Here is a 133,048-nt window from a genome sequence, read left to right as displayed (position 1 = left end):
TCTCAGTCCTTGTCAATATCCAGATGGGAAAACAAGCCAAAGCTTAAAAAGATTTTTGAAAATTAATCCCCAAAATAATGACAAGTACCAAGAGAGATCACTTTTCCTTGCTGCAGAAAGTCTCTCTTAGGGTACATAACTTAAAAATATATATAAATTGGGTGATTTAGAAATGGGGGTGGCTTGACCTAATGTCCCTTTAAGGCTACAGCAAGGCTTGGAAATGACGACATCCCAGCCTTGACGCAGCTCTTACCTAATCGCCATGAATGCTGTTTGTGATTCTTGGGCTGCAAGTCACCATTCCAGAGGGCAGATGGGATGATTCCGAGCGTTTTCTTTGAAAGTGAATTTGAATGTGAAATTTCACATTTGAGGTTTGAAGACCTCTTCAGTGAATATAACTTAGTTCTGGTCACTTGTTAATTTCAATTAGTAAATGTTTAGCATTTTTTAAGCAGTTCTTAGCATGTCAGCACTCCTTGCCTCAGTTCTCCATTCCAGCAAAATTCTCACTTTGCCTCAGTTCTCCATTCCAGCAGCAGACATTGTGGAAAATAAATAGCATTCTGGCAGCAAGGGGGTACCAGATAGACATCAGTAGTAGCATAGCTACCCAGTGTCATTGGGAGTTGGACAGCATACAAATTTGATAAATAAGAAAATAAATAGCTGGAGACCAGAAGGTAGTCAGGGAATGCTGAATTTTCACTTTCACATGAGGATCTAAGGCCAATTTATTGCACAGGCCACAATAATGCAAAGGAGAAGGAATTAAAATTCTTGTGGTTGTTTGAAATAAACACGCACATACATATCAGAATACACAAATGATCCTTGCTAATTTAGTTGTATTAAATATAACTCTGCACTCCTTGAACCTGACTGTTTCTAAAATTACTCTCTTTATTTTCCCATAGAGAGGCCCTGATGTTGAAATCTTGTATCCTTGGCTGAAAGGACTTGTCTGTTACAGTTGGAAGAGCTTAAATAAGTGGGACTGCATTGCACAATTATGTAATGATGCATACCAGAAGAAGAGAACCATTGGGGTTACAGCTAACATGCAGATTGTGGGAGTGGCAGTCCAAATGCCTGAACCGAATTATCTAGCCTGAATTTACTGTATACTGACTTGTTGCATTAAAACTTTATTGACACATTGAAGCCTCAGTTACAAACAGATCAATAATTACATTTGAGCAATATTTTTATTAGGGCCACAAACATGATTTAAAATAATTAGATTCTGAATTCTCAAAATGTATGAATACATTCATATTTCTCTAGATACTAAAATTCCATGAAAGTCCTTTTAAAATGATAACTTTATGCGAGTGTGAAAGTGTTTAAAAATAATTAACCTGTAATAATTAATTGTGATTAAATGCAATTGCTTGAAATTGTTGAATGGATGATCAAGCAGCATGTTTCTGAGCCCTTGGATAGGCATGCTACAATTAACAGGAGTCAGTGTAGGCCTGTCATCAGAGTGCTCATGAATAGTTCCACTTCTGATTGTAGGGAAGGATCAAGTTGAGTGCCACCGGGTTCTGTCTTGAGCCCTGTGCTCTTCAACCTTTTTATCAATGACTTGGATGATGGAGGCGAGGTGACAGTTAAAAAGTTTGTAGATGACACAAAACTGGGAGGGGTGGCTATTACTTTAGTTGAAAAAAGATTTTTAAAATGTAGATTAGGCTTGAGCAGTGGGCTGAAATGGACTAGAACTGGGAGAAATGTAAAGTTCTTCAGCTGGGTAGGAAAGCATAAAGCACAAATAAAGGATGGGAGAGACCTGGTTTGGCAGTAGTACATGTAAAAGGTTCTGTGTGTCCTTGTTGACCATAGGTTTAACATGAACCAGCAGTAAGATGCAGATGCTAAAAAGGCAAATGCTATCTTGGGGTGCATTAACAGGATGATAGCTACTCTGTCCTGGTCAGAACCCATTGGAGTACTGAGTCCAGCTCTGGGTAGCACAGTTCAGAAAGGACAGCGACTAATTGGAGCAAAGACATAAGAGGGTTATCAAGATGTGAATGGTCTGGTTTATATTTTACCAAAAGGACTGTAAGTGAATTATTTTTCCCATTTCAGTGAGGGAGGGAGAAAAGAACAAACTCCAATTCAAAACAATGATCCTAGTCAGGATTCAGAATACTAGCTGCATTTTTCTACTTTTGTGTCATGCGTTAAATTGCACAAATGATTCGTCTTATCATTACTAATCCTCAAAAATCAGTGAGGGAATATTGAAAAGATTAGTGCACAAGCTTTTAAAGCTCTTTGTAATATTTATGTAAGATTAATGTGTGTAACAATAATAATGTACACTCATGATATTACATTTTAGAAATATAGTAACTGAAACCAACAAAGAGGTCAGTTCTCAATCTGTTTTTATGCAAAAATACAGCACTATCGTTATATATTAGAGAAATCAATTAAGTCCATGGTGGAAGATGCCAGATGGTTTTTCTTAGTAAACTTATAATCCCTTTTAAAGAGTGTTGGCTTTTTTTCATTTCCCAAGAAGAAATTTTATACTGTCAACTGTCAGCATTTGTGATGTGGAGAAGGAAAAAGAATGGGGCTTTTTGGTAGAAACTTAGGAAACTATGAAAGAAAAGATGATCATACTGCTGACCTGTTAATATTTTGAAAGAAAAAAATTAAGATCTGTCAAAATTAAGATTAACAATTTGACAAAATTATCTGAGGTAGTGGTTGTATAACAAGAAATATTCATGGGGTTTGGTTAATTTTAAGGTATTGTAATGGTTGCCTATCCCAAACACTCAGACTCACAGGAGGTTACTTAAATGAAATCTGATTTATTAGGGAAATTATGACAGATACAGAGAAAGCTGAGAATGACTAAGAGCGCGCCAAATACAAACTAAAAACCCTCGGCTCCAAACGTAATCCCTCCCCCCTACCGGCCATAGCAACCACCCCCCTCCCAGGTTCTGGTAACCGTTTTCCACACATCCTGGGAAAGCAACCTTGAATACATGAGATAACCCAAACACATTCCAACCCAGCAGCCAACAGATAAGAACTCCCTGAAGAGGAATCTTCCTCCCTCCTGAGATCAAACACGTATCAGGCAAATGACATGCGAAACATTACGATGTACCAAGCACATTGAAACGGTGAACATGACATACTGCCCCCCCCCCCAAAATAGCTAAGGATCCAGTTTGGAGGGGTAAGCATTATGGAATCGATTAACAAGAACAGGGGAAGCCACATCGTGAGTGGCCACCCATTCCGGGTGGGGGAAATGTTTCCAGCAAACTAGGTACTGCAGCGTGTTGCGAAGCCGGCGAGAGTCAAGAATTTCTTTTACTTCAAAGTGTTGTTGCCCATCAATCATGATGGGAGGAGGCGGTGGAGGTTGATCATGCCAGCGGTCAGAGCGAGTAAGGGGTTTGAGCAAACTGCAATGAAAGACAGGGTGTAAGCGTTTCAAATTATGTGGCAAATCAAGTTTAAAAGTCACAGGGTTAATTTGTGCGACAATAGGAAATGGACCCACAAACTTAGGAGCTAATTTCTTCGAAGGTTGAGAGGACTTGATGAACTTGGTAGACAGATATACCATGTCACCCACTTGAAACGTAGGGTGAGGGGCACGCTTTTTATCAGCGTGCTGTTTGTAAGCAGACTGGGCGTCCGCTAGTGCCTGCTGGATGACCGGCCAAGAGTCCGCCAGCTGTGTTGCCCATTCGGACGGTGAGGCAGGTGGGATGGATGGCTGCGGCAAGTCAGGGATAGGGACAAAATCCCTGCCGTGTACGGTGCGAAAAGGGGTTTGACCGGTGCTTTGATGAACAGCGTTGTTGTAGGCAACCTCAGCAAAGGGAAGGAGGTCAACCCAGTCGTCTTGTTGATAATTCACGAAAGCACGCAAATATTGCTCCAGTGTTGAATTTAGCGCCTCTGTGGCCCCGTCAGTCTCAGGATGCCACGCCGTGGACAATGCCTGTTTAGTGCCCAAAAGTTTTAAAAATGCCTGCCAAAATTGAGAGGTGAATTGTGTGCCCCTGTCCGAAATCAAGCGGGAGGGACATCCGTGTAACCTGTACACGTGTACAAGGAATAGGCAGGCCAATTGTGCTGAAGGAATGGAGACACATGGGATAAAATGCGCTTGCTTGGAGAAATAGTCTTTTATGACCCAAATCACAGTTTTTCGTTGGCTAGGAGGCAACTCCACTATGAAATCCATGGAAACCTCCTCCCAGGGGCAAGCAGGACTGGCCACTGGTTGTAACAAACCTTGAGGCTTTCCCACCTTACGTTTAGACATAGCACACACAGAACAAGATGCCACATAATCCTTCACATCTTTGCGCAATGTGGGCCACCAAAACTGTCTGCGAACCAGGTGCAACATTTTCACAAAACCAAAATGCCCAGCAACCTTATCATCGTGCGAACGGAGTAAAACCTCCTTTTGCAAGCTGTCAGGGACATAGAGACGGTTGGATTTCCAAGCGAATCCCTGGTCAAAAGTAACATTGTCTCTATTGGCTAGCAACCAAGTGTCAGTTTTTTGCTCTTTTAGAAACTTTTGTTGCAATTGAGATGAAATGGACAAGGTGCCTTGCGGCGCAGAATCACTGCCGGCTGGCTGCTGCGCACGGGCTTGGCTGTGGGTCACAGCAGGCATTCCCAGTTGTGGCTGTGTCCACAGCGTGCTGACCACCTCTGGCACTGAGCTGGAGTCCTGGGGTTGCCGGGACAGCGCGTCTGCTAAAAAGTTCTTTTTCCCTGGGATAAACTTCAGTTTGAAGTTGAACCGGTTAAAGAACTGAGCCCAGCAAACTTGTTTAGGGCTCAGCTTGCAAGGGGTACTAAGGGCTTCCAAGTTCTTATGGTCAGTCCACACCTCAAATGGATGATTAGCCCCTTCCAGAAAGTGGCGCCAAGAGTCCAAAGCCGCTTTGACTGCAAAAGCCTCCTTTTCCCACACATGCCAACGTCTCTCTGTCTCAGAGAATTTACGGGACAGGTAGGCACATGGTTTTAAGCACCCCGCTCCATCGGCTTGCAACAACAGGGCTCCAATAGAATAATCAGAGGCATCCACCTGAACAACAAAAGGCTTGGAGGGGTCAGGATGTTGTAAAATAGGCTCTTGTGTAAAAGACTCCTTCAGCTTATCGAACGCTGCCTGACAAGCCGGAGTCCATCTAAGCAGCGCGCCTGGTTTTTTACCCAGCAGGTTTCTCCCACCCCCCTTGTCCGAAGCAAATCAGTCAGGGGTAAGGTTATTTCAGTGAACCCCTTTATGAACAACCTGTAGTAATTGCTGAACCCCAGGAAACTTTGAAGTTGCCTACGGGTGTGGGGTCTTTCCCATTCTAAGATGGCCTGGATTTTAGCAGGATCCATTTCTATGCCTTTATCTGAGATCCTGTACCCCAGATAATCAATTTGTGTTTGATGGAAGGCACATTTTGACAGTTTGGCATACAACTCAGCTTTCCTTAGTTTGCGAAGCACCTGCTTAACCAAGTGTACATGTTCTTCCAGAGTTTCAGTATAAATCAATACATCATCCAAGTAGACCAATACCCCTTTAAACAGATGTTCATGTAGTACTTCATTGATCAATTGCATAAACACCCCAGGAGCCCCAGCCAAACCAAAGGGTAAAACCTTATATTGAAAAGCTCCCAATGGGCAATTGAATGCCGTCTTCCATTCATCCCCCTCCCGGATCCTCACACGGTAATAGGCTTTCCTTAAATCGTTTTGAGAAGATTTTCCCCTTAGCCAGATGTGGTAACATATCTTTTATCAAAGGCAGGGGATATTTATTTGATATTGAGACTGCATTGAGCCCACGGAAATCGGTACAGAGTCTTAATGTCCCATCTTTCTTCGGGCGGAAGAGAACCGGTGCCCCCACTGGCGAGCTAGCTGGTTCAATGAACCCTCTTGCCAAGTTTTTGTCCACAAACTCCCGTAACAAAGTTAGTTCCTTCTGAGTCATTGAGTAAATCTTTGGCTTAGGCAATTGGGTGTTAGGCACCAGCTCAATGGCACAGTCAGTTTTCCGATGAGGGGGCAGTTGATCCGCTTCTTTCTCCCCAAACACATCAGCAAATGCCTGGTACTCCTCTGGTAGACCCTCAAGAGGAGGGGTTGGGTACTGCGGAGTCGCAGCTGCCACTACCCCTACCACCTCCTCTGGGGCTTCATTTCCCTCTGGTGCTTGATAAAATCCGTCTCTAACAGTTACAGTTCGATAGACCCAATTTATCTGAGGATTCTGCTGGACCAACCATGGTACACCCAAAACCACCAAAGGACCCCCCACCGGAGCCACTACAAATGACAACCCTTCCTGGTGGCTACCCATTTGCAAGGCTACCAAACCGGTGAAATGCGTGACCGGTTTGCCCCCGGCCATGGACCCGTCCAATTGGGTGAAAGCAATGGGTCGTTGCAATGGAAAGCTGGGTAACTCCAAGGCAGCTACCACGTTGGGATGCATTAAGCACTGTGAGCACCCAGAATCGATCATCGCCCACACTTCTATCGTCTTCGAATGGGATCCCAATTTTACTTTCACAGTGAGAATGCGATAGTTGCCACTCACCGACACAGGCTCGCACCCCTCTTCTACCACCTGCCCTGCGGCGCCCTTTAGAGCAGGTGGCTGGCGTTTCCCGCCGGCTGTAGCAATTCTGGTTCACCCTCGTCCCTGTAGAACGGCACGCTTTCCAGCTCGCTGTCGGCCACAGCTGCTTTCATTTTCCTCGGTAGAGAAGGGGACTTCGCAGTCGACTTCCCCTGCCGGTCCTCACCCTTCGCCCTCGGGCACGCCGCCGCGCGGTGCCCCTCCTTGCCGCAGCGCAGGCACTGCCCCTTCGCGTAACGGTGCTCCTTCTCCTCTTCCCAGGAACGTTGTCCGGATCTTCCAAAGGAGCCCGAAGGGCGGGTGGGCTTTCCATCTCGCCCCGACTTCGTTGCTCGTCTCTGCGCAAACACCTCATGGGCATGCTCAGCCTTTCCAGCGAGCTGGATCCACCCATACAAACTGTCAGGGTCATCTCGCCCCAGCGACCAGCACAGCACTTCGGTGTTTAAACCATCTTTGAACAGCTCTATGACAGTTGCCTGTGACCAATCTTCCACCTTCCCCGCTAGCGTTTTAAATTCCAGCGCGTAGTCAGCCACAGTTCTCGATCCCTGCTTGAGTTCTTTCAAGGCACGCTTCGCCCGCTCCTTCGCTAGTGGATCTTCGAAATGATGCTGTAGAGCCCAGAGGAATTCGTCGAATTTCTCCAGTTCAGGGGCTTCCGACTGGCACATCTGTACATACCAGTCCGCTGCCCTCCCCTTAAGCTTGGTGGCAATGGTGATGATTTTCGCTTTTTTCGATCGAAAAAGCAACCCCCACTCTTCCATGTACGCCTTGGCATTTGTCAGGAAGAACGAGAGTTTTGTCGGGTCTCCGTCGAACTTGACAGAGAAGTCCCTCAATCCTCCGCCCGACGGGCTGCGCCCCCCCCACTGGCGGTTCAGCTGCTCTGACAGCTCCCGCCCGCCTCCGCTCAGGGACGGGCGGCGATGCTAGTTCCACCCTGGGAGCCCGGTCCCCCTCTCTCGGGTGAGCTTCCCTTCTCCGTTCCGGGGACTGTGCCTGGGAGGAAGGGGTCGAATGCCGCTGGCTTGACCCCTCCCGCACCTCTTTCAGCGAACTCAGGTCCATGCTCATTTTCTGCAGAATGAGCTCCAGAGTGTCCATCTTCGACTCTAGCACCCGAATTCGGTCTGGAGTGGGGGAGTCCCCCCTCGGCGGCACCTGTACCACTGTTGGCGACAGTGGGTATCTCTGCCTCCAGGACGAGCCCCTCACCTCCGAGAAGTCCCCCCGACTGTCGTCCCAGGTGACCAGTTCGCCCGGGGTCGTGACCGTGGTCTCTGGCGCAGTCTTCATGCCCGTAGCTTCGCCTTCAGACCCCGAACTCGCCTCCTCCCGAATCGCTGAGAGTTCTCCCAGGGGGGCTCTGTCGGGGCGCATCATGGTAGAATCGGGCTCTCCCTCACTCGACCCCTCACTCTCGAGTAGCACATCTGGATCGGTCATCACCAGCACTCTCCCTCACAGGATCGGACGAACCTGTCTTTTCCTGGATAGGGGCCAGCGGGATTTGAAGTTTTGGATTCTCAGCTTTATGTAATGGTTGCCTATCCCAAACACTCAGACTCACAAGAGGTTACTTAAATGAAATCTGATTTATTAGGGAAATTATGACAGATACAGAGAAAGCTGAGAATGACTAAAAGCGTGCCAAATACAAACTAAAAACCCTTGGCTCCAAACGTAATCCCTCCCCCCTACCGGCCATAGCAACCACCCCCCTCCCAGGTTCTGGTAACCGTTTTCCACACATCCTGGGAAAGCAACCTTGAATACATGAGATAACCCAAACACATTCCAACCCAGCAGCCAACAGATAAGAACTCCCCGAAGAGGAATCTTCCTCCCTCCTGAGATCAAACACGTATCAGGCAAATGACATGTGAAACGTTACGATGTACCAAGCACACTGAAGCAGTGAACATGACAGGTATTTACTTTAAATTTTGGTTGAATTTCTAAGAAGATGCTATGGCCATAATTCTCAAAATGCAAGAATGACTTTTATAAGAAATGCACCAATTGGTGATTCCTTCCTGATTTCGTCCTGTTCACATGTATTTGTATGTGCTAAGTAGAAGTGAAGCTTTACATAGTTGGTGTGTCCTACTACTTATTTTAATTGATGCTTTGGATGCCATGGAAAAACAACCTTCGATTCTTTTATCCTTTTTCAATGCTTTATTATGAAGCCAAGTGATCCTTCCCGTTTATTTCCTGTCTGTTTCCAAACCTGGAATGAGAATTTGTACTTTCCATTTATTCTCTCAACAAGCTGTGAATTCAGACTAAGAGATGTTGACTGAGACGTCACCTGTTAAATTCTGAAAATGGATTTTTAAAACCCTAATTTAATGCAATAGTATCTTGTACCATTTTGACCCACTGCTAATATTGGGGCCCACTCAATTGTCTGGGTTCACGTGTTGTATGAGTTGTTCAACCATGTTTTATTGACTAAGTAGCAATTATGTCAAGTTGTACAACTTGCTAAGCTATGGTTAATAAGCTATAATGTCTGGATTTAGGTATATGCTAAGTCAAAATCAAGCAAACCTCCTGGCCTAGCATGATGTATGAACTTAGCCTCAAACTCATGTGTCTTTTAATGTCAGAATACATTTTAGACGTATTCATGTTGGATATTCCAACGTGAATAGTAAGGCTATACCAGCTTGAATAGTAAAGGCTTAGCAAGCTAGAAAAAAAAGGCTTAAGAGTAATTTTTAAATTTAGGAGGCTTATAGACATAACGTGTTGTGTGAATCTAGCATAAACCAAAAATGTGAACCCAGTCAGTGTATATTATGACTTAGCATTATGTATGAATGCAGCCACTTGTGATTTATTCCCCAAACAATGGGTTGGTGCAACACATGAGTCTAGTCAATGGGTGTCAGGGTCAGTCTCGCTTCGCAATAAGACACAGACTCACTTAATGGGTATTAAGGATTTCTGGTTTATTGGAATGATAGCTGACAGAACGAAAAACGGGAACGGGGTTGGTGGTGCGGAGGTGCCCCTTTTATACCCTCTTGTATTGCCCCGGGCTTCCCCACCCTGCATTGTCCCGATCCCTCTTGATGGGACCCTTGATGGCTGCCTGGGCGTTTTCCCGGTGTCTTCCTTTGTCTCCCAGCGTCGGTTGTGTCCTCCGGGGCACCAGGTGCGGCTTATCTCCGTTCCTCCGACGCCCTTCTTTTCAGCTGCCTATGGGTCCATGGGTGTGGGTGCTTTTGGGTGCTTGTGTTAATCCCTAGTTTGATTATCTCCTTCCTCTATTTCTTAATGATCATGATCTATGTTGTGAGGCTCTTTGTGCCTTGCAACGAGGTCATGACAATGGGGATAGGCACCCATTTCTATATTGGGAGGAAACAGTGCAGGATATTGTGTTAATTAGAAATTAAGGGAGAACCACATTGATGATCCAGCTGTATATAAAACAAGGCCAGTTAGCATAAAAAATGCACATGGATTAGAAGTATTTATTGCATTGAATCGTAATGCTCAGGTATAAAACACTATATAACAGGCCTGCATAGGAAAGGGCCACAATGATAAATTATTAATCCTTGCAGGCTGCAAAGGAATAACTGGCCTACCAATCAGTTGTTCTGGGGCTAGTGGAGTGGCAGCAGCACTGGAGATGGTAGCAAGAGCGAGACTTGGAAGCACTTGGTAGTCTTTCATGGTGGTGGTGAATTTATCAATCTTTTACAAATGCCAGTGGACCGTACAAAACTGCTTGGTGGGCTGCATGTGCCCCATATGTTGCACAGGCCTGTTATTGTATGTAATATAAGATATAAAGTACCATATAATACATCTTATATGAGACATAGAACACCATGTAAAAGTTCAGCTACTATTCCAGAAGAAAAATACACCCCAAGTTGTATAGTACAGTACAAGTATTTGGTAATCCATATTAGATGCTTCCACAAAACTTTCCAGGCAAACAATTCCAATCTTGTATCTTTGTATCAGTGACACTGCTAGCAATATATATTATGTTCCTATTATATACAGACTTTCTCCAGGATGATCTGCCCCCAGTATAGCCCTTCACATCTTCCAATGATGCACCCATTGCCACTGTAATTGAGTCCTTCCATCTTGCTGCCAGTTGTCCTCTTCTTCTCTTTGTCCACCTTTCCCAGCATCTCAAGAGAGCTAGGTCTTCCGATAATTGTCCAAAATATGATGATTTGAGCCTGATCATTTGTGCAGGGAGAACTCTGGATTGATTTGTTCTATGATCCATTTATTTATTTTCTTGGCTATCCATGGTATTCTCAAGAGTCTTCTCCAACACCAAATTTTAGAGGAGCCAATACTCTTTCTAGGGGGATGAGCAAAGATGGCAAGGAGTACACACATGTTGTTTTCGTTATATTTTTATCCCTTTTTAATGTATAACTCAAGGCAGCAAACATACCGAATCCCCCTGCCTATTTTCCTCACAACCCTGTGAGGGGGGTTGGGCTGAGACAGAGAGACTGGCCCAAGGTCACCCAGCCAGCTTTCATGTCTAAGGCGGGACTAGAACTCACCATCTCCTGGTTTCTAGGCCAGCACCTGAACCACTATACCAAGCTGGCTCTCCTCTTTGAAATGTTGCCTAAGTGCTCATATTTTTTTTTATTTTATCCTACTTTACCTTGCTTTTATTCTTTCATTTTATACTTCATTTTGACTAAAGGGGGTAGGACAGGCTGTGCAGTTTCATTTTTAATAGTGAATGCTTTTAAACATTTTGTGGAGCAATGGGGAAAAGAAAGAAGTGACATAGAATGAACCCAGGAGTAACCATCACTTCAAAGCCTCCAAAGCAACTGAAAATTGCCTGCTATTTAGGACCCAAGTATGACTTACCAGTAAGTAAATAATCTACTACTACTACTACTACTACTACTAATAATAATAATAGAAGAAGAAGAAACTTTACTTGCATGAAGTGACAAGATGTTTTGGACTGGGATTTGCAAACAGAGATTGAGCTCTGTTCTTAGATCTCAAAAGATCACCAAAATGCTTTTACAACACAGTCCTCTCCTGAGGCTGCTAGTGTCCCTCCAAGTAACTCTTGCTTTCCTTAGGGAGGGACAGGTCAAGAATCTCACAATGAGTGCCTCAGACTTTATAGCTATGCAATGTCTTTTAACAGTACAGATAGTAATCTCTATTTTTGACCACTTAACAACAATAAAAAGTAATGTGGATTCTTTAAAAAGTCTTTTGAGGCTTTTACCCAACAACAATTAGACCAACTATCTGCGCTTACGGCAGCGCAAACTAATGTTAAGAGAGAACAGCCTGCACTGAGCAGCAAGCGATATTTAAACACCAGCTCTAACACCAACGGAAGAGAGGACTCCCTATTACTGGGCGATGAAAAGAGGGAGAAAGGAATTAAGAACAATTGGATAATTCCAACAAACCAGGCCTTTGTACATATTTACTTTAACAGAGCTAATAAAGGTTGTTTTGTCTAATAAAGAACTCTTGTTTTGTCTTAAAGCCAGCTCCTCGGTTGTCAACTCCATCTGATAGACTTACAGGCAGCCGAATGGCTACCCAGTGAAAGAGGATGTAAAAGAGTTTTGCTGACATTCAAATGCCCTACAATCCCTGGCATGCTACTCAAAATGAAATCTTTTCTGGTTACATTTCAAATATTCCTATTACATGTGTTTCAGGATGATAAAATACACTCACTTTTACACTCCCCTACCAAGCCAAAGGTCTCTCTCTAGGCACTAGGAATAAGCTGCCCACTGTAAACAACCTTGAGAATTTAGCCTTGACAAAGAGCAACTCTGATAAACACCTAGAGACAATTAGTGACAGAAAGATTACAGATGAAGCCCTATAAATACTGCTGATTCATTCTTCTGGGACACTGCCAAATTGTGAGCCAGATAAAATGTTGAGAAAATTAAGGAAGTTACAGCAGATACTGTTAACATCTATAGCAGCAGAACCTCTGGCTCACTTAGTGGCAATATCTCCTAAAAAGGGTTGCAATAATAACAACCCACATACATCTCTGAGGCATTTTGACTTGAAGATTCTCAACAGAAAAGTAACCAGAAGGAAGATGGTGTCCAGCCCTAATAGATGAAGAGGAGTTGGATGGTGAAGTCCTTGGTCCTCTCTGAGCTTGGTTGTTTGCTTGCAGACGTTTCATTACCTGACTAGGTAACATCATCAGTGCTGGTGAGTGAGGGGTTTGCTCCCTATTTATATACAGCGGCTTGCCCTGCCCATGTTGATGGGGGTGTGGTTTTCTCCCTTGTAGTTCCTTGATTAGGGTATTGTTTTCTGCTTGTTTCTCTGGTGTTAATCCCTGCTTATCTGGGTGTTGGCTGCTGGAGAGGATGTGTTCTGGTCTTTTTGTTTCCTTCTTAGCTTTTTTATTGTCTCTTTTTGAATGGTGTGTAAATGTGGTTTATCTCTGTGTCTATTGATGGCTGATGTGTCTGAGTGCCAAGCTTCCAGGAATTCCTTAGCGTTTTTGGATTTGGCTTGGTCTAAGTTGCTCACAGATTCCCAGTTGAAATTGTGGTTGAGTCTGTCCCTGTGTTGTGAGATTAAGGAGTTTTCATCTTGTGTTCTGACTGCCAGTTGGTGTTCGTGGATGCGCTCTGCTAGTCTTCTGCCGGTCTGTCCTACATAGTGGCTGTTACAGTCCTTTCACTGTATGTTGTAAATAACTCCTGTTTTTTCTTCTTGGGCTGCTGGGTCTTTTGTTTTGCTGAAGATGTTTTGGAGGGCTTTAGTTGGTTTGTGTGCTATGGTGATGCCATGTGGTTGTAACAGTCTGGTGGTTGTTTCTGAGATGTTTCTGATGTATGGTAGTGTTACCCTTTTCATAGCTTGCGCTAGTTGTGCTGTGATAGGTTGAGTGGTGAGGCACTTTTTGATAAAGTTGCATGGGTATCCATTTTGGAAGATGTTGTAAAGACAGTCTGTTTCCTTTTTCTGGTGTTCTGGATTGCTGCAGTGCATTTGTGCTCATCTGAATAATGTTCTTGCACAGCTCTTGTGGGAGGTTGGGTTGTTACTTTGGTAATGGAGCCCTTGGTTAGTGTGGTTTTTTTTTTGACAGACTTGTGTTTCTAATTTGCTGTCATTTCCTCTGCTGATGAGGATATCCAGGAAAGGGAGTGTGTTCTCTTCTTCCCTTGTGAATTTTATTCCTTTAAAGATGTTGATTGTTTCATGTGTCTTCTCTAGTTGTTCAGCAATAACAGCAACATTCCTGAAGAATTCCATTCCATATTATCTTTATGGTCATTTAGTGACCAGAAGAGAAATGCTGCTGGTACACAGTTGTTAAACCTGGTATGCAAGTGTAACCTGCAAATTCTAGGGGGCAAGGACAAAAGCTATGTTTACCCTTTTACTTACCAGTGGGAGAAATCAAGTAATACTCTGGACTATATACGTATCCCAAACATAGTGTCCCTTTTCTCTTCTTTTCTTTTTTTAGGACGAGATGTTCTAGAATTCCAATTTTCATTAAGGAAATTCCACAGCTTGACATGGAAGCACATATAGTTGAAAAGGGAAACAAAAAGAGTGAAGCAAAACAAGTGCATTGAAGAGGACTCTAAAACTTTAAAAGTGTGTTTAGGCTTCTTTGACCTAATATTGTTCAGCTGCATTGGACTACAATTTACACACCTCCCAACCAGTACTGCTAATAGCCCTATTGGATGGAATTAGTCCACTGGGCAATGATTTTGGAACTGCAATTTAAACCCACCTGAAGAATCAGAGGTTAACCATTCCTGCCTCAAAATCGACTACAATATCTTTGGAAGATTACAACTCCTTTCTAATGGCTCTAATTATGCGTTTTAGTTCAGTCAAGTTTCACGCATAGCTTAGAGTCCAGAGCACTCTTATCTTGGAATATTGCCCATTAAACACAAAGTGGCATTTATTTCGAAGTGCATGCTGCACTGTTTCTAACATTTACGTTTACAAATGCTACTTTTGTTTTCAAGAAGCCAAAGCGACTTTGGAATTAAACCTATATTAAATAACGGAATGTAGTAATACGGAATCAGGCTAATTATTTTGCAAAACTTGACGCCACGGAGAGGGGACGGATGAGGTTCGCCCAAGTTTGCCCTGCTTCGCAGCAACGCCGCAGAGGCAGGCCGACAGGACCGAGACCTTCACCTCTTATAACCTCCGCGAACCCAATTGTAGTCTTCTATTGTCAATCAGACGCTGACAGAACAAACAAAATCCCTCCCCTCAAGCATTATCTCCAACGGCGCGTCACAATTCATCTCTTCATGAAGCGGCGGGACCCACCCCCTTTGAGAAAGGAAAAAAAAAAGGCGGACTCCCCTTGAGTTCCCGCCTCCCTAACGAATTTCTATTGGTGTCGTAACTGGTTGCGGTGTTGCTATTGGCTGTCTTAGTTGGCCACTCAAACAGCGGCTCTGCTGGGCGGGGCAGGCATCTGTCGTGCCCCGAGTCTCTCCGTCCATCAGCTTTTCTGTCTTCCTCACAGTTTTGTTGGCGCTCTAAAGCGAGTCGCGCTGAGATCGGCGACGCCAGGGGGAGAAGCAGCGGAGCTAAAGGGGCACCGGCTTGACCCAGAGTGAGCCAGGAGAGCCGGCGTGTGCTCCGAAGGAACTTTCTTTTCTGATATAAGGGTAAAAAGGAACATCTCTCTTTGTGTGTGTGGGTATGTGTGTGTTGGGATTTGGGATGGTTGGCCGGAACGGGCTCTTGAATAACGGCTCTGGCGGCGTGGAGAAGAGCGGGTTTTTTTTTTTCTCTTCACGAGGTCGCAGCTTTTAGCCCACCCCGGGAAATTGGCCCTTTTCGCCGCGGCCCCTTTCCTCCCTGCCTTTGTTTTTCCCTCCCCTGAGGAGAATCGGGAGGAGGCGAGGAGCCAAGAAGCAGCGTTCAGGGCGCGCCGGTTACTGCCCTCTGGTCCCGGCCTGGGGAGGCGACAGGTTATGCTGACAACGGAGGGTGGCGGGCGGGGTGGCCAAGCGGGTGGCTGGCATGGCTCGAGTCCCTCGTGCTGGAGTGGGACTCAGTTGGGGCGGGTGCAGGCGGCGGGGAAGGCGAAGAAAGGTTCTGGCGCGAGGCGCGACTGTCAGCTTGTCCTCGTCTGAAGGTCGGTTCAGGATACTTGAGCAATTAGAGCCTCCCGCTCAGGCCTCCGAATCTGAGACTGCCCCCATTCCGCTTGAATCGCTGGAGAGGGAGCTCCGAGGAAGTCAGTTGGGCCAAGTTCTGAGTCAGCGTGCGAGGGATCGGGCGGCGTAAGGTCAACGTGCGAGCCCAGCCTATACTCGGCATTGCCGCTGCTTTCTTTTATCTTTGCCCTAAGCGTTCCTCGCGGAGTTAGCCCAGTTGCAGCAAGAACCGAAAAAAATAGGAGATAGTCCTGTGACCCTTCATATGGAGCATTTTAAAACTTCCACCATAACTCAAACAACACCGTCCTTGCTAATTTTTAAGAGTGGGGATTGACAAAATGGTAAAAGGTCCATGAAATCAAACAGGACTTTCTATATTTCATATTTTTATGCTGGCTTAATGCCCACGCATTGTAGTTCATATGCAGGCACTTAACCCTAGTCACAGTTGTTATTTTAAACATTGCTATGTCCCACAAACAATTCAAGGGACCAATCCTGAATTTGCCTAATTTTTACATGGGACCTACATTGAACACCCAGAGAAATCACAGACTGCATGTGTGATCCATCAGCATGCAATGAGCTATCTCAAATGATTCGAAGATTTTTGTGCAGGTGGATTTGATATACCAAGTCTCATGAACACCTATTATTTTTGCATGGGATCCTTATAAAGTGATGAAATCACAGATCACATCACTATTGATGTGTTGCACTGCCACTTTCCAGACTAGTCAACCATTCTAGGATCATTCCCTGGAGGTCTCCCTTTCAGATATTAAGCAGGCCTGCATGACTCTACTTATCTCTAGAGCTCAGGGGAGGTCAAAGAGGTGCTGCCTTCTGCTCTGAGATAGAAACAGCCTACAGACTTTTAAACATCAAAAACACTCAGTGTAAATAGACTATGTTAGTTGGTTTTGGAGATGCAATTTTATGTTTAAGGTAAATTCCATCTTTTTAAAAATACAGTTAGTTTAAAAGACTAACAATTCTGTCATAGCTTCATGCAAGACCTAATGAATAAGAATAGGAACATTTCCAACAATCAGTGCACTGATAGATCCCAGTGGTACCACCGTAAGGTCATTGCATTGGAAGCAGCTAAAGGGAGAAGGAGAAGAGCAAACACAGCAGGGAGATGGCCTGGGGATCTGTGAATTATGTACCTATCTGTTGCAGTTGGCTTTAAGGTACTTCCTTGCTTGTCTGCTAGAGCTTTTTCCCTGTCCCCTTTTCCTATTGCTCTGATATTGATTCCGTTTGGAAATCTGAGGTTCTGAGGTTTGGGTACTCTTGATTTCTCATGGGGTTTAGAAGGGAGCCACATAAAACCAATATTAAATCATATATCACATCTGTTTGCACAGAATGAACTATCACAGTTGTGGTTCTGGCTTTTTTGATGCCATAAAATTTGCAGATCTGTGATTGTAATGAGTTATTGCTTGCAGACAGATATGTTCTGTGATTTAATGTTGGCTCCATGTGGAGTCTAAGTAAAGGTCATTTGGCTCCATGAGGCTCTGTAGATCCAAATTTTTGAGCAAGGCAGTGCCAAAAAATGGTCAAATCTATAATTGTGATGTCTCACTGAGTGCAGATAGGTGTGATCTGTAAAGTAAAAGTGATTTTATATGTATCCCATGTAAAAATTGTGTAGACCCATGTCTTAGATCCAGAATTTTATTCCATAATAATGCTGAGAATGGTCAGATCAGTGATGATGATCTGCAGAAATATGTGGTTGGTGAATTGTGTTGTCATGTGGTTCCTATGTAAAAGTTATATGAAATTAAGAACTGGCTTTTAGTTAGACCCTGGGAATGGTCTTGGTCAGAAGAAAAATAGTTGCAGTCCAGAGAATTATCAGAAGCATGCATGAATCTTAAGCTCAAGCTGATATTGTAGCAGATGCCTCTGTAGAATAGAATCTACTTCATAAAATGTATGAAGGATGAAGTAGACAAGCATAGGGATATAGAAGAAGAAAAAAATAAGGCTATCTAGTTGGTTTTATAATGTCCTGCCCATTATTGAATCAGCACAGCTCAGAACATGAAGGTGGATGAAGGTTTTGTCAAAGGTATCTTGGATTCCTGGAAAGAGATTTTTACGAACAAAGAAAATTAATTTTCTTCAAGGGCATCTGTGTTCACAAGTTAATTTGTATGCAACTAGATCTGCCAGAAGAAATAGGATTGGAAATGCCCACAAGGGATTTATCTTTCAGGTTCTTCATTATTAATAAAGTGGGTAATTGTAAATGTATGTTATGGAAATAGTTTCTGCGGTGATAATGCTAATATTCAGTTTCTGAAAGATACAATTACACAATCAATGTATCATTCTTGTCATTAATAATAAGCATTTTGGCATTGACTGTTCCTGCTGCCTTCACTTGCATAGCAGGGCAATTATAGGTTTGAACTTCTATTTTTCCATGGATCACTACCATGCATTTTAAAATCTAGATCAGGATTTTTAAAATCAAAAATTATTTAAGTTATCAAATGCCACTTAAAATTGCTTTTAAGTATTGCTTTTCTGTTTATGTACTTGTAATTTTATATGTGTAGTTATGTATTTGTAATTTTATATGTGTAGTGAAGGCTGTCATTTGAAATTTTCAGATTTGATAGGCTGGCTACATTAAAATCCACTCCTGTAGTTCTATTATTTAAAGATATTATTAAAGGAACTTACAATATGCTTAACATGTTTAGACGCATATTTTGAATTGCAGTCTTTAATCTGCTACAAGTTTTTTTCCCAAATCAAATGGTTCTAGATTAAAATTAATATGGATCAGATAGAACATCATATTTTATGACTCATTGAAAAACTGAATGACAAATAACATGGAGTTAGTTTAATGGCTGCTTATCTTGGCATCAGAGCATGTGTTCATTTGACCTGTATACATAAGGAAATAACATAATATAGAGTTTAGTCTAGTGGTTAAGGTGCTGGGCTAGAAACCAGGCGACTGTGAGTTCTAGTCCTGCCTTAGGCATGAAAGCTGGCTGGGTGATCTTGAGCCAGTCACTCTCTCTCAGCCCACCTCACCTGACAGGGGTGTTGTGGTGGGGAGGAAGGAGTATTAGGTATGTTCACTGCCTTGAGTTATTTATAAAAAATAATTAAGGTGGGATAAAAATTAAATAAATAAATGCATAATGCTGCTTCTCTGTCTAGTAATTGTGAGCCATGTAAAAGGAATCCAAGCCTTTCTGACAATATTTTTAAATCAGTGATTTTTTTTCTTTTGTTAGAAAATGAATTTATTATATTGAATTAATTGAAAACTGTACACCTAGTCCAGCTCATTTTTTGGAGACATCCCTACAAAAATTCCTGATATACAGTTTCTCCTCTGCTTCTTAAAAATGTTTGAAAATTGATCCAAAATTAGAAATTTGCTGATACAGGCAGTTGGAATTACAAAACATTGACCCAAGCAAGTGACTTTGATATTGGTTTATTTCTAGCCCAATTCCAAGTAATAAGCTTTATATAACAGAATTTAACTGTCTGAAGTACTGCTTTCTGTGATACATATTTTCCCTCTAGGCAGTGGAGAAATTGCACTTAATTACATTTATATACCAACTTCCTCCCCAAAGCTTCTGGTGAGGTACATATTCTCCATTTCTCATCCTCCCCCCCTTCCCAATCTGGTTACTGGTTAGTCCAAATGTATTCTTTGAACTTTGTGACTAAATTAGGATTTGAATGCTTTCCTTCTAAGGCTTAATCTGGTGCTTCAGTGGTTGAACTTCCATCATCATTCTGTTTTTTCTACACTAGTGTCAAAACTAGTCAATAATCTTTTGAGAATCCATGAGGTGGATCATATCAATCACCATAGGAAATGACTGTTTCCAAACTGACTTAATTGCAGTGTATAAATATGAAAATCATCTAATTTTTACGAGGTGGGGCACTAATATATTAATTGGCTAATTCTGTGATACCCTTTCACCTGCAGCCAGTATGCTAGATCTCATGCCAGCATAAAATTACCATCAGAAAATCCAAAGCACAGAAATAACTACAGGAACATGAGACAACCCAGCAACAGCTACAGATGTGCCCACAGCATTCTTAGAAAGCTTGCTGCCACCCACCAATCACATAACTGACCTATAGAGCATAACATGGGATAATAATACAAATCTCATGATACTACTACTCTAATCAGTCCATCCCCTTCCGATTTTCTATCAGCCTCAAGTTTAGGACATAGAATAATAGTTGAATTTTAGGAAGAACTTCCTAATGATAAGAGCAGTTTGACAATGTAGTAAAGTTCTGTTATGCTGCTTCATCATGGCAGGGCAGTGTTCTTGTGAGGGATAAGTGAAGAATGCCAGGAGTATATGCTGATAGTATAAACTCTCATCAGGGTTGCCCAAGGTGTGAAGGTTATCTCAGCTGTCCAGTTAAAGCAGGCAGGCGCCCATATCAGGCACCAACCCTTGGTTGTGTCATCACAGATTTTTACCTATTGTTTTCCAAAAAGTTTTTCAAACACTTCAGGAAATGATAGTATCTCCGTCATCTTTGTAGTGGGAAGTTGTGAAGGATTGTTGTTTTTGTCTGACTGGGACATCTATGATTGTGCACTACCAATGCACAGAGATAAGTGTTTGCCCCAGAAAAGCAATTGTTTTGATCATCCTTGCTGTGCAAATAGCATATAATTGCTGCCATTCCTTACTTTCCCTTCACAATAAGAATGGGGAGTGGGGAAGAAAACTTAGATTAGAATGAGCTTAGTTTTTCCAAGAGCATGCAGAGGGCACTTTTCTCAGAACTGATCAGTTTAGCAAACCATCTGATAATGTTAATCCCTGTCTGCTACTTTATTGGCTATGCTGGTCTCATTTGCCATGGCCAAACCATAAAGCATGACAAGGGACAACACTAGGGAGAAGAGGCTGGGAAATTCAGAAAATCAGACTTGTTTTTAGCATACAGCATTATCTAGAGGGGGTTATGAGTGTTTGGTGTTTCTGCAACTGTAGATTCAGGTCTGCAAAAACCTTGGCCAAGTGAGTTTTCTGTAACCATGTAGGAGTCATCGGGAGTGACTGATGACATCTGATGGCTCATCTGTAAATCCTTGTAACTATTTTCTTCTCTGAGATGGAGTAAATGACAGGCACTTTCTGGATTTAAAGGATTCTTTGCACTGGTTGGTGATGTCCAGAAGAAAATAAGGCAGCAAAATCAAAATAATCTATCTGACTTACAAAAGATAATACACACCACACCAAAAATCAGGACACCACCTTCATCAGTAAGGAAGAACAGTGGCAGGAGAGGTAGGGATCAGCAAAGAAGACTGCAGTTTTTCTGGTATATTGTTTTTTGTCATCTGGGAGACAGATGGATTGTATTTTAACTGAGCTATGGAGAAAGACCTTAAGAAATGTTTTAGAAATGAATACATGTTGACCATATCTATTAGAAAAGGCCAAACCAGTGTTTTTCTGCCCTGTAGATCTTGCTGTTTAAGCAAAGACCTATACTATAAAGCAGGCCAGCTACTACAGTATGTATTGTAACTGGTATGGGCTGTGACATAGAAACTTTTAAATGATGTACAGAGGGATAAATAATTTGCCTAAGCTTGTCTCTCCCCTTTCCTCTGTGCAACAAAATGCTTTTACTTAACATTCTTACAAGAATTTCTGAGATGATGTAGCAAGCAACAGTACATAGAAAACTAATACCTGTGGTCTTGGAAATGCATAGCTCAGGAGTGTCTACTTATTCTTATACTACCTTATACTAATAAGTTTAATTCAGTAGAGCATGATTCTGAGTAAATATATATGGGATTGCACTTCAGCAGTGTTTGGCCAAGCAGCTTTGTAGTACTTTTTGAAGCTAGTTTCAAACCATCTGACTTAACATTTTTGTCTATAAATGTGCTATACTTAGGCCATATTCATTATGGAATTTTACTGATTTATTGAAAATGTTTCTATATTGCCTATTACAGGTGTTCCTCGTTTAACGACCACTTGTTCATCGACTGTTCAAACTTACGATGGTGCTGAATGAGTGGTAGTTACAACTGGTTCTCATACTTATGGCTGTTGCAGCATGCCTACAGTAATGTGATCACAATTTGCGACCTTCCCTGCTGTCTTCCGACAAGCAAAGTCAATGGGGAAGCCCACAGGAAGTCACAAGTCACGTTCATGTGAGGTCCTTGCTTAATCACCCATGTAGTCCTCGCTTAATGACAGCCACTGGGACTGCTGGAACTGTTGTCGCTAAGTGGTGCAGTTGTGTGGGTTTTTTTACTTACAACTATGTCACTTAACGATTAAGTTTCTGGTCCCAATTAGCATCATTAAGTGAGGACTACCTGTATGCCACTCATCCTTCATTGGTATTCTAACCATTTTATGAGCTGTCATAGTCTATTAGGTATATCAAAATCTATAATAAATGTTACTTAAATAAATAAACAGGAGAATTATTAAATTAAATATCTGGCAAAACCAAGCTTGAGCATGAAAATATTGTTTCTAAATTGCATAAAGTGACAAGAAGATGACCACACCATTTTTTTTCTTCCTGAATCAGCTTTTTAAGAAACAATTTCATAAAAAAATCTTTTGTGTTCTTCTGAAATGTGTCAGAAATCAGAATTTGTGAGATGGGTTTATGAGCTTATGAAAGATTTGGCTTTCATTTATCTTGACTAGGTATAATTTTTTATGTACAATGCAGGTATAGTATAATATATAGTGTGTAGTAATGTCCACTGCTCTGAAATGTGAAATTCCATGGGATGGGACTAGAACAGATTTTCTGAATTAGTTGCATATTTGTCCATAATTAAAGAAATCTGGCTAAAACCATTATGTTGATATCATAGGGACATTGTGAAAGCATTATTGAGCTTTGTTTTTAGTTCTAGTTTGAGTAGTTTATAAAACAAGCTGTGTATGGTCCTGTTGATAACATATTTTTCTTGCCTTTTTGTCTTGATAGAGCAGCTTTTCTCAACTTTTTGACCCTGGAGGAACCCTTGAAATATTTTTCAGGCCTCAGGGAGCCCCTGCACATTCAAGCTCAAATATAGGCCAGAAGTTACAAAATTATTACATTTGTTTCATGTGTAGACCTGTATATATGCATTAACAGTGCTCTTAAACTAAAAATAAAATATGAAACTTACCTCTTCAATGTGAAGTTGCCCACATTTGAAATAATTTTTTAAATAAATCATGATCTTCCAGGGAACCCCTAGTGACCTCTCGAGGAACCAGGGTTCCACGGAACTCTGGTTGAGAAATCCTGTGATAGAGAGACATGCCCTGTAGCTTTCAGAAATACCTTGTGCTTTTATAACTTGAGCCTTTGCTTCAAGAAAGGGACACCAGCAAATACACAATAGCATTCCAAAGAGATATTCAGTAAGTTTAAATTGTTTCTGATTCCATCAAATAGTTACTTAACAGAAAAAAAGCATTCTAAAGACTATTAAATGTTCTTAAATGAGTCACTTGTTCTCTGTAGTTATAAATACACTGCAGAAAAAAAAGTCTTCGTTTCTGTACGGTCTTGACAGCTCAAGATAATGTTCCCTGGATTTGTGGAAATAATATGTTATCCTTTCTCATGATTAACTGGTGTTCTGTTGATAGAAATAGTGAAAAGAACCTACAAACTTGTTAAGCTCTAGACCCAGATCCATCAACATGTAGGCAGATGCATTTCAGTGTTGATAAAGCTTGTATCACCATTTACTAACTTATTAAAATTAATTTCTACACATTTCTGAAATCTGACCTTGCTGAAATCTCCCAAGATTTGGCAATTCTCATGACATTTTATGAGATTTTGATATTCTAGTGATATTTTGAAGTGGGTTCTATAATTTATTTTATGTCTGGACTATTGTGCAAGATCTCATATCTTCCCTTTAAAGTGTTCTTTGCAAACACGGATGAAAATGATTTCAGATTATATATGATGACACTGATTACTTCAGTATTTGCATATACAGACAAACTAGTATGTTTTGGTCAAAATACATCGGTTCTCACTGATCAAGAACTTGTACTTATATTTGAAGTTCTCTTCTCTCCCCTGCACTCCGAAAATAACTCTGTCAGTGGTATAGTTTATCTAACAGCAGACAATTGTGGAAAGATTTATTTTATGGATCTCTTATTCTTGATGTATACTACTTTCCTTATGCTGCCTCTCTTCTGAATATGAGTGGGCTTACTCTGCTATTGTCAAGTAATTTGTTCTTTCTTCCTCATATTTATCCAGTATAGTAGCACCTTTTCAGACTAACAAGTTTTATTAAAAGGCATAAGGCTTCATAAACTGTTGTGTATACCTTTTGAGTGAGGGGGTTGTTCCATTACCTCTTAAGGAGGCCTTGGTTTGCCTCCTCCTCAAGAAGCCATTGCTGGACCCCACCATTCTGGACAATTTTTGTCCAGTATCTCAGCTCCCTTTTTGGGGGAAGATGGTTGAGAAGGTGGTTATGCAACAGCTTCAGAGGACCTTGAATGAAGTGGATAATCTGGATCCTTTTCAGTCAGGATTCAAACCTGGGTAGGGGATGGAAACAGCATTAGTCACGCTTTTGGATGATCTCTGGCGTAGGTGGGATGCGGGTTGTGTATCCATCCTCACCTTTTGAAACCAGTGACCATGGTATCCTTCTGAATCACTCAGAAGGTTGGGGTTGGGTGGCACAGTGTTGTGGTGGTTTGTCTCCTTTCTTCAGGGCTGATTCCAGTCGGTGGTGATTGGGGAAGAGATCCCGCTCTCAGCCCCTACTGAATGGGGTGCTGCAGGGGTCGGTGCTCTTTCCAGTCATATTCAACATCTACATGAGGCTGCTGGGTGAGCTTATCCATCACCAATTATACATCTTTCCCCCTGGTGAATTAAGCGATACTGTGGATGTCTTATTCCAGTGCTTGGAGGCTGTAAGGGTCTGGTTGGGGAACAACAGACTTCAACTGAACCCTGGCAAGATTGAGTGGCTTTGGATTTTGGGGCCCACTGGTTCTAGGACTATACCATCTTTGGTGTTGGATGGGGGTTGCAGTGCCCCAAACAGACCCTGAGTGCAATCTGGGGTTCTCCTAGACTCACGACTTCTGCTCGAGGAGCAGGTGGCAGTCGTGGCTATGATGGGCTTTGCTCAACTTCGCATTGTGCGTCAGTTGTGCCTGTTCGTAGATTGAGGGACTCTACTTGCAGTCACTCATGCCCTAGTCACCTCCCAGTTGGACTACTGTAATGCAGTATATATAGGGCTGCCCTTGAGTATCTGGAAGCTTCAGCTGGTACAGAATGCAGCAGTGCAGATAATTATGTGTGTTTCTAGAAGAACACATGTTACACCTCTAATCCGTGAGCTACATTGGTTACCAGTCTGTTTCTGGGTCCAGTTCAAGGTGCTGTTTTTGACCTTTAAAGCCCTTCATGGCATAGGACTGGGTTATTTTAGGGACTGCCTGTCCCTGATTACATCTGCCTGTCCTACCAGATCTAGCAGAGAGGGCATGCTGCAGGTCCTGTCAGCTAGGGAGCTTCACTTAATGGGTCCTAGCCAAGGGCCTTTTCTGCTGTGGCCCCTGCTTTATGGAACATTCTTCCTGAAGTGAGGCTGGCCTCATCCCTTTTAACTTTCTGGAAGTCCTTCAAGACCTAATTGTGTCATCAGGCCTGGGGACCCCAGGGGACTGGTGGAATATTGAGATGGCTCCAGTGTAATTAAGACCTGTTCTTCGCCCAATATATATATTTTATTTTATTTAGTTTTGTGCCTTTTAATAATAATAGTATTTGTTGTATACAGTATATTGTTTTTAGTTTTGTTGTACACTGACCAGAGTCACTTGTCTGTGAGGTGGGTGGCCATATAAATATGCCAAAATAAATAAATATTAAAATTTCTTAGCCTGAAAAGAGGCTGACAGACTCCTCCAGATTTTTGGCTACCATAGAGCCAGCATTCCTCATATTATTTAATTTTATACTTTATCAAGTGTGGACAATATAATGCTATGTGCAGATGCACTTGATTGCAGCCTGTGATTAGTACAACATATTGACTTGTGCATAGAAAATAATAGGTAGAAGCATTGTTAGCAGAAGTTCATATTTTCCTTGTTTTTAGGTAATGGAAAACGTGTATTTGAAATCTGATTATATAGTGCACTGGTTTAAGATTTGGATTACTGTATTAATATGTTGTTAATAAAGTTCACATTTGTAATTACTAATTACATTAGTAATATTTTGGTATTATTATTTTGATATAAGGAGATATTTGTGAATGCATATTGTTACCTTTCTGTGCATCTAACCGTTAGGAGAAAATTGACTCAGACTGGAGATACACTGGTCATTAGTTAATCTAGGTATGCCCTACGTGGCTATATTGATACTGTAGCATCAAAGATAAGAAAGAAGTTGCATTCACAAACACACACACAGTATGGGAGCAGAATGAATACTTTTTTCGTAATGCTGTATATCTACAGTTCAGGGCCATTGGGCACAACCTTCAAATCTTGAATGTGGCCCTTAAAGTCCCTCTCATACTTGCTATTGAACTGAAGGGGAAAAATTATCAGTTAAGTTTTTGTTCTGGTTCTGCTTTCTTTTCTGCATCCATTCAGAGGGCAAGTGCAGTTCTCCATCCAAAAAAAAAAAAAAAAAAAGATTTCAGAGTCTTGCTGTAGTGGTCCCAGCTTTGTAGGAAAAAGGTATTGGAAAATTAACACTTATCTCTTGTGCCCCACAATTTAAGGCTGAAGATTAAGAACACATTGAAATATGTTGGATGCAGATACAGGGATCGTAGAAGAATGGTTATCAGAATTCAAGGTAATCCATAACTCTTGATTTACAAGAAAGTTTGAAACAAAGCTAGTGAATTATAAAATATTTATTATACTTATTTTTTCTTAGAGATTACAGTATAAAATTCTAGAATTAATACTATTCCAGCCTCCAAGAGCGATAGTGGAAGAGGGCCATTGCCCTCTTGCCAATGCTTGTAAGCTTTTTGAATCTACCAGTTTGTTCAATGTTTGATAAAAAGATATGCTTAATTCCACAGGGTTTGTTTTTTTTAATTACAAAGATGGTGTATATTAGATGATGTATTAAGCTGTATATCGTAAATGTTTTTTGCTAGACAGTGCCAGAAGCATCTATAGCAAGTTATGCTAAAAATTTGAAAGACAAGATTTCCCTGGTTTCATCTCTATATAAAGTTATTCAAGATCTACAAAGTGAGGTATGTGGATATTTATTTATTTATTATTGGAGTTGGGATGAACATTGGAATAAATTGTATAGTGACATGATAACAAGAAGTAAGAAATAAATAGAATGTAAAATTCTGTTTCCCTCTTCAAAATACTCTTTTTTTAGGTCCAGTGGATGTCTTTAACTTTTTGTAGATACTGTTCTATATAGCCACGAAGACTAGAAACTTAATTTCTAAACAGTGTGATTTCTTCTCAAGCTAACGTGAAACTGAATACAATTTTGCATGTGAGGACTTCCGGCGGGAACATGGCGGACTGAACAGCTGTGTCCGCGGGCTCCACGGGCAGAACTGACAACGGGGCAGGGTTTTTTGGGCTCAGGCCCTGGAGCGCTTTCACAGACAGAAAACGCTTGGAATCATCCCATTTGCCTTCCAGAATGGCGACTTGCAGCCAGAGGATGGCAAACAGCATTTGCGCTAATCTGGTAAGAGCCGCCAGGAGGCTGGGACATCACCATTTCCAAGCTGCTCTGTAGCCTTAAAAGGACACTAAGACCAGCCATCCCATTTCTAAATCACCCAATTTATTTCTTGTTAAGTTTATGTACCCTTAGAGAGGCTTTTTACAACGAGAAGCAAACTCTCTTGGTGCTTATCATTATTTTTGGGATTAATTTTTGAAGAAAATTCTTTTTAAGTTTTGGATTTTGCTTTCCATCCAAATATTAAGAAGGGTTGAGATCATGTAATTGCCTCCCTGTTATTTATTTATTTTTAATAAATTTGAAGACTTTACTATCCTCCTACACATTGAATCTGCTGTTCTGAACTTTTCACTTTCTGCTGCTACTTTCCCTGGAGAGCTGCCTTTTATCGCATTTTCACTTGTGTAAACATCTCTTCGGAAATTTTCCATTAATTCCTACTTTTGCTAGTTAAGTACCTAGGGGGCGCCATAATCTACATTGTGAGACATGGAGGATTTCAAGCAGACTTTCTTGGATTTCCGTTGTGAGCTTAACCAGATTCTTTTTGATTCCTGTCAAGTTACTATGCAAGATATTTGGGAGGTAGTTGAGAACATCAGTTCCAAAATGTGTCATCCGGCTGGGGATGTTGTGGACGAAATTGAAGAGCCTAACAATGATGGAAATGTTCCTACTAACAGTGAGATTGAGGCTTTTGCTAAAATGCTAGATGAAGACTGGGCAGTCGACTTGAAGAATTTAAAGGAACAGAATGAATTGCAAGCCATGAGTGGGACTGACTTTTTGATGGAATGTTATGGAAAAGAAGGGGTTGTTATCTATCAGAGGTTTTTTGCTGAGAAGTCAGAATTTTTAACGGGGGCAGTTGGGTTGTTTGATTTCTTTATGAAAAATGCTTTGTGTGTATTGTGGAGATATGTAAATGCTTTGATTTATTTTGAAGAGGGGTAAGGGTTTAAGAATAATTATTTGGATTGCTTTTAGGGCTTGTTTGACTTCACTTCTCTTTAATGATTTGGATTAAGTTTAATAAGATATAATAATAATTGCTTGGTTTTAGGTTTAAAATGATTATTATAATTGTTGTTATATTAACTATAATGGCAGACAATTTACATGCTTTTTAGTTTGATCTCTTTTTTAGCAGACAGAAAAATATAGAATAGTAGTAGGAAGGAAATAATTAAATAAATGTTATTTTAGTGGGGAATTGATTAGGAGGTTTGTATTTTTTTCTTTTAATATAAGGGGAAGGAGCAAATGTATTTGGTGATTTTTATAATGTGCTAATAGAATGATTTATAGAAATAATGTGATTTGGTTTAATCTAGAGTAAGGGATTGATTATGGAAAATTGTTGCATATTCTTGCTGTTAAAAGTCAGAAGTCCCCTCTTTATGTAATCTTTAAAAATTTATTCTCTTTTTGTGTTGTCACACTTTTTTAGTTTTTTTCTTTTTTGTAGTTTTTATCTTTGTTCTAAATCTAATAAAATTATTATAAAAAACAACTTTGCATGTGTACCTTTTTAAAAAAAGAAAATAAAATAGTCTTCAGGAAGGATGATACTTATTGTAATTTTAGGTAATGAAGATTCAGTTCTTTCTCTTGCTGTGATCCTAATGAAAGGCAAAAATTTAAAAAGGGATTTTTTTTTCCTCTCTTCTGTGCAAGGATTACCTTTGTTGAATAAGAAACAAATGAGGCTTACTAAATACTGGGAATTAATGTAACACTTCAAATGGAACCTCTTGAAGTAGTGAGAAAATTAATCTTACAATGAAATGTTAAACACTGCCAAATATTTAATGCTTGCTTTTATTTCAGCTGCTGGAACCAGTCTGTCACCAGCTGTTTGAATTTTATCGCAGTGGTGAGGAACTTCTGCTGCAGTTCACACTTCAGTTTCTTCCAGAATTGATATGGTGCTATCTTGCTGTTTCTGCTAGTAAAGATCTACAAAGCAGTGGTTGCATAGAAGCACTTCTACTAGGAGTTTACAATTTGGTTTGTATCTAAAGTTAAGCATTCATTCATTCATTCATTCAACAATTTATGTTACTCAATTCCAAAAAAGGCTCTAGGTGGCATTAAATTTCATTGTTTGACATCCTTAGATTCTTTTAACCTGTTGTGTCTATAGCAACTTTTTGTCATTCTGACATTGGTAGAAATGGCCATATTTTTGATGACAAATACTAAAAATCTGGAATATGAACATCCTGAATGGTGTTCTCTATTCTGTTAATTGGCTTTTCAATTTTGGTATAGTTGGATGAAGGAACTAGCTTAAAGTGGTTGGGTATAGAATATTTGATCATTCTTGGGGTTACATGGTTACCCATTAAGATCTTCTGAAAATGGTGGGATAATTCATTTATGGAGCTATGTTAAGAACATCCAGAGCCCAACTTAGTCCAGAGCCCATGAGAATGGTTGTATAAGAAAATGTGCTAGTCTTATTCTGGAATGAATGAGTCCGGAGATAGGCTTCTGCTGTTTGTTTGTTTGTGGACTTTCTTTCCCAGTCATCAATATTTCTATTGTGTGAAAAAAAGAGATCAGAGGAAAATTGGATGTTCATAGGCACACTGCTGTAGTGGGATGCATATACATATCTTCCTTGCTTGTTTTAGGAGTAGAGGAGGACTCCTAAGTGAATAGAATATGTCTTCTGCTTGAAAGTGAGAAACTGTGTATGAATGCAGATGGGTATATATAAATTGATTTCTAGTAATAGGTATGAATGAGGAAGAATGGATTCATACCATTAAGTCCTTTTCCCACATTTTCATTGGCTGTCGTCTGTGGTATAAGTTCAGTAGATTTCATTTTCAAAGTGGTAGGAGACACAGTCTCTTTGCTGGTAATTAATTTTATCTCTGTACTTTGTTGGCAAGTTCATGTTCATAAACAAAAAGTAATTATACTAATAACAATACTGTGTATGATAATGTGTATGATAATGGCCTGGATAATACCCATGAGAGCAGTGTTATATATTCAATTCCTTTCACCAGCAGTATTTGACTGTACCACTGCAGCTGGCATATATAAGGTTTAAATGTGTAAAATTTTGATTCTAGAAAAAAAAGGAAATTAAACTGGTATTTCTAAACTTTTAGTTGTACTTAGAACAGCATCGTTATCAACATAAAAGCTAACACTGTTGCTGGGGCATATGCTTTCTTGGGTCAGAGCTTATTTATCAAATGCATGAAGCTTATTTTATCAAATGCATGAAGGACAGGATCGTACCTGTGTGACCTCTCTTGCCTCATCGTACTCGATGCTCCCCGTGGTTTACGGAGGAGCTGAGGGTTTTGAGAGGACTAAGAGACATCTAGAGCACTGCTGGAGGAAGACAAAGACTGAATCCGACTGAACACTGGTTAGAGCCGCTATTAAAGCCTACCTGATGGCGATAAGAGTGGCGAAGCGTCAATACTTCTCCGCCCTTATTGCATCTGCAGAATGCCACCCAACGGCCCTGTTTAAAATTACTCAATCCCTTTTGGGAAAGGTGGGCACAATGACCTACCTACAGAGCCGTGCAGAGGAGTTTTCGGAGCATCTGCAAGACAAAATCACTCGGATCCACTCTACGTTAGACTCCAAGTGTGACACATGGTCTGTGGAGATACCAAGGGAGCATACTTAGCATGTTATCTGGGAACAGTTTGATCCGGTTGGACCCGAGGAAGTGGACAGGATCCTCAGGACAGTAAATGCCACCATTGTCATCTAGACCTGTGTCCCTCCTGGATGGTAAAGGCAGCTCGGGAGGTGACATGTGGTTGGGTCCAGGTGATGGTCAATACATCCTTGAGGGAGGGGGTGTTCCCAACTGCCTTTAAGGAGGCTTTGGTACATCCCCTCCTCAAGAAACCATCATTGGACCCTACTGTACTGGATAATTTTCATCCAGTCTCCCACCTCCCCTTTTTGGGGAAGGTGGTTGAGAAAGTGGTGGCATTACAGCTCCAGGGGGTTCTGGAGGAAATGGATTATCTAGACCCCTTTCAGTCAGGTTTCAGGCCCAGATATGGGATGGAAATGGCATTGGTTGCACTTATGGATGATCTTTGGTGGGACCGGGATAGGGGTAGTGCATCCATCCTCACTCTTGACCTCTCAGCGGCTTTTGATACCATCAACCATGGTATCCTTTTGGGTCGGCTCAGGGAGTTGGGGGTGGGCGGCGTGGTGCTGTGCTGGTTCACCTCCTTCCTCCAGGGCTGTTCCCAATCGGTGGTGATAGGGAGTGAGAGGTCCAACCCTCGACCCCTCCTTTGTGGGGTGCTGCAGGGTTTGGTTCTCTCTCCCCTATTTAACATCTACATGAAACCGCTGGGTGAGATCATCCGTCACCATGGGATGAGGTATCATCAGTATGCTGATGATACTCAACTGTATATCTCCATCCCGGGTGAAGTAAGTGATGCTGTGACCACCCTCTCTGAATGTCTGGAGGCTGTGGGGGTCTGGATGGGGAACAACAGGCTTTGGCTGAACCCTGGTAAGACGGAGTGGCTGTGGGTTAAGGGCTCTGCCGTATCCGGGATTTTGTCATCTTTGGTTCTGGATGGGGTTGCACTGCCCCAGACAGATCCAGTGCGTAACTTGGGGGTCCTCATGGACTCACGGCTCCTGGTTGAAGAGCAGGTGGCAGCCGTGGCCAGAAGGGCCTTTGCACAACTGCGTGTTGTGCACCAGTTACACCCTTTCCTGGATTGGGAGGCCCTTTGGACAGTCACTCATGCCCTTGTTATCTCCCATATAGACTATTGCAATGTGCTCTACATGGGGCTACCCTTGAAAAGTATCTGGAAGCTTCAGCTGGTCCAGAATGCGGCCGCGTGGGCTATTTTTGGTGCTCCTAGAAGGGCGCATATAACACCTTTGCTTCGTGAGCTGCACTGGATACCAGTTTGCTTCTGGGTCCAATTCAAGGTGTTGGTTATTGCCTTTAAAGCCCACATGGCATGGGACCTGGTTACCTGAGGGACTGTCTTTTCTCTATTTCATCAGCCCACCCCGCCCGGTCATGCAGAGAGGGCACGCTGCGGACCCCGTCTGTAAGAGAATTTCATCTGGCAGGGTCCAGGAGGCGGGCCTTCTCTGCAGTGGCGCCTGCCCTTTGGAACTTCTTGCCCCCGGAGGTGAGATGAGCCCCATCGCTCCTAGCCTTCCAGAGGGAATTGAAGACCTGGCTCTGACATCAGGCTTGGGGCAGGGAGGAGAATAATCATACTTGGGGTTGGCTAGTGCCTTGAAGTGCCCCTCCTACTCAAGAACTGAATGAGACCATAGCCATCAGGATTTTATTATACTTGTTAGTTTTTAAATTTGTTTTTAGTCTATATTTTATATTGGAATTTTATTGTATAGTTACTGTTTTATGCTTAAAACCACCCAGAGTCTCTCCATTCGGAGGAGATGGGCGGTGACAAGTTTGATAGATAGATAGATAGATAGATAGATAGATAGATAGATAGATAGATAGATAGATAAATAAAGTAAGTTATCTGTGTGGTATCATGATAGATAAGGTATCATGAAGGGAAAGATAAGATCTCAAAGTCTAGGTGGAGAACAATAAATATCAGTTCCTGGAGCAGTGAGTTTAATTAGTAAATGGTGAATAGGCCTAGCAAAATCAGTAATGCCACTAAAGAACCTAAATACCATTTTATTGGAATATACTAATAATTTAATGCATTTAATTACTCTTATAGATGTGTGAATGGTCTCTCCATTGACTCTTACAAACGATGTATATTGTTTTCAAGAGAGTTTTACAGTAATAATCCCTAATTTTAAGTGATATATTTTGTGGCATTATAGCAATTTTTATTTCATGAGTAAAGAAGTGAAAACATATACAAGCATACTTCGGTGATATTGCAGGTTTGGTTTCAGACCACTGCAATAAATATCACAATAAAGTCAGTCACATGAATTTTTTGGTTTCCCAGTGCATATAAAAGTTATCTTTACTCTATGCTGTAGTTTATTAAGTGTGCAATAGCATTATGCTAAAAAACAATGTACATGCCTTAATTAAAAAATACTTTATTGCTGAAAATGCTAATCTGTTGGGAAAATGGTGCCGATAGACTTGCTTGATGCAGGGTTGCCACAAACCTTCATTTTGTTAAAAAATGCAATACCTGCGATGCACAATAAAGCAAAACACATCTAGATGGTCTGTCTTGCAGCCATTCTCACCTTCAAATTATTTCACACAGGACTGTAATGATTTTTAATGAGTGCTTCCAAAGTAATAAAATACTATATGTGATTCAAAGAGTGCATTGTAGTTAAATGTCCTGGATGTAAAGAATTAAGAAATGCTTGGTTTTGTTACATCTACCCATACATAAACATTTCCATCTTTGCTTATAATAATAATTTTTATGTCATTATGACATGGGAGGCTTATATCCTGCTTTACCTTTGTTGATGTGCATTTTATACATTTTGAGAATATGAATAACTTGATTATTTTATTCATAGGAAATAGTTGATAAACAGGGGAACAGTAGGATCCTAAGCTTTACAATTCCATCTTTATCTAAACCTTCAGTATATCATGAAGTAAGTTTTAAAAAGTATTCTTGTTTGATATGATGTTTATAGCTTTGTTCTAGTCTCTCTTAAAAGAATATAGTCTGGCCTTTTGTCATCTAAATTAGTGGTGGGCATTCTTTGGGGCTGGGAAAAGGACCACAAAGTAAGTTGGGCCACATCCCATAAGTCAGTGGACCTTCTTCTAAAATGGGGGAGCTTACACTATAATTTCCATCTCTAATTGGGCAGGGGGACAGATTCTTTCTGGGGCTGAAGTTATACTTGGTTTTTGATATATTGGTGCTAAGCTTCAAAAGGTGAGCAGAACCAGGCCAAATATTAAATCTGATTAGTGTTCCAATACATTTAAACTTAAATTAAACCCAATAGGAGATACTAACTACTCATGTATTTATGAATTTTCTGTGACATTAAAAATGATGGTTCAGCAGCAACTTTTGGAGAGGAATTGTGTGGCTCTTTAATGCCACTTCATTGGGATCTGTCATAACATCTTCGTATGCCCTAAGACTGCTGAAATGGTAGATGGTAATTTACACTGTTTTTGTGATATTGATTCTTGTGTCCTTTAGAGCAAATGTCCTGCTTACCATACATCCATCAGTATTACATATACACTGTCATTAAAAATACATTGACAAGATACTAAGTATCTACCAAGATTTTAAATATCTGCATTCATATTACTCACCAGAAAGATATTTGCACCATATAGACAAACATACTCAATTAGGGAATGTTTTGTTAATATAGTTAAAAATGGAGGACAGATTTGAATAAAATATTCTTAGAGAACAACTTTTGAGGTATTTGAAAGCTCTTTGTTGTTGTATTAAGTTTTCATCAGTGGTATTTTCCATACTTCTAAATACGATCAGTTAAAATAAAGATATGCAATAGTTTTCTTGGAAGTTTGTAACTCTTGGGAAACATATGTAATAAACGCAGTAGGATCTACTGCCATAGATTTATTTGAAATTTCTCAACCAAAATGAATAATTAAATGGGTGTTATCCAAAATGCCTGCCAATTTAATTACAACGAAAGAAAAGTTTCACTTAATACAATTTCAGAGGGCTGTGTTATTTATCTGTGGAATATTTTTTATAAACCGTCCTTGATGATAAACTGCTTGCTTTTGATTTTTTTTTTTTTAAATCACTAATGCTTTCTTAAGTGATATATTGAAAAAAAAACTATTTCGTTTAGCCTTCCAGTATTGGTTCAATGGCTCTTACAGAGGGTGCTTTATCTCAACATGGCTTGTCCAGGGTTGTATATAGTGGACCTCATATGCAGAGAGAAATGTTGACAGCACAAAACAGGTAAAATTCACGATGTTGCTTTCAACTGTACAGATTAAAGAAGCAGTCTTTGCATATTTCCAAATTATATTTTTCTCATAACTTAATATTTCACAATTACAGTTTTTTTTAAAGCATGGGCTAGATATATGCATTGCTGATATGACCGATGACAAAATGTTTATGTTTGCATGCTTAACAGCACTTTTTTGAGTTAATCATAATCCTTTATTTGTTAACAGGTTTGAAGTACTGACATTCCTTTTGCTACGATACAATGCTGCCTTAAGCTATATGCCTGCAGTTTCTCTTCAGTCTTTATGTCAGATCTGTTCCAGGTAATTTTTTTCTGGATTGATAATAATAAATTAAAGCTACAAGCATATAAGAATACATTTCACTGAAAAACAAAAACATACATAGGAGAGAATATGAAAACAAAGGGGTAGTTTTGACATAACTCTAGCTTACCAAATCCCTGTTAAAAAGAACATGCTAGAATTCAAATCCATACAATATCCATATTGTGATTCAATTTCAGTTTACCTAACTTACAATAGAGTAGTTAGTTGTAAAAATACAATATTTTTACAATGTATTGATACATTGCTTTGTGAAAATGATTTACGGGTCCAGCAGTTGTGGTAATTTCTGTGACTCATTGGAAGAGATTTGCTTTGGCTCCAGTACTGCTCTTTTTGACAAGTGGAAGAGGACACTGAATTTTTATGTCTGTCTGTCTGTCTGTCTGTCTGTCTGTCTGTCTGTCTACCTACCTACCTACCTACCTACCTACCTACCATGTTGGTTTGGATCAAAAGTTCTGTATGCAGAAGGAGGAACTGATAAATGTGCCATGAACTTTTTTGCACAAGCCAGCTCATTGAATAGGAAAATACAACATAAAATGAGTAAATTCCACTGGACCATATAAAGATTATGCAAAATATTATATAAGAAATTACTTTTTATATATTTTGAAAGCTCATAGTTGTTAATTAAACTCGGCCCTGAAAGCAGAAAAGGATGTAATGCATTTACTCAGATTCCTAAGTGCATTAGTAATTTTGATTAATTTAACACAACAAAAATACAGTTGATTGTTTGGGTTCATAAATCAAATTTCCAGTGTCAATGTTTAGAAGATGCATTGTATATTATTTTTTTAGTAGTTCACATATAGGACCTCTGTACCAAGAACCTCCCTCTAAACAAAGGAGAAAAAAGCCATAGAGACTTTTTTATAACTGATCTCTCCATGTTTGAACAAATGAAAAGGGATTGGATAAATTCATAGAGAACAGGTTTATAGTGGTTAAGGCAATGGGCTGGAAACCAGGAGACTGAGATTTCTAGTCCCACCTTTTGCATGAAAGCTGGCTGGGTGACCTTGGGCCAATCACTCTCTCTCAGCCCAACTCACCTCACAGGGTTGTTGTTGTGGGGAAAATAGGTGGAGGAAGGAGCATTAGGTATGTTCACTGCCTTGAGTTATTTATAAAAATAAAAAGGCCCAATAGAAAATTTAAAAAAATAGAAAAATAAATATCTACAATTATCTATCTTGAACTCTCAATTTTACCTCCAGGTTTGGGGCAGCCTATGTCTAAATATTAGTTGCAAGAGAACAATAGCAGGCGAGGGGTATGTCTCCATCTACTACTTTTCAGCATCCTAGAAGCACAATGTAACAAACAGTATGCTGAATTAAGATGGGCTTTGTCTATTCCAGGAGGCTATTCTTAAATTCTTCAGATCATCCATAGTTCAGAGCATCTATAAAGTTAATTTATGGTGTTGTGTAAATTCACCCATTATGCCCTAGTGTTATATGATAACCAAACCATGGTTTTAAAAATCCTTGCTCACTGTTCTTTGTAAAGTCAGCTTTTGTCTTGCACCACTGGAGCCATCTGAATTCAGAAGCTGTTGGGATTCATGTCTGCTAACCCTTTTTACTTAGATGATTAATCAAGGTATTAAGGAGCCACATCTAAGCATCTGCCTCTAATTCTTGGAATAAGGTTCTCTTTCTTTGCAGTGGGGAGCTAATAATCAGAGGTCTCATATTTTCTACAGCCTTCCTGCATAGTCACTACGGAAGCCTCTTGAACAGACAGGAAACTTAAGAAGCATATAGCTTTTACCAGGAGCAGGAAGTGCACATTAATACAGTAAAGATATAAAGCTCTTTCTCCTTTAAGACTGCCCTAGTGAATCTCATGTGTCAAGCAGCCACAGACAACAAAATGATTATTCTCAGTATAAACTCTACCTTTCACTACATTGGTACATACAAGATTGGCTCTTCCTTATAGTTTATTTCCAATATTTTGTGTGAATTAAATCTAATCATAAGTTGACACTGGCAGCCAAAATAACTGTTGCCTCATTTGTTTTAAGATACCAGCATTTTGTAACCAGGAAGAATCCTTAGAGTACAGAATTTTGTATAGAGCTTGTAGTAAATATTGCATCTCTGAGGATTAACTCTTTCACACGCTACACATTCTACATATCAAAAGCAATGCAATCACAACGGCAGCCCAGGCCTCGGAGCCATGGGTGCGCTACACTAACAGTTTACAGTACTCTCTTGAAGTCCGTTCCTCTCCAGTCACTCCATTCTGTGGGGCAGGGGGAAGGGTCAGGCAAAGGAGAGAGGAGGAGATTTCAAGAGAATATTGTAAGCTGTATGTGTAGCATGCTAGCAGCTCCCAGCCCCAGGCTGCTGGCACAATCTCATTGCTTTCAATGTGTGGGAGAGCAAACAGCTTACTGTCTTGCAATCCCTTCCTCTCCAATCTCTCTGCTCTGCAAGGGGGGAAAAAGAAAAACCACAGGTCAGGCACAGGACAACGCATACTGATTGTAATGACAATCATGTGACTGAGGGACACTGTGAAGGTCGTAAATGGTCATAAATTGTCCATAAAGTTATTTTTTCAGCACCATCGTAACTGAAAGGTCGCTGGACAAGTGGTTGGTAAGCAAGGACTACCTACTGTGTCTGTGATAAGAAAATAGCTTACCTAATAGTTTGGAGCATCTTGGAGAAGGACTATGTGGTCATTAGGAGCTGATACCTACTTGATGGAACCTAATCTTTTGGAAATGTAGTATTGGGCAATCTACTTATATATTATATTATATTTATTATATTATATTATATTATATTATATTATATTATATTATATTATATTATATTATATTATAAATTTTATACTTTTATTTTAATTTTTTTATTTGGATATGCTACTATATGTGAAACATCTGACAACTTTGGAAGACTTTTTTCCCAACTGTTATGACAGTGATATAAAATATGTTTCTTGAACTGCATCACTGATATGTAAAAAATCTGTTATACTCCTACATAGTATGTGCACTTTGCTGACCCACCTATTTGGCCTACAAAAGAATTACTTGTTTCTTGATGGTTTGGGGGATAATTCTTTTTGACTTGGAAATCCATAATATTCTTAAGACTGTATATTGGACAGTATACTATAAACAATTTTAAAATAGCAATGCTAATTTTAATGTTTGTATTTGTTTTAGAATCTGTGTTTGTGGGTATCCTCGCCAGCAAGTAAGAAAATATAGAGGCATAAACAGCAGAATTCCAGTCTCTTCTGAATTCATGGTGCAAATGTTAACAGGGATTTATTATGCTTTGTAAGTTCAGTAAATGTATGTCTTGTATATACATGTAATAGTGCATTTTAGAGCAGGTAATATATAATACAAAACAATGCTCATTACATGATAGCAGAGGCAGGGTCCAGAAATCTCACAGTTGACATTGCAAAGGTAAGAATTTTTCAGCATTCTTGCTGTTGTTTTTATAAAATGTCCAAAGTGGCTTCCTGAGTGACAGTCAGCAGTTGATGTTAGCCCCACAAAATGAAGAAAAAATTATTTGTCCATCTTTTTATGTTAAGTAAAATCAAAATAGACATGAGGGGAAAAAGTGCAAAATCTACAGTAACCTTGATTAGGACCAATCAGATACTATAAAAAAAAGTTTCTTTAGAATTTGAAAGATTACCCTCCTCTCCTAAAAAAGCAGGAGATGAGAAAGATGCAGAAAAATGTAAAAACCAGACTGCTGGTTATAGTATGAGATTGACAGCTCAGGATGAGTCTAAAGATGCAGACTGCAGAATAAATGCATTAGTTGCTAATAGGTGAGAGAGGTTATATATCCAGTGATGTGCTGGAGTTGGTTTGTACCAGCTTATGAGACCCATTCTTTAAATTTTATGGAATTTTGTGTGCTGGTTGAGAGCAGAGCTTGAGCCATGCTACGTAGCACACTGATAGCTGTTTGGTGGCATGGAGTAGTGGTGGTAATGGAGCTGGCAGAGCCAGTTGTTAAACATTTACAAGCAAACCCTGTATATACCTGACAATGATGAAATATCATCTCCCCAAATTCTGAAAACACAATAATTTTGTTCTGAAATGAGTACAGGTAGTCCTTGCTTAACAACCATTTGTTCAGCGACTGTTTGAAGTTACAGTGGCACTGAAGAAATGGTACTTGCGCTTGGTCCCCAAAGTTAAAGATGTTGCAGCGCCCCACAGTCACATCATAAAAATTCAGGCGATTGGCAGCCAGCACACACTTACAGCCACAAGGGCGCTTCAGTTCTGCCCATCCGCCTTCCTCTCCCCCCTCTCTGCCCTTTTGGCAGCCCTGTACAGCGGCACTCCTCAGCAGCAGCGCTGGGGCTGAAATAGAGGCCTGGGGCCTTCAGCAATCTCAGTTGGCTGCCAGCACCCCTGGGCCTCTACTTCAGCCCCAGTGCACAGCACTGCCACTGAGGAGTGCCGCCTTAAGCCCTGCACTGTGACCAGCCACCCCAGCACAAAGCCCCAAACGCCCCCTGCTGCACTCACCTGATCTTCGCCATCTTCTGCTGCTGACAATGTGCCCCTGCCCTGTCCTTACACCAGGCCTTCTTCCAGAGGCCGTGCGTGCTGTTCTTCACATTGTGTGCCGTTCTCACGATGCTCCTCAGGAAGAAGGCCTGGCGCAGCTGGCAGCTGCCTCTCATAGAGCCAGGCAGGGCACACCTTGTCAGCAGCAGGGGGAAGATGGTGAAGCAGCTGGGCGCAGCATGGCCTGCAGAGCCCAGGGCAGCTGGGGCTTTGCACTGTAGTGCTTAGCTGGCTGGCCACGGCAAGGGGCTTGAGGTGGCATTCCATGGCTGCACCAGCGCTGGGGCTGAAGTAGAGGCCAGGGGATGGTGGTGGCTGACTGACTGCTGAAGGCCAAAAGGGCAGAGATGGTAGGGAGGTAAGTGGGAGGGAGTTAAAGAGGAGGCAGCAGTCCCTTACCTTACCAAGGCTCGGGGCTGGGAGGGACCAAGCTTGGAATGGCTTGGATTGAGGTGGGTCCTCACCTAACGACTGGTGGGATTTGGTTAATGCTGTTAACAGGGACTGCTGGGATTGCCGTCGCTAAGCAATGCAGTCACACGATGTCGCACTTTATGATCGCATCTCTTAGCAACAGAAATTTCAGTCCCAATTACCGTTGTAACTCGAGGACTACCTGTATCTAGATGAATACTGGATGGAAAGGAAAGCTTTAAAAATCAAATGACAGAAACATATCTGCTAAATATGCTAAATCTTGAATGTTTTAATGTAATCCTATGGAATTTCTTGATGTTGTTCCTAAATATTCAAATTTCTCTTATAGAATAGCATTCTGTTTGAAAATTATCTAGTCTAGTATTTTAATTAGCAATTTTAGAGAATTCTTCGTAGTTAAGATGTTACTATTTACCAGGAACTGTTAGGAAACCACATTGAGAAGGCAAATTTGCATTCTGATACCAAAACAGACATGACAAAAGCACTGTAACCAAGATACAGCATATGTGTGTGTCTTTTAAAATTAGCCGACCCTTATAACTGCTTTGAAGTAGTGTTGTAGAGGAGGATATTAATTTTTTCCCTATGCATAAATTTTATTAATGTAGTCCTACCACTAATGTTTCCATGGGGAAAATATCCATTGTTCTATATATTTCCCACAAGCTAATAACTTTTGGGAGGAGGTGATGGGCTTAGATTGGAGCAGTAGAGAAAGCATTAAAGCATGACTTTCCATACGTAACAAGCCATTTAATAGATTCAAAATAACAACTTGAAAATGTAGGAGATTTGAACTATATCTATACTTTATCTCATCTAATTTCATACTTGGTACTGACTAATCTTTCTGGAAAGGTGTTGAGACTTTGTTTGCAAAGTGGTTTGAAAGAGAGTAACTGCTATAAATCCATTCAGTGAGTTGAGTTCATGGCCACCTTGAAATCAAGACAGTACAGACCAGGAGTGGATGTCAAATGGATGGAACTCCATCATGCACATGGCAAGGCTAGGAATTTTCAGGCTTTCTTCTGGTTTGGTAGAGTTTGAGCATTTTCCTTTTTTCTCTTTTCCTTCTTTTCCTTTACTTAGGACATACACTACTGTTCTTTGCTGAAAATCTCAGGAAACATAGCCACTGAATTTCAGTAATGTGGTTAGACAGGCTCTTGGGCTATAAAAAATGGGTACAGGCAACAAATAATCCAGACGTGATGTCCTAACAGCCAGGAACCACGCTGAGACAAGGAACTGGTCTCTAATGTTTTATTGCTTGTACATAACAGGAATCCTAACAAACTGAAGAAGCGTGGGAAAAACCCAGACATATAAACCCCAAAGGTTAAGGCGGTCCCAATCTGTGTCTCTTTGAATGGCTGCCCAATTCCTCAGTGCTACGCATGCGCTTAGCAGTCTGGATGGGAGCCCCCTGCTCGCCATCCTTACTCATGACACGCGATCTGTTTATAATGTGCTACTTTTAAGTACTATGAAATAGCGTATCCTTGTTCTGACCCACTCATTTCTATTGAATTCATTGTGGGTGTGAATGTTACAAAGAAAGTTGTATAGAATCAATTGCCAATCTGATTGGAGGAAAAACATCTTTATCTTTCAAAACAATATAGGAGTTGCAATTTTATAATTCTTACCTAACATTACAGATGGGAACAAAATAAGATGACCCAGACTTGGTCAAATGGCTAGAAATAGAATATATTCATTCATTTTCTGTCCCGCCTTTATTGTTTTTATAAATAACTCAAGGTGGCAAACATACCTAATACTCCCTCCTCCTATTTTCTGCACAACAACCACCCTGTGAGGTGAGTTGCTCTGAGAGAGAGTGGCTGGCCCAGGGTCACCCAGCTGGCTTTCGTGCCTAAGGCGGGACTAGAACTCTTAGTCTCCTGGTTTCTAGCCCGTTGCCTTAACCACTAGACCAAACTGTCTCTTAATCATTGAAATCCAAATACTATTGATTTTTTTTCCTGAATGTATAATTTTTGTATTGGTAATATTATAAATCATTTACTAAACATCTACTCATCAATAATATGCATGGCTATGATAATGAAAGAATAATTACGCTATATTATAGCATGCAGTCAGTTTTCATTTTTTGGCTTAACATTCTAGTTATAATGGAGAATGGGATCTGGCTCGCAAAGCAATGGATGATGTTTTATACAGAGCACAATTGGAGTTATATCCAGAACCACTATTGGTAGGTGTTTTGTGTCAAATTCTTCTTTACAGTCAAGTTTTTTAAAATTTATTTTGATATTTTTTGTATCTTTAACTTATATAAAGTAATCAAAGTAGCTTATAACGAAAATAGTTAAAATGTTTAAAATAATTTAAAACAAAACATAGTCTCTGCAAATCATAGTCTCGTGGGCTCTGCGGCAGTTATAGCATTGCGGAGAAAGAAAAGCTAACGAAAACAGATTCTTGACAGGTTGAATTATTTTTGTAATAAATAAAGTATGTAGGTAGTGTAAAAATACAAGAACTAAACTGATATCCTGAGGCTGTGGAGTTTTGTAATAGACATTACTACCAGAGTATCTATGTCTTGTCTTGCATTATCACCACCAGAAACTCTGATGCCACCATGATGTGTAAAGGGCTTTCCCCAATGATTTCAGTGGATGGGCTCTTTGTGTAGGAGCTGCCAGTAACTTAGTAACCTTGATTCTGTGCTGTAGAGGGCCTTAAGGGAATACTCACCGTTTTAATGTGGGTCTTGAACTGACTGGAAGGTAACATTGAAAGAATGCAAGCTAATCACCCCAACATATTTTTGCTCTGTTAGTTCACTGAGTTTGTCCACCACCTATATGTTAAGGCAGCCAAAGAATTTTAAAATTTAAAATACGAATGCAGAAATTATAAAAGAATAAATAATACATAGTAATTTCAAGTTACTCCTGGTCTCTTTAGAATGATGGCCAAGGTTTTTAACTCTTTTATTCTCCCTCTTAAATGTAACTGGTCCACCAGCTGCTCCTGTTGCCTTTAGGAACCCTAGTGCAGTAGGGTAAAGCTGAATAAACATAGTTTTGGTAACAGCTGTTTGTTACATTCCAAATTGGGAACCTAATTTTTAGAGGGAATGTATTTCTGTCCCTAGGTAAGAGGTCTTATTGACCAACAACTATGTAGTGTTTTCTGGATTAAGATTCATTTGGTTAGTCTGCATCAATACTAATCTCTGATAACAGTTTAGAAGCCTGATTTAATGTAGGAATGAGAAACATGTGGTCCTTTGGGTACTGGGGAACTACAGGAACCCAATTATGGGCAGTAATGAGGGATCCTGGGAGGTGAAGTTCAATAGCATCTCCAGAGCTTAACATTCCTCATCCCTTCCTTGGTGCATGTCAGAAGAGTGTGCTTATACATATAACACATACATGAAACAACATATATGTCTTTAGCTGCCTTTGATACTTTTACTATAATTAATACATTGAACTTGGGGATATTAGTGTTGCACAGAAGAAAAAACCCTATTTCCTCTTTATTGTTTCATTCAGTATTATTAATATAATAACTGTAATACGTATGTGAATAATTGGCAAAATTGATTCCACTGCATTGAAAAGTGATTCTGGTTTAGATTGTTCTGCTGATAGGTTAAATAGTAAAACAAGTTTCTAAATGTCAGTGCATTGTTGGTAGGAATAGTTTTTCACATTATTTCCCCAAATATTACACAAACATTAATGAAATAAAAATCTGTTGTTTTCCAAAAAGTGGTAAACTCTTTCAGTGCTTGAAGGACATGGAGGAGGAAGGAAAGGCTATGCTATTCATAAACCTGCTTCTCGGATAACCAGCCATGTTCTAGTACAGAGAACATCCCCATAGGTCCTTTATAGTAGTAACAAACAACACAGTGAAACCTGCTGAGTATTTTCTGAAGACACACACCATGACTGCCCCCAGTCTTAGTTTCTGAGATGTAAAAGTTTGTCTCTGGAGCAGCTAAAGTGTGGGAAGATGCCAGGAAGTAACCATATTGTACCAGAGTTATTTAAGACAAATGTGAAGTGGTAGGTTCCAATTTTGGCTTCTCTCCTCATGGACATTAATAAGACAGCTGTGATACCCAGTGATTGGGGTTTGGGTATTATAATTCTTACTTTAAAAAAAGGTGCAAGAAATAAGCTTGACAATTACAGACCAATCAATTCGTTGAGTATTATCAGCAAACTCTGTGCCAGGCACTTGCGATGGAACTTTCAGATTGGATAGAAAATGAGTCAGTTTTAGGTGAAGAGCAAGTAGTGTTTAGGGCAGGACGTTCCCCAATAGATCACCAAGATTGTTCTAAAACCTAATCAACAAATACTCCTCGGTGTTGACATCCTTTCTTGTGATGCATTCATGGATTTTAGAAATACTATTGACTCTATCTCCAGAGACAAACTCCGGGACAAACACAGGTATGCTGACATTGATAAATGGCTTTTTCATTTATCAATACGTTCCACAATAGCACCTATGTGAGAGTTAGATGTAATTTGAATGTGGCAGACTGCAATACCTATCCAGAAAGTTGCAAGACAAGGTTGTGTTTTGTCATCCTTACTTTTCAGCCTCTGTATCAACACCTTAGCCAAAATTCTACAGATAGTGCAGCACTACCACCTAAAGTAGTTGATCTAAGCCTTTCAGTATTGTTGTATGCTACTGTAGTGTTGCTCTCAATAATGTTTTTGGCTTTAGGAAGGATTTGAGGGCATAAGCCCATCATTTTAATGGATAACATTTAGATATTATCAAAAGACTGCAATAATGTTATTTGTCAAAAAACTGAAGCTGCTGAAGTGGGTTATCAATGCTTCAGATAACATGGGAGTGGTATTCCATTCCTCAGGCAATATGAAATCAAAAATAGAGCATGTGACAAGGAGTGCAACAGCCATTCTGAATTTTTTCCATACTTGGGAGTGGGGGAATTTCAGCAGTCATTAGATTGTTCTAGGTAAAACAGGTTCTGTTCTGTATAGAACTGGGCCCTTACTGTAATTGCAGAGTGCTCAAATCTAGATTTCTCAGGGCAGTTTGGCAAGTTTGGTCTGCATCAAAAAAGGCTTCATGATTAGAGGCTTGGATGCTGAAGGTTGAAAGAGAAGCCTGGTTTACATTTACCAATTATTGGCCAAAAATAATTTTGTCTGGATTGGTCTGGTGCCGCACCTGTTCATCAATAATTTTCCAACCAAGAATTAAAGTTGCATTCTGTAGCCATTCCCTGAATTGCTTTTTTCCTTGGGCTATGAGCAAGCAGCAATATCTGTAAGGCAACAATGTAAGGATACTGATTTTAGCAAGATATTGCCTCCTTATGTGGCGGACTCAGGGACTGAGTCATTTGGGAAACCTGCTTCATATCTTCTGTTTGATATCATACAAAGGAGAGTATTTATGAAAGCACATTTTGATATGTTACAGTTCTACAGGGCAGATGTAGTCATATGTGTCTCTGTCCTTGTGGATCGTGAAAATGTTTTCCATGTACTTCTTTATTGCAATTTTTATAGAGATAGTTTAAGTACATTACTCCAATTCTATCAGTTCTATCAGGCCTGTGTTATTCTTTTATACTTTTATCATAAAAGTGGGGTGTTTTTTCATATATATTTTTTTTTTACCTTCGAGTCAGTTTTGAGTCTTGGCAATTACCTGGACAATTCCATGCAGTTTTCTTGGCAACATTTTCAGAAGCGGTTTGCCATTGCCTTCTTCTCAGGGCCGAGAGAAGGTAATTGGCCCAAAGTCACCTGGTGGGCATTGTTCCTAAGGCAGGACTAGATTCATGGTCTCCCAGTTTTTTTTTAATAAGAGTGTATTAAGGATTTTTTGTTTGCTTGTTAATAGTTAATATGATTGGCCTTTGGCTGTAATAATTGTCTGTCTGTGCTATTCATAGGAATTGTTCATTAGTCACCTCTTCGTAGATTTTGGGAGAATTTTCCATTAGTTGAAACAGTGATATCGACACTATAAGGAGAGAGAGATGTGGTCTTTACAGATTGTAACTTGAAGAGCTATATACTAGGGCTGTGCAGTGCTTTGGATTCAAAGGCAAAAGATGCTTCAGAGAGCAGTGGGCATGAACACAGCAGGTGTCTGCAACTTACACCAATTTTTTTTCCCCCATGGGATCATGTCCTAAGGAGTTGTAGACAGATGTTGTGTTCATACCATTGTTTTGCACAGTCCAAAGCACCTTTTTGCCTTCAAAATGGAGGCTTTGCATAGCCCTACTGCATATATCTGCAAAGTAGATTAATCAGAAGTCAGAAATATTTCATGCTACAGAGAACCAGCAATGTTTAGCAAGATCATTGAGAGCTAAGAGAAAGTCACATCAGTGGGAAACCAGCAGTCTGTTTCTATTAACTTGTTCATCAACTAACTGGCAGGAAAGTGCTTTTCTGGACTACATGCAGACCACACATTCCCATCCTGTAGTCCAAAGCACTGCTTTGCTATTCTTCCTAGTCTCAAAGATTTAAGTTACTGAAAGAATGATTACACAGAGGAAATAAATAGGGGAAAAAATTCTGTATACTGTTTAGTGGGTGGCTAAAAAAAAAAACCCAAGATGAGAAAACATGATTATTAATGGGCTTTGGCAATGGCTTTTAAGGCAAATGTTTTCTAATTGAAGTCTTTAATCATCTGAACTAAAGCCATAATTGTGAACAGATGGAAGTCAAATTGCTACCTCTCATGATTTTTGTCATATCTGACATAACGTTTTACATTGAATTCATGATGTATGGTAAATATTGTTTCAGTTTGAAATCTGATGTTAATGTAACAATCTCACCCACATTTTATTTAATTATTGTTATTTCCTTTAGGTAGCTAATGCAATAAAAGCTTCATTGCCTCAAGGTGCCGTGAAATCTAACAAAGAAGGTACAAAATGTATTCAGGTTGAAATTACTCCTACTGCATCTAGAATATCAAGAAATGCTGTGACCAGCATGTCTATTCGGGGCCATAGATGGAAAAGGCATGGTAAGAAGTTCAGTTTTGAAAATACTAGTTATAGCTGATTTCTAAAAGCTGATATTCCAAGAATTGTTACATATGGCATCTCTTACAATTAGTATAAGAAGGCAAGTTAACTTTTATGTTATTCTGTTTCTCTAATAAAAAGAGGTGTTACGACTTTTTCAGTTTTCATTAGCATAAGTAACCTTGCAGTGCTTATTTTTCAGTTTACTATACATTATTTGTTGTACATTAATGGATACACATTATATTAAAATCCTGGTTTAATATATTCACTGCAATTTTGAACCCTCAACATGTCATATCTAGAATTTGATCATAACTAAGTATTTTATTCAGGTTGAAACTCTGTATCATCTTCATAAGAAGTCAAATATTACATAGATTTCTAGAGAAAAGGGGTAACTTAAAATGCCTTGTTTATCTAAAATTCCAACATTCAAAGTTAAACATTGCTAATTTATAATAACAGTCCAGCACTGATTATCACAGCACTGATTAGTTTGGTTAAGAATATACTGCATACCATCATCACCCTCCCCTAGAGTGTAAAGCATCTTGCTTTCATTTCTTAATTAAACAACACAATTTTTTTTTCAATATTTTGATTGCTAAAATTGATCCTCAGTGTCCCCTCTTCTCTCATCGGATGATAAGACTTAGTCTAATCCTGCAGAAAATTATATCATAATTTCAAATTAAACCATCTTTTCAAAGTAACTGTTGATATGGTTGATTAATCATGTTATGCTCCTTAATCCAACATAAATATAAATTCCCTCAATTTTTTTTTAATCATAGCAGTGTTTAGAAGTGTGCTGCCATCAATGAAAATTTTACACTGATAGTTGCAGAGTGCTTTGGTTCTTAATGTACTAGGTCTTGCACATTATAGATATAGTAAACATAGATTTGTTTTCACTATGGAACTGCTAAGGTATTTCTATCTCTTGATATAAAGCTTAGCACTAGAGAATGGATTCATAGACCCAGTAATGATTTTGTAGCTTTGTAAGGTCAATACAGAGTAGTTAATAGCAGTAAATAACACTGTCCGTTGCAGTTAATTTGAGCACAAAGAAGATGCACTTTTCTAAATAAACTGCAGTAGAGTCCTTTCTTTTTCCTTTTCTTACACTTTTGATAAGTGATATGGCTAGTTGCTGTTTCTTTTTGCTACCTTGTTAGAGCTTATAATGGAAATACTGATTTGCTTAAATTCAGTAACTAACCTGTAGGATGACTATAGTTTTGTTTTTGTCTAGTTACTATAGGTTCCTTCATTTTATATAAGTGTAAATATATTGGTAGTCCAGAAAAGATAAATATTTTGCACTTTTCAGACACCACTTTTCAATGTTACCTTCCTGCAGGAGTCATGCTTGATGATACAGGTGATGAAGTTCACGAGGCAATGGTTAGGACAAGTGTTTGCTGCAGCAGATAACAATAAGGCAAGAGGCTTGATAGTATTAGTAAAGCAACTGACTGCAATAAAGATGAACAGTTACTTTGTTGAGAAGAAGGATAATTTGCAAGGTATGCAAGCGTTGCTGCAAATTCTTAAGTATCCAATGTAGGAAATTAATGTCATAATGTGACAAAATGAAGGGGAAATGTAGCACCATTTTGGCTCCTAGTGAGGAATTTGGGGGCTACTTTATAGAACAATTTCCTATCAAACTACTCTTTATTACAAATACATATAAGAGCTGCTACATACTTCCTAATCACTCCTGTTGGAAATGATCCTCTGTCTAACAAGTTATTATCTTAGGATCTGGACTGTTAGGAGAACAAGTCTAGAATTCTAGTTTAGCTAAACAAATATTGACTTGTGCACCAGCATACTTGTTTGATTGCTAAATGTCTAAATTTTGAAGACTATTAGTTCTCTGACATGTGAACCATGATGTGGAAGGAAATGAGGAAATGGGTTTTTTTTTTTTAAGTTTGGTTTTTAATTCAGAAGAAAACAGTATTTTGCTTCAAGATAAACTATAACCTAAAAGAGAAGTACCTTCACTGTTATATTTGTTTTCCACATTTACTACAATTAATGTGTTATTTATTAATTTGAAAATCCTCCTGATTTTTCAAGATTGCTATTTCAGTTTTTGAAGTTGATTAGAATGGAAATAGAAACCTGGCATTCTTCAGGTTCTTTGGACTACAGGTCCCCTAAGTCTTTGAAATTGGTTATGCTGAAATCTTAAACTTCTGGAGGTAGCAGGTTGATTACTTCTGGACTAAAAGGACCTGATCACTGCTACTGCTGCTTAATCTTGCTATGCAATTGGGAGATGGAATTATTCATTGAAATGTACCATAGAGATCCAGGCAAAATACCAAGAAGCATCTGTAAGAAAATCATGACCCTGTGGAGGAATTATGTTTTGAGAAAAGGATATAGTTTCCTGATGTTTTCAGAAACATGCTTTATACTCTTCCTTATTCAAAAGCACTGGTCTCAACTGATCATTCTTCAGTCAACTGGGTTCAGGTAGCTTCTGTTTCAGAATACGAAGGAATACTTGATAGAGTGTTTATTTTTCCTTCTGGAATATATGTTAGAATAATAGAGTTTTGTGAAAATCTCTAGGAGGTTTAATTTTTTGCATCTACAGTGGTTGAAAATTCACACTATAGTATAAGGTAAATGAATGTACATGTTGGTGAGGACAAAACTGAACAGAATCTTAGATTATCTAAAATTGATGCTTTGCCCTTAAGCTGTGGAACTGTGACACAAAGTACAGTTTTTAAGATGTGGAAATCAAAGGAACTGTATTTAGATTATAAAAGCATACACCCCTGAGAATTTCATGGTAAACAATAGTAACACTAATTGGATTCATTATTCACTATTTTAAAATGGTAGTTTAGTCCTTGTCAGTGTTAATGTTAAACCAAAGAAAATTTGGAATTTCTATCTTACTCATTAATTACAGCAGAACCATAAAATATATATTCTAAGAATACACACATACACACACACACACGCTATAGCATAGGGAGAAAAACAACTTAAATATAAATACCATCTGTAAGTTAAATGCTGTTAATTAAAAAATGTAGATAATATTTTCCTCCTGCCATTTTGGCATTCAAATGGTTACTTTTTTATTTCTATGTGCAACCTCAGCTATTTTGTAAACTGGTTTATGCATAATGCCTGGATTTGTACACATGCAGTGTGCAACCTCACCATTGTCTCAAGGCAGTTTCCACTTTGTCTGACATAGTTCAGTTGTAGAAGAAGAAAAGCATCTTTCTTAACGCTTCCCTTCCTATCCATTTCATAACATTCTACAGAAAAGGACATAACTGAGAAGTTGCAACAGAAAACCACAACCCCTTACAGGTAGACTTCTGTTCAGAGATAAACCAAGCTTCAATAGTGGTTAGAGATTTCAGGGAGGAGAGAGGGCTTCACAAGAAGGAGAAAGACACCTTGTTTCAGGAGGATGAGAAAGATGCTGTTTTTATTTTCTTCCCTAAAACATCAGGCATTTTGCAGTGTGGGTCATGTCCACCCTGATCCTAGTCCTGGATTAACCATTAAGCAAAATAAGCATGTACTTAGACACCAAGGGAAGGGGGCACCACAGAGGTTTGTCCTCTAGTTCTCATACTCTTGACTTTTTCATTGCCACACTTAACTTCAATTTTCAGCACTTGTTGAGTCTTAATGTCTTGTCAACTAAGCAATGGAGGGGTCAAGAGTTGGCCTTAATCAGTTGGCCTTAATCTGGCCCTGCCTGATCCTGTTTTGCTTCAATCTTTGGTTTTCTTCTCTTTTTTTCCAACCAATATTCTGAACATTTTGAATGTCATGGAAGTAATTGAGTTTTCATGTATCCATGTTTGGCCTATAAGATACAACAATGTTGGTGTGCTTCAGGTTCCATCTATTAAATAGTGCTGTCTTTTGGGACACAAGGTCCAGACAGCCACAACCTTGTTGCTTTTCAAAAAAAGCCTTGAAGACCTGGCTTTTTGCCCAGGCTTTGGGCTAGGATGGTATATGCCAGCTATATTTATATAAATAAATAATAGATAAATAAAGGGCAGACAAGCAGCCTGATTCCATGTGCTTTGGACTGCAACTCCTATTAAAAATAGCACCATCACTAATGTTGGTGGGGCATGGGAGTTCTAGTCGAAACCGTCTTAGAAACCTGGTGTAAAAAGTATGTTCAAAGCACTTCTTATTTTCCAGTGGGCCTATTCTCAGAATTGAAAGGCAATCAAGTAAACAAAAGGGGATGTTTATGGATGTATCTGTTGTTATTTAATCAATTAATTTCAGACTCTTAAAAATCTTCCTAAAAGATCTTTATCCTTTTTCTTTGAATTCTGTAACTAATATATTAAGTCATTATTTTTTCTATTTGATAGTCAGGGTGCAGAATTTGTAAAAATGCTTATGATGATTCAATACTTTCCACTTCCCTTTTCCTTTTCCTTTTCAAAGTGGTTTTGTCTGTTTATATACTGTAGTCTCTATGCATTTTTTTTTAATTTGGCAGAACATTCCATCTTTTAAGAAGGTTTATGTTCTTGCTACAACTTGCAGTTTGTTAGAGCTGCTTTGTTCCGAACTTTAGCCTAACTCACTGCTCCATTTATTTTTTAGCTGATTCAGCTAAATCATCCTATATACTCAGCTATCTTTTACACTCTTGGTTTGCTTTTACTCTTTTTTCCTCTCATCATGTCTTCTCTTGTACATAATGACTTAGAAATCAATAAATTAAAAGTAATTTTAAATGTTCATACATTTATTAGGGATGCATATTGGATTTTGCACCTTCATATAGAGAAACAAAACCCTTCAAAAGCAATCTGAATTGAGTTGGAAGCATTGTGATGCTTTGGGCTATGAAGCAATGTAGAAATACTGTTTGCAAAAAAAAAAAAAAAAGCAATAGCCGTCTGCCCGCTACTTTTAATTTTTGTTTCACATGAAGAGGAGAGGCGGGAAGGAAAGTGTGATAGAGATGTCTGTGTTATAAAGAAATTTTTTCAGTGGCTCCCCAGTCACACTAGATGTTCCAGTTTTGTATGCCACCCAGAGTCCATTGGAGTTGGGCAGCTATTAAATTCAAGTAAGTAAGATGATAGATAAATAGATAGTTAATAGATAGAGATAGATCGTTTGTTTGTTGCTGGTATGATCTTGAATCTCATTCTTTTTGTTGTCATCCATTTTGTCCTAAAACAAAATAAACTATAGGCTCCTTTCAAAATTTCTTTAAAAAAGAAAAAGAGGGCTATTCCCCAAAATGCTGTCACAGATAAAATGAGATAGATTTCATTCCCTCAGTAACGTCTGTGTGTATATTTTTCTGTGAAAAAGCTACAGCTATTTGCGGATTTTCCAGGGTAGTTAACTGAAAGCATGGAGATTTGATGAACTGGTCTATTTCCTAAATTTCCAGATCAGACTAAAGCCAAATATCATGGTCAGCGCCATCACTAATTCTGAATACTTCAGTTGCATTACATAAGTATACAACTCTGAAGTCATTGGAACTAGCCAAATGTGTGCTGAAAGTAGCAGCCATCAAGTGTTCCAGAATAAGTGATATGTGAGAAATAGATCATATGTGCAAAATGCACAATGCCTTCATGAATTAGGGCAATCATGATAAAGGTATCTTGCTATTTATATCAAAAGAAGCATTTTTTTTTCAATAGTATAATCTTCCTGTAAATCAAACTCAAGAACCTGGAGATCCATGACAGAAAGGACTGGTAATTTATGATATGTGTCTAAAAGTTCTATTATTTACAGTATTTTATGCATTTTCATTTATGCTTATTGTTTGCATTGGAAATTGTGCTATCATTAATGAAGCTACTGTGCAGGTTTTATAATAAAGGGCAAGATATGACCGTTAGGAATAACTTTCTAGAATTCATTGAACAAAAACCAAGTATTTTGGAAACTGTATTGATCTGAATTGTTTAATCTGCATTTTATTTGATAGTTATATTATTTCTGATTGTTCAATAGAAATAGGAAGCTAGAGGAGGTATGTGGTATAAAGTATGCAGCACTCACCCCTGGCCTGACCCTTAGTCTCAATGAAGACTTATTTGTTCTCTCTACTTCCCAGCATATATACAGACAGTCCACCAAGAGAGTCTGGGAAATGAGAAGATCAAGTGCATCTTCTCCTCTCTGTAGCTTGCTGCTACTGACAACAAGATAAATGATATGGACATTGGTCCCTGTGGGGAAGTACCACATTCTGTAGTAGAGCCTGGAGAGCAAGAAAGGGAACTTCATTGTCTGTTGGGGTTCAGAAAGATAGAAATCCTTGAACTTCCAGAAAATTATTTTTCTTTTTAAATTTTTAGAATTTGAATCTGCATATTCTAGAAAATTGTCCTATTTTTATAGTGTAAAAATAATTCAGAAGCAATGTTCAACATGACAAAATTATTGTTTTGATTCTGAGATGCCAGCGTATATTTAACCAAGTAAAATATTTCTTATACTGTTAGTGGATATATTTAAAAAGTAACTTTAAAGTAAATGTATTTATATGTTGAGCTACTTTAGTATGTAGCGGATACTTTTTTTTCAGTTGAGCTCAGCCCTGAAGAGTTTCATTTTCTATTTTATGGTGATAGAGTATTTATTTATTATTTACTGCAACCTATATGCCACTCCATTTTCAGAAAGACTGTACAGTATGGCTTCTAGTATCTCTATACTTCACATAATATAAGAATCTCCTTTTTACTAATAGTAACAGGCCAGGAAATTAAACCTCTGACTAGCCTCTGAAGGTTACAGACTATTAGTTTTTTGTCCAATTTGTGTCTTTTTGTTTGTCTCCATGTTTTTTGTTTCAGCCATCATTTTTCTTTCTTTTTTGTCTTACCCATCTTTAATTCTAGAGCAACCAGATAATGCTAATGACACTACTGAATCGGGCAACTTTGTTATACCCGAAATTAGTGTCACAAATGTGGCTGGAGAGAGAACCAGGAATGGGGAAAAAAACAGAATACCAGGAGAGAGTGATGGTCAACTTATTCAGGGTGTACAGGAAATTCCTACAGAGCCTAGAGTTGACAGCAAAGGCTTGCCAGAGATCAGGAGGCAAAAATCTGTAAGAAAAATTATGGAGGATGGAATAAGCTCACCTGGCAGAATGCAATTTTAGCAGAGCACTTTGTAGCTACATTCAAAAGGTATCAATTGAAAGGGTCACGGCTGCATGTTTGAGGAGTTTAGTATTCAACAACAGACATTTGCATGTACTTTTAGTGAAACACAACTGCATGCTTTGCACATAGAGCTGATCTCTGTGCTCCACACATCGATAGCATGCTGAGAGCAAGTAGATTTACCTTAGCTTGGGAAACCACACTGAGAGACTTCAAATTGCATTAATGCTTAACTTGGGCTTTTCAGTTCTGAGTCATTCCAACATTTTTATTTTGCACATTTGAAATAACTATTTCTTCCAAGTGTACATAAATAATATCAATTTATTTTAATATTTTCCCATCTGTGATGTTATGAACTTACATGCTCCAGTGTGTTAGGTTTCCAGACTCATCACTAAATGTAACTCTTTAGTGCAGAATGTGACCATTCAGTCCTTAAAATACAAAATATGAAACTCCATTGGATTTGCTAAAAATGTGAGCACCTGCAGGTGATGCCATATTGGTTGTTCTGGTGTTCTACTTATCTATTTCCGTGATTATTTTGCTGTCCATAGTATGTAGATTCCTTTTGTTCATATCTGGGTTTATTCCTCTTTCTAGCTGTTATAGATCTAACCTCTTCTGAATCTTGCATGTATAACAGGCATTTTAAAAAAAATCACTACAAAATGAGATTTTAAGCATGCTTTTTGGTTTCATTATATTTCATTGTTGTAATAAATTACGTTGATATAAGAGGCGAGCTTCTTGCCTGCTCTTAAGTCTTTTGCTTTGTGCTTGAATAGTAAGATCTATCAGGATCCAGTGAAATATATACAGCCTTCTTTCTCCATGCAGGTAACGAATTAGGAATTCCAGAAGAAGAATTAATAGAAGTATCTGAAGTTGATGAAGGATTTTACTCCAGGGCTACTTCTACTACAAGTCATTCTACTTCATCAAAAAGTAACAACAACACCAATAATAAAACAATAATGGGCAAGAGTCAGCGAAGGCCTGGAGGAAACAAAGTTGGAGGAAAAGAAAAAGAAATGCCTGCTGAATCCTACAAAGAGCATCTATCTCGCAAACAAAGTCAGAGGGCAATGAGTGAAAATCTAGAGCTCCTCTCTCTGAAGAGGCTGACCCTAACCAGCAGCCAATCCTTGCCCAAATCAGGGAGTCATAGCTTGGCTAGAGCTAGCACTACTCTTTTTAGTAAATCCTTTGAGCAGGTCAGTGGCGGTGTGATCCCCAGTAATCACAATGGCACAGAAACAAATAGGCTTTCAGTGTGTAGTTTGCAAGAAGGGAATTTGATATTTGAAACTGAAAGAATAGACCTTCCTGTTTCAAACAAGCAGTCTAATCAGCAGCGACTACCTACTATCAGCATTACTCTCTCAACAGACTAATAAACACCTAGCTAATGTTGCAGTATAAAAGGGAGGCCATTCAGTGATGGTACCACATGTTAGGATCCCTCAAGCTCTTCTTTAATCAACAAAATTGTTTCAAAAGTTACTTTTGCTTTAAAATAGTTGCCTAAATTATGTTGATGATTAAATGTTAAAATGGAATAGTATGGATCATCCTGTAAATATTTTACAGTATTGATGTTTTAATATGTGGGACATTTTAGGAGTTAGTTTGCTCAGCAGATAAGTTGTATTGGAAAATGATTACATGATAGACCTCTATCAGATGAAATCTTTAATATCATTGTGCTATTTCTGAATACTGAACTTTATTCTGATGATAATTGGCTATGGCCTAGAATTGGTTTCTCGGTTCCAAACTCACAGCGAGAACCATTTTTCTTTGGCCCTCCCTGGAAAAGGTTACAGTCTAAGTGGCAGCTGGTATTTGAAAAACAATATTCAGTTCTCCATACACAATCTGTACCCAAATAAATAAATGTGCCACTATTGTGCCACTACTGAACAATGTGTGTTCAGGCCACTATTTTCAAATTGCAACTTAAATTGCTGCTACAGTATTCAAGTAGAGTATATGTAAATTTTTCCACCCTGTGTCGTAACCCAGCAATGAATATGTTTCAGAATATAGCATGTACATATTATATTCCAGAGAAAAGAATAATAATATTTTTTTACCTTTCCCACCATACCAGCCCTGGACTGCTAATAATTTGTGCTGGCCTATCTTGATATGATTAACACAGCTGCCAGCTCTATATTGGGTGTCACATTTGTACCATGACTAAAATGGGTGTAATTCAGTGTTTGTATAGCTTTAAGTGTACAGCTTGTAGTTTTGTTGTAAAACAGTGCTTTGGGCTTAGGGTATAGGTCTCTGTGTAGGCCTAAAATCTAGTGCACAAACAGGTCAGATGGAGGAGGGGAAAGTTACTCATTTCTCCTTTTCATCTGCAGAGGGCTACAGTTCTTTTATAGTGCCGGTGAGTTCAAAATGATTAGGGTGAAACTTATTTTCCAGCCCTGGAGTCTGTAAACCAACCCAAGAAACAATAGTGGCTTCTATTTTCTTCTGAAATTTGAACAGAGAGATTCCTCTTAAATATTTTAGTTTTTTTTTTAATTGAACAGTAGTGTGGACTAGAAATCTTTTTTATTTTACTCCTTCCTTTCATAAATAGTTTTTAAGTTGCATTACAGTTTAGTAGTAAGCTTAACCACTGTATGGGCAGTAGGTCATGGTCATGGCAGATGTTAAATATTTTGGAAGGACAAGATTTAGTTTTGTCTTCTAAAAATACAATCTGGCATTTCTTTTGCATAGCCGTGTTGACAATTCTCCCCAATTTGTGACCTCCTCCTCCTCCCCTGGTTTCAGCAATTATATACTCTAGAACAACTTCTAGGGGGTTAGTGGATGTATATGAACAGAAAAGAAATTAGCATCAGACTCTAATATGAACATAAGTGCTTCCTACGTGTTCATGGATCTTTGGATACATAGCATAGCCACCAAGTGCAACAGCAGCGCTGCTTATTTTTGCTCCTCCCACCCGCTGCTTTTTGCAGTGTTGCTTTTCAACCAAAATACTTTCTAACAAAGGTTTTATGCTTCTCTGGCTTTAAGCAAGAAGCAGCTTGATACACTGCTTTTATATTAACTGTACCATGTAGTTAGAAATTCTATTTGTATTCAAAGAGAAACTTTTCAAATTTCCAGAGTTCCAATTTTTTAATGAAAAGTAATAGCCTTTTTTGCAATTGTTTGTATTAGAAATTTCTGGAAACACTTTCCATTTCCTGGAATATCTGAAATTTAAAATGGATGGAACTAACTGTAATCTTAATTTTATTTTATTAAATCTCTGGGGTACCTATTATAACAGTATTAACATGCTTTATCCTTAGTAAAATAATTCACACAATTTTCTACATATTTTATGGTTTACTGGCATTGTATTAAAGGTTTATTTGGTGTAGGTAGAAGAAATTAGTTTTTGTACAGGAATATACAGCCTTTGTAGATGAAAGCTATTTTCTCTTACAGTTCATTTTTAAAATTTCACAAGATGGTTCTTAAAATGTTTACAGTACTAAAGTTTTAGGACTAAAGAAAGCATTTTTAATAAAAACAACTTGTTCTTTTTTGTATATTCAGATAATTTAGAGTTTCCCCGAATACTGCAACAGATAATGGAATAGCAAATTTATAAACTTAAGTTACTTGAGTGTCTCTGAACAAGGATATGTGATAGTTGTCTATTCTACATGCTGATATACATAAATGTGTTTTGTGTATGCACAGTTAATTATTTTTATGCATAATCAAAAGATGAAGCTAGAGTGAAAATCCAGAAAAATATGCAATAATCTCAACATATACAAAATGAAGAGTAGATTTACCCAGTGTAATAGTAATAAATGATAATTTCTTTAAAAGTTAGTTACACTTGCTAAACCATGAATCCTTTACACAATCCTATCATTGAATGGGAAACCAGTTTGACATACAGTGTACAATTATAGTAAATGTAATTATTACCATTTTAAGAATATGAAAATTGTGCAAATTTCACTCTATAAACTAAGATAGGGAATACTGCCTTGAGCTTTAACTTTCCTTGATCAAAATGCTGTGACAGTCCTAAACCTGGAAAAACTGTCTGGTGGTAAATTTCAGGAGCAGAAGTCTCCAGTAATGGCAGCTTCTATTCTGGAAGTGGATTGTATTATTCATACATTGTTACATTTGAAATCTACATAGACTTCAGTGTTTAAATTCTAGTTGTATAACATCAGCCGTGGAATAGAATATCATTTTGACTTTGATAGCTAGTTGTGCTTGATTAATAATTATTTATAAATATAAAAATCTGGATGTTTGGGTAATTGGAAACCTGGCTTCAAAAAGCTTTGAAAATTGCTGAAGGCCATAATTGGTGAACATTTCAAATTGTCTTAAAAGTTGTTACATTTTGAATATTTTTTATAACTTAAGAGCAACATTTTATTTATTATATACATAGTTGTAAACTCAGTAATCTATTATTGAGTTGTGAAATCTGGTGAACCTTTTCTCCAAATATTTTATTTTATTATGGACTAAAATAAACTATCAACAAAGGAAAAACAGAATGTATTAAATAATCAACACAAACTCAAAATTGATACAGGAGTTTTCAAAAAGGGAAATTATGGAACAAACAATCCAAAAATCTTCGATGTATTGCTTGAAAATCTTTTTTCTTAGCTTTTAAAAAAATACATATCAACAATCCATTACTGCCAATCAATTCTTGATTCTTTTTCCAATGTAGTATAATAACTATTAGCTAACCTCCAAAAAATGTATAATTCCTTATATATTTTGATAGATATGAAATTCCTGGGGATATAGCCTAGAAGAACATAACCATCTTTAACATAATCACTTGATCCAGAGTTAACAATCTTGTTAGTTTCTGCCCAAAACAAACAATAAGACCATATGGGTTAATATTCCAACTCCTGAGTTACATTTCCAGTAGTAAGGTGACTGTATTCAACCGTTACTGAACATTCTCTGAGGCATTCAGTAGAAATGAACCAATTTCTTACAGTATTAATGGCATATTATCATTTTAAGATAATATGAAATTGATTTCACAGTGTTTAATGCAACTCTGTGTTGGTTTACTAGGCAGGACATTTGAACACGTTATTCCAAAGTTGCATGAATAATATTAATTTCATCAGATTCGTTAAGGAAGTTAATGGAACTGATCAGTGAGGGAGTAAGTTAATCTACGGTGGAAAAAAATGGTTTGGATATTTTTGTTCGCTTGTGATTAAATTTTTTGACAGTAAATTTAATATTAATGAAAATGTTTCTTGTAGCTTTGGAAGAGCACAATGTATTGAAATATTTTAGGAGACTGTTACTGAGATACTCACAATTTGATTTAGTGCCAAGGATATATGAATAAATCTTTTTGTGACTGATTCTTGGTTTTCATATTTTAAAGTTAAAATGAACTAGACTTTTCTGTGGTTCAGTAACTGTAGCCTTTTGTAAAGCTCCATTTTTATTTACTGAATACACACACACACACACACAGCTTATGTGAATTTTTAAATAATTTGCCATTTTTAAGAATGGATGAATACCAATTAATAAACTCTATTAACAGTATGAAAGAGTAAAATGTGTTACTCACTTTTATAGTATACATTTGTGAATATATCCTGTTTTAATAACAAAATGTTTGTTTTCTGTATTTTAATAAATGAACTGTTTACTCTGAGTTTGTATTTCTTAGATAAAGCTATCACCTGGGAGGACAACATTGATTTACTTGGTTTGTAAATATCTCTAGCTGCTGAAATTGTTTACATTGATGATGTAAGTACCTGTCATATTGGATTATGAGCAGCATTGGAACTGCAAGAGCTGGTAGACTAAACTGCTCAGTCACGGTCCCAATAAAAATCAGTCCTCTGTTTTTGTTTGCTGCTTGTTCCATCCATAGCTTACTGTTTGTTGCTTGTTCTATTTCTATCCATCCTAAGGTGCTAGAGCAAAGTAATAACCACAAAGCAAAAACTAAACTAGAACCAACAATAAACCAACCATATTTTAAAACATTAGGTACAAAAGTCAAAACAAGTGCTCATTAAAGAAACAGGACAAAGAAATAGGCAAATTGAAATAGTTACCCCATAAATTCCTGGTTAGTCAGGTATGTCATCAGCTACCTTCTGAAAATAAATTGCATGGGGCAGCTGAACGTCTCTAAGAAAAGTTTCATAACTGGGACTCTGTCACTGAGAAGGTCCTATTCTGGGCTATCAGACTTGAGCCAACTATACCAGTGAGATATAAGTAGGGCCTCTCTGGCTTAGCTTAATGCACATGGTACTGGGGGAGGTGATCTTTTGAATGGCTGGGCCGTAAGCCGTTCAATAGGCAACACCTTGAATTGTACTGATAGCTCATAGGCCACAGCGCAGCACTTTCAGTAGTGGCATGTGACCCCCATTTAGTCACCCAACTTAACTGGGCAAATGCATTGTCCACCAGTTGTAGCTTTGGACTATCTTCAGGAGTAGTTTCATGAGGGCTGAAGTGCACTATATTAATATGATCAAGAAAGAGCATTGAGGCTAGGATAGTCTGGGAAAGGTGGTAGCCTCTGCACCCAAGCTTACCGTGCCTCTAGTGAGAGATTGGAATCAGAGAAGCCTGAGCTGTATATCAGCTTCTTTTCAGGGAGGAGTAATGCACTGATAAGGGCTTTACAGGAGGCTCTGCCTAGGGTGTAATTCTGTGCTGTAGAAAGTGGCTTAGTAGACCAAAAGCTAAGCCACGCAAAAGGCAGTCATATGTATATGTGCATGTGGTTTTTTTATCTGTTCAATCGTGTCCAATTCTTGGAGACTGCCTGGACAAATCCCTGCAGTTTTCTTGGCAAGGTTTTTCAGAAGTGGTTTGCCATTGCTTCCTTCCTAGGGCTGAGAGGGAGTGACAGGCCTAAGGTCATCCAGCCTTGTGCCTAAGGCAGAACTAGAACTCACGGTCTCCTGCTTTGTATATGTATATAACTTGAATTGTAGCACATTTGCTTGGTTGGTCACTGTACAGTATAAACTAGGAAAGGAAGAGTGGCTTATCAAAGGGTAGCTTCTAATGTGCAGTTAAATAGAGAGGTTAAGCAAATTAACTGGAAATATTTGAGATCTCTAAATCTGTGTTTAAAACAGCTGCATTAAGGAGCCAAAACTATTCCTACCTGGCTGGAAACAGAAATTTGATGTAGACACCGCTTGACTCCAGAGCACTCTGGATGGCTTAAAAAAAAATACACCTCAAGCAAAAAAGAAATGGGCTCTCAATCATCCTGTCCCCAGTCCTGGGAGAATAGCCAGGTTTTCAAACATCTGGAACATCATGGTGGGAGACAGATGGATCTGGGGGGGGGCAGGTGCCACAACAGAGGAGGCACCTGAAGTGCATAAAAAAAGCAATCTGAATGCTTTGAGGTTTAGAACCACTCCTTGTGAGCTTCCAGGGGAGAGGGCAAGTGGGAAGTGTCATCTTGTATGTTGGGTCACTGCTCAAATGATGTGAATTTCATACTCTGATTTGGATCATGATGCAGTTGATGGTATTATATATACATTGTGTCTTTTGTACAATGACAGACATCCTCAAGATGTCTACTGAACATCTATGCCAGTCATTTACATTAGGTCTTTATTTTTAAGAACTTATACAATATAACTGAAACAATGTGCAAAAGTTAGTCATAAACGTTTGCAGGGGGAGGGCTTTAACTAAGAGAGGTGAAGAGAACGATAGAATATAAGTTTAATGGACAGTTCACAAAAGAAAATAGAATAAAATGCACATGTTTTTAGTTTAAAACTTAATGGAAGATGCTGATGGAAATGGGGAAAATCTTTATAAACGTATTCTCTGGATAAGGAGTATGTTAGTTTGCTAGCTTCCCCTTTGTTGGACTAGATCTCTTGAATATAGCTGAAGCTTCATCAAATACAGATAGTAAAAGGAAGTTAATTGTATTTAACTTCCTCTAACTGCATTAAGTCCCACACCATTGTCACATTGATTTAATGGGCATAGGTATAACTTGTGGATTTTAGTAGGACTCAGGTTGAATTAAAATTTGGATCCAATTCAAAGAACATCTGGGTTTGGAAAATACTGGAAGTTGCATTGGCTTAGCGTGTTTTAGACAGTTTAGGCTTGGGAATGGTAATCACCTGGGAGGGCAACATACCCCCAAATCAGGGCTTACAAGCTATAATGGCCAGGCTCATGCATTACACAAAGCCAAAGCCAAACAAACCACTCAGTGGCATAGGATCACCCATAGTGCTACATAGGATTTAGGATTACCCATAGTGTTACATAGGAAGGCGATACCTAATAGTAGCATACTTCATGGGAAACTACAATTTATATGGTACAAAGGAGGCATATCACCTACTGAGTATCTTAAACAGAAACTCTTGGATAAATTCTTTTTTAAAAGGTGAGATTCAGAAAATGGAAAAAGGGACAAGAACTCTTCAGATGCATGCATACCATTATTATCTAAATTACAATGATATTTATTAATTTTTTTAAAAATTAGTTTCTTAACTATCTTCTTCCTGATTCACACGGGTGTTCAGGTATAAAATATATAGATTATAGAAAAAATGTAAGTAAAGGTGTAACCATAGAGTAAGAGGTGAATTTACATTTTTACTTATAACTGCTGGAAGGGAAAATTGGAAGTCATTTATATTTTTCTATTATTTTTTTATTTTTTCTGCACTTTTAGCTCTATTCATCTCCTACTTCCTTCTTTTTGCTCCTCTCTTTATTCTAAATATTAGTTCTTGTTAGTTTTTTAATCTTTTATTTTAAAACTTTAATAAAGTTATTTAAAAAAAGGGTATTTCACTTCGTAGGTTGCTTCAGTACTTCCACTTCTCAGGCTTGCTTTTAGCCTAGAGAGAATGGAAAGAGGGAAAAATAACTCATGAACTTCTTGATAGCCCAGCACCTTTGTCAAACTGTCCTTGCTGATGTCAGGTCTTTCCTTTTCAAATGCAGCAGTCTTTACCACCAGCTAGGCTACTTGCAGATCTTTCTGATCCTGCTGGATTCTTAGCTGCAGGTTCCACCTCCAATACAGTATCTCCATGATGTACCTAAGTTTTGTTGCCTAAAATCTTCTACAAATTGGGCCAGTCTTCATTGGATGCAAGTACCAGACAGGAATCTACTTTGTCCTATCCAATAAAGGGAATATTTCTTCAAGGATTTAGAGGTTTGTTAAGATACTAACATATTTTTATTAGGGAGGTAGTGTTGTTCCATATTATAAGAAAACTAGGTAGCATAAGAGGCAGAACTAGATTTATTCAATCTTAGAATGCATCTAAGAGTTATGCAGGTGTCTTGGACATACTTTATTTAATTTAAGTAATGTTGCTTTGATTCCAGTGAACTGATACTAGGGTAAATTAAAAATTGATTTGGAGGAAGCTGTCCAGAATCTTGGTCAGAGTTAGAAACTTGAGGGTGTTATGAAGTTCACAATACAACTTGAGTTGAATATAGTTGACTAGAAATAATGATTCAAACTTGTGCTAGAAATGTGGGTAAATCTGTCATTATTGAAAAATTAAAGCATTTCCTAGAAGTGCAGAGTGCACTTTTTCCAGTGCAAGTATAAGACATGAAAGATGTTTAGGTACAAGTTCAGTCACAGTAACAAAAAAGGAAAAGACTAATTTGAATCAAGATCCACTCCTGGTGACTTCATGGACATAGCTGTATAATTTTCTTGGCAAAAAATATGGTCATGATCTATCAGTCTTTGTTCTGTTCCAAGCCAGATACACACACACACCAAGAAATTTAGTTACAAGACTTTACTTCAGGTTTGTGTAATTGTAGCCAAGGCAGGCAGGACATGTGTGCAAGTGCATGCACAGAGCAACGAAGTCCTAATCCCTAGAGAGCTTGCATGCAAAGAGTTCCAAATGGCCAGAGTCCAAGATGAGAAGCAGAAGTGTAGTCAGGTCACAGTCCAGAAGTCCAAGAGTTTAAACACGGGTCATCCTTTGATCTGGTTCAAAGGAGATTCCACAGGAAACGGGTGCCAGAGACAAACACAGAGTTCCAGTAAGTGGAATGGTTGTTTCCCATAGTGGATTGCAGGCAGTGATAGTTCTTAATTATGGTCTGCCATGGGTGTAGGCAATCAACAATAGGCACACCCTTGATGGGCAAGAATGCCTTTGTGCTGCCCAGTGCTGTGTGCGACATGCTCTAGGGCTGTGGGAAGGTCCTGGACCCAGCCCTTCATCATCTGATACTGCCCTGCATGATCCCTGGCTGTGTCAGCCCCAGATGCCTGACTGCTAGTCTCCTCCTGAGACTGCTGTTTGGGGCCTCTGGAGTGGCACTCTCCCTGATGTTTGTCTGCTGCATCCCAGGCAGCAACTTCTAGCTTAGATTCTTCCAAATCTGAGTTGGTCATGAGTCTTCTTTCAATAGGGTTTTTTTTTTTTCTTCCCTGTCTAGCCTACAGTCCTGTAGGTTCTCCCTCCAAGTACTAACCAGGTCCAATCCCATCTGGCCTTTTCAGACCAGCCAATATCATAGTATTTGTCAGCCCTTCAAGGTAAGCCAGGTCAGGAAACAGACACCACAAGAACTACTGGGATTCTGTTCTTTCAGGGTAAGTAATAAAATCTTGAAAGCCTGACACAATGACTCCCTCCCTCTTATACCAAAGACAGAAGATTTGTCTTGCCAGTCAAGGCGAGGCGATTTTCTTCTTCAGCCCCTCCTGTTTTCTGGGCTAAACCAATGTTTTTACAACAGCTGGCTCATTCTTATTCAAGAATGTCTCCATAGTCTTCTACATGGTTGTGTCCAAGATTAGACAAGGTAAGTGCTAGAGATATAATGAAAAATGTATGCTTTGACTTAAGGAGCGATTTGAAGCTAGTAAGAGCTGGCATTGTAGAAATGATCAGAGAAATAAGCAGCTTTAAGTATATGAGGCAACGAAGAGAAAAAGCGTGTGCAGAAAATCTTAGGTGGTGGAGCTGGAGGAGGAATGAGTCGTGTAAGAGAGATGTGAGGAACCATGGAGACAAAGCAACAGACCAGAGAGAAGATCGCAGAAATCTACAAAAGAGCAGAGCAGAACCAGTTTTATGGTCTTTTAAAAAGAGAAATTATACAACTTGGTAAAAGACAGTCTGAAACAGTGTTTCTCGACCTTGGCCCTTTTAAGAGGTGTGGGCTTCAACTCCAGAATTCCCCAGCCAGCAGAGCAATTCCCCATGGCTAACTGGGGAATTCTAGGAGTTGAAGTCCACATCTAAAAGGGCCAAGGTCGAGAAACACTGGTCTAAAACCATGATGTCCTGTTGAATAGCATGGAAATTGGGTTGAAACTAAGAAAACAAATCCAGTTGTGAACTTCTACATTAGGCAAATATATATAAGCTGCTTTTATACATTATAGACTGACTTGGTAATGTTACATGTAGAAAGATGATAGGATTGCAATCGGTAATAAACTGAAAACAAATTTGTAAAGTGATTCACTTAAAATAAAAACATCCCATTTGGGGCTGCATTTAGAAACCGATAGTTTCCAAGCCCTAAGATCAGTTCTACTTTATTCTGCAGGGCTCAGGGTTTCAACTTGTTCTGAGCACTCTAAGGAAAATTAAGACAAATTGGGGTTGATTTCAAAAAGGGTGCAAATATGGTCAGAGGTATGTTCTGAAGAGAGATACGTCTATAAGACCTGGATGTACTTAGGGACAGAAGTTAGGTTTTTTGCATATTGAATGTGAGTTGACAAAACAGCCTTATAAAACTGTCACATTCCCTCCATCACTTCTGAAGTGTACAGATCACATCTCATATACACACATAGGCTGGGATAAGCAGAAAGGGGGAGGCCCTGAGATGCTTGCTGTAACTAGGACACTTATTCCTAGTGCCAGACTTGCAGTAGGAGTAATTTATCTTTCTGCCAGACCGTGGGTTTCTAATTAGTAAAGGTACCTTCCCCCCATCTTGCTTTGGAATTATGTTCTTGAATATATACTTACGTTTGAAACCATTAAATAACACTGAAAATAACTATCAGTTTCTCATATTTCAGAACAGTGTTTTTCAAACTTGGCAACTGGCTGGCTGGGCAATTCTAGGAGTTCAAGTCCACACATCTTAAAGTTTCCAAGTTGGAAAAACAGTTTTAGGACTTTACACTTAACCACAGGGTTAGGTTTGATAACATGCATATACAGGTTACCTTTGCTTACCTATGGTAATTGGGACTGGGAACTCCGCCGCTAACCAACATGGTTGTAAAGTGCAATGTCACATGACCATGCTGACAACAGCAGTTCCGGCAGTCCCAGTTGCTGCTGTTGGCTATAATGGAATGTGAGAATGACCTTGGAAGACGGGGGAAGAGATGCTGCCTAGGGAACAAGATGATAAAAGAGGGAGGAATCCGCAACTGAGTAATGGGTAGAGAAAGGACCTACCCTAAGTGGTTAGGTGGTAAATAGGGAGGGCAGGAGATTTGTACTTTCAGACTTGCAAGATTCTGTTAATGTAGCCTAACAATAAATTAGAGGTAGCTCATCTGGTCATATTTCCTGTCTGGTTTACCTGGAAGAGCTGATATCAATCTTGCAATCTTGCTGGCTAGGGAATTCTGGGAGTTGAAGTCCACACAGTTGCCAAGGTTGAGAAACAATGCCCTACCCAATATACAGTGGAGACTCATCTAACAGTAGTGACAGAGTCTGCTCTCCTGTTAGCGCTCACATGCCTTTTAGCTAGCCTCTCAGATCTGTGAAGTTCAGTTCTCTGATCCTGGATCTTCATTAAATGCACCTGCCCCAGACTAAGTGACCAACCTGAATTACTGTCAGGGGGTGCCTGCTCCACCACTATCTTCTTTCCCGGTTCCAGAGAAAGGGAGACTCAGAGAAGCCTCAGCCAGCACTTTTGCCTTTCCGTTCCTTTCAACTGGAATCCAGACTGAGTTCCATGTACAGGATGCACATTTTTTTTTCTCCCCTTTGCTTGTGCTGTTTTCAAAGGACTGGACTGACCAGCATCTTGTTTTTTTAAAAAAGACTTCTTTCTTTAAAGAAGATTAGTGACTGTGGAGAGACACTCACACTGCAGGATCAGGAACTCCTTTTTTCCCTAGTCTTTTCTAGTCCAAATTTATGCTTCACATCCTGAAATCCCCTTTAGATCTCATGGTCAATAAAGTCACTAGAAGTCAAGCTTGTACAGTATTAAAGGATACTTTACCTTAACATCAAAAATCTAATCAAGATGTATCCAGTAACTATCCATTACTCAACAGAAAGTTATTTTTACTGTTGGAACACACACACACACACCTTGAAATTTTCTACAATTATAAATTTAGCCAACCATGCTTTGAATAAATAAAGTAACTGGTTTTGATTGCCATCAGTTATGAATTTATGGGGCTCCCTGTAAAATCAATGCAGAGTTTAATTCAAGTCTGCCCTCCAGTGGTTCCAAGAAAGAGTTATCTTTGGTTGCTTAGATATATATAGAATTATAATTCTATCAAGGAGATGGCTGATAGACATTACATTTTAAACCTTGGCAACTTGAAGATGTGTAGACATTAGCTCCCAGAATTCCCCAGCCAGTATGATCAGAAACAATGACCAGCTCCAAATTTTCCTTTCAAACAACCTCAATAAGCTGCAGCAGGGTGACTATTTTTCATTTCCTAGGAAATAGGGGCAGGAATTTATTCGTTCTATTAAATGTTTTACAACCGTGAAATATCAGTAGCTATAATAATCAACCTGTAGTGCTAAACATAGACACAGATCGAAGAAAGTATCCTCATGACATCTACGAAGGATAAGGTTTGAAGACAATTTGGACACATACTGGCAGTATTGTTGTATGATATATTTAATGTATATCCTCCAACTTCCATTTTATCTTTAGAGGGTTCTTTTATTCAACTAGGTGATATAAATATCTGGTTACAAATTGCATAGGACATATTGAACAATTACATCTGTAGTCAGAACTCAAAATGAAGATTAATTCAAAGTAAAAACAAAAAGATACATGTTTCAAAGAATTATTTCTTCTAACAACCATGATTCATCTTTCCCCTTATTGAACTATCTCTAAATCTGTATGATTTGGCGATTACATGTGGGACAGTGAGATCATTAATTTATAGTAAAACAATTAAATTATCCAGTATTTGTAATTTCTTTTTAAAAAATCAGCAAAATCTGCCAAGTGATGTTCAAGCCCTTTCTGAATATATTTGTTATCTTGTCATGAGTGTAAACAGTCTCGGGTTCAACTGAGGCTCTTGGTAGAGGTGGAAAAAACGGTCTGAAATCCTTGAGCAGCTCCTATTAGTCATCTAAGAAAGATTAAGCTAGATGTACTAAGGCCTTGCTTAGAGTTAACCAGTAAGGTAACAAAAATCTGGATAACTGAAACCATTCAGGTTTTCTGTAAGTATTTGTTGTTGTCTAGATTTTTGCAGTCCAGATATGTAGCCTTAGTTTTTTCTAAGCATCGGTGGCTGAATCTATTCCATTTGCTGAAGCTCGTTCAGTTACATGAAATCTTCAGTTACGCTTTCCTGGCATTAGTGTAGATTCCTAATCCATGCCCTTTAAAAGAAAACATTTTATTTAGACATTAAGATATTATTCTAGAAACAAGTATTAGATCAACCCACCATGACCTACTTTCATTTAGGAACAGTATCCAAGCTTCTAGTTTTCTAGACTTCATTTGGATATCACAAGCAATGAATTGGTTTTGCAGAAATGGAATATTCTAGGTAAGCTTTGACATTCAGAACAATGTACTATACAAAATGAATTATTGCTTTAAATTAAATGAAGCAATTAACTGTTTTTTTATCCATAAAGTATTAATCTGTTTACCTTACTGCCAAGGAAACCACATTCAAAATTCTGAAACAAATTAAATTCTCTTTAGTTTAAGAGCCATATCTTACAAGTCCATTCGTTATTTCCTATTCTGAACTGTTTAGCCTACTTAAACATAAACCATTTCATTTTTAAAGATAATATGAAATTATAACTGCATGCATTTTTAGATTATATTGTAGTTAGCAAAAGTTTGCTTATGGTTATCTATAAATTCTGGGCTGGGTAACTTTTCCTGGATCAGACAATAACCCAATCCTCAGCAAGCCAGCAAAAGGGACTTCCAGTGATATGGCAATGTTACTGAACAAGGTCATTTTTTTCTGGACAATCTGTATAGCTTTTTTTTTAAGGTGGAATTATACTTGGGAACTGGAAATTTGAGGAAGTAAACTACCACCTTTCCCATCTTTAACCCCCAATCCAATGGCTGCAGCAGAACAGCAGAAGCGTGAGGCCCTTGCCTAATGATGGCATGGTCCTAGCCTAAGAACCGCAACCAGGACTATTGGACCTGCTGTTGCTAAGTGGTGTGGTCATGTGATGTTTCGCCTAATGACCGCTTCACTTAGCAATGGAAATTCCAGTCCCCAATTAGAGTTGTTAAGCAAGGACTACCTGTACTGATTTTAATGTATAACTGTTCTTAGAACCTAACATTTTTCAACTGTAGAAGAGCTACTAAAGAAACTGTTATAGCATATTCAGCATGCTTTTTATTTTTACCAAAGCTGTGCAACTAAAGTTTCTAGAAGGGAAATTGTCAGTAAGTAAATAAATAAATTAACAATAGCATAGGTATAAATATAAGTCTACTTCAGCTGATATTCTGGCCTCAGAAAATCCTTTAAGCCATCATATATGGTGCATACTATTCTATAGAAATATTCATGGTCAGCTCATAGTTTTCATCTTTGGCCAGATATTCCATTTACAGTAACATATAATAAAAATACTTTATATGCTTCAAAAGTAAACATTTATGTAATATACCTTTGCTTGGAGTAAGACATGACATCGTAAATCTTTTATCTTTATTACAGAATCTACAGGAAATAAAGCAAAGTTTAAGATCAACAAGAAATCTTAATGCATGATGGCAAATTTCACACAGAAATATGACCCTTAGGAATTTTATTTCTTAAACTGATTTTTCTTAACAAAATTCCAATTTTTTGTTTAAGGATTGACTTCAAAGAACAATTACTATTTTAATATTGTAATAAAATGGTATCAGTGTCACTATGATTATCTTTCTTTATTCACTATCTTTTACACAAACTCACTTTCCCTCTAATCTCTATGGGAGATTTTACAGGACTTTTTTCAAATAAAAGATTCGCAAGTAGCCAAAAATAATAAACCAATCATCAGAAGCTGTTACATTAAGCATACCCTGCTTTTAGCAAATGCCAAAAATTAAGCTACTACTACTAGACAGTAAACAACTTGACATTTCTACATATACATTATCATGGAACAAGTCAGATTAATACCACTGTCTTTCCTCCTTTCTTTTCTTCCTCTCTTCCTTCTGCAAATTAGTATGCAATTTATGCTGCTAACTGTTCAAGTTATAATGTATTGAAACTGTGCACACCAGGACTATTGTGCTGTAAATAATACCTTTCTGTAGTAGTTAAATGCTATCCTTCCAGCAAGGCAATTCTTAATCTTTTGGTAGTTTGCTTGTTCTTTGCGGATCACACATTTTTCTTGTGCTACAGCTGTCATGTGGGAGGTTGTCTGAAAAGCTTCCAAAATAACTGAGCTCTGGAATTGAACTATACAGCATGCATTAATAGAAAGGCAAGGTATTGCTAGCATGCATGTAGGTTTTATGTTTTATGGATCCTTCAACCTTTAAGACATTTGTTAATTTAAACACAATTGTTCAAAGGTGATTTCACCCTTCCAACCCTATGTCCAATTGATATTCAGTGGAATGGAGTGTGGGTCACCAAGTTATTGTCTCAAAATGAATAGCAAGCTACACAAGCCTCATACTACAGTACTTGATTTTTACCCCATTTCTTATGCTACATTATTAAGTACACTTTCAACTGAGAGGATAATTATTAGTTTATTAAATTATGCTCCCAAACTTATCTGTGTAGTTCCTATTCTCTGGCAGAAAGTGCCAACTTCATCAGGCCATCCTTGTTGGGAAAGCAATAGACAAGGTGCTGGGGTGCAATAGGCTGCTGTACATCATCGTCCTATGCTACATCATCCTTTGCTTCTCCTTCAGTATCCTCTCTGCATACTCACTGAACACAACCTACACAAGAAAAAAACCACTATTTTAGTGTGTGTGTGTGTAGGTATTTGATACTCAAGATTCTGGTTGAACTGCAACTTGATTTGATTAAGTGCTGTCAAGTCCGTGTTGATCTTAGGGACTACATAAGCAGACTTTCTCTAGGATTATCGGCTCCTAATTGGGCCCTTCAGGCATCCCAACAGCACTCCCACTGCCACTGTAATTGAGTTCATCTAGCTTGCTGCTGGTTTTTGTCTTCTCTTTCCTTCCACTTTTCCCAGCATTATGGATTGGAGTCTTTGCAAAATGGACACATTATGTGAATATATAATTTGAGCCTAGTCATTTGTTCCTCAAGTAAGAACTCTGGAATAATTTGTTCTATTTGTTAATTTCTGTTAGGAGAGTACTAGGAGGCAACAACACCACAGCAAAAAATGGCCACTCTTCCTGCACTAGCTGTGAATCACTTCAAGAGCTCAAAACATGATGAATAAATAGCAAAAAGGCAAAAGAGGTGCAATATAAATAAATGCTAGATGATAACATCCTGCCAATATAATTAAGCATCAAGCATCTAGAAGAAACTAATTCCTTTCTCACATGATCTAATGGAGTTCAAACTATGGGCCTTTCCCTGCTGCTGAGTTAAAAGTATTCCCACATTACAAAATCTAGCTGTAAATTACTGTTATTGAGGCAAAGGCTGAAAATGAAATGAAATGAAATGTTTACATGCAATTGTTACCACAGACATGGTCTAATATAAATAGAATTTCCTGTACACTTACTGCTGTGAATGAAGATTAAAATATTGCTACTTTTATTTGCCACCGTTTTGGGTTTTCCAGAAACTTTGGTGTAGTGGTTAAGATGTTGGCCTAGAAACCAGGAGACTCAGAGTTCTAGCCCTGCCTTAGGCACGAAAGCCAGCTGGGTGACTTTGAGCCACTCACTCTCTCTCAGCCCAACCCACCTCACAGGGTTCTTGTTATGTGGAAAATAGGAGGCAGGAGCATTAGGTATGTTTGCCGCCTTGAGTTATATATAAAAATATCATAATAATAATCATAACAAGTATCTGCCACACAACACCCCACACCTAACAATTGTTGATAAAAAAGACAAAAAAGTCTGGATAGTGGACATTGCAATACTGCTGGAGACAGCAGAATAGAAGAGAAAGAACTGGAGAAAAATCACAAAATATAAAGACTTGCAAATAGAAGTAGGACGACTGTGGCAAAGGAAAGCAAAGATAGTAACAATAGTAATAGGTGCCTTGGGTGCAATTCCAAAACATCTGGAGCACCACTTGAACATCACCAGCATTGACAAAATCACCACCAGTCAATTGCAAAAGTCAGCTTCACCTGGAACAGCTTATATCCTGAGACAACACCTCTAATATTATTAAATAACATCTGCCTATCCCAGGTCCTTGGGAAGGACTCGATAGGTGGACAAAAATGCCAAATCCAGTCTAGACATCTGGTTGACTATGCGACCAACCATAATAATTCCTTTTGCCTTACAGAAGACCAGTGAGAGATTTTTTTAAAGCCTATAGAAAGTTAACTGCTTTGTTTTTCCAATATAACCCTAAATCAGGCATGCCCAAACTCACTGCCCTAAAGATGTGCTGATCAACTTTAAAAAATGTGCCCAGGGTGCCATAAACATCAGTTGCACGTGTTAAATCTCGCACAAAGCAGGAATTGCATTCGTACCCGCCAAGCGTGACATCAGGAAGTGCCTTGACGACATTTCCTGTAGGGGAAAAAGCGAAAGCCGAGGCGACCCGTCACGCGTATTGACCATTGATACGCGGGGGGGGGGGGGAGGAAATTCCTCGTAGCGCGCGAGCTTTCACTGTCAGTTACTGTTAGAGGTGGCGTCACTCATCCCGTAAGAGTACAAAATGAGCGTACACCAGAAAAGGAGGGGATTCTTTTTACTTATCGAAACTTTCACTCAAACTTCTTCCTTATCCACGACCTCAACTGATATTACCACAACCTTTCCCCTTCGCTTTTGTCGGCAACCTCGGTGTGGTACCCCCAGCCTCCTCCACCTCGACAACGCTTCCTCCTCCCGACTATCCTCAGGCGCCTCGCCGCCTGAAACCAGAGCCCCGCCCCGAAGGCCTTCCCGCATGCGCCGTAGCGCCAGCCAGCCAAGCTCGGGCCTTTCTAGCCTCCGCCACCGCGGCTCGGATGTTTCTGAGGTGCCGCTGCCATGCCGAAGCTGAGTAAGGAGGCCAAGCAGCGACTGCAGCACCTCTTCAAAGGTGGCCAGTTCGCCATCCGCTGGGGCTTCGTCCCTGTCGTACTTTATTTAGGTCAGTGCGAGCGGGAGAGTCGGTCTTGGGGCGGCGGCAGCCTGCCAGAAATGACGAGGACCGCCGTTAACCTCCCTCGCGGAGACCTCTGTCGCCCGTGGCGGCTCTTGGCCTCTGTGGCCGTCCTCTGCGACCCAGCAGGGAAGGGGGAGTTGAGCTCGCGAGGAACCTTTTCTGCCGATGGTTCTTGCTGCTCGCGTCGAATTAAATTTGCAAGAGAGCGGTAACCCTACCGGCTTGCTTTCAGGCAGCATCCGTTAACGGAGCCTTTTAAAAGGAGAATGGCAACTTTTGGGTATGGAAGAATGGGAACTAAATTGGTAACAAGCTCAATTTATTCTTTTTGAAATATTATTGGAAACTCTCCTGAGTGAGGATGGCGAGCAGGGGGCTTCCATCCAGGCTGTAAAGCGCATGCGTAGTACTGAGGAATTAGGTGGCCGTTCAGAGACACAGATCGGGCCCGCCTTAGTCTTTGGGGTTTATATGTCTGGGTTTTTCCCACGCTTCTTCAGTTTGTTAGGATTTTCTGTTATGCAGCAGTAATAAAACACTAGAGACCTATTCCTTGTCTCAGCGTGGTTCCTGGCTGTTAGGACAGAAACAGCTTTAAAGACCAGCCTAATGAGCAACAGAATTAGTGCTCAGCAAATGAAAAGAATCCTGTTGATAACACTTTATAGGATGTCTCCCTGTAAAAAGAAAAATAGGTCAAAGAATGAAAGGATTTACAACACATCTCTGCTGTATTGACTTTCTGCTTCCAGTAATTAATGATTTGGGGTAAATATCTCCTGCCTTAAATCAAATGTGCCATCACAAGGTCTTGTTATAGCAGAATAAGTATTTGTGGAGCAGATATCTCATTTGAGCTTGATACAGATTGGGTGGTGGCTTTCGTATCTCTCTCCCAACTCTGAACAATTTCAGATTGACTTGAATATTTTATTTTTGGAATCAATATTGATCAAAATTGCAGTGGAATATGCAATAGATCATTCATAGGATTTGTGTTTTGAAATCTATGCCACATATATGTAAAATAACTTGTTTTCCACAAAAGTTTTCAGCTTGTTTGAGAATCAGAGCTGTTGAGAAAGATGGCACATGGAGATAATCCTTTCCATATATAGCTGTCCCCACAACTTTCAAGGAATTGATCAGTGGTAGAATGGAATACAATTATGATTATGGTGGACTAAAGTATCTGTTGCCTCTGCAAGAAGAAAAATTATCAGGTTAATTTTTATACACATGTAAAGTAGGCAGAGTAAATTCAGGGTTTGAGCTGACTTTCTGGAAAAAAAAACAATGTGGAAGATACAGTGGCATCTTTTGGACACCACTTTAGGCCCTAATTTCTATGGTTCATCCTGTTTTGGAGGAATATTGTTTCACAAGCTGTGACTGAGTTCATGTAATATGCTAAGCCATACTGTAATGTAGTTTTGTGAAACCAATAGTGTATTCAATAAACTGCAGTCCAGTGTATGAACAAATCCAGCCAAACAAAATATCTGAATGAAAGACTTGTAGAGATAGGAGTGAGAGAGCAGTTGAGGATGGATGAACGAATGATGGTAAGACAAAGCAAAAGAGTTGGCTTTTCCTGTTGTTGCCCACGTATGAAACTTAACTCTGTATATGAAATATACCATAAGGGAATATGGGCTTATATTATCAACTTGTGTCTTCATTCACCAATCCACCTAGATAACATAGTTATTGAAGAACCAAAGCTTATCTATGCAAGGTGGTCTGCAAATGATTACAGAACACTACCATTTGCTGTTCTAATTTAATATTGCTTCCAGTTCCCAACTACAGTTAATTCTTGTTATTTGCAGTAGTTATGTTCTATAAAGTCGCCACAAACACTGAATTAGCAAATACTGAACCATTCCTCCTAGGGGAAATACATGACACTTGCTTACAGTATGAGAGCTGAAACAAGGCAGAGCATTGCCTAGTTTGACCTTTGCTGGGAACATGAAGTGTCTACGGACAAACGCTGGCTCTTCGGCTTTGAAATGGAGATGAGCACCGCCCCCTAGAGTCGGACATGACTGGACTTAATGTCAAGGGAAACCTTTACCTTTACCTAATCTGCAAATAATGAGGATCAACTGCATCTGATGGTAATACAGGTAGTCCTCACTTAACAGCCACAATAGGGACCATAAAATTGGTTGTTACGCATTGTGGTCGTTAAGTGAGTCGCCATGTCACTGGATCCGATTTTACGACCATTTTTATGACGGTCATTAAGCGAATCCAACTTCCCCAATGAACATTTCTTGCTGGACACACCTGTTGGTCGTAAATGTGAGCTGGCTGCCAAATGCCCAAATTGCAATCACATGACCGCCATAATAAGTAAACATTCAATTTTTTTCAAAGGAAAACTGAAAACCTAACCTATATTTATATTTATCTAATCTATAGTCACTCATGCCCTGGTCATCTGCCATGTAGACTACTGCAATGCACTCGACATGGGGCTACCCTTGAAGAGTATCTTGAAGCTTCAGCTGGTCCAGAATGCAGCTGTGCAGGTTATTCTTGGTGCCCCGAGATCAGCACATATAACACCTTTACTGCGCGAGCTGCACTGGGTGCCAGTTTGCTTCTGGGTCCAATTCAAGGTGTTGGTTATGACCTTTAAAGCCCTACATGGCATGGGGCCAGGTTACCTGAGGGACCGTCTCGTCCCCTTAACAACGACCCGTCCTAACCAGTCATGCAGAGAGGGCATGCTGTGAATCCCGCTGGTTAGGGAATTCTACCTGGCGGGGTCCCGGAGGCATGCCTTCTCTGCAGTGGCACCCGCCCTGTGTAACATTCTGCCCATTGAAGTAAGGCAGGCCCCCTCGCTCCCGGCCTTCCAGAAGAACTTGAAACCTGGTTCTGCCACCCTGCCTGGGGTGGGAGGGGCAACAGTTCTTCTTGGGGGTGGCTAGCACCATAGATCTTTCCCACCGAATAAGAACGTTGCCCCTTGGGTTTGGTATTTATTTTATTTTTATTTATTGGTGTATTTATTGTAACTTATGATTTTAATCTTGGTTTTATTGTAAACCGCCCAGAGTTCCCCTTTCTTGGGGGAGATGGGCAGTAATAGAAGTTTGAAGAATGAATAAATAAATATTTAGTACTTCTAAAGCTGCTCTTCTGAGATACTGAAATTGTATAATTTACATGTAAATTAAGCTTATACCTGCCTTTATGTGATGTCTATAGTAGTGGGAATCAGGAGGGAGAGAAGATCAAGACAAAAAGAACAGTGAATGAGTGTTTGCCCCCGAATAATTGCATAGCTAATTTAAATGTACATTTGTATAATGAACTTATGATTTATATTTGTTAAACATTAGGTATATTCTTCTATTTTTAGTAGCAGGAGTTTTAGAGTATACTTTGAAGCTACTATGTTATTGAGTCTGGATGCAGAATTGTAGAGGGTTCTTTACTGGTAATTCCCAGATGATTTCATCTAAAATATTCCTTTCATTCCCCTAAATTTTCATATGACTAATGAATGATAACATTTTTGCTAATTGTTCATGAAAGACTCCCTTTTTATCTTGGGCTGTGAAAAAGAGAATATGTTTTAGCTCTTTGCTAGAATATTTCAAAGTTGTTATCAAATGTGAGGATAAAGTATTTTTATTTTTTTGGGCAATACATCTGTTCAGCTGTAAGTCGTCTTCTTGCAGAGTGTCACTAAGTGGATAGGCTTAGCTTGCTAGTGCTTAGACAGTTCTGTTTTGCTTCTACTCAATAGCAAACAAAATCCTATTTATTAGCAAAAGTAGAATCTGTTGGTGGTAATAGATACAATGCCAAGAAATAGATCAACTAGGATAGACCAACTAGGTTTGGGAGGTCCTTCAGTATTCTTCCTTCCCAGATAGATAAATATGTATCGTTAAGCATATCGTAGGGAGATTCATACAACACAGTAAGCCACAATGTTTGTGTTTGGTTTTGTCTGAGAGTTATGAACCCAGCTGTTGTGGATCACAAACCATGTTTTATGATTTTGATTTTATGTTTTTTTTTTCAGTTGGCTGGTTCCATATAGCATATGTAATTCATAGTACTGAACATACCCTGGCTTAGTGCAGTATGTGAACCCAATCCACAGAAGGGGGAAAAGGTGGAAATGCATTCAGTATAATACATGTAGTTAATTAATTAACCAACCAATGTATTTTTTCTATTATGTAAAGGAAGAGCAATAATATTTTCATAAAGTTGACATCTGTTTTATTATAAATAGGTTTTAAGAGAGGTGCAGATCCTGGAATGCCTGAGCCAACTCTTTTGAGGTATGTATTTGTTTTTAATATCACCATTGGGCGGGAAATATTGTACGTTGCAATATATATTATTCCTGGATTATTATTATGTGAAGTTCTGTTAAGTTCTGTTGAATTTTATAAAGTTTTGTTAACTTCACATTATGCAAAGTTTTGTTGTGGCATCTGCCTTTTGGAATGAGGGTCCCCATGAAATCTGAATAGCTCCCATCCCAATGGCGTTTGGGAGGGCATTAAAGACCTGGCTCTTCTCCCAGGCTCTGGGCTAGGCTGGCTGGAGCCCTTGCTGGTGATGTGATACCTGTTTCTGTGCTGTTGGCCAGACTCACCATCTTTGTTATTGTTTTCTATGTAGACTGGTTTGTTTGTTTTTTAGATTTTTTATCCTGCCTTTATTACTTTATAGGTAACTCAAGGTGGTGAACATACATAGTACACCTTCCTCCTCCCATTTTTTGTCTTTTTTGCTGCTGTTCTTATACTGTGAGCCACCCAGAGTCAGTCTGGAGTCAGTAGCATTTAAATTGAATAAATAAAATAAAAATAAACTTAAAACCCTGTACTCCTGAATAGACACAAGACAAATTACATGCAGCTATTAGCTAAAGACCAAAGACTGATTTTTTAAAATTATTATTAATAAGGCATACACTCATGATTACTAATCCTATGGTTTTTTTTAAAGACTAGATTATAGAATTGCAGGAAAAGTTCAGGGAGATTGTACAACAACCCCACCTCCCAGAATAGATGGAAAATAAGTCTGTGAAAAACTAGATTACAACCAAATAACTTCTAGGGTTTCAGAATAAAAGCAGTTGATTTTTCTTCTATATTAGAGGAGTGTTTAGGAACTGTTAGAAGATTATGTAGTTCACATAAAAGTATTTGACAACATTAGTTATAATAGAAAGCATTACATTGTGAGGTGCATTTTACCAATATATAAAAGAATATTCTACTTTGGAATTCTAAAAATTATCTAAAGCCACTGAAACTTTTAACAATTTTTATTTTATAAAAACAATTTGGCATTTAGTATGGCTTGTGGTCTAATTAATGTTTAAGGATTCTGTAATTAAGTTAATGTTTTTCTCATTTATCTGTTTAAAATAAACCTGCATGTGCTAGTTTATTCAATTTTTTATCTTCTCATATGCCTATAAGATTTTAAATACACTGTATATGATATGTTAAATTTGAAACAAATATTTCTATGGAACATTAATCTTATCCCAAATGTAAAGTCTCAAAATGATTAAACAGATATGTAATTTTTTTCTCTAAATGAACAATGACCAAACTGAGTCTTTAATTTAAATGAAGCTTTTTTCTGGATTAATATTAACATAGTCATAATTGTTTTCTCTTTGGAGCTTGGAGTTATTTTTGTGAATTGAGTCTGTATTTCTTTAAATTGTGTACTGAAGCATGAGTTCAGCATGTTTAAAGAATATTTGGCAATCTTTCAAAAAATGATTATAAATTTATAGTATGTAATATATTTAAAATCTCATTGTTATAATAAGAAAGAAAATAAAATAAAGGTAAGCATGCAAAATGTTTGTTAAAAATTATTTCTTAAGTCTTGGAATCTCCACATTTGCAACCAGCTGATGGGCAGAAAAATAATTTTGATGTGATTTTAGTTTTCAGTGTTTAAAGCTAGAAAGGAATTGGGTTGAATGCTAATAGTGCATTCTTGTGTTTACTCAGAAGTAAATTCCACTATGCTCAGTGCGGTTTACTTTCAGATAATTGCACAAGGAACAGATCTAGATTTAGTCTGAAAATGTACCCCAAACAGACTCTAATTAAAGTTTTTAGTTGGCTTTACATGATCAATTACCCTGTAATTCTAACTTCAAAACTCATAATCTGGCAAGTGGATGTACTGTAATAATTACTGCTTTCATTCTGGAATAAGCGATCATAAAAACTAAAAGAAAAATTTTAGTTGCGTTTTATGTCTTTTATACTTTTATTAATAATAAGTTCAGGTTTATGTATTTTATTGTGCTCTATGGCATAGAGGCCATAATAAAGGTTTGATGATGTGTATTCCCATCATTTTGAAACAGAAAAAGAATTCAGTGGAGGTTACTTCTAAGTAGACATTGAAAGCATTATGCTACAGTTGCTGGATGTAGAATTTAAGTATTTTAGCTGTTTCAACATCAGTGACCAATTTTGTTCTTTTTTCCCTTCTAGTCTGCTTTGGGGATGAAAGAATTAACCAAAGTATTTTGAGAGTATGCCTTTGAAGATGAGTACATTCCAGAGACTAGGAGAATACTTATGTAATGCTACTGGACAGCTATTTACCTGATAACATGTAAATGACATTTCTCTCAGCCTAATGTATTTGTCACACTTTGTTACTTCTATTAGAATAAATATTTAGATTTAAAAGTTTTAATCTAGTGTTTTTTTCCAGAACATGACATGTAGTGTCACTTTTATCAGTGCTTCAGGATGGATGGGTGGGTTTATTTATTTATTTACTTGATTTGTCTACTGCCAGAGTCACTGATTGATTTGATTAATTGAGTCTTGCCTTTATAATAATTAGAATCTGAAGTGTTAATTTGTTTCTCAACTTTAGTTGGGCAAGGTCTTATTTTTAATACCAGAGGGAAAACAGTGTAATATATCATACTTATATAATTAATTTAATTAATGCTGACATGGCCACTGAATTCATTGAAGAATCCCAACAGAATCCCTGGCAAATTTACTATCTAAAAGGTCAAGAGTAACTTTTAATTTTCTAGAATATTGATTCTAAATCAGGGTTTCTCAATCAGGGTTCTGTGAGAGGTCGCTAGGGGTTCCCTGGGAGATCATGATTTATTTTAAAAATTATTTCAAATTTGGGCAACTTCACATTAAAGAGATGTTTCATTCTTTATTTTTAGTTTAAGAACACTGTTAATGAATATATACAGGCCTGCGCATGAAACGAATATAATAATTTTGTAACTTCTGGCCTATATTTGAGTGTGCAGGGGTTCCCTGAATGTGCAGGGGTTCCCCAAGGCCTGAAAAATATTTCAAGGGTTCCTCCAGGGTCAAAAGTTTGAGAAAGGCTGTTCTAAATAATTGAAGTATTGCTATTTTTTTCTGGTCTTTCCACCTACCCGGCATTAGTGTAGGCCAGGCCTGCACAACTTAAGGGAGGAGTAATACCTGCGCGTTGATAAATTAAAAAAAAATGCAGGCCACAAAGTAATGCCTGGCACACTGATGGCGGCTAACACAGCAGCAACAGCGCTGGAGCTGGCAGCAGCAAAGAGATGTGGAGGTGTTGGAGCCAGAGACTATTGCTATACAGCTAAAAAATTACTAAAAAATAAATAGCTTTTATGAGCTTACCTTCCTGCAACTTACAGATTATATAAAATTGGATAGGATAGCTATTATCCAAGGGACAGAAATAACATTTGTAGTGAATGTGATAGTTTGGAGAAATGGGCTAAAAGTAACAAAGAAATTTAATCCAGATAAGTGCAGTCTTGCCTTAGATAAGAGAAGTCAAATGCACAGGTATAGGATGGCGGATGCCTGGCTTAATAATGGTACTTGTGAAAAAGAACTTGGAATAGTAGTTGGTTGCAAACCTGTATGAGCCAGCAATGTGACTGCAAGAAGGGGAAGTGCAGTTTTGGGCTGCATCAACAGAAGTGTAATTACAGGTCACAAGAAGTAATTGTTCCACTTTATTTTGCATTGGGCAGAAGAGTGTACTGCGTCCAGTACTGAGCACCATGTCCTGAGAGGTCTTGGAACATGTTCTGTGAATGGTAGTGAAAATGAGCTGGGGACTAGAAACTAAGACCTATGAAGAGAGATTGAAGGATCTGGGTATATTTTGTCTTGAGAAAAAAATGGGGGGATGCGGGGATATGATAGCAGTCTTCCAATATTTGAAAGGATGTCATATAGGAAAAGGTCTGGGCTAGTCTTCTCTCTAGCTCCAGAGGACAGGATATGGGATAATGGCTTTAAGTTGCAGGAAGGCAGATTCTGATAGAATGTCAGAGGACAAAAAAGTGCAGTTTGAAAGTGGAACATCAAGAGAGAGAGGAGTCCCTCTTTGTTGCATGCATTCAAACAGAGGCTAGATAGCCATTTGTCTGGGATGCTGTAATTTGCAATCTTGGATCGAGTTGAACTCTATCGCTCTATGAAATACCAATTTAATTAGTTCTGTGATGGTTGAATGAAAACAAATATGGCAAAAGGTGATTTATACTGGGTTGCTGGTGACATTCCCTTTTGAATGTTTTGGAATGACAAATATTGAATAAAGCACTTAATATTTAGAATAATTTCAAGGTGAAGATGGTACAGTTGAAGATGGTACAGTTGAAGATGGTACAGTACAATACAGTTGCAGTGCATGGAGATGAAGTTTGCTTCCATTATAAACTCAGAGGTTTTTTTAAAAAGTATTTTAATTTATTAAATTGTCTCATAAAAATATAATTTAACTGTACATTATTTAGTGAAGTTAAGTTAAATTAGGTCTTGAAAGTAAAAATTGTTTATTAAAATGTTTAATAAATATATTAAATACCATAAATAAGTTAAAGTACATGTCTAAAAAATGAGTTCTCGCAGGAGAACAACCATGACATCTGTTTCAGATGTGTGGATATTTGATGTGCCTGATTTAAAACATTCAGACATTACAATTGGCTTGTCATAGGAAGCGAATAACCCTTGACGTGGTCTCCATAAACAAAGTAAAATCTTGAAGAATGAAGTGCTTGACCACTATCATATTCCAACCTCTCTGTTCTCTTAGCTTTGCAGAAAGGGTTTTCTGAGTGTCAGGAGATGGCATGCTCACAGTCTCAGGATTGTTCATCTGTTAAGGGAAGGGAAGAAGGAACAGAAGGTTTCTTTTTTGTGCAAGTGTGTTCTGCATATCTAATATATAGACTACACTTGTTGCAGGACAGAAGGTTCTTTTTAGCATTTGTATTTTCTCTACGTTTATTTTAATAGAGGTATCTCACCTTATTCTTTAGTCAAAAAGTAAGCCAATTAATGCCTCAATGCAGCAGAATGCCTATGGGCACTTTATTCCCTTACTTGCTATGCCCACTGTCATTGTGATTAGGCCACCATTCCTATGGCAGCCATTTTGAGAGTGATAAAATTCTACATTCCAAATTTGCCCATTAGAGATTTAGTTAATTGTTGCAGCAGCCATAGAAAGCAGAAATTAACAATGGATTTAAGAAAGAATTCATTAATTTAAAAAACCCGTAATTTTCTTTAGTCTGATAACATGCATGTTGATCAAAGTGCAATACATATTTTTTCCCAGAACTTAATATTCTTATATTAGACAATAACATTCCAATTCCAGACATTAAGAATGAACTGAAGAAATGTGGCCCTGCTGGTTCTGCCAGGCTTTTATATTTTTCAGTATCAGTGTCAGTATCCTATTGGATCACCAACTGAGGGGAGACACAGATGCACCATTTATGATGGTTCCAGTTCTTGGTGGACAATTTCAGAAGGTTATGCTGAGGAACTCCTGTAGTATTCATTGATGCCATCAGAATGTTGAGCACTCCCAACTCTCTCAGCTTTAATCAATCAATCAATCAAAATATAGCAGCTGCTGTCATATAGCAGAATAACTGTGCTAGGCCAAATGTAAATATTGCTTACCATTGACTTCAAGGTGTCTGCCAGATGCTGTGCACCTGATGATACAGATACATGTCTTTGTGTAGTTTCTTCTATATATTCCAAGAATGTTTGAAATGCATAGAGGCCACCTGAAAGTCGTCTTAGACAAGTTTCCTAAATGAGTAAAAAGAAAAGTTATTGTTGCTTCCAATATATCATTAAATAACATTTTGTAGTACATTCAGTTACATCTAAGTTTAATCACCTAAATATTATAAAATGAATAAAATATTAATAATGCCTTTGGTAAAAACTTATCTCCACACTGAGGAGAGAGAGAGAAATTGGGTCTTGGAGAAACAGATCCATAGATCTCCTCTAAGCTGTGGGTAGATAAGGTTGCTTTGGATCTGCAGGATCCAAAGCCCTCTTCCTCAAACATGGATGTGAAACAGTTGGTATATCAACTTTCATACATAATTTATTTTGGTTATAATTTCTTGGGAGAAAAAAATATACTTTCATGTCCCTACTATTCTGCTGGCTGCTGGATGAGGCAGTTTTTGTTTTAAGTGTCTGTGAGGACATTTGCTCTGCTTATATATATAAAACGTTTAAAACAACATTACAAAAAGGCATAAACTATTCCAGTGTGTATTAAAATTCTACTTGCCTTTTGGAATCCAGGCTGGTAGCATCCATCTTCTTTAATTATCTTTGGAAGGTTGAGATTATTTTGTACCATAATTTCCATTGTGCCTTTACATGCATTTTGCTCCTTGCACAGCTGGTAAAACATAAAAGATATAATTGATTGCAAGTGGTCCACTATGCTGTTACATGGCTTTCTGACTCTTTCGGTCAACCCATATTAGTCTTACCAAATCAGGTGGCCTCCAGATTTTTTTGAACTATAGTTACTAGAATCCCTAGCCATGGTAACTAGGAAATTTAGGGATGGTAAACCCTGCGAATGTAGGGACGGTAAACCCTGAAATTTGAAATAGTTTTCCATTTAAATTGCTAGTGGTTGTTTGTGCTATGTTTTACACTAATTTAAACTCCAAAAAGCTGGGTATTTAAGAATTTTAATTAATATGCTTTTATTTTTCTTTCTATGCTTATTTCTTATAGGCTATGCAAATAGCTTTTGCAAAGGAAAAAACAATGGAGTCTATGTACTGTTGCAAATAAATACCCAGCACTGATTTGGGGAGGAGATGAAAAATCCAATCACCCCATCACCTGTTTTGAGTTTAAAATGGGTTGCTCTAAGCTTACTGAAAGTGCTTCTAATGCTATTCTGACCATACTACAAGTGTTATGAGCTTGAAACACTAATGGTATGGTCAGAAGAACATCAAGATACTTCCTGTAGTGATGGAACAGCTGTTTTGAGCTCGAAATGGTGCATTTCTGGCTGGAACCATTTCAGTTCTGAAATATGTTGCACACCACTAGGCAGAAGAATACAATGGATGTACAAAGCCTCATCTACACAATGATATTCCTCATCAAAAATACGTGTGCAGGCCACATGGTTCACCAGAGGTGTAATTTGCCATTCAGTGGGACAACTCTGACATACCTATAGCAGTGTGATGGGTATCCCCTTTTCACAAGTATGTGGAAGCCATTTAAAGTCACTGTATTGGAACTATTACAATGTACAGTCAACTGTCCAGTGACTTAAACTTTCTCTGTGCCACTGAAAACTGGACTAAAAAAGGATTGCAGTGGAATGCAAGGAATTTGCCTAATCCACAAGCAAGCTACTACCCAGATAAAGGATGGGCACCTGATACATTAAGCAATTTAGAAATGCTAGGAAAAACAAATCATGCCTTTAGAAATGAAAGTAAAAACAAATGCATTCCTAAAGAGTGAACAATACAGAAGGTAACTTCCTTTTGATTGATTCTCCGATAAAATTCCCAGTACTGCCTTTGTTTACATGGATATTAAAACGAAAGTTAACTCAATTTTATTTTTAATTAGAAAAAGGACACAATCCCTAGGTGGGCGAACTGGGCAGTCTTGCTTTATAATGACTGCACTGCTCTATATCTAAGAATCTGGCCACTATTTAAAAAAGTGTTTATAGCTTCTGCTTCCAGAACGGGCTATGTTTGCTTTCTGCAGCAAAAACAAGTTTTGTGTCACTTGAAAGACTAACTTGTGCGTATCACAATCCACTGCCTCTGACCCATACATCTGAGGAAGTGATCCATAAAATCTTACTCAATAATATGCCACAAGGCCCGCTGATGTTTTAACCAATCATTGCTATTGGATGACAATATTTGTGTATTCCAAAAAGCATTAAGGCAATCCTTTGATGAGACCATAAAATAATGTGCAAGCTTTTGAGTTCATACAAGGGGTGGGGTGCAGAAGGACCTTTAAAGAATGCTCGAGCAAGTTGTTTAGTCCCTCCTCAAGACTCCCTGCAGAGTGAGTGCCTTGCTTTTCTTGTTTGCAATAAATGCTGTCATTCTAAGAAGCCCACCTGCTTCTTTGGCAAAGGCCGCTCCCTGATTGGTGAGCTGCACCACCACAAACCCCACCCATGCGCCAGGCATGGATCATGCCGCGAGGCTCAGAGTCATCTAAGCTCAGGAACCAAGAAGATGACTCTCGGCTCTTCCAAGTGAAAAGGTGCGATGAGATACCCGCTCCGGGAAACGGAGCATCCTCCTGGGTAGAGGCAGACCTTCCCTTGTTAAAAGCCACAGGAGCTCAGATCAGAAGAAGGGCCGCGCTCCTCTTCCTTCTCGCTACAAGTACCTCCCTCAGGCTTCGTTACTGCGCGCCCGAACTCACCTCTCGATTCCACCTTGCCGCGGTGCCCTGGAGCCACAGAGCTAACTCTGTCCAAGCGTTCGGCTGGACGCGTCCGGCTGCCCTGGAGGAGGGATCCTCGCCAAATTCCTCTTCCCCGGAGGAATCTCCGATCGGGAAAGCGTGGGCTCCAAAGAGCAGCAGGGGGGCAGCAGCAGCCCAGAAACAGCCTGATGAAAGAGACAGAAAAGAGGAAAAGGAATGAGTGGATCTTCTTCGGCCAAGTTATGGACGCTCCCTTGCCTCGTTTGTTTCAAACTTACATCCCGTTAGTGCAAGCATGATCCTCTTTAGGATTTAGACCCTCTTTTCTTTTTCTTTTTAAAATGTGCAAGAAGCGTTGTAGTCTGCGTGGCTGGAGGGCTGAATGAGTGGTGCCACATTTCGAACCTACTGTATTTATTGAAAGGCTCCGGGGAAATCCACAGTTTGTAAATATAGAGGAGGTTTTTTTTTTTTAATGTTATAGTTAAGTCGTAGAGGAAGGAAATAGCACAGCGAAAGTTCGTGCCCAGTTCTGAGTTTTTAGATTAATTAAGAATGGATTTAATTTATGCCAGGTAATTTGTTGAAATAATTCATAGAGATCCATTATTTTCTTTTGGGACAAAAGAACAAGCTGTTAGGAGGAGTAACTGTGGCCAAAACATTTATTTAAAAATCAATTTTATTTGAAGAAGCTATTTTAATCTGTACTCATACACATTTATACAAGAGTGACCCTCATGGGAAGTATTTATTGGGAGTAACTTTTAAGTAGATCTGGAGTACTTAAGCCTCAAGAGCAGCTGATGATTTTACATTGGGACAGAAAGAATAATGAAAGGAGTTCCTTCCAAATAAAATAAAATTATGAACCAAGGAAGGTTTTGTCTATAATTTATTTAAAAAACATTTGTTCTTTTACCTGTCTGTCTTTGGTTACAATTAATGTGGTTTGTTTAGTTTCATGAACCCAGACAATTGTGATTTATACACAAATAAAAAAGATCAGTTAGCATAATTTTCTAAGTTCGAGTAGAGGTGGAGAGTTGACTGGTGTTCATGAGGCAGGGAAAAGGTTTAGCCCTGTGCTTCAGTGGGATCCATAAGAGTGTTTTTAGTTTCTCAGCTCAATGAATGGCTGGCATTAATTACTTTAGGTTAAACAAAGTTGTGTACTTGAAGATGATGTTGAGCAAAGCCTTCTGAATATTGGGCAGCCTATCCTGTTTGAGTCTGTACATCACACTAAGTGATACTGTGAGAAAATTTATTTGGTTTGGGTTAGCATCTTATATAAGCCCAGATCATTGTGATTTGCAAATTATGGTATATGGATTTGCATTGTGTTAACCAGGCTTGTTTAAAAAACTATAGTCAGTTTATCATTCAACCCAATCTACAATTGTTCATGGATAAATAGTTGTATTTTGTTCTTGATATTCATTTGAACTTAATTATTTATTATTGGGATTTTTTTTAATGTTGTATGTCACCCAGAATCCTCTGGGATTAGGCTGGGTTATAACTACCATAAAATGAAAATTAAAATAAAATTCATCATCCATTATCCTGGAGTCATGACATTTATTATCATTCCAACCTTTGATTGGTTCATCAATTTAAAATGTGACTTGAGCTGAAATTAAATGAAGATTCATTGATTTATTTAGAATAGATAAATTCTATTCATAAATTCACATTCATTTAGAAAAACAATCTAAAAAAATGATCGAACAACGGTTGGTTCATAAGATCATTTTGCTTACCTCTGTTCCATTCTAAAACACAAATCTCTGTTCAGCATAATGGAACAGAGTATGTTCGCACATTCTAGAAATTTCTGAAGCAGGGAGAATGTGAGTTAGTGCTTTGCTGCCACTTTTGGAAAGAGTCCTCACATAAATTGTCTCGTGATTCAAAACTGCCAGCAGACAATTGTCTCAGAATAAAAGTCCCTTGAGTTCAGCTTCAGATTTGGTGAAGTCCCTGCAGTGTTCTTGGCAAAGTTTCAGAAGTGGTTTGCCATTGGCTCCTTCCTAGGGCTGAGAGAGAGGGGCTGGCTCAAGGTCACCCAGCTGGCTTTGTGCCTAAGGAGGGATTAGAACTCGCAGTCTCCCGGTTTCTAGCCTGATGCCTTAACCACTACACCAAACTGGCTGTCCAGATTGCCCTACTTTGTCCAAATGGAGAAAGCCACCAAAAAAAAAAAAATCTTGCTGTGAGATATAAGGAACCTCAACCTTTCATAATCAATAACAAGTCTTGCAGTGGCTGTGTTCATAAAACATGCAAAGCCATGTCAGTCTGGAAAGGATTAATGAGGGTTTACATGCTATCATTTTACCAGGTGTACATGGCTCATTTACCTGAGAATTAACATATACAGAAGATTCATCACTGCAGCACACACAAGATTGGCTGGGTTCCCATAATGAACTAGGGCAGCTTTCCCCTACATTGCCATGTTCCAGTTGTGTGTATTTCAACTCCAGAATGCTCAACAATGGTCTTGCTGGCTGGGCGTTAAATCCACACATCTGGAGGACACCACATTTGGGGAAGTTGCCCTAGGGCATGTTTCTTTTAGCCATGGTTTATTGAACAAGCTATAAAGCCTAGTTTGCATTCCGAATTACAGTGCAATTATAGTTTGGAATAAAAAAAATCATTAACCCCATGACTTAATGTGATATATGAATTTGTAAATCAAAATAGTGTAGACTATTTCACCCACAGTTGATCCACTCTGTATGTATGTATTATCCTCGTATAAACAAATTGATATCATGAGAATCTGCAATGTCTGACATACATAATAGCAAACCATACCCATATTTTTAGGAAGTACTGCCTTCTGATTTAAGAAGACTGACTTCTTAATTGGCTTATGAAAAGCTCCTGAAACACACTATTTTAATCAGGTTTTAACTGTTGATTTTAATGCTTATTTTAATAGAGTTGATTTTAAATTTGATTTACATTTCTATTGTGCACTACCAAGAGAGTAGGTGATGCTATGATATGTTTAATAAATTCAGTGCCTTCAATAACTTGATGGTCTGGTTTCATACAACTTAACAAGGACATAATGACCCCCAGCATAGTATGTTTTACTTTGTTTTATTATTTTATTATTTCTCCTTTGTATTTGATGTTTTTAATCCTTGTTAACCGCCCTGAGTCATCTAGTGGGGAAGTGGTCATATAGATTGAATGAACAAACAAACAATGTCGCATTTTGATTTTGGCTGAGCCACTGTGGTTTGTTAACCATGGTTTATAATTTAGTGTGTTATGCACATACAAGAAATAGGAACCTCCAAATATTGCAGAGAGACACTTTCACCAGACGTGGTCTTGGAAAATTTCTGCCACTGAAAATCCACAGTCAGAGGCTGTGGGGTTTTGTGGAATTAAGCTAACCTATTCTTCTTGGCCACCACGCAAGTAGCTGTAGTCCTGACTTGGATCCTTAGAATTGTCACACCTCTGTCCTGGAGGGAGCTGGCATGTCATATTCAAATGCCAGTGTTGCCTATCTTGCTTGTACCTACAATAAAGCCAGAAAATATATTTGTTGAGTATATTTAACCCATACATTCATATATTTTCTAATAAATATATTGTTTAAAGCACTCTGCCTCAACTTGGTATCCTCCAGATACATGGCTATGTTGGTTGGGTATTATGGGATTTGAACCCCAACACATCTGTAGAGAACCAAATTGGAGAAAGCTGCTCCAAAACAATTTTTATAGACAGTACTGTTGTTTGCAGGTGAATTAAGACTTGATGAAATGGGACACTTCTATGCTTCCACTACTGCATTTCATTCCCAGTCTCTCAAAAGCAGCTTGAAAATGACCTGAAACACTGTGCTACGAAATACTGAAAAAAGGAGCAAAAGCCACTTGTGTGCCTTCAGCTGCCGTACATCCTACAATAAAAATCTCATCCTTCCTTCATGCAAAAAGCCCTCCTGACCTGGGTTCCTCAGGGAGATATGTGAAGCTGTCAAGCCTGTGTTCCTTTTATGGGACTTGCTAAAATGCCCAAAGCTCAAGAACTGGGAGGATTCCTCTAACGGTGGGAGGAGTTCTTCAGGGTTTCCAAATAGAGCCAGAGCTGTTCTTCCTGCATTGCACCTGAGCCAGAAGTAAACTGGCTTTGCTGCCAAAGACACAGCAATAACATCTTGCTAATTGTATGTCCATAAGTTGTGAAGAGAAAGAAAAAAAGCACAACCCAAAGTGATCTCCCATATTGACTTCGTTGACGAAAGAAATGGTTGCAAGCCTAATGCCAATCATTGGTGGATCTCCTGACATGGAATCATATCACAGTTGAGCTCACTATCTTTATTTTGGTCATTCTGATGTAACAAAATAGGAGTTTTGCTTTTATCACATGAAATACACTGGTTCTCCTCTCTCGTCACCCAATACAAGAAGAATGGAAATTTGTAAAATGCCCTTTTTCTCCCCCTTTTACTTTCATTTGATTAGATATCTAGTAGATGGTTCACAGCAATATACTACCCACTATGCAAATAGATTACACACTCAATGACTTAATGGGGAACTCTCTGGAGGAACTGCAAAATCACTGTCAATCATTTGCTTCATATTGAATTACACCGAATCAGAGTCAAATTGTCTTTTTATACACTAAGATGACAAAGCCCTTGAATGATACTAAAGCTCATGAAAGGGAGTTGAATTATTAGCAGTGTTGGAATCTTTTTTGCCTTTTTTTGACTCTTGTTCCAAGCAATGTATTAACATATTCAAAGTGCCTGCCACATGCCCACCTCGAGATTTCACAAAGGAAAGAAATCCACTGAGCCAGGATTGTGGGTAGGCATTTGTTGTGTGAAGCCTTTATCCAGAATTGGTCCTATTGATTTATTTATTATCCTTTCTTTATTATATTTATTCTATTAAATGCAACTTAAAGAAAAAGAACAAAAGTCCTCCAGTGATACCAGCCCTTTTACTATGCATGTCATTCCATTTTTTAAAAAGAAAACTTTTTATGCAGTCTTTATTTGAGTTTCTAATTAATTGCTTTAATGGTTTTATTTTGTATTGGATTATTATTGTACTGCCAAACAGCCAGGATAGGTAAGGTCCATATCTGCTAAATAAGGGTTCATAAATTAGCCATCATTTTAATCACTAAAATCATCATTTTAAAAAAGGTGTTTTTTGTAAATTGTAAAATATCTTTTGAAGTTTAGCAGACATCTAAGGAAGTAGGCATCCTTCTCATTTTTTGTTTGTACAAAATAATTCTAAAAATATTATTTTGTACTCTTTTTATTTAAGAGGAGTGCAGAATATTTTCCATTAATAAATTTGCCTGATCCACAACAAAGCCCTTGCCCTGACGCTAAGATGCTGGATGTAACCATGTACCCAGGGTTTAGAGGGGGAGATGGGAGGTTGATGATGGATGTCATTCCTGAGATACAACCCCCCACCCCTCATAGCTCCAAGAGTAGGAACTCAAGATTGTTCTTACCTTTGGTCATTTTTATTTTATTTTATTTATTTTTTATCTAATTTATATAGCCACCCATCTCACAAAAAAGCAACTCTGGGCGGCTTATGACAAGTTAAAACACTTTTGCTTTTCCAGGTCAAGTAAAAGATTATTACACCTGCAGCAGATTTAATAAAACTTCATCTCTTTAGTTTTGTGATTTTAAACTATATTCAAATATGCATTTCCATGAAAGCCAGTTTGGGGTAATGGTTAAGGCCCCAGGCAAGAAACCAGGAGACCATGAGTTCTAATCCTGCCTGAGGCACAAAGCCAGCTGGGTGATTTTGGGCCAGTCACTCTCTCTCAGCCCTAGGAAAGAGGCAATGCTAAACTACTTCTGAAAAACCTTGCCAAGAAAACCGCAGCAACTTGTCAGGCAGTCACCAGGAGTTCTTTTTTAATTAGGATTTTTCATAATGTAAATACATGAGAAATTCCAGAAATAATATTCATTAGGACTGGCTTTATGTGAAGGCACAGAAAGAATCCCTACCATTTTTTACTGATGACACAAACAGAGATATTTAACAGTTCACTGGATAGAATTACATTCAAAAGTACATTCATAAAATTGAAAGCTAGGCTGAAAGTAGCAACTTTGGGGAAAGAAGATCACATGCATAGGTGTAGGCCGGGAGATTCCTCTTTTGACACCATGTGACAAGCTGTCCAGGAATCAGCAATATGATGTGAATCTACAAAAAATGCTAATGCTTTCATAAATCACATAGTTTCCAAGTTATATAGCATTTATCTATTGTATCTGGGGCACATTTAAGGAGAACGTAGGTAGGGTCAGGGAAGGCCAACAAAGCTGGAAGGAAAACAGGTTTTATGAGGAAATACTGAAAATACTGGTAAGCATAGCGTACAGAAGATAAGATGGCATTCTTTGCATATTTGAACAGCTATAATACAGAGGAATAGACTGCTTCTATTCTGACCTGTATGAATACCATATGCGTGTGTATCCCTATATATGTGGATTGAGTTAGAGAAGGTAGTTCTTTGCTGAACATTAGGAAAAGTGTCTTAATAGTAGGAGCCAGGTCATTGGTTCCAACTATGGAAAAAATGACCTGGAAGACTGCTGGTATGTCCCTTGCCGGAAGTCTTCCAGAAGAGAGTAGCCAATAATCTCCTGGTAGTGCTATAGATCTGGATTGGTTGGGCAGATATCAGACTTGTAGGATCTATTTTATATATATTTTTAATTGGAACCCTGAGATTTACTAACTGGAGCAAGTGTGAAAGACATATACTTAAAATTAAACCATTCAGCATCCCATAATTTCTTTTGAGTACCAACTGTGCAGGAATGGGAGCCACTGGCTATGTTGCCTGATATACCTACATGTTATTAACTGAACTACAGTTTACTCAATATTCCCAATTTGCAGGACATACTGAGCATAAACTAGCCAATTGGGCTGGGTTTGTACAACTAAAATGTAGTAAGTTTGAGCATGGCATAATGTGCTGTTCAAACACAATAATTTTGTTGCTGTTATTGCTGAAAACTTGTGAGCTAAAAATTATTTTTGATCTGCCAATCATACAGATCTGTTTTTCTTTTCAGTGATCTACAAAGCCTCCTCCAAGTCTGTTTCTGTGAGTAAGGAGCATACAGTGTCTATCAAAAGCAAATTCACAGTTTGATACTTTTCCATTGAGAAGAAGCCATCTTAAGGGGCCAGTTTTTCATCAGCTTGTTTTGCTTCCTCTGTTCTATTGTTCTCTGAACTTATATAGGAGTCTTCCCCAATAGGTGTACCAGGCAGATGAGTAGATCCAACTTCCAGAATTCTCAGCCATGGCAGAGGCCAAGTTGGAGAAGGTTAAAACATCGGTTCAAGCTATATTAGTCCCAGCTAGAAGATAGGGAAGAAGTAACCTTTTCCATGTTTTTTCCCCAAATTATCTGTTGTTCTACTAAAACAGATAAATCCTATGGGCATACTTTTGAAAATGCTTATCTGCTTTGCAGGAAACAGAGCTTTTTCACACCATGTGATTCTCCATCCCTGCAAATTCTTCAAGATTTTAAGTATATCTCTGTTGTAACTTCCAAGCAACACTCATTGCATATTTGCTCTATTACACTTCTTTCCAAGGAAATGCATGATCAGTTTACTGGTCACCACTTACTGTAATCATTGCTATTAACATGGATAAAATACTTTTTTTCTCCTTCAAACCTGATATTTCTAATGACACAAACTTACATTTTTAGCCAAGAAGTAAATCCTATTCTGTTCAATGAGTCTCAGGAGTTCAAACATGCTGTCTCATGGGTTGTTCTGCCTTGTAGTTGTTGGTTGTTATTACATTGGCTGAATAATCTATTTTGTTCTGGAAAACTCACAAAGAAAGAGGCTTGGGAGATTGCTAGGTATGAGAACAAAGCCCCAGAAGACAGCAAAGAGCTCACTGTCTAATTATTTATAAATTTCCTCCATTCATTAAATTTTAAGGGATTGATTGCATTAGTATTATCATCATGAGATATATTCAGATTTATCCATCTTGCCTTGCCTGCCTAACCCTCTCCTCTTACTCCCTTGTTTACTCTCTTGAACACAATGGACACATGCAGATGGAAGCAATTAAAACAAATGCATCTGACTCACTTTGCTCTCAAGGCCGTGGAATAAAATGTAGTTTAGTCTGATATTAAAACAGCAATATCAAAGAATAGATAAACATAAAGATTAAAATAGTTGATATATATAATCTCACTGGTTAGCTAATGCTGTGTAATGATTAAGTGCTGAACTAGGAGTAGGAAGACCAGGTTCTAGCCACTGAAGCTCACTGAGTGACTTTAGGCTACTCACAGGGTTGTTCTGGTAGGGAAGGAATGCTTTGAGCTCCTGAATGAAAAGTCAGATATGCATCTGGTAAATAAATACAGAAGCTGAAGCAAATGTTAAAAGCAGACAGAATTTTACCAAAGTTGGGCACGTAAAATCATTGTTAACCCTCAGAAAATATATAATAGTACAAAAGAAAACATTTTCTGGAGTTTGTTAACCCTTCCGTAAGCAAAAAAGTTTTATTTCAGAAGAGTGGGGGAGATCTGTTCAGAAAGGGGTGAATGGAAGAAATCTACTTTGCCCTGGTTAACTCCAGTTGTTCCTAACTAGATCTTTTGATTCTAAGACTGCAAATCTATTGACAGTTATTTGAAAGAATGCTTGATTGAAGTGGTAACCAAATAACACACAAACCCCCCACCCCAAGTAGTTATACTGGGCTATTAGAAAAGCTTCAAACTCCATATCAGAGCAATATCTTTATTCTATCAACCCAAGGTTACATCATAGTGTACATGCTTCTGATTTTTAGAACTCCTACTCAGGTGTAATAATATTTCTTGTGTATCACTTCCATGCAGATCTATGAAAATGATGCAGACCACAACAAAATATGCAATAAGTGCATACATCCATGCCACATAACGATTTTTCTGTAACATGGGAAAAATATATTCCCAAATCCATATTGTGGCAGTTAGATCAACTCAAATTGACAAAACATTATCTATGCTTTTGAGTTCTCTAGAATTTTTTATCAGACAAGGTGGTAGGCAAGAGAAGAGAGAGAACGAAAGAGCATGACACCATCAATATGAAACCATCACAGAGCTATGAGCAATCTTGTAATGACGTTTCATTGCTTCAAAATTTTTTAGGTAAAAATGAACATCAAAATCTAACCCCCTAGATGTTAACTTTCATTACATATTTTAATGTTATGAAATCTTTTAAAAATTACTTTTTTTCCAATCTACTACTGAATATATTGCATAATGTAGAGTTTTGAGTCATGGTCTCTTTCGAAATAGAAACCAAGGGAGAAGGTGGGGCTGTTCAACGCACATTTTTGCTATTACCTATCTAAAAATGCCAATTTTTCTTAAAATCTGAGTTCTGGAAAGATGAAAAAAGTGGTAAAATTAAAATAAGTTGCATGATTAATTGGTCTCTCTGCATGTCACTTAGAAGACTTTACTACCATCCCCAGAACAGAGATGTCTGTTCTTAAGCTCAGTAAAACATACTTCATGACCAAACAATGCAAACTTCTCCTTTCATACATATACCTGACATTGCACATAAAGAAGCACAAGATAGAGTTTGCATTGTGATATCACAATACACATTTCATCACTTGCTGTTCCTTCCCCCCCACAAGAAATCTGTGCCCCTAAATAAATACAAGAACATAAACAGTAAAAGTACAGATGGATATCTATAGGTATCACAGGGGAAGAATTGGCTAAACCAAGATTTCATATTCATGTCTATTATTTCTGTCATCAGATTCAGAATATGCCAAGGGATATTCAAGGACTGGGTTCACACATCACATTAAACCACAGTTTGCTTAACTGTGATTTGTTAAATAGACCTGGGTTTACAAAAAAATACTAAGGTATAAACCATGATTTACAAAGCACCCTGGCTGGGTCTATGCAATATGCTAAGGTAAAAGGCAAAACAAAACTTTGCTTGGTTTAGCAAGATGTGCAGACCTAGTCAGTAAGTTTTGTTTTATATATTACATTGCATTTACTCTGATGTTCTGCAATAGGTAAAAGCAATTATATTGTTGCCATGTGCAAGACTATAGCAAGGCTACATTCACAAATCCCCAAAGTCTGGAAGGCTATACAGATAGCATCATAACAAACTTGCAAAAAGAATCTTGTGATCACAACTGTGGGATGAAGGAAGATGGGTTTTAAACAACACACACATAAATAGCAGGACACTGGAAGATGATGGCAGCTGCTGCATCTGACCTGGTTCACACATGACCAAAATGGCTAAACTGCCTTCTCTATCTAGAATCAATCCCTTCAATATGCTAATCCTGGGCAAACTGCTGGTGGTCCATTGTAATGCTAACCAGACTCATCACATGCTTTCTGTATAATTGTGCATGGGAGGGGTTCTTCCTATTTCATGGAACTGTTGATCTTTATAAGGCTGATTTCTCATGTTCTTTGTGTTTGCCAAGGAAGCATACTTTCATTTTCATTTTTTTGCAAAAAGCAAACGCGGTGGCGCTGCGGGTTAAACCGCTGAGCTGTTGATCGGAAGGTCGGCGGTTCGAAACCGCGTGGCGGGGTGAGCTCCCGTTGCTCGTCCCAGCTCCTGCTCACCTAGCAGTTCGAAAACATGCAAATGTGAGTAGATCAATAGGTACCGCTTCGGCGGGAAGGTAACGGCGTTCCGAGTCGTCATGCTGGCCACATGACCCGGAAGTGTCTATGACAACGCCGGCTCCATGGCTTAGAAACGGAGATGAGCACCGCCCCCTAGAGTCGGATTCGACTGGACTTTACGTCAAGGGAAACCTTTACCTTTACCTAATGAATTGAATACTGACAAATGTAATGGATAATGCAATCAAATATTTTTCACCAATTACTTCTCCCCTGAGGCCATTCTACAGAATTTCCTTTCCCCATTGTTATGTTCTGGGTTTTTCCTTTTCACCACGTTCTTGAGGAACCTACCTTGATAATATTACTTTAAACTGACTCCTGGTCTTTGTATGTAAAACTTAATGCCAAATTTCCTAGTATTCTCCAGTGGTTTCATGCATCCTACCAGGCCATGGCTGTTTCATATCTTTTATGGTGGATTCATACAACACTCTAGGCCCATGATTTGTAAACCACAATGGCTTGGTTCATACAGCATGGTCTAAACACAAACAAGCAAATATATTGCATATCAGCATGAACCAACTTCTGGAATATTTAGGGGTGAGTTACATGAGTCATGTCCTCCAAATGTTTTGTACTTCAACTCTGATGAGCACAACCAGCATAGATAATAAAATTATTGTGGGAGCTTTAATCTAGAACATAGGGTGCCTAACTTTAGTTTAGGGTATTCCTCCTCCTATTTTGACAGCATTCTAAATAATATATAAAGCCATTAAAAGTATCATGCCAGTTTAAAGTGTGTATGTGCACATGTTTCTGTTTAATGAAGATTCCATACAATATGTTGCTACAGAACAATGACAAAGAGGAAAATATAATCAAAAAAATTCTCGATATATGAGTATTATTCAGTCTTGTGGTTTGCTGCCTGCAGGGATTTTTCATTTGATATGACTAAAACTATTGCATTATTTCATGTTTCTGTAAATCAATAAATATTAAATGATATAATATCTTATTACAGGATTATTTTAAATAATTAGGAGTCAGGAGAAACTATTAGGTTAAAATGATAGAATCATAGAATGTAAAATTGAAAAGGAGACCATGGAGGCCCAACTCCTCCTACCCCAGGTACACATCTTCAATAGATAGCCATTCACACTCTGTTTAGTGAAGCAAAGTCCATCACCTCCCAAGACAGTCTGTTCCATTATTGAGTAGCTCTAACCATCAGGAATTTTCCCCTGATATCGAACTGAAATCTGCCTTCTCGTAATTAAACCCATTGTTTCTTGTCTACTGGACAAAACTAAACAGTCTACGTCATCTTCTATATGGCAAGCCTTCAGATACTTGGAGAGGGCTATTATGTCTCCAAGCTAAATTTAGCCAATGTCTCCAACCATTCCTCTTAAGTGATTTATTCATTCATTCATTCATTCATTCATTTAAAGGTGATTTATTTATTTATTTAGCCAGTCCCTGGGCTTCTTATTATCTTGGCTGCAGTTTTCTGGACGTGCTCCAGTTTGTCAATGTCCTCCCTAACATGCAGCACTCACAACTGAACGTAATATTTTAAGTTTGGTCTGACCAATGCAAAATAGAGAAGAACTATTACTTCTCTTGATCTTGATGCTGTACTTCAGTTGAAGTAGCCTGGGGCTGCATTTGCTTTTTTTTTTGCATCTGCATCATGCTGTTGGCTAATGTTCAGCTAATGATCCATCGATGTACACAGACTTTTTCCCCACATACTTCTGTCTTCTCAGAATAGTTTACCCCACCATATGCTCATGCCTTTGATTTTCCCAACCTAAATGAAGGGCTTTTCATCTGTTCTTGCTGACATTTATCTTCTGGTTTCTGCCCATTGTTCCAACTTGCCCAGCCTGCCACCTGAATCATGATACTGTCTTCTAATGTCTTTGCTATTCCCCCTATTTTTGAGTTGTCGGCAAATTTGACAATTATTTTTCAACTTGTTTATAAATGTGTTGACAGCACAATGTTTAGAACAGAACACACTAGTACACTACTTAACACTTCCTTCCAGCTTGCCAGGGAACCATTGTTGTACGTCTGTTGGATTCAATTGCTCAGTCTGCTCTGAATCCAATGTTAGTATAGATCAGCCTACATTTTACCATTTTCCCTACTAGGATTTCTTGGGAGTTACTGCAAATTAGTCAGACTAGCCATAATAGATTCTTCCTTCTTTCTAATTTGGGGACCTGGTGACATAGGTTACTTTGGTGAATGTTATTGGTTAGTTGTTGACTGGATTCAGTTGAATGCTTCCTGATTGGCCAGGTTCACACAATGTGCTAAGCAAAAACTAAATAAATCATATTACGGCTTTGTGAGATCTGTGAACACAGTCACTGTTAGATTACAAAGGATCATGTGTGGGGATGTCAACGCAATATCTTTCCGTCTTCTTTCTATGCTGTGCATCCAAGGGATTCCCACTGGAATGGATTCACCCTTTCCCTTGTATTCCCAGGCATCCTCAAATTTGCTGGACATATTAGGGGAACTTGCAATATGGGAGGAAAGGTGAAGCATTTAACTTTTTATCTTCATTTTCAGAATATAAATATTATGTAAAAACAAAAATAAAACCAAACCAGGAGGAACAAAATCCAGACAAAAGTATGCTAGGAAGAGATGCTTTCTTATCCATTGCCTGAATGTACAACTCTAGTCTGTAGTATTTATTGTAGATTATTTCATTGGAAACAAAATGAGAAGTATCTAGAGAATGTATTGAAAACATATAAAGGTGATCCATGGCAGATGTTGCTTAGCAAGCTACTATGTCAGAAAGTGCACTTTATAAACAGAGCTGACCAGACAGTCCAGGTTTCAATCCGGAATATTTCATATAATATTGGCTGCAGTTTTCTATGTTTTGACCTTCATAATGACAGGTTAACACCCAAAAATATAGATCTAAAAGACATAGTCATCAGGTGTTACCAACCTGTCATACTCAGAATTTGTGGCATTATGATTGGTCAAAAGTGTGATTAATCTCATGTATCAAAATGTGAAAAACATTATGGCACATAGGAGTGCCATGAAATCCTTTTAGGACAATGAAATATAGATTCAGTTAAAGTTTTGCCGACCAGTCCTTACTTGAGACCACTTTAAACATGACATGCCCAAGCAAGAAAACACTATCCTTGTTTTCTTACATGGGCTTGTATCTTTTTCAAACTGAGCTCTCAGCAGCTGTACACACCAGGGATTGAGTGTTAGAGTGGCTGCCACTTTGTGTATCATGATCAGTGTTTAAGAAATATTGATATATATACCACTATGCAAATATGTTAATTTTCTCCTTTTTCTAAATTATATTTAAATTAGGTCAAAGTACTATTTGTAAAATAACTTTCTGACAAATAGTGGGGAAAAAAAGTTAGAACTGCTCAGAATACCCACTACCTTAGATTGATAAGTATACCTTGAGCACTCTTCTTCTGTTGAATCAAAAGGCCCAACCAGTTGTCTGAAAGGACATTCATTTTGTTTAATTATTCATTAGATTTATATCCAGGGGTTGAAGACGTAGTACAGAGCAGCCTTATCTTTAAATTTGCCCCACAACAACAACCCTGTGGGGTAGTTCGGACTGAGAGGTTTGCCCAAAGTCACCCAGTGAGCTTCTGTGGCTGAGGGCAGATGAACTTGGTGTCCCTGATCCTAGTCTAACATCATAGGCACCTCAGGATTACCTATTTAGGACTTTGTATAGTTTTGGCTTCTTAATTTTCCATGCTGCAGGAATGCTCTGAAGCTTGGGAAAGTAGTACTATGGTTAATTTAAATACCATATACTGTACCAGACTACTACTCAGTTATAGTGGCGATGAGTGCACCACTGGAAGACTTGAAAGGCCAGGTTAGGGACAGATCATCAGGGAGAAAATCTATCTATGTGGTCACTAGGAGTAAAAAACAAATTAATGGCACATAATCAATCAATCAATCAATCAATCAATCTATCTATCTATCTATCTATCTATCAATCAATCAATATCACATTAACTACTAAAAGCATGGCAGAAAAGCATCTTACTCTACAGCACATCAAAGCAGAAATTTGGAATAATATTTCAAATAGATTTATGGGGATTTTTTAGTGTTAAAGATGTTAATATTATATTAAATTATGCCCCAAATGTTGGAACCTGGCTATCTGAGGAGTTATGTTTGTTGCTGGGCCTGGGTGTCCTAACAGTCAGAAATCACGCTGAGATGAGGAGTAGGTCTCTAGTGTTTATTACTGCTACATAAGACAGAAAATCCTAACAAACTGAAGAAGCGTGAGAAACCCATACAGATAAACCTCAAAAGTCAAGGCGGGTCTGATCTGTGTCTCTTTGAATGGCGGCTCAACTCCTCACTACTACGCATGCGTTTTCCGCCCTGGATAGGGGCCCCCTCCTGCTCACCATCAGTGCTCATGACACTGGGCATACTAAGTGAATTATTCTGAGAAATTTGAAAAGTAATAATATTCTGATACTAAGAATTTGATTCAAGAGATGTATAATTTTTCCATTTTTGAAGAGGCAATTTTATTTACTAATCCCTCCAAAATGACTCAATATGTTCTTCTATGGCATAGATTTTATGTAATGTTAGAGAATCATTGTTTTTTATTTTTTTGATGTAGATTTAGAAATTTGACTGTCAACTGATAATGTGGCATAGATAGATACTTTTTTCTACTTTTTTGTTTATTTGGTTTTCTTTTTGGTAAGTTTGGTAGCTGTATTTTTTTGCAGTTTTTCATATATATTTTTTCTGTTTTTTGGCACTGTATTTTGTATTCTTTTTTCTATTTCTTTTTGTAAAACTTGTTTCAATCAATCAATCAATCAATAAATAGACATATAGCATTTTTATGAACAAAACAAAAGAATGAGAGGATCCAGCAGGGTCCACAGTGAGAGGGGGAGTTGGACTGATGGCCAACTCATATCACAAGAGCTGCCCTTTTCAATATAACAATGTTTGATTTTAGTTTCAGAGTCAAGAGAGAGGATATGGCTTCATTAAGGGCTGAGTTGGTGAGCAACATCTCTGTAATTTGTGTATATTATTTAAAGTACATTACTTTCTCTATCGGTTCATGTCAGTGGCAAATTCCAGGCCCTTGCAGTATTATTTCTTAATATAAAGGCTGGATTCACACATCACACTAAATTAGGGCTTGGTTAAGCATGGCTGAAGCACAGTTGGCTGAGTTCACATGACCTGCTAAATATAAACATTGTTATAAACTACCATGCTTGCATCATCCAGCATGAAAAATATACAGTAAAACTCAGACACATTTTTGCCTAGCAACATGTGTGAATCCAGCCAAACTTTTAGCACTGTTGATACTTGTATATAACTTTCAACAGACATTGTTTAAATATCAAGCTCTCTTAGTCCCATGATCCCTGATCCTTTCAGAAAGTCCAGTGGGAAGTCAGCCTTTTAGAAATGTAGTAAATGTAATAAACAAATATATAAATGTGTGTTAATTATATATATTTAAGGGATATTAAAATAGCAGGAAATAGAAACCCACACTGATTCAGTTATTTTATTTCCTCTTTTAAAGCAAATTATTTCCTCTTTTAAAATACAATTTTTAAATCTTTTAAATGCAAATTATTTCCTCTTTTGAAGAGGAAAATATACCCAGAGATATGTTGGAACTATGATTTCCAGAGTTAGTATACATGAAATGGGCAATGCCACTAAGCAATGCCATAGGTTGTTGCTTGGCAACAAAGATGAAATAATTTTCTGATGAGCCCCTAAATCCTGAGTGTGAAGACACTACAAAGAGTGCATTGGTATGCATTGTTTATACTTTGTTAGGACATGTATGTGATAAGGTTGCACAGGCCATTCAATTATCCTAGAGGCATTTGGATTCCTACTACATGAGCTTTTCTCAGAGACCAAGGAACGAGACCCTGGAACCCTCAGTCATGCCTAGTTATACAACTAGGCCCTACTATTAGAGAGCTAAACTTGTATTTTAATATGAAATAATTTTATTGATGAATCTATAGTACATATACAGTACAGTGTATTATTATGCATCTAAATATATTTGATTAATCTGAGTGCACAGTATGTCTATTTCTAAATAACACATGTCAAGTAGCAAATGGCATGCTTAAGCAATAACATCTTCCATATAAGCTAATATGGGAATTCTGGAGGGCACCAGCTTGGAGAAGGCTGCATTAAATCTTACTTTTAGTTGCAAGCAAGAGTACTTCTGTTCCATTTGGTACATGAACAAGGGAAAATGTCATCACAGCAGTTCATTCACACACATAAACCTCAACTTATTAAAGAACATTAGACTGCTCAGCAAGTTGGGTGAATTGAGCCAACTGTGCTTTATTCAAAAAAACAAACATTAGCTTAGCATGATTTCTAAGTTCACTCTGTGAGTAGTGATAGGCAAGCTTTTTCTGGGCCAGTTTGGAATAGAATTGGTTAAAAGAAGCTAAAGTTAGTTTTATTTGGAATTTCATCTGGAGTTATTAGTTTACTTTAACATAATCCCTTCTGAGCTTGATGCTGAGTAGAAGACAAAGTCAAAGTTCTGACTTGGGGTCTGTGGGCTGTAAGGGTCTGTACAGGGAGAAACAGGATTAGAGTCAATCTCAACAAGATGGAGTGATACTTCAGAAGCCAGTGGGTTCAAAAGAGAATTTTCATAAAATGTTGTATTGTTGGTATATGCCACAGAGAAATTGTGTAGAAGGTATAAAGGTACTTCAGATTTATGCTGGAAATGTAAACAACAAGAAGGGGTTTTCTACCATGCTTGGTGGATGTGTAAAAAAGCCAGGAAGTTTTGGATTCAAATATACACACTAATTCAGAAGATTTTAAAGATTAATATACAATTGAAACCAGAGGTTTTATTTTGGGACTAATTGATAAACAGTTGGAAAAAAGTCATGGAACTTTGTTTTTATACATGGTAACTGCAGCGAGATTATTATATGTACAGAGGTAGAAAGATCCAACATTACCCACAATGGAGGAATTGATGGTGAAGATGATGGAACTTGCAGAGATGGCCAAATTGACATCTTTGATTAGAGAAAAGACATTATCTAAGTTTATGGTTGACTGGAGACCCTTTATAGCAGTGTTTCTCAACCTTGGCAACTTTGAGATGTGTGCACTTCATCTTCCAGAATTCCCCAACCAGCCTTGCTGGCTGCGGAATTCTGGGAGATGAAGTCCACACAACTTAAAGTTGTCAAGGTTGAGATACACTGCTTTATAGATTTTGTGTGAAACAGAAAAAGATGAACTTATAACTTATGGTTTTGATGATTAAAAAAATAGATTATAGAAAAAAATGAAAATCATGACGTAACCATAGAGTAAGAGAAAATCAGAAGCTACTTCTTCATATTAATTTCTTTCTTTTCTTCTCTTCATTTTTGGGTTTGTTCCCTCTTTTTCCTCTCTTTTATTTTCTTCATTCTTCATTCTATATATTAGTTTCTGTTAGTTTTTATCTTTATAAAAAAATTAATGCATATATTAAATGGGTCAATGGGTTCAAGTAGAATTCTGTCTGTGATTCCGGACAGAGTTGTTCTCCTTTGTGTGAACCAGATCTGCAATCTGGTGGGTCTTCTGGACTCATAGCTCCTTGTGGTCCTTGCCTAATGAGGGTAACCAGGACTGCCTGAATTGCCATTGGTAAGAGACACGGTTACATGAGGTTGCACTTTACGACAGTGTCACTTAGCAATGGTGATTCCAATCCCAATTGCCATCCTAAACTGAGGACTACCTCTATGACTATTAAAGAGTAGAATCAGAAAAACTGGATCTACAGAAAGGATATCTTCTGCAGATAGGATGCTTATTTTGATGACAGACAAATTGAGGATAATTTTGTACTACTTACAGAGAAGGAAGAAATTTATGAATGAAATATGGCAACAAGGATTGCAAAATTCTAAAATATCCAGAACATGAATAGTATCGGTCAATAATGGTTTCGATCTTTAATCCATGTCATTCTTACTTCCTTATCCATTCTTTGAATACTGCCAGTAGTAAGGTTTATGTACCAGAGCAACTAGAAGAAGCAGAATCTCAAATAACCCACAGCTCTTGAGAAAGCCTCAATGTAATCTACTCCTTTACTCAAGAGAGTTTCTGCTTCCCACATCCTATTTACAAATGTTGAGGTAATTTAAATTTTGGTTCCTCTTTTTCTCACTTTCTCTTTGTAATTGCAATTCTTTTTGTTTTCTTTTCCCTTGAGATATTAAACATTCAATAGTTTACAAGCAGGGGAAAGGCAAGTGACTGCAAGACAGAAAAAACATAACAAGGTGGAAGACCTAGAAGAACATGAGTTGCTGGTTTGGGATTCTACTTAATGGTATCCAAGGGCACTCATCCTATTCACCTTGATGCCATGGAGCCTTGAAGCATAACTGGGAGGGACTGGTCGAGATAAATGCTCAGGCAATACCATCTTTAAATATGGGTCAAATTGAGTTTCCAGAATTCCTACCTCTATTATCAAAATAAAGAATATCTTCCCATACCCATTCTTTCCTTTGTCACTATTCACAGTGTCTTGCAATAATCCATATAATAATGATTAAAGTTATAGTCTTATACTGTCATGAGTAAGGATGGCGAGCAGGGGGCTCCCACCCAGACTGTCAAGCGCATGCGTAGCACTGAGGAACTGTTCAGCCATTCAAAGAGACACAGATCGGGACCGCCTTAACCCTTGGGGTTTATATGGCTGGGTTTTTCCCACGCTTCCTCAGTTTGTTAGGATTCTTGTTAAGTACTACTAATAAATATTAGAGACCAAGTCATTGTCTCAGTGTGTTTCCTGGTAATCAGGACATATACACATATCAGTGCAATTTATATCAATTTAAAAGAGAGGAAGTCATGCTTCAGATCTGCAAAAAGTACAAGGCACACAAAGGATGAGGAGGGAAATGGTAGGTCTTCAAGAGATTACAAAGTATTAATTATCATTTGTAAACAATCTAGGCCAAGTTTATCTTTCCATGGCTACTGTTTTTGCTTGAATAATGATCAAGTGCTCTGTGGTCTCTGAGTCAATGGATGACACCAGAACGTGCTATGCTTCAGCTCTCTGGTCCAAGGGCAATCAAAGTTGAATATTCTGTCTGTCAGGGAGAAGCCAAAACAGTTTCCTGTAGTTGCTTCTTCTGTATTCTGATCTGAGAGGATTCCAAATCTGTATTTTCATTTTCATCTGACTATTTTTAAGGACAATTCTACCTTGTAGAACAGGCTGGGCTAGCCATTCCTTCTTGATAAAGAAGAACCTGGAATTAGTGAACAGCTGGGGTACAAGATCAGTGTTTATTAACCTTGGCAACTTTAAGATGTGTGGACTTCAACTCCCAGAATTCCCCAGCCGGCAAGATCCACACATCTTAAAGTTGCCAAGGTTGAGAAACACTGTACAAGATGCTGGTGCTGGTCAAGCACTGTGCTAAGCCAAACTATGTTTGCTTGTTTGGGGCTTAATGATACAGAACCCAAATGCTGTGATTTGTAAACCTATAGTTTTTGGCTTAAACCTGATGCATAACTCCAACTATTCAGACAACCTCTAAAATCTGATCCTAGGGTTAGAATTATTAATCTAGAACAGTAATGTTAATTTTGTTGAATTCTGGCCAGGTAACTACCACAGGAACTGCTGCTGGCAGACACAAAAGTTACTAGTATTCTGACCAAAGCAAAAGAGGAACATAGAAACAGCAAAGCTAGCTATGTCATATAGCACGTATCTGCTGAGGACGAACCATACTCACAATAATGGTAATGTGGCGGGGCTCACAGTATATACTGTAGTGAACTGTAAAGTGACCAAAAGCATTTATCCTAATTTACTGTGCAAACTGAAGAAATGTGGTTAGTTGAGAAAGTCATATGAATGCAAATTAATTCCACAAAGCATAATTAAATTAATCATTGATGTTGCAAAAATACAGCCCCAAAAGTACATATAAACATATCCATAAACTTTTATTCATATTTACATTAGGAAGATATTCAAGTCTCACAGATGAAATTGCCTATAGAATGATAAGTGATTATAGTTCAGAAATATGAATGATTCCTTCCGCCCGCCCCCCATGTTTTCCTTTCATCTTCTGCTCCTCTGGGTATTCCAAGAGACAGATTTTCAAGTTTTACAGATATATCTGTAGAATAATTCATATCCTACAGTTTGTAAAGCACAGGCTCTCTCTTTTGCTAGCTAGAAGTGAGCCATTTCTTGGCATAGGATTAAAAAAGTTCAGCATGTTCTCTTAGATTTAGCATGACTCATCATTTTCAGTTCAAAATAAGTTTCTAATCCCAGAAGATATATAAACATATTTGTAAGGCCAACTGCACTCAGTCAAATATTACAGTAATCAGTGAGACTAACACAGCAACTCTGAATCAGAGTTCTTTAGATCATTCCTGGCTAGGGAGAGAGGACAAAATAATCCCACTTAAATTACTGTAAATTAAGAACAAGCTTTTCTGAAAGCAAGTCAGAAAACAGAGAGAGGTTAAATGGATAACAGAGTAGCATGAAATACCCTAAGAAAAGAGAACAGTGACCCTAAGAAATGAGGACATGATGAAAGAAAGGAAGGTAGCAATGATTTTTTTTACAGCTAATTGCACCTCCAATTAAAAAAAAAACTATAACATTAAAGAGCAATGTTAGATGTGAACTCACCAAACCTATACAACGTTTATACTATCGTCTACACTTCTATAGGATTGATAATGCTCGACAGCATGGAAATCTTTGTGAAGTTCAGCAGCAGTTATTTTATTTATTTATTTTATTTTTATCCCATCTTTATCATCTTAGGGTGTCATAAAGGATTTGGAAAAAGATGATAAAGATACACATTTACTTTGAGTGTTCAGTTTGTACTTCTCAGACACAATGTGTCCTTTAAGAATGTCCCTTCCCTAGCTGTTAATGTTCCTATTAGTCACACAAGGAGTAGAAAACATTATTTATTATTTATTATCTTCCTTTCTACCCCGACAAAAATGTGCAGGTTTTTTTAAACTATTCTGAATTAAATGAAAGCAAAAATGAATGCATTTTGGATAAGCTAGCTAATTAGTGCTGTTTCTATCAAAAAATTCCCCGTGGGTCTATGGGCAAAATTACTTATATTCAATATAAGTAAACAGCATACTTTTCTCAGACATAACACAACTGTCTCTATTTCTTTTCTACCCTACTCAGATATGCACATTTTGTCTCTCACATACATACATAATTTTCTCTTTTTCTTCTTCCTCTCCTTAATTCATGCCCATAGATATAGGATTTGGGCCATAGAAGGCCAAAACAGTAACAGCTATTTTTGCTTGAAAGAAAATGAAGATAATCTTAGGAGTTTGCCTTGGGGTTCAACTGTTTGCTTTTTCCTTCCCCCTCAGACTGGTCTGCCTCATCACTCAGAGACCAGACAAACTGGTCTCATGACTTCATAGTTCCACCCCATAAAATGTTGGGTGAGGAGGCAGAGACAGAGCAAATAAAAAAACATAGTTACTGTGTTCAGGCTGCAAACTCTGGAAGACTCCTGAATGGCAGAATATAGATATAGAAAACTCTAATTCTTTGCTCCCATCTAGTCTTCATCCTAGTAATAAAACAATGGCAAGTACAAAAATGTTGCTTAGAAAAAAATGCATGGACTTGCCAGGAGTCAAAACTCACTTGAAGGGAAAAAAATTATTCAGTTTTTTGCAGCTTAGATATAGTAGCTCTTTTGACAGAAAAACATGGAGAGAAGGGTAAACGGAGGGTAAGCTTTTAAAAATTTGGACTACCTGACATAATTCTAGATATCTGGCTACACTAGTTGATGTATAATCAACTAGAACAAGTATCCAACAAAACCACAATATTGGTATTGTGTAAGAATATGTGAAGGAATGTAGACCCAGTCTTTGAAACGAGGAAGGAATGAACAAACTGTTACAGGTGGGCTGTGGGGGTGGGGGACTTTCAGAAAAGATTACACAGTCATCAGAAAGAGGAAAGTGTGAGGAAGAAACTTAAAATTATCCCACCTTTATTCTTGTATAAGCCAAGGCAAGGAGAAACTCTGACAGGCTTTCAAGATTCTGCTGTAGAATAATAAAGACCATTCCTGGAATAATCCTTGCCAAGCCTGTTTCTTGACCTTGCCTACCTCAAAGGGCTGACAGAATAAAATGAAAAGGCATTAGTGAGAAAGCTAGCCATATATGTAGAAAACAATGTCAAGGATGAAATGTTACATCTCTTTCTCCTGCTGGTGCATCCTAACGAACTGATTGCTTGTAGTTTCTTTTTGGGAGGAGTGGTTGACATCAGTTACTGTAGCAAATCTATCTGGTCCTGTTTCTGACCTTGTCCCTCCACTTCCTTCTATATTATAGCTGAAGCTGAAATTTCTCCCTACCCTCTTTCCAACCAGGGGAAGTGATTTTCATGTTCCCCATGGAGATGACAATAGATGATGGAGAGACTTTCAACAGCAGTACATCTTGGTCAGGAACTCTTTCCAGTCCAGAACTCTCCCCATCAGGGATGAGGAGGTGGGGGTGGGGATGTCCATTGCCTCCTGAGAACAAGCAGCATGTGGAAAACCTCCATTTCAGGTATCTCATTGTCAGTAAACCTTCAGTTCTAGAGTCCTTCCCCTCAGCTTTTGGTAGGGGAGGTTGGAGAAGGATCAGTATCCATTTCCACATAAGAACAAACAGCCAAGAGGGGAGGAATTTCGATCACTGTTATGTCATCTTCAGTCACTCTCCCTTGTCAAGTAGTTTTTTCTGCAGCTTTGAATAGGGGAAGGAGATTCTGTTGTAAGGCAACCTCTACCACCTTCTCCCTCAGACCAGGTGCCCTCTCTTTCAGAGTCTGAAGAATCCATAGGTACTGAACCCTGAATGTAAGGTTCAGAAGCTTGGCCTTGATGGGGTACTGCAAATGGAACTGTTCTAGAAGTCAATGGCCAGTTATAGTTGCTTCACAGGGTCTTTCTATGTTTGGGTTGTACTTCCAGTGAATCAGATATTCCTGTCTGCCTCTCTTCTGCTGGAAATCAGAAATACATTTATCCTAAAATTCTTCATCCCTCTCAGCAAGGTGGATAGAAGCAACAGAGTAAAGGTGCACAAGAGACAGGAGACATTCTAGGATCAGGAGGGAGAGGTGGAAAACTGGGTGCATCTTCATTGTACCAGAAAGCTATAGCTGATAGATGACAGGACTTATCTGTGTAAGTAGGATGATCTTGTTGTCCAGATTTTTAGATGGTGTTGTAAAGGGAAAGAATCTAGTAGGAAGCCAGAGGCAGTCTCCAACACAAAGAGAGAAGCATCTTGGCCATATTGGTCAGTGAGGGATGTCAGATGCCTTGGCAAATTCCAATTGCTCCTTGAGAAGTTGCTATGCTCTTTGGAATTCCTGGAGAAGTGGGAGGCTGCTGGAATGGAGGAGGGTGGGGGACATGACTGGCAGTAGTAGGACACCTAAAATGGTGACATGTGAGTAGAAGAATGAACCAGGTTATTCTAAAAGCAGAATCAGCCATAGGCAGAAGGTCAAGCCAGTTTATTTATTTATTAAACAAATTTATATAGCCACCCAACTCACACATGGTGACTCTGGGCGGCTTACAAGATTAAAATCCAAATACAAAAAAACCAATAAACCCCCACCCAGTTATCTTGATGGTTTTTGTTGTTGATTCGTTTAGTCGCTTTCGACACTTCATGACTTCATGGACCAGCCCACACCAGAGCTTCCTGTCAGTCGTCAACACCCCCAGCTCCCCCAGGGACGAGTCCGTCACCTCTAGAATATCATCCATCCACCTTGCCCTTGGTCGGCCCCTCTTCCTTTTGCCTTCCTCTCCCCCTAGCATCAGCATCTTCTCCAGGGTGTCCTGTCTTCTCATTATGTGGCCAAAGTATTTCAGTTTTGTCTTTAATACCATTCCCTCAAGTGAGCAGTCTGGCTTTATTTCCTGGAGTATGGACTGCTTTGATCTTCTTGCAGTCCAAGGCACTCTCAGAATTTTCCTCCAACACCACAGTTCAAAAGCATCTGTCTTCCTTCTCTCAGCCTTCCTTATGGTCCAGCTCTCACAGCCATATGTTACTATGGGGAACACCATTGCTTCAACTATGCGGACCTTTGTTGTCAGTGTGATGTCTCTGCTCTTAACTATTTATCGAGATTTGTCATTACTCTTCTCCCAAGGATTAAGCGTCTTCTGATTTCCTGACTGCAGTCAGCATCTGCGTTAGTCTTCGCACCTAGAAATACAAAGTCTTTCACTGCTTCTACATTTTCTCCCTCTATTTGCCAGTTATCAATCAAGCTGGTTGCCATAATCTTGGTTTTTTTGAGGTTTAGCTGCAAGCCAGCTTTTGCACTTTCTTCTTTCACCTTCATCATAAGGCTCCTCAGTTCCTCTTCGCTTTCAGCCCTCAAAGTGGTATCTGAGATTGTTAATGTTTCTTCCAGCGATTTTAACTCCAGCCGTGGATTCCTCAAACCCAGCATGTTGCATGATGTGTTCTGCGTACAAGTTGAATAGGTAGGGTGAGAGTATACAGCCCTGCCGTACTCCTTTCCCAATCTTAAACCAGTCTGTTGTTCTGTGGTCTGTTCTTACTGTTGCTACTTGGTCGTTATACAGATTCTTCAGGAGGCATACAAGATGACTTGGTATCCCCATACCACTAAGAACTTGCCACAATTTGTTCTGGTCCACACAGTCAAAGGCTTTAGAATAGTCAATAAAACAGAAATAGATGTTTTTCTGAAACTCCCTGGCTTTTCCATTATCCATCGGATATTGGCAATTTGGTCCCTAGTTCCTCTGCCTTTTCTAAACCCAGCTTGTACATCTGGCAATTCTCGCTCCATGAATTGCTGAAGTCTACCTTGCAGGATCTTGAGCATTACCTTACTGGCATGTGAAATGAGTGCCACTGTTGGATAGTTTGAACATTCTTTAGTGTTTCCCTTTTATGGTATGGGGATATAAGTTCATTTTTTCCAGTCGGATGGCCATTCTTGTGTTTTCCAAATTTGCTGGCATATAGCATGCATTACCTTGACAGCATCCTCTTGCAAGATTTTGAACAGTTCAGCTGGGATGCCGTCGTCTCCTGCTGCCTTGTTATTAGCAATGCTTCTTAAGGCCCACTCAACCTCACTCTTCAGGATGTCTGGCTCTAGCTCACTGACCACACCGTCAAAGCTATCCCCGATATTGTTATCTTTCCTATACAGGTCTTCCGTATATTCTTGCCACCTTTTCTTGATCTCTTCTTCTTCTGTTAGGTCCTTGCCATCTTTGTTTTTGATCATACCCATTTTTGCCTGGAATTTACCTCCAATGTTTCTAATTTTCTGGAAGAGGTCTCTTGTCCTTCCTATTCTATTGTCTTCTTCCACTTCCGCGCATTGCTTGTTTAAAAATAATTCCTTATCTCTTCTGGCTAACCTCTGGAATTTTGCATTTAATTGGGCATGTCTCCCCCTATCACTGTTGCCTTTTGCTTTCCTTCTTTCTTGGGCTACTTCTAGTGTCTCAGCAGACAGCCATTTTGCCTTCTTGGTTTTCTCTTTCTTTGGGATGTATTTTGTTGCCGCCTCTTGAACAATGTTGCAGACTTCTGTCCATAGTTCTTCTGGGACCCTATCTACTAAGTCCCTTAAATCTATTCTTCACCTCCACTGCATATTCCTTAGGAATATTAGTGAGCTCATATCTAGATGATCTGTGGGTCTTCCCTAATCTCTTTAGTCTGATCCTAAATTGTGCAAGAAGAAGTTCGTGATCTGAACTACAGTCAGCTCCAGGTCTTGTTTTTACCGACTGTATATATGTCCGCCACCTTTGGCTGCAAAGGATGTAGTCAATCTGATTTCGGTGTTGTCCATCTGGTGAAGTCCAGGTATAAAGCCGTCTCTTAGGTTGTTGGAAGAGAGTGTTTGTTATGCAGAGTGAATTGTCTTGGCAAAATTCTATCAGCCTATGTCCTGCTTCGTTTTGTTCACTCAGGCCATGCTTACCTGTAATTCGAGGTGTCATTTGACTGCCCACCTTAGCATTCCAGTCTCCTGTGATGAAAGTAACATCTCTTTTAGGCGAGTTGTCCAGTAGGTGCTGCAGATCCTCATAGAACTGCTCTACTTCAGCTTCTTCAGCATCTGTGGTTGGGGCGTATATTTGGATCACTGTGATGTTAGATGGCTTGCCCTGAATTCGAATTGAGATCATTCTGTCGTTTTTTGGGTTGTATCCAAGCACTGCTTTAGCCACTTTACTATTAATTATGAAGGCTACTCCATTTCTTCTGTGGTCCTCTTGTCCACAGTAGTAGATCTGGTGGTCATTTGATGTGAAGTGGCCCATTCCAGTCCATTTCAGTTCACTGACGCCCAGAATGTCTATCTTTAATCTTGACATCTCACCAATAACCACATCCAATTTGCCCTGGCTCATAGATCTTACATTCCAGGTTCCAATGGTGTGTTGATCCTTAGAACATTGGATTCGCCGTTCACCACCAGCACCGTCGGCCGCTAGCCGTCCTTTCGGCTTTGAGCTAGCTGTGTCATCACATCTGGGGCTAGTTGAGCTCATCCTCTGTTCCTCCCCAGTAGCATTTTGACCATCTTCCGACCTGGGGGTCTCATCTTCCGATGGTATACCGACATATCTCTGGTTGTACTGATCCATTTAGTTTTCACGGCAAGAATACTGGGGTGGGTTGCCATTACCTTCCCCAGGGATCGCATTTAGTCTGACCTCTCTGTCATGACCTTCCCGTCTTGGGTGGCCCTTCACGGTTTAGCTCATGGCATCATTGAGGTGCTCAAGCTCCAGCACCACAACAAGGTAACGATCCTTTGCTGAAGATCTTGATGGTAGTTTATAGCATTACTCCAGGATGGTGCTTGTCCTCTCTGTTTTCCCATCATGTTATGAATATCAGGCTGAAGAAAAATGTTTACCTTTGAAAAGCTGAAAAAAAATATATCCAAAAACAGTCTGTCAGAAATTGAATGATTAGGCAGACATTGATTCTAGAAAATACGGTGGATAAACAGGTGAGACATTTCAGGGATGGAGGGAAAACTACAACAGGGGTTGAAATGAACTATTTTAAAGAAAAGTCCATCCATAACCAAGATAGCATCCAGGCCCTTGACAGGTGGCAGACCCATAAAGTCCAAGGAGACTGAGTTCCAAAGCACCTATAGGGAGGGGAGGAGATACAATTGAAAATAAGCTCCATGTCAATCATTTTGCTCTTCCTTTAGGAGTACATTCTCCACCTTCCATTTCAGGGTTAAAGCAATCAGAGAACTATCAATGAAAAGCATTGGTATATTTGTGGGGTTGGTTATGACCTTTAAAGCCCTACACGGCATGAGGCCAGGTTACCTGAGGGACTGTCTCATCCCCATGACATTGACCTGTCCCACCCAGTCATGCAGAGAGGGCATGCTACGGACCCTGTCAGTAAGGGAATTCTACTTGGCGGGGTCGAGGTGGGCCTTCTCTGCAGTGGCACCCTCCCTCTGGAACATTCTGCCTCTGAAGGTGAGGTGGGCCTCTTCGCTTCCGGCCTTCTGGAAGAACTTGAAGACCTCGTTCTGCTGCCTCGCCTGGGGTGGGAAGGGGAATAGTTCTTCCTGGTGGTGGCTGGTGCCATAGAACCCTCCCCACTAAATTAGATCTTATCGCAACTTGGATTTTATACCCATTTTTACCTTGTATTTACATTTGGCTGCTTGTATCGAATTTTTATATGTTTATGGTTTTAATCGTTCATTTTATTGTAAACCGCCCAGGGTCCCCCTTTTGGGGAGATGGGCGGTGATAAAATTTATTTGAAAAATAAATAAATACATATATACATACATTGGTTCGGTTGTTTTGTGATGGCATCTCTTTGTTTCATATATCTTGGTCCTTGAAATGGTTAAATGTGTAAAAGGCTTCCTGCTCTTACTAGAACTGAAGTTCATGACCTATATATTTTCAGTGAATTAAGAAGTGTCTTTCTGCAATAACTAAAGGTTGGGAACTTCAAACATACACAAATTCCTTCTGACTTACAAGGTCACCATTGTGGTCAAAGAATGCATTAGGGAATCCTATAAAATGACAGGTCTAAAACCCTGGTGGGAAACTATCCAATCACAATGCATCTCACCTCAATTTTTTAAAATATCTGTTTAATCATGTCTGCCTGGATAAGTCCCTGCAGTTTTCTTGGCAAGTTTTTAAGAAGTGGTTTGCCATTGCCTTCTTCCTAGGGATGAGAGAGTGTGACTGGCCCAAGGTCACCCAGCTGGCTTGGTGCCTAAGGCAGGATTAAAACTCACAGTTTCCCGATTTCTAGCCCAATGCCTTAACCACTACACCAAACTGGCTCTCCACCTCATAATGAGAGACACCTATTATTTTTCTTCTGGAGGTAAGAGTTTCCTTAGGAGAGAGCAATGTTTGCCAACTGCAGTGGGCCATTTCACACAGTGGTGTAGATATTCTACTGTTCTCACGAGATTTCAGCATTTTTTGTAATCCAATGAGATTTTAACAATGTTCTTATTTGGGATGGCATGGGATGCCTTTGGGGGGATATGGATGACCTCTTGATATCCATAGACATCATTTTGTTGACCTCTGGTTTTGATAAACTTGGAAGTATAATTTCTTGTGTTCTACTTCCTCTGAAAGATCAAATAAATCAAAACAAATGAACATTACAGCAGCTTAACATAACAGCCTGGTTCATACAACATGTTAAGACAATTATTGGGTTTGCATGACAAACTACCCAATCACATTTTAGTGTACCTAACCTTAGTTTATTTAGAAGTTTTTGTAACATGCTCAGATCTGCAGACTCTGGGCGTCATACATACAACAGATTAAATGTAAAGATTTTTTTTTTAAAGTAATGCATACAATTATAAAAATAATCCAGATGGGCACCAGAAACATTCAGTCCTTGTTAAAGCAGAGTGGAATAGCATTGTCTTAACATCTTTATGAAATACCTGGAGGAAAGGGGTCACACAGACCTTTGGAGACAAGGAGTTCTGAAGTATAGGGGCTGCAACAGAGAAGGCCTGCTACCTGAGACTTCTTCACCTCTCATAGAGTGAGGATTCTAAGTGTGATGGAATGTGAACCTGGCCCAGGGATAAACAAACTGTTAAGGGAGGAGGAGGTGCCGAAAAGTTTACACAGTCCTGGGAAAGCAGAAAGCATGAGAAAGAAATCCCACCTTGATTTTCATATGAGATGTAGAGTTTTGAAGATTCTGTTACAGTACCTAACAACAATAAAGAACATTCTTGAAATCCCAGCTGTTCTCGTTTCTTGACCTGGCCTACCTTCAGGGGCTGACATTAAGCAGGATTTCTTGTGATGTTCTTATTGGGCAGGCAGACTCAACCTTGGCAAGATGGTATGACTTTTTAAACTTATGATGCCAAAGCTCTAGGAACTTAAAAATGACTTCATTGGGAAAAAGGAACCATACCAGAAAAACAAGGGAAAGTAACACATAATTTCAAATAGCATCAATAAAATAATTCTAATTATTTATATATTATCCCCACATATGTAAGATTCATTGAAGATGTAACTATTTAAAATCATATGATCTCCTACTTGGTTGTTATCAGGCAGACCTCCTTTTTCTGCTTCAGCTCCTTGTCCTTCTCTATACTTTTTAAAAAGAATTTTATTAAGTTTCAAGACAAAAATAAAAGCTATGAAAAAACAAAAAACTACAAAAAACAAAACAAAAAAGAACTCAAAAAGTGTGAAAACACAAGAGAAATTCTCCCCCCCAAATTACAAAAAGACATGAGTTCCGACTTTTAACAGCAAGGATATACAAAAATTTCCAAAATCAATCTCTTACTCTATATTGAACCCATACCACATTATTTCTATAAATCATTCCACATTAGCACATTATAAAAATCACTAAGTATAGTTACTCCCCCCTTATATTAAAATAAAGAAAAAAGAAAAAAATTCATAAAGACCTCCTAAACAACTTTCTCCCAAAAGATAACACTTATTTAATTATTCCCTTCCTACTACTATTCTATACATTTCTGTCTGCTATAATAAAAATCAAACTAAAAAGCACATAAATTGTCTGCCATTATACTTAATAGTACAACAGTTTTAATAATCTTAATAACCCTCCCCCAAAACAATTCAAAACAGTAGCCTTAAATCAAATCCTAAAAAGCAAATAACATCAGTCAAACCCTTAAAGCAATCCAGACAAATATCCTTTAACCCTTATCCCACTTCAAATTAACCAGGGCATTTACATATCCCCACAATGTGCACAGAGCTTTTCTCTTGAAAAAATCAAACAGCCCAACTGCCCCCCTCAAAAATTCCAGCTTCTCTTCAAAAAACCTCCCACACATAATGACCCCTTCCTTTTCATAGCATTCCACCAGAAAGTCAATTCCACTTATAGCTTGAATTTAAATTCAACTCTCTCCCTTAAATTTCTCCAACTCCACTATTTGATCTTCATTCAGCATCTCAATAGAAATCCCAGTCGCACTCTTAGAAGAAACATTTCTATCACTGTTGAATTCCTCAATTTCATCCACCACATCCCCAACCTGATGGCACATTTTAGACCTCATATTTTCCAAGATGTCCTGAATATCTTGCATAAAAGCTTGGTAGAAGTCAGAAGATATCTGTTTAAAATCTTCCATGTCTCATGCAGTAGATTATAATACTCCCTGGAGCTTAACCACGAAAGTTGAAGATACGGAAAAGTCCCGGAATGTATTTACACAAGCAAGAATGAGATAGGCAGACAGTTCTCATGGGAATATACAAACAGAAAGCTGAAGGTTCAAATCAGTTGATTCAACGTGTAGAAAAATGTTAAATATCTTCAAATTTGAGACAAAAATAATAACAGGAAGACAATTGATTACTCTCAATCCTTTATATTTGGAAGGAAAATGAAGTCCAAAACTTAAAAAAGATTTTTTTTAAAAAAAATCCCCAAAATAACAATAAGCAGCAAGAGAACCAGCTTCTCCTTGCTGTATAAAGCCTCTCTTAGGGTATGCATACTTAAAAAAAACACATAAATTTAGTGATTTAGAAATGGGGTGGCCAGTCTTAGTGTCCCTTTAAGGCTACAGCACAGCTTGGAAAATGATGACGGCCCCACCTCCCAGCTATAGCTCTTACCATCGAACGTGAAATGCTGTTTGTGATCTTCTGGCTGCAAGCAGTGGTCCAGAGGACAGATGGGATGATTCCAGGTGTTCTCCTTTATCCAGAGAACATTCCTGGGCTTCAGGAAAACCTGCCTGAGCCTGAAAAAAAGTGCTGCTTTGTCAGCTCCACCCGCTAAGTTTGTGGGCACAGCTGCTCAGTCCACCATTTCCCCACTGGAAGCCATCCTTCTCTATACTTAAGGTTTTCTAAGGAGGAGGACTGTTGCTTTCTCCCATCAAGCAGAATGTTCCAGCTCTGACATCATGGTGCTACCCAGCAAATTAGAAAGTTACCTGATGGCTACTTACACCATCCTAACAACTAACTGTAACAATGATGACTACTTTCCACTGTTATGTCACTTGTGGAAACAAAACGAAGTGTTCTGTCTGTTCAAGCCATTCAGCATGGAGTTGATGTATCAAATGCTTACCCTCCACAAAAGGCTTTGCCCTGCTTTTAGATTGGTTCTGGATCCATTTGTCCCCATGACATTGGCTTACTATGAGGGTGCGGATGGTGTTTTCTTGACTCGATGAGGTTTTCGCTGAAACCAGAATAAAGCTGAATCTTTTTCAGGGGGCTGTATCTGGGTGGTCTGTTTCTCTATTAAATCTGCTTCCCAATTCTCAGGTGCAAAAAAAAACTTTGCTCAGTGTCCACATAGCAACTAGTTAGGGAAGGAATATAGAGTGAACTAAAATGCTTGCCACCCAACTCCTTTGATCCAATGGTGGATAATAGTCTTGGTCCACTCTTAATGACTTGTCAAATAAGAACACTGCTGCCTATATTTTGCTCTGCTGGCTCAGTAGTGTATTAGGGCAGTGGAATTCTTGGAGTTGAAGTCCACACATTTTAAAGTTGCTGAGGTTGAGAAACACAGTATAAGGCTATGATTGCTAGAGTTGAATAAGCATGCCTGCAATCCATCTTGTTACTTATTACCTTGGGCTGCCTGTATATGTTGTGAATATTGTAGATGCACTGGAGGTAGTTCTTCTGAAAGTTTCAGTAAAGCAATTCTCAAACAAACAGTAGTTATACTCCTAAATCCCAGGACTATTCCTGTATATACCCAATATAAGAGAAACTATACTAGGGTAAAAGAAATTCATAGCCCAGTTCAGTGTATTAACAGCAGTATTTAAAATAACAATTAGTCATATCTATGTAGCAAACGATTCCTCTCACGATTCTTGACAAACTTTATAGCACAATTTTTATGCCTGATTCATAATACACAGTGTGATTCCCACTTAGTAAGTCTCTCTCCTAATTTGTTCTTTGTTCAAAACTGTGGTGGATTATTCAAAGTACAGGACTGAGGTGAAATATTTATAGAAGAACTGTGTCACTGCTAGTGAACTGCAGCCACCTTCTGGGAGAATCCATGGCAGCATTGTTTTAAAGAAATTGATGAAGCCAAAATTGAACAGTCTTAGCAGGGCCTTTAAACCCAAGGCAAGACTTCCCTGAGTCAAACTGAACGGCTAGAGACTTTGCTAACACTGTAAACCCTTGTAGGCTTTTTGGTAGCAAAACAGAAGTATTTTTATCTTCTCACTCTGTATTACAGCCCTGGACTTTCCTGGTGATCTCCCATCCAAATATTAATTAGGTCCAATCATGCTTGGTTCTTTGGGGTTTAGTCAAGCAGCTGGGTGCTGCTATCTACTACAGAGTTAAACCTTCTATGGTCATTATATGAGACTGAACACAGATCCGTAGGAAGAACTTTCTTACAGGAATGGCAGAGATCTCTGTAAGTTGCTTCTTGTAAAAGGAAAAGAAGCCTTGTCAATACCATAACTATTGCACATCATTGATTATGCTGTATGTGATGTAATATAAATGAATGTGTATGTACTGTATGTCTCTGTGTGTAAACATTTTTCTGAATTACATCATCTAATCTTTGAGGATAAAAGTCAAATTTCCATAAAAATGTCAGAGAGGTGCATTTTATCTTATTCAAGATATCCCTGTTGGAGGAGACTGAGCTATCTGAGGTCAAGAGTAGTAGGCACTTTTGCCTCCTTTGGCTACAAATCTCCAGAAAGAGTAGCACCTTATTTTTCCACATAGGAATGTATGACTCCACTGAGGCCAAGTCAGTAAAAAGTAAAGTCCAAGACACTACTGGGATGAGACAAAATCCTTCTTTGGGTCTAGATGGCCTCCAACATCTGTGTAAAGCAGTGTTTCTCAATGTTGGCAACTTTAAGACGTGTGGACTTCAATTCTCAGAATTCCCCAGCCAGCATGCTGGCTGGGGAATTATGGGAGTCGAAGTCCACACGTCTTAAAGTTGCCAACGTTGAGAAACACTAGAGTAAAGGGACAAATTCCCCTCAAATCTGTGATCTAAGTAACACAGATTTGAAGAAAGCCAATCCATATTCCAGATATCCACTTCAGATCTTAGTCATAAAATATTGGAACAATGGAATCACTCGGCAACCCTTTAATGGATGGAAACATAACTTAAATGGGAAAGGGGGCATAGAGAAAGAGCTGTCCAAGCAGACTATACTCTTGTCTGTCTATTCACAGCCAAAGAACATGAGAACTCCAACAGACCTGGATGGCATCAGCCTGGGAAAGCCTGCTTCATACAAAACAGTAGGCATTATGGAAGTTGTGACTAATACAGTTTGGTAATTCCCAGAATGTAGTTCTTGGCAATTCACTGTTAAAGGATGCACAAACACTGCATTAGGGGATTGCTCTGGGAAATGTCTCAGACACCCTGGCACATATTATAGATCTATTCATGCTTTTCAGTGGTTGGAATGAATACCTTTGTTTTTGCTTTGGTATGGTAAAAGGGAAAGGCAGTTTTTTAAAGTGAAACTGTATCTCGATAACATTTCTCTGATGCCATGAGTAGGAAATCCATTAAAAAAACTCCTACATTTATTTTTAATTTTAAAAGTAGGTATAGGATAATGATTGCAGGGTTGGGAAATCTACTTTGGTCACAATATGGGGGAAAGTGAATTTAATCCTTTTGCATGTTCATGATTTAATTCCCTTACCCTCCTTCAAAGCTGCTATTTGCTACGAGAGAAATATTGCAAATATAATAATGTGATTCATTACATGAAGTATACCTTCTCTAAGGGAAGAGGGAAGATGTAGGCGGGGATGTCTTTTTTTGAACTAATTTTTATTAAAAGATTTTACATAGATAATAAGAAATATATATTCAAAGAAGGAAAAAATATATAGTAAAGTAAATGTGAAAAAGAAAAGAAAAGAAAGATACACACACACACATATAGTAATCTCCCGGCAGCAATCATGTATTGAAACAATCTTCTATGGCTCTTTTCTAACGGTTTATCTATCAGTCCTAAAAGGAAAAGTTCTGGCTTCAACTGAATATTAATTTTTAAAATCCTCTGTATCAATGTATGTATACAATGTATGTATAATCCTCTGTATCAATGAATCCAATTTTTTAAGCTTTTTCACATGTCAACCAAGCATGATAAAATGTCCCTTCATGTTGTTCACATTTCCAACATACATTTGAAAAGCTTTTATAAATTCTAGATAATTTCTCTAGTGTCATATACCAACAATACATCATTTTATAAAAATTCTCTTTAAGATTATAACATAAGGTAAATTTCAATCCTTTTAACCACTTATTGTCCCATTGATCCATCTGTATATTATAACCAAAATTCTTAGCACATTTTAATATATATTCTTTAACCTGTTCTTCCTCCATTTCAAATTTCAGCAAAAGTTTATACATTTTAGCAATTACATGTTCATCATCGGTACACAATTGCACTTCAAATTCTGTCTTACTTTGTTCCATACCATAAGTCTTTTTATCCACTTTAAATCTTTCTGATAACTGTAAATGGGAAAACTATTGACTAGTATATCTTTCTGCCATTAGTTGCTCTCTTAATTTTATATTCCCCTTGGTGATTCTGCAATAATTCCTGGTAAACTAACCATTAATCTTTGCCTGTTGTTTCTCTTCTATAAAATGTTTCTTGTGTTTAGAGCCACAGAGGTGTTTCTGGGGACAGCCTGAGTTTGCATATATTCTATATTCTTAATATGGCACGTCTAATAAAATGGTTTTTAAAATCCACATTAACTTTAATGTACCATAAATATCTATGCCATCCAAACCTTAAGTCATGCTCCTCTAACTCTAGAAGTCTTTTGTTTCTCAGCAACACCCATTTTTTCATCCAAACCAAACAACAAGCTACAAAATACAATTTCAAATCCAGTAAACCCAATCCTTCTCTTTCTTTTGCATCTTGTAACACTTTATACAGTATTTAATGTGTGGTTTTTTTCCCCCTTGCCATACAAATTTAGGTATATCTTTCTGCCATTGCTTAAATGGTACATCAGCTGTCAAAACACCGATTGTCTGGAACAAAAACATCATCCTAGGCAAAACATTCATTCTTATCACAGAAATTTTCCCCAACAGTGATAATTATAATTTCTCCCATCTTAACATGTTCTTAATTTCATTCCATATTGTAACCTAATTATTTTGAAATAACATACAATTCATATCTTTCATAATAATACCCAAGTATTTTCCTTTTTTCTCAATCTTAAAACCAGCTTTCTCCATCAGGCCTATTTGATCTTCTATTTTTTGTTGACATCTTCATCTTCTGATTATTAATCTTAAAACCTGCTAGCATACCAAAGTCCTTTAATTTTCCCATTAATGTTTCTACTCCCTCTAACAGATCCTCAAAAAATACTACCAAGTCATCAGCAAATGTCCTTAATTTATAAATTTCTTTTTTAATCTGAACTCCCACGATTCTCTCATCTTGTCTTATGTCTCTATTCAATACCTTAAGAACTAAAATGAAAAAGAGTGGAGACAGTGGGCATCCTTGTCTTGTTCCTTGTCTTGTTCCTCAAAAAATACTACCAAGTCATCAGCAAATGTCCTTAATTTATAAGTTTCTTTTTTAATCTGAACTCCCACGATTCTCTCATCTTGTCTTATGTCTCTATTCAATACCTTAAGAACTAAAATGAAAAAGAGTGGAGACAGTGGGCATCCTTGTCTTGTTCCTTGTCTTGTTCCTCAAAAACTACTACCAAGTCATCAGCAAATGTCCTTAATTTATAAATTTCTTTTTTAATCTGAACTCCCACGATTCTCTCATCTTGTCTTATGTCTCTATTCAATACCTTAAGAACTAAAATGAAAAAGAGTGGAGACAGTGGGCATCCTTGTCTTGTTCCTTTTGAATCTCACAAAGTTTTGATAGTTCTCCATTAACAATTATTTGTGCTTTTTGTGAGGTATAAATTGATCTTACCCATTTAATAAAATTATCTCCAAGGTTCATATGTTCCAGAACTCTAAACAAGAAAATCCAGTTCAAATTATCAAAGGCCTTCTCTTCATCTAAGGAGATCAGTTTGTTTTTCATTATGTTGCTCCAAACACTCCAGAATATCCAACACATTTCTAATGTTATCTTGTAATTGTCTTTTAGGTAAAAACCCACATTGATCTTCATGAATGAAGTCCTGTAAAATTATTTTCAACCTTTCAGCGAAAATCATGGTAAACAATTTATAGTAATTATTCAATAAAGGTATTGGTCGATAATTTCTTATTAAAGTTGGTCCTGGGCCTCTTTGGGTATTAATGTTATATTGACCTCTTTCCAGCTGTCAGGAATCTTTCCATTCTGTAAAATAATATTCATCGTTTTTTATAAAGGTTGTAAAAATTCATCCTCAAACATTTATAGTAAGAGGATGGCAGACCATCTGGACCAGGTGCCTTTCCTGTTTTAGTCTGTTTAATAGCTTCACAAACTTCCCTTATTACTATAGGTCCATTCAAAATTTGTCTCTGATTCTCTGTGATCTTCGGTAAATTCTGGTTAGGTAAAAATTCATTCACTTTTTCCAAGGAAATTTCTTGACATTTATACAGAGTAAAGTAATACTGGTGAAACACTTCTCACATATTTGCATTATCTGTTATTACAGTATTTCCTTCTTGTAACATTAGCATCATGTTCTTTTCTTTTTGCAACTTAATATACCAACCATTTTCCCAATTTCTTTGCAAATTCTAAATTTCTTTGTTTTGCATAATTCATCTTTATTTCCATCTTTCTCAACAGTGAGAGGCTTAATAGAGACCTAACAGAAGCTTAATTTGGTGGGTAATAATTGTCCTCTCTGGGGATTATTTAAGTCTTCTTCCTTTTTTTATCTCATCCAAAATAACTTGTAATTTCTCTTGCCTTTTTTAAAAAAATTCATTGTTACATTGTATAAAATATACTCTCACAAAAGCTTTGCTTGCATCCCAAACTGTTCTTACTTCTGTACCTTTATTAAGATTATTTTCAAAAAATTATTTTAACTTCTTTTTGTAATCCTCCACTACCGTTTCCTTTTGCAACAATATCTCATTCAATTTCCATCTAAAAGAGCCATTTTTCCTTTATAGTTTATAGTTATAGGTTATAGTTTATAGTTATATAGTTTATAGTTTCCTTTATCGTTATAGTCACTGGGTTGTTGTCTGAGAAAGTCTGGAAATATCTTCATTTTATGAACATTAGTAGCCAAAGTATCCAAATCATATCTATTCTTGAAAAAGATCTATCTCTTTCAGAAAAATAAGTATATTCTTTTGAGCCACCATTTTTATATCTCCATATATCAACAAGCTCTAAATCAAAGAAAACCTTTGGTAGTTTGCCTTGTGTATTTTTAATATTTTTCTCAGAAGTTTTACCTTTTTGTGGGGAAACCACCCCATTCCAGTCTCCCAGGAGACACCAATTTTCATGCAGAAAGTCCAATAGTTTATCCATAAGTCCTTTATAAAATGCTGTTTTACCTTCATTTGGGGCATAAATTCCCAATATCAAAGTCAGCCCGCTGAGGATTAACTTCCACCCCAACATATCTGCCATAATCATCAGTCAATATATGTTTTGCATATAGTTGAGAATTTATATACAAAACAACTCAATTTCTTCTCTTCATCCCTGCTGAAATGAATTCTTCACCCAAATTTTTGCAACTCAAATATTTTATATATATTTTTCCTAATATGCATATCTTGTAAGCAAATCACATCTTGTTTTAACTTTTTCAAATAATGAAACTTTTTTTCTTTTGATGAGCATTTGCTCCATTTATATTCCATGTTAAACATTTATAATCCATAGTTAACTACAATGTCTACATTTTCTAAGATTTTAGAAAAATCAATACCTGTAGCGCCCAATGTGGTATCATCTTCAGTGTCCAGAAGATGTAGGTGGGCATGTTGACGTTAGGGCAACTGAAAAATAATATTTAACCTAAGATATCAATATTCAACCCTACTGATCTCTTTTGCTTTCTTTTTGCTTCTGAGTAGGACTTTCAAATTAAGCTTTACTGTGTAGCCTCTTGTCTCCTTCATGGAATGTAATGGAAGGGAATGGGATTCATACAATAAAAGAGTTCTAAACCTGTGCTTGAAAGCAGCCAACAGGAGCTGACTGGTGTAGGGGATTGTGTGGTAAAGCCTCAAAGAGGGAATCAGCTTGCCAACCCCTCCTCATATCTGCTAGCCATTGTTCAGGCTCTTAACTATTTGGGCTGATTGAGATCTCCAAGCCAAGGACTGGCTTGAAGACATAGCAGGTAGTCTACTCTCCCGCTTCACCTGTCACCTCTTTTACCCCAGGCAGTTGGACCCTGGCCTGAGAGAGATGGCAGGTAATGAGGAAAGGACAAGTTCTGACTGATGGTTGCAACATCTGGTTTTCCTGTTGGCTGGTAAAATTAAGAAGGTACAGTGAAGGCAGCCTTTCTTTCATGAGAAATGAGGACTGTCCTCCAGTTGCAGCCCAAAACAGAGGCAATTGTGTTGATGGTGGGATAAGAAAAATCTGTGCTGGTTTCAGTTTCTGTTGGCTAGCAGATGGAAGGAGAGCATTTTAACTAAGCCATGGGGAAGAACCCCTGTTAAATCACTAAGACTAATCATGTACCAGAGAACAAAACCACAAGAGTCATTTACATGCCTATTTTTAACATCTGGAATGTTTATAAGAAAAACCAAACAGAAGTGATGGTGTCTCAAGAACAACCTGGGTAAGCTGTGGAAAAGGATTTGGAAATGCCCAGACCTGCTTTAAGCAGATTTCAGGTTCTTTCCCATCTGGCTTCAACTTCAGCACTAATTCAAATGGGATAATGTCAAACTTTGCATACATTTCAATACCATTCTAAACATTTTCTGAGCTAGATAAATGGCAACTAGAACTCTCTTCACATATCTTATATACAGTGGAAGTTTTGCCCATCTTTTGGGTTTTATCAGATAATTATGGAGAGAGATTTTAATCAGGTTTCATATCCTTTTATTGACCATGGTACAGTTTCAAATAAGTTGAATACGGAAAGTGCTGCAAGTCTTTTTATTTAATTTGACAGAAATATGGCAACTCCAGAATCCATCTCAACCTAAATATAATGCAATCTCACCTTATCATGCAATCACACCTCTAGTGTGTTGTGGGAACTCAGCCACTGGATTTTCATACTTGTGAACAAAGTCATCATGGTAAGGTTGATTTTGTGGGGCAAAGCATGTTATGTGAGTATAACAGTTATGTTTTATTAATACAAGTTCAGTTTGTCATGTGAATCCAGCCAATCAATTATTTAATTCTAAACAAGCAAGGCTTCAGCAAAGGATCGTTACCTTGTCGTGGTGCTGGAGCTTGAGCACCTCAATGATGCCATGAGCTAAACCGTGAAGGGCCACCCAAGACGGGAAGGTCATGACAGAAAGGTCAGACTAAATGCGATCCCTGGGGAAGGTAATGGCAACCCACCCCAGTATTCTTGCCATGAAAACTAAACGGATCAGTACAACCAGAGATATGTCAGTATACCATCGGAAGATGAGACCCCCAGGTCGGAAGATGGTCAAAATGCTACTGGGGAGGAACAGAGGATGAGCTCAACTAGCCCCAGACGTGATGACGCAGCTAGCTCAAAGCCGAAAGGACGGCTAGCGGCCGACGGTGCTGGTGGTGAACGGCGAATCCGATGTTCTAAGGATCAACACACCATCGGAACCTGGAATGTAAGATCTATGAGCCAGGGCAAATTGGATGTGGTTATTGGTGAGATGTCAAGATTAAAGATAGATATTCTGGGCGTCAGTGAACTGAAATGGACTGGAATGGGCCACTTCACATCAAATGACCACCAGATCTACTACTGTGGACAAGAGGACCACAGAAGAAATGGAGTAGCCTTCATAATTAATAGTAAAGTGGCTAAAGCAGTGCTTGGATACAACCCAAAAAACGACAGAATGATCTCAATTCGAATTCAGGGCAAGCCATCTAACATCACAGTGATCCAAATATACGCCCCAACCACAAATGCTGAAGAAGCTGAAGTAGAGCAGTTCTATGAGGATCTGCAGCACCTACTGGACAACACGCCTAAAAGAGATGTTATTTTCATCACAGGAGACTGGAATGCTAAGGTGGGCAGTCAAATGACACCTCGAATTACAGGTAAGTATGGCCTGGGAGAACAAAATGAAGCAGGACATAGGCTGATATAATTTTGCCAAGACAATTCACTCTGCATAACAAACACTCTCTTCCAACAACCTAAGAGACGGCTGTTGGAAGCCGTCTTTTTACATGGACTTCACCAGATGGACAACACCGAAACCAGATTGACTACATCCTTTGCAGCCAAAGGTGGTGGACATCTGTACAGTCGGTAAAAACAAGGCCTGGAGCTGACTGTAGTTCCAATCACGAACTTCTTCTTGCACAATTTAGGATCAGACTAAAGAGATTAGGGAAGACCCACAGATCAGCTAGATATGAGCTCACTAATATTCCTAAGGAATATGCAGTGGAGGTGAAGAATAGATTTAAGGGACTGGACTTAGTAGATAGGGTCCCGGAAGAACTATGGACAGAAGTCCGCAACATTGTTCAGGAGGCGGCAACAAAATACATCCCAAAGAAAGAGAAAACCAAGAAGGCAAAATGGCTGTCTGCTGAGACACTAGAAGTAGCCCAAGAAAGAAGGAAAGCAAAAGGCAACAGTGATAGGGGGAGATATGCCCAATTAAATGCAAAATTCCAGAGGTTAGCCAGAAGAGATAAGGAATTATTTTTAAACAAGCAATGCGCGGAAGTGGAAGAAGACAATAGAATAGGAAGGACAAGAGACCTCTTCCAGAAAATTAGAAACATCAGAGGTAAATTCCAGGCAAAAATGGGTATGATCAAAAACAAAGATGGCAAGGACCTAACAGAAGAAGAAGAGATCAAGAAAAGGTGGCAAGAATATACAGAAGACCTGTATAGGAAGGATAACAATATCGGGGATAGCTTTGATGGTGTGGTCAGGGAGCTAGAGGCAGACATCCTGAAGAGTGAGGTTGAGTGGGCCTTAAGAAGCATTGCTAATAACAAGGCAACAGGAGACGACGGCATCCCAGCTGAACTGTTCAAAATCTTGCAAGATGATGCTGTCAAGGTAATGCATGCTATATGCCAGCAAATTTGGAAAACACAAGAATGACCATCAGATTGGAAAAAATCAACTTATATCCCCATACCAAAAAAGGGAAACACTAAAGAATGTTCAAACTATCCAACAGTGGCACTCATTTCACATGTCAGTAAGGTAATGCTCAAGATCCTGCAAGGTAGACTTCAGCAGTTCATGGAGCGAGAATTGCCAGATGTACAAGCTGGGTTTAGAAAAGGCAGAGGAACTAGAGACCAAATTGCCAATATCCGCTGGATAATGGAAAAAGCCAGGGAGTTTCAGAAAAACATCTATTTCTGTTTTATTGACTATTCTAAAGCCTTTGACTGTGTGGACCATAACAAATTGTGGCAAGTTCTTAGTGGTATGGGGATACCAAGTCATCTTGTATGCCTCCTGAAGAATCTGTATAACGACCAAGTAGCAACAGTAAGAACAGACCACGGAACAACGGACTGGTTTAAGATTGGGAAAGGAGTATGGCAGGGCTGTATACTCTCACCCTACCTATTCAACTTGTATGCAGAACACATCATGCGACATGCTGGGCTTGAGGAATCCAAGGCTGGAGTTAAAATCTCTGGAAGAAACATTAACAATCTCAGATATGCAGATGATACCACTTTGATGGCTGAAAGCGAAGAGGAACTGAGGAGCCTTATGATGAAGGTGAAAGAAGAAAGTGCAAAAGCTGGCTTGCAGCTAAACCTCAAAAAAACCATGATTATGGCAACCAGCTTGATTGATAACTGGCAAATAGAGGGAGAAAATGTAGAAGCAGTGAAAGACTTCGTATTTCTAGGTGCAAAGACTACTGCAGATGCTGACTGCAGTCAGGAAATCAGAAGACGCTTAATCCTTGGGAGAAGAGCAATGACAAATCTTGATAAAATAGTTAAGAGCAGAGACATCACACTGACAACAAAGGCCCGCATAGTTAAAGCAATGGTGTTCCCTGTAGTAACATATGGCTGCGAGAGCTGGACCATAAGGAAGGCTGAGAGAAGGACGATCGATGCTTTTGAACTGTGGTGTTGGAGGAAAATTCTGAGTGCCTTGGACTGCAAGAAGATCAAACCAGTCCATCCTCCAGGAAATAAAGCCAGACTGCTCACTTGAGGGAATGATATTAAAGGCAAAACTGAAATACTTTGGCCACATAATGAGAAGACAGGACACCCTGGAGAAGATGCTGATGCTAGGGAGAGTGGAAGGCAAAAGGAAGAGGGGCCAACCAAGGGCAAGATGGATGGATGATATTCTAGAGGTGACGGACTCGTCCCTTGGGGAGCTGGGAGTGTTGATGACCGACAGGAAGCTCTGGCGTGGGCTGGTCCATGAAGTCACGAAGAGTCGGAAGCGACTAAACGAATAAACCACAACAAAAACAAGCAAGGCCTGCAGATAATATTGAAGAGTTGTGAAGACTTGGAATTCTTTGGTATTTTTTTAAAAGAGTACTATCATCATGTATACTAATAGTGATCTTCATGTTATAATCCATTTTTTTAGATTTATTTTTCAATTTTAAAATTCTGTAAGACAAGAAGACACAAAAATACAAGGTAACAGTCCAAAATTATATATCACAATATTCATTCATAGGTTACATATAACACTTAATTTATCAATAGAAGAGGTTATTATTAGCATAACATATATAATCTTGCCAGATCTGATAAAAAAGTGACTGATCCTTTTGAGAAGTCAGTACTTCAATTTCCATAATAACAATTGACCATACTTTTGCACACCAATTATTCAATGATAGGTTATCTAGAAATGTCCTGTTTTGAGCAATTCTTAATTTTGTAGGAGTAAGAATGCAATAAGCTCTTTTTTCTTTAGTTTAGAATTACTTCCCTCAAAAATATGTATTAATCCCAACTCTGGAACACATTCTACTTCTTGTTTAGTTATTATTCTAAAGTCTTAGAACAGTCTCTTTCGATAAGGCACCGTCGTTTTGCAAGTCAGCTACATATGAAAGTGTTCCCTTCTGATTGCACCCTCTCCAATAGTTTGATGAATAACTATGGGCAATTTGTCCTTGTCTAGTTGGAGTTAAATGATAGTGACATACAGTAATGTCTTCCATTGCATCTCTTGTATAATACCATTTCATTCCTAAAATGGAATCTTACATTCTCTCTGTCTCCAAAACCAACTTTCTAAGCTTAACCTTTCTGATTCTACAGCCAAGCCAGCTTAGTGCCAGGTATTGGATAATACTGCTGGTAGGAATGATAGGAAATAGCTGCAGCAGGATTATTGTATGCAAAATATTGGAAAAGTAATGAAATACATACAGTAGAAGACTGGATCATAAAATTAGTTGAATTTGCAGAAATGGTGAAGTAGGTCAGAGAAAAAACAACAAAGATTTTTTTTTTGAAAGACTGGAAATCTTACATGGACTGTTTGTTGAAAGAAGAAAGGATTGAATTGATGATTTCTGGATTGGGGATTAAAAAGGGTTAAACAGGACGAGGAAAAGAATAAGATGATAATTGATAGAAAGAAGGGCAGAAGGCCTAATTGTATGTTTTTTTCTCTTTTTATTCCTTTTTTTCTTTTCTTCCTTTTTCTTTTTTTTTGTTTTGTATACTTTTGTATACAAAAGGCCTAATTGTATGTTTTTTTTCTCTTTTTCTTCCTTTTTTTCTTTTTTTCTTTTCTTCCTTTTTCTTTTTTTTGTTTTGTATACTTTTGTATAGGGGACGCGGTGGCGCTGCGGGTTAAACCGCTGAACTGCCGATCGGAAGGTCGGCGGTTCGAAACCGCGCAGCGGGGTGAGCTCCCGTTGCTCGTCCCAGCTCCTGCTCACCTAGCAGTTCGAAAACATGCAAATGTGAGTA

General features: G+C 38.5%; 3 protein-coding genes and 1 long non-coding RNA gene across 7 annotated transcripts; 2 read left to right on the top strand and 2 right to left on the bottom strand.

Annotated features, from left to right (window-relative positions):
- The first annotated feature begins 26,565 nt into the window (after positions 1-26,565).
- HYCC1 (hyccin PI4KA lipid kinase complex subunit 1) lies at positions 26,566-59,580 on the top strand. Of its 3 annotated transcripts, none has more exons than XM_063303757.1 (11): positions 26,566-26,739; positions 27,053-27,154; positions 29,446-29,625; positions 34,138-34,218; positions 35,422-35,537; positions 35,759-35,854; positions 39,078-39,194; positions 43,044-43,135; positions 47,793-47,948; positions 54,861-55,075; positions 55,977-56,113. In XM_063303757.1, exons 1-11 carry the CDS (start codon positions 26,689-26,691, stop codon positions 55,986-55,988), a joined length of 1,218 nt encoding a protein of 405 aa, XP_063159827.1. In that variant the 5' UTR covers positions 26,566-26,688; the 3' UTR covers positions 55,989-56,113. The 3 variants fall into 3 exon arrangements, with proteins under 3 accessions (XP_063159827.1, XP_063159826.1, XP_063159825.1); XM_063303756.1 differs by having other exon boundaries at positions 54,861-55,157; positions 55,977-56,071; XM_063303755.1 differs by lacking the exon at positions 54,861-55,075 and having other exon boundaries at positions 55,977-59,580.
- Positions 39,157-74,460, bottom strand: LOC134497822 (uncharacterized). 2 transcript variants are annotated; one of them, XR_010067954.1, is made up of 4 exons: positions 74,072-74,460; positions 71,705-71,862; positions 71,072-71,124; positions 39,157-39,385 (listed from the first exon to the last, which is right to left on the bottom strand). It is a non-coding gene; the product is annotated as an uncharacterized LOC134497822 (long non-coding RNA). The 2 variants fall into 2 exon arrangements; XR_010067953.1 differs by lacking the exon at positions 39,157-39,385 and adding an exon at positions 69,042-69,793 and having other exon boundaries at positions 74,072-74,458.
- Positions 74,461-74,543: 83 nt separating this feature from the next.
- On the top strand, positions 74,544-81,423 carry TOMM7 (translocase of outer mitochondrial membrane 7). The gene is made up of 3 exons (XM_063303759.1): positions 74,544-74,682; positions 78,965-79,013; positions 81,216-81,423. Exons 1-3 carry the CDS (start codon positions 74,580-74,582, stop codon positions 81,229-81,231), a joined length of 168 nt encoding a protein of 55 aa, XP_063159829.1. The 5' UTR covers positions 74,544-74,579; the 3' UTR covers positions 81,232-81,423.
- A 2,118-nt stretch (positions 81,424-83,541) lies between these two features.
- On the bottom strand, positions 83,542-87,779 carry IL6 (interleukin 6). The gene is made up of 5 exons (XM_063302028.1): positions 87,761-87,779; positions 87,480-87,667; positions 85,330-85,443; positions 84,696-84,830; positions 83,542-83,877 (listed from the first exon to the last, which is right to left on the bottom strand). Exons 1-5 carry the CDS (start codon positions 87,777-87,779, stop codon positions 83,710-83,712), a joined length of 624 nt encoding a protein of 207 aa, XP_063158098.1. The 3' UTR covers positions 83,542-83,709.
- Positions 87,780-133,048: the final 45,269 nt, after the last annotated feature.

Source organism: Candoia aspera, chromosome 4 (assembly GCF_035149785.1).
Source record: "Candoia aspera isolate rCanAsp1 chromosome 4, rCanAsp1.hap2, whole genome shotgun sequence".
NCBI lineage: Eukaryota > Metazoa > Chordata > Lepidosauria > Squamata > Boidae > Candoia > Candoia aspera.
The sequence above is the reverse complement of the archived record's forward strand: the minus strand, read 5'-3'. Positions and strand labels throughout refer to the sequence as shown.

Bases quoted from the DNA above. Each gene is read 5' to 3' on its own strand.
- HYCC1 (XM_063303755.1), top strand. From the start codon at position 26,689: ATGTTGGATGCAGATACAGGGATCGTAGAAGAATGGTTATCAGAATTC. The intron at 27,155-29,445 runs GTATGTGGATAT...CTTTTATTTCAG, and splicing joins TTCAAGATCTACAAAGTGAG to CTGCTGGAACCAGTCTGTCA. The intron at 43,136-47,792 runs GTGTTTTGTGTC...TCCTTTAGGTAG, and splicing joins TCCAGAACCACTATTGGTAG to CTAATGCAATAAAAGCTTCA.
- TOMM7 (XM_063303759.1), top strand. From the start codon at position 74,580: ATGCCGAAGCTGAGTAAGGAGGCCAAGCAGCGACTGCAGCACCTCTTC. The intron at 74,683-78,964 runs GTCAGTGCGAGC...TATTATAAATAG, and splicing joins CCCTGTCGTACTTTATTTAG to GTTTTAAGAGAGGTGCAGAT.
- IL6 (XM_063302028.1), bottom strand. The intron at 85,444-87,479 runs GTGAGTTCGGGC...ATGTTTTACCAG, and splicing joins CGGCAAGGTGGAATCGAGAG to CTGTGCAAGGAGCAAAATGC. The intron at 83,878-84,695 runs GTAAGCAATATT...TTCCCTTAACAG, and splicing joins CAGACACCTTGAAGTCAATG to ATGAACAATCCTGAGACTGT.